Source organism: Miniopterus schreibersii, assembly GCF_964146895.1.
Source record: "Miniopterus schreibersii genome assembly, chromosome: 2".
Classification (NCBI taxonomy): Eukaryota; Metazoa; Chordata; class Mammalia; order Chiroptera; family Miniopteridae; genus Miniopterus; species Miniopterus schreibersii.
The window spans coordinates 128123597-128267775 of NC_138102.1; the positions used below are offsets into that span (position 1 = coordinate 128123597).

A 144179-nucleotide genomic window follows, 5' to 3' on the forward strand; every position below is an offset into this window, starting at 1 on the left:
ACAATCAAATTATATTAACATCCTATAAACAAAACCTTGGGGTAATTAAGATGTGTAGAAAAATAAAGAAAGTCTACTTTTAGTTTCAGAACTGTGTGTCAGGTGGGAAGTAGCTGAAAGCTGAAAAGCCATTCTTCTTAAAAAACATTAGCAGTAGTTTCCTCTAGATGGGGAGACTGATTTGTCATTTCTTCTTTTTGCTTTTTTATACTTGCTATACTTCTACCATGAATCTCTTTCCTTTTAAAAATAATTTTAATAAACAGCTTTTCCACATGTAAAACAGCTTCTCAGTTTTACAATTTGGAACTTACAGATCAAGTGATTCTATGATCAGTGTATACTCCTCATGTACCATTCTTTCAACCCACACCCCCCTGCAAAGTTCCCTGAGCATACATCAAATCCCTTATCTTAATATCCTTTCAATGCCTATTACAGTGCTCAACATATATAAAGTATGGATATGTTACATCAAGATGCTCAAGAATGCATTTCTGGGATAAAATGTGACTGTCCTCTATCTATTATATTTAATTAATCACCATAATAAAGGGATTCTTTAAATTACCAAGAACAGAATGATTAAAACAGTAGCTTTCAAACTTTTTAGTGGCAGAAGTCTCTTTAAAGAAAACCTGTTTTTAATCCCAATATATATAAACAGAGTCATCCTAGTGGAGACACAGAATCTGATCCTGTCCACTCAACCTTCTTCCTTGCCTCCCGCAAGCTGCTGTGCAGTTTGAAAACTGTAATTCAATACATTCAGCTGACCCCTCATGCTATGTCAGAGCTAGAAGAGAAAGCAAAAACACATTCAATCTAACATTTATTTATTTAGCTTTTTTTGCGACTATAAATTACAATCACTAGTACACCTGTAATTCTTTATAGTGTGTTCAACTAAAGAACAAGCAAACACAGCACAGGCCAGTTTAAGAGAAATCACAGTACTTCTTGGTGTGATTTGCAAGACGGAAAAAGTCTGGGGCCCACACCGTGGAAATAAATATCAGGTAACCATGAATATTCAGCCATTTTCCAGGCATCAGGGAGGTTGTTGCATGGTCCTAGGCAGAGGATCAGAGTTCCTCTTTGAAATATCCCAGCTTTGCCAGTGACATCTCTTTCCTCAACTGCATAACTTCCCAAAACATGTGGTCAACTACACAAACAGAAAAGAGAGACACATAAATCTTAAAACACCATCTTAATTATTTTTAACCTGTTTCATTGAAAATTTAAGATTAGCTGAAGTGCCGACTGGCATTTCCTACTGACGTACCTAATACTTAGACATTCTATCACTATTTCACACAAACTTCTTCATACACTTGTGAGCATCCCAGGTTTTTTTTTAATATTTTCATTGATTTTTAGAGAGAGAGGAAGGGAGGAAGAGGGAGGGAAAGAGGCGAGGGGGAGGGGGAGAGAAATGTCAATGAGACAGAGAAACACAGATCGGCTGCCTCCTGGACACCCCCCACCCGGGATTGAGCCTGCAATCGGGGCATGAGCATCCCAGTTTTATCAATAAATAAGCAGTACTCAGAAGTCTGCTACAACTATTTGTTAGGTAGATCAGTGACTGTCACACTTTAGCCCCACAGAAAGTAGACATTTCAGGGTCCTGAGTAAATGGCAATGCTGCTGCCTTCATAAGTAATTACACTTAATGCTCAATTATGCAAGAGTTACTCTCTAACTTCTAGATCTTCTTGCTCTAGTTTGCTACATCTTGGCTGTTTCACTTTTCATTAATACTAACAGAGTGAAAAGGAAAGCGAGACAGTCTAGAGAACTCAATAACATTCTTTGTGCCTAATAGTGAAAATTTTATATATGGCTCAAATTAGAAATAAAAATAAATGTAGAGGATAACCAGTAAATTTCCATTATCTCTATTCTTGGGAGCCCCCTCTGTAAGTAGAAAAAAGATAACTCTGTATTTCAGACTATAAAATCTGACATATGATCAGATTAGACTGATTTAGATCAGTGGTTCTCAACCAGGGGAGATTTTGTCCCCAAGGGTTCATCTGGCAATGTCTAGATACATTTTTTCATTGCTGGCATCTAGTGAGTAAAGCTCAGGGATACTGTTAAACATCCTACAATGTACCAGATAGTCCCCCACAATAAGGAATTATCCAGCTCAAAATGTTAATAGTACAAAGGCTGAAAAACCTTGCTCTTGACTTAGTTGCAGGCACAGATAATATACAGATTCTTTAAATTTTTTTTTTAATATATCTTTATTGATTTCAGAGAGAGGAGAGAAGAGGGAGAGAGAGAGAGAGAGAAACATTAATGATGAGAGAGTCACCGATCGGCCTTCTCCTGCACGCCCCCAACTGGGGATTGAGCCCGCAACCTGGGCACGAGCCCCGACTGGGAATCGAACCCCAATCGCCTGGATCCTAGGTCGATATTCAACTGCTGAGCCACGCCTGGCCGGGCCAATAAACAGATTTTTACATTAATAATATTTATTTACTGCAAACCCACACGGTATATGATGTGTATCAAATACTGTGAAGTAGAAGAGTGATGGAAACCAGAGAAGAAATTACTTTCATTACCATCACCGCATCGCTCATGATTCTTTCTTTCTATTTACATAAAGTAAATTATCTTTTAGCCTTCCCTACAAAAACATCATTTTAACAAGGAGAAAAAATATGCTTGACACTTGAACATAACACAAGTCATCTGTTCTCCAGCTTAAATCATGTTACCCACCAACAGGATTAAAAAGACTTCAATTTTATTAAAGTCATAAAAAGCATTGTACAGCTGAAAGACTACTTTTATGCTACACAGCCTTTTGAAATTCCACATTAATTAGAGACAGTTTTCACTTTTATTCTTTTAGGCATTAAAATCTAGTTACATGGGATTCTAAATAAATGACTGTTTTCAATATACCAGAGCTTGAGAAATGCTAAACTAAGTTTTTATGGGCATGACTAATTTTTCCATAGACTTAAGTTCACTGGTTTACCTGATAAAGATAGAAGGCTTCTTAGTTTTTAAGTATAAGAATATGTTCAGTGTCTAAAAAGTATATAAACAGGAAAATTTCCCACAACTTCAAATACAAAACTGGCAGGGCCTTGCCCCTAGCCCAGTGTCTGTGATTCTGTTTTACAACAATCATGTGTACTCAGGAAGCACTGCTTGGAGCTGTCAGGCCACATCTGTTTTTATGCCTGGTACTTAAGATGTTCAGTTATAAAACCATCATTGACCATGAAAGACTATATTTAAGAATATCTCCTGGACAGATCATCTGCATGTTTCTATTGTCTTAGAATACAGTAATCTTTATTCCATTCAGAATTATCCTCATGACTACTTTATTAATTCACACTGCTTTATTAATGTGAAAATACAGAAAAAAATTGTTAGTTCCTCATGGTTTTCACCAATTAAAATAAATCTGACCATGTCTAGCACTTGCTCATTTTTATCTCTTAAAGAGTAAATTCAATGAGCTTTGTACTCCCCTCACAGTTATCTAGTTTATCATATATGTCTTAGGAGTTAAAACTGATCCTGCTTAAAACTCAAAATTAGAGTAAAATGGCCCTGGCCGGTTTGGCTCAGAGCATCGGCTCTTGGACTGAGGGTCTTGGCCTCGATTCCCCAGTCAAGGGCACGTCCATCGGTTGCAGGTTGAATCCAGAGGAAACCAATCAAAGTGTCTCTCTCATATCGATGTTTCTCTCTCCTCCCCTCCCTCCCTCCCTCCTTCCCACTCTCTCTAAAAATCAATGGGGGAAAAATACCCTCAGGTGAGGATTAAAAAAAAAAATTAGAGTAAAATGAAGCAAATATAAGGATTAAAAACAATGTTTTAAAAGAGACATTTGTTCCCAAACTCTCCACACATTTTATTAGAACTATAAAAGAGACTCTATAAATATACCAATAATAAAGTTTATTTGAACATTACCACTGTAACCTACACTTTTTACTGAACTGTTAGGTAAACATTTCATAATAAATGAAGAACACTCACCATCCTGCTGTTTCACAAGTCCCTGCTGAATATATCGAATGTATGTAAAAAAGTTACACACAGACGTGATCTAGGCCAAAAGGAGAAAATGTCATAAATAATCAAATGTCTCATAACAGTGAGGTTTATTAAAATTCATGATTTACTTACCCTGTATCTACAAAATGGAGAAATATAATAATAGTTGCTAGAGTCTCCTAATTTAATTCTGTGTTTACAGGACTTACTCTGGCCAGTGAGAGCACATTTTCTGTAAAATAATGATAAATTTTAGTTTTCTAAAATTAAAGACATTTTGCCCCTACCTCTATGCAAGCTTGGGGGGAGAGAAGATCAAAAAATTTAAGGCACAAGTGTTGGAAATCTTTGGAACTTTCAAAAGTATAATTTACACAAGAGAAAAAAAAGTACCATCACACTGATAAAAATAAATTTACACACTATCCTTCTAGAAAGAGACTATACCTGTTTGTCTACTCTTTTGTCTAATTTTGAAAGGCTCTGCTAAAGTGATTTTCAGCATCAATTTCTGAAATAATAAAGTGTTTAACTTATCTCATTTTTAAACCCATCTGTAAACTGTCACAGCCAATGTATTTTTATTTGAGCTGGGACTCAATGCTAAGTCTTCTGGCCTCCAATCCCAACGTTTTGTTAACATGCTACACTACACCTCAATATCTGTTCACAGCTCCAGTTCCAAGATTTCAAATCCTAGCTTCCATTTTCACTTGGGATGTCAACCTGTTTAAACCCAGACCTATCATCTTCCCCAAAGCTGAGCCCTTCCGATTAATTCCCAAAAGGTCACATCATTCTTCTGCTCAGTCATCTCTAACTCCTTTGTCTCTCCCCATCCCCACCCACATCTGTCTCCTAAATTTCCTTTCTTTAGATTTGTCACATCCTTCCTCTCCATATACTCGCCACCCTCTGAACACACCGTTTCCTTGGTTCTAGGCTTTCAGTCATATGTATTGTTCTTTTTCTATCCAAATTCCACCCATGCTTCACACCCTGGATCAAATCTCCCTTCCTCCAAGAACAGACACTGACCACCACCAATGGACTGACTTGACTGCCTTCCTCAAAATTCCCAGAGCACCTGCCATTCACTTAGGGATTTTCTTCCTAACCCAGTCCATGGCAGCCTTCAGGGCCACACTTCACATTCCATAAAAGAGGACAGTATCTTCCCTCAAGTGTTTTCCACCAAATATGCACTGAACAAAAAATGGGCTTCTGGCCCTATTCCCACAAGCACAAAATCCTTAAGCTATGTAAACTGTTCTCTGACCTTAATCTATATAATTATTTTACTAACATACTATATAAATCCACTTTAACTGATATCCCATGTTATTTGCACATGTATGTGATATATTACACAAGCACAAATTTAAAATTTTTACAATAAAAACTACTATATGCTATATGTAAAATTAGGTATAACACAGCCCTTAAAAGCATGAAAACTGCTAGCATTAATGATCAGGATAAAAATACTTGGGTGTTTGTGAAGGACTAGAATTTAAGAATGTAAATATGTTCCCCCAAATTCAGAGGCCACTGTGCTGCAGATGTGGCTCAGGGAGGTGGGAGGGGGAGTACAGAACAGGACACAACTCTGAGTGGGTATGTGGCTCACAGAGCAAATGCATGACCAAGTCCCTCCACAAGTGATTACCCAAATACCAACACTGTGATCCTACTGAAAGGTAATTTGCATAAATGGGAAACAGGAAGAATCATACAACTCCCACACAGGCTTTAACACAGACCTACAGTGAATCTCAACCAGCCTTTTCCTCCCCTGCCTTCAAAGTGACCCAGACGAGTCACTTAGTGCCTTCTACCAGTTTTCCAGTCCCCTATTGTCAGACAGACATGAGTAGAGCAAGGACAGAAACTCACCCAGGCAGGAAGCCCCAGAAGCCTACAAGGGGTGAAACTGGGAAAACAAGAACCTTGTCCGCAAGGTAATCTATCTTCCCCTAGCACATAGCTGGTCGTGCGGTTTAGACCCCCTGAGCTTTCCTAACTAAAGATAACATCTAGGCCTCACTAGTGTTTCAGCTGCAGGCCCAGAAAAGCAGCAAAATCAGACAAGTGGTGCCCAGTGGCTGACTCAGGACCAGACACGCTAAGATCCCCTGCCCTGGGACCAACCAATCAGTGGAGACCATGACCCTGAAAGAGCACAGCTGGAAGCTGAAGAATATTCTCCTGAGACACTCTTCTGAGAGCTCCCCTAACATTCCTACCTGCAAGAAAGAGATAAATACGCTCAGGACAAAGGACCCAGTGCGCGCTCCCCACTAGGGGAGCATGCCCATCCCTTCTTCCTAAATAAATTCAACTTTTCTTTATCACCATTTGAGATGGCTACACAGCCTGCCCCTATACCACCAACCTTAACCTTTCACCTACATCTGGTTCTAAACCACCAATTAAGCAGTTTCCTCAAAATCTTTCCAAGTCACTTTTTAAACAGCAGTGCCAAAGGTTTTAGGTACTTTTGATTTCAGTCTTTCTTCCTCCTAGGACTGGATGGAAAAAAACCTGCCCTGATATGAAATGCAGGAGTCCTACTTCTCAAGATTTATAATTGCCAAATCTCTCACATTTGGAAGACAGAACTGATTATTTACCAAAGTGAGAATCCTTTATTATGACAGTATGAAAGGAGAGGGCCAATTAAGTCTTTTTGGTACCTCTTTTCATGCTTGATAAGACTTGGTCTAAATCACTGTCTTCCCAAACTAATTTTGATGGTGACCCTTGGGATAAAATATTTAACACAGAAACCGAGGACACAAAACTATACATACATGTATAACAAACAAAAAATCTGCTTATGACCCACTAGAGTGACTTCATGATTAACTAACGGGTCACGACATGCGGTTTAAAGAAAAAGTTTCTAACACCTGGTCTACCTGGATCCCTAACATATATATATATATTTGTAATTAAAAGGGCTCTCCTTCGACTCTAATTTGAAATGCTCTATCCCACACTGTCTGGAGATTTGTGCTTGAGCTGCACAGACTCTAAATAGAAAGCTGACAAGAAATTTAATCACATTTAAAACTATAAGAACTAAATAAATACAACACAAAAAGATGTAAAAACTCAGCATCTTGTAGGAGACAAGGTTTTGAGAACGTACTTTGGCCCTCCACATTCGACTGCAGAAGCTTTCACAAACCGAACAGGTTGTAATCCCACAGGCTCAATGCTCAGAGTATTGTTTTCCACAGCCTCCAAAACAGCCGAAGCCAACTTTAAAAAAATAAAAAGTATTAGACACTATGCTGGCAGAAATATGGCAAATTTGTATTCTACAGTAAACCAATTTTTAAAATGTTTTTCCCGAAGTTCCACTAGCTTGGCCTTAGCCAATGATAAAAAAGGAAACCATGTAATCATGGTTTAAATTCTTTTACAATTCAAACATTGTTATGAAAGGCAATTCAGTTACAGCTAAATAACTTTTCTCATTATCTGGGAGAGGATTAAAGGCATTAATTCCAGTCTCTGTTCAACCTGACCCACAATATCCTGATGCTTTATTTTGCTAAATATATGCAATATTTGTAATATTGGTCATTCATAAGGCAGCAACATATACCAATAATAGCTATGTATTTTCTCAACTTGCATTTATGTGTACCAGAGTGAGTCTACAAAAGAATTAACAGAATTATCAAATATTAAGTGCCCAGATGGAGATGGTAGCAACTAATAAACAACCGATGAAAAAGGCAAACAACTTCGGTGGCAAAATTACTAATCCTAAATGGCCAACCTGAGCAGGCACAGAGCCGCAAGGAACAACACATCTACATGGCAAAAGTGGTTTTCTGCTCATCTTAACTTCTTACGAGTGCATTACCAGTAAATTCTCTAAAGACAACATGATTTTTAGGGTTAACTATCTTACACACTGATTGACAGGATATCTATACACAAACCTTCCACGCATAAGAACAAATTAAAATTATGACCTTACATGTGTATAGGGCCTTATATTTTTAAAAGTTTTTGTTTATCTACTTAATTCATCTCATTTTATTCTCTTAACAGCCCTATGACATAGGCAAGGTGGGCATTTTTTTCCCATTTTAAAGGTGAAGAAACTAAATACAAATTTTTATCAAGTACAGATAAACCCACCCAGCACCCAAGAATGTAGAAGTTCCCTCACACTGAAGCCTGGGCTGAGACTCAAGAGTGAGCCTCAACCCTGGTACATAGTTAATACTTCACTCCAGTGCAACACACTTCAGCGTGAATGATCCTCTGCTCAAGTAAGAAAAGATGTTCAGCACCTGAATGCCAAGAAAGTAAGGTCCTAATATGGAACAGGAAAAATGATAAAACATGACATTTTACAACACCAATTTATGTGAGAGAGATTAGAATATATAACATGATTTAGTAAAAGGTGTAGGAACAACTCTAATGCATTCCTATTTTTAAAATTTGTTAATTACCTCACTTTTTGAGAATGTTAAACATGGAAAAATATCTTCCTGATAGATTTTGTCTAAGAAAGGACACGTTCTGTCCATTGTGGGCTCATCCTTCCAAGATCTGAATTCATTATACAGAGACAAGTCAGCCTGACAAACCAAAAGAAAGCACAAAATAACTTTTTTAAAGATACAAATACAAAATTACTTTATAAAACCAAAACCTATTTAAACATTACTGAAAAAGAAATACTCTTCATTTAAAATAATAGATTGAACTATTCTTGATTAGTTGTAATACCTGGTAGCAATTTTTCTTTTTAAAAAATCGAAACTCCCAAATGACTAATTGGCCCTTTTCAGTGCACCTACAGTGGTATTTAACGATGCTACCATTATCCCTCCCAAAAATTCTTGTGGAGCTCCTCTTCAGACATACATGTACACTGTTCTGAATATAAGAACTGATGACAAGTCTTTTCTGAAAATAATCAAAAATTAATTTGGACCTTAGTTAATTAAATAAAGTGTTTCAATAAACTGAAACCAACTAAATTGTGAAACCAGAAGTCTGGGGTTCAAAATGATACAAATTGTTCTACTATTACCTGAAGGCATTTCCAAAGGAATTTCCAAAGTGCTTATTGTATAAACAGCAAGACTAAAAGCAGCGCACATATAAGCCTCCTAAATTGACTATCTTAAAATATAACATTTATTTAGATAAGAACACCCTGTAACCACCAAATGAATTATCAAAAATAATCCAGGATGGCACCAGCTTCCTATTCACTCTTCCAGCTGTCCCTCTCTTTCCCTCCTCCCTTTTAACAAATTTTTCCCAAGTATTTTCTCCCTAAAAATACCACCTGTGAGCACACAAAGCTGTACCTATCCCCGGGCATCGTCCTGCAGCTCTGATCTGAGGCGCCCTTGTACAGAAGCACTGGGCACACTACAGATGAGGCACGGACACAGCCTGACCTCTGGGAGAGCTGAGTCAGAGGTGCAGGTGTCTACAGGAAAGCAACGGAAGGCTGACTGTATCCAACCTTTCCTACAGACTTTCTTTTAAGGTGTGTAATAGCAGTCTCAATGTGAAAGTTTTTCATCCCAGTCCATAAATTCCTTGTATCAAAGCTAAAGGCAAAAGGATAAAAATATTAGCAGATAGGTAATACTTACATTTTCAAATTAATTTTCTTTGTAAAATGTACCCTTTAGTGGACATAAACGCCACAGCAGGTAAGTGGTGCTCTAAGGAAAGATTTTACTTTAAAGGCAGTGATTTAAACTATTTATTAAAAATGGACTCTCTACCAGGGACTATAGTAAGCATTTCGTAAACATTTAATCCTCACAGCTATGCAAGATAGACAGTATGATCTCCATTTTACAGAAAAGGAAACGAGGGCTTAGAGGGAGAAAGTAAGTTGCGCAAGGTTATGGAGCAGGAAACTAGTAAACGCTCAAGTTCACGTCTAAGAGACTTGCTCTCAAATCCTTGCATTATGCACGTGGGTGTGGGTCACTCAGGCATGTTTTAAATGTTGCCAAAGTCAGGACTGAATGCCCTACAGAAACATGACTATGTTTCACTTTCTCTTTGATTGTTATATCTTTTATTAAGATGTACACAGGTCAAATTTACATGTTTCCTTTGTCTAATAAAACTTTTTGACACGTTTTTCACAAAACATTCAAAACCAGGATAGAGCTGGAAGGCAAAAAGTTATTATTTTGAAGTTATATGCTGCCTATTCATACTTTAAGAGATTTCATGAACTAAAAACAAAACTTCAAAATGTTCCTGTGAAAAACATTTCAATTCTGTCAGGAAAAAAGGTACAATTACACACACTGAGAAACCGTGGCAAAAATACAGGTTGTACAAACCAATAAAAAATGCTATTTAAATTCAAATAAATTAAAGTTATGACTAAAAAAAGTTTCTCACTTTTTAAATCATATTTAACAAAATATTTAACAAAAACCAATGTGAATTTTATATTTTGTTACATTCAGATGTGACCAAGTATTGAACTTCTCTCTCACAGCATTTTTTGATAATAACTAAACAAAAGAGAATTCAATTAAAATACTTAACAAACTTGGTTATTCAGTTTAATAAAGTCCTGACTTCTGCATAAAAATTTAACTGAATGAGCACATACATATTCTTAAAGATTAATGGACTTGAATTCAACAATGTAAAACTTAGCTTTTAAGAAAAAACGAGAGGGCTGTTCCATAAATTATTGCTCAATCCCCCTGGAAATGCATTCTCATCACATGCAATGATTAAGTAAAATACAATTATACAATTTTTACTCAAAACAGTTCAATATAGTTCCCCATTATCTCAGTTATCTTTATATTTTTTAAAATAATAAGGCTTCCATTAGTTCTGTTTTTTGGTGCTAAATTATCTGAACTAACTCTAGGATTTTAATTCTACTTCTCCCAGAATTTATGTGAAAAGCAACATACTATTCTTCAAGAAATCACCCTGTTTTCACACACCTCTTACACTCCTATTTTGTTAAAGCACCCTAGCAATAAATTTGAACTAGCCAGATCATTAAAACCATCCACTCTCCTTTATGCAAAACATGACAGTTTGCTCCTTAAATGAAAAATCAAGATGAATAAACTTACCAAGTTTCCAGCAGGTACTCCAAAGTCAGCCAGGTAGAGAATGGAACTGAAGAGTCCCTGAAAGCAGCCAGCTCTAGATTAAGCCTCCCCCATCTTAATACTGCTAAAAATTTTGCTGGCAAAAATCATAACTGACACCTCATTGATGAGAATAAATAAGTATCAACAGAGTCAGAGGGGACAGTCCTTGACGAGTTACCTCTTTGCAGTCTTTTACAAATGGCTGTATCACATTGAGGTCCTGGTGACTGCCACTCATAGCACTGCTTGTACTTTTATTTCTCGTGTGCCCCTTTTTAAAAGGTGTCTTTCCACCTGGCAGAGGCTCTTGTGTGGGTGATGTTGGAGAACTGGACAGTACAAGTGTCTTCAATGCAGCTACTTCAGCTTGAAGTACATCAATCTTGGAAAGAAATCAACACGGTCACATATACTAAATATAGTTAATGACAGAGGCAGCTAACGGTTAGCAATTTTGTCAAAATACTGCCCTTTCAAAGATGAAATGTAAGTTTAATTTGTATTTCCTGGGGAGGAGGGAAGGGAGGAGAACTAAGTTTTTTGATGTTTCCACACGGTTTAGATTCAGCTGCTATTCACAATGTCAAGTGAAACTTTAGAAATTATCAAAATGTCTAACGTTTAAGTGAATTTTCAAAATCTTCAAAATATAATAGTTTATGATTCGTTGTAGTTCATTCCTAAAACAGTAAATTCTAATAACATTTCAGTGGCTTTTTTCAGTAAATTAAGAAAATAAATATTAACTTTAAAATGTAATTATATAATCCTATTAACTTTAAAATGTAATTATATAATCCTTTTGGTAATACGTGTGACTCACAAGCCTTTGAGTCCCCTGGTTCTATTATAAATGGACACCAAAAGCTCCCTATTAACTTTATCTACGTAGTAGGTTCTTTCCTCCTTTATAGTTTCCAAACCTTCTAAAATGAGCACTACTTTCACAATCAGAACAAACCCAGTAACTGATAAGGTATCTTTAAGACAAGAATCACTAGGAAATGGGAACAAGGTCAAGATGGTGGTGGCCAGGGCGGGGGTCCTGGGAGTCCGAAGGCTGCAAAGGGCAGCCCAGAACGGGCGCCACTGTGTGGACGGACAGCCTCCCACTTTACCAAGGACATGGCCCTGGGCCCTATCCCAAGACCCCAGAAGAATGGGCTGCTGCTGCCAAGAAGTAGAATATGCAGTACACAGGTAGAAGACTACAAAGGGTACCCAGATGATGGCATGGGGCATGGCATCTACCCAAAGCTCCGTGACCACTCACAGCATGAGAGGGATCTGTGATAAGTCTGGGACCACCCCAACCTGAGGCTGAACTGGGGTGAAACCATTCACTGGGACCTAGATGTGTGTATCAGGAACCACGTGGACACGTCCCCCATGCCCGTTTCTTGGAGTCTCATGTGTAAGCACCTCTTCAGCTTCGTAGCCTTCATGCTATTCACGTCTTGGGTGGGGAAGACTTACCCTCCTACCGGCCCATGGGGCCAAAGCAGCATCCTTACAGTGACCTGTGCCTGGAACAAGGCAGCGACCCCACGAAGAGCCTGAGCAGGTGGCTCACTGTGAAATCTGGGGAGACTTCATGGGCTTTGTGCTCCCTAATTAACTCCTTCAATCCCAGAGATTTAACCTTAATGAAATCCCTAATAAAACTTAGTGCTGTGGTTAAAATAAAAAATATAATCACTAATTTCTTTACGTTTTATACAATTAAAAGCAATAAAAAACTTACTTTTCCTTGTGCTTCTTTTAGCTGTTTTTCTGCTGTTGCCTGCTTGACATTTGCTTCTCTCACCATCTTATGAGCTTCCTGAAAAAGTTAACATCTCAAATTTTGGAAATAAAGTATTCAGCATTTATTTTCAAAAACATCTTAGTAAGTGATCAAAGCAACAATATACTACCAAAATTTAGCCTGAAAATAAATATTCAATGTCAACTACTGAAATAGCAGTTGTGAACAGATAGACAAACTATTAGAAATTAGGAACAGGTACCCTTTTTGGTACCTATTAGCACTGAGGCAGCCAAGATGGGGGTCAATCACTCTGATCCATAGTTGAATAAAGGGCTGTGAATGTGATGAAAGAAAATATATGACCCACATATATATATATATATGTTAAACCCAACTTCTAGCAGTTAGGTTTTTATAATTTGATCACTATATATATATCACTATATATACATATACACACACTAGTTACAGCAAAAACATACAGAAGGGACAAGTAAAAATATTAAAACATCAATAGTGTTGCAGTTTATAGAAATGATAGCTGAGAAGCCTTAGAACTTTCAATGAAAAAAAAATCCACAGCTATTGTGTAACGATTTTGTACAGAGCAATCTAAAAAGACAAATCAGTTTACCCTTTAACGGGGTCTTAATTTTTTTAGTACCACAAATATGAAATTCCAGGTATTTAATTCCCTTTTATTCACACAGTATTTATTCATCAAACATTTATTCACACCATCTCTTCATGAGGTTCTGTTCCAGGTGCTCATAATACACTAGTAAAAAAGACAAGGTCCCCATTCTTAAGGATCTTACATCCTGGTTATGTTCTAATAATTAAAATATCTGAGCAAGAAGTCTAGATTTTATTCTAAGTGCAGTATGAAGTCTTATCGTTTTCTAAGAAAGAGAGGAATATGATTGAACTTGTATTTTTAAAAGATTAGTCTGCTGTATGGAATAACCCCTATAAAGGATTAAAGATGGACTGGAACAGTATATAGGGTGCTCAAGACTATCCCCTGGAGTCTAAGAACATATAGTTTCGATATTCAACTTGCAGCTTATGAGAAAGAAAAAAGGGAGAAAGTGGGGAGGGGAGAGGGAAGGAACTAACTTGAAAGATATTTAATAAATGGTGTGACAGCGACACCCTCAGTAGGTCTGTAAACTGTTCAGGGCAACGTGGAAGAGGGGAAGTTCTCCACCTCTGAGTGTGACAGGGGCACTTCTATTTGTTCATTTGATTTTACAGTACTGTAGTGTATTGCAGTTTGTGCCCAAGAACGTGAATTCACAGACTGTGTTAGTTTAAATAAAAGAAGCTTTACTATCAGTGCTTTATAATGAGATGGGATTAACTGTGAAAATCTTCATGAACAACTGTGCTGGTTATTTTGTGTCAAAGCCCTTAAGAGCTGTCAAATTCAATAAGGTGAGCACTTTTCTTGTGAACATAACAAATGTTTGAGATTTGCTGATTTTTTCTGTAATGATTAAGTAGCTGTCAATAAAACTATTTGGTAGATATTTTCAAAATAATAAACATATCTAATCTGACTCTTCAAGGTAAGTGATGTTTTAACTATAAATGCAGAGTAACTCATGCTATGGAGAGAGTATTTGTTTAAATGTTTAGAAATGGACTCTGCTTTCATTAAGAGTGGACTATGCAAGTTGGGCCAAACCTCCCAAAGGGAACAATTAAGAGAACTGGACAATTTTTATTTAATATGTTTGAAGGCACTAGAGAGCAAATGAAATAGTGAAGGATTGGGGCCCAAGTTCCAATGAAAGATGTAAACCCAGAAAAGTCAGCTGGAATTAGGGGTAACTTTTCCCCTTGAGATATAAGGGACACAGTGAAAAGATATACATGTAATTGGAGTCCTAGAAGGAAAAAAAAAAAAAGAGAGAGCTAGAATGAGAGAGAAGCAGTCTCTAAAAAGATAATGTATAGGATTTTACACATTGACAAAAGACATCAAAAGGTAGGTACAAAAAAAAGTTGAAAAATTTCCTATCACTTTATCTCTCTGAAGCTGAAAATGACAGAAGCATAATCTATACCAGGAGTCAGCAAACTTTTTCTGTAAGGGCCAGACAATAAGTAGTTTTGGCTCTGTGAGCCATACACTCTGTGGCAACTACTCAATTCCCCTGTTGCAGTATGCAAGAGCCACAGACAATAATACACAAACAAATGAGTGTGGCCATTTCCATAAAAATTGATGGGCACTTAAATCTGAATTTCATCTAGTTTTCATATGTCACAAAATATTCTTTTGAGCCTCCCCCCTCAACCATTTAAAAATATAAAAAACAACCTGAGCTCAAGGCTGTACTAAAGTAGATATAAACTAGTTTTTCCCTGCAGGAAGTAGTTTGCAGACCTCTAAGCTATACAAACATTCAAATCTTTATACTTACAAACTCTGAAAAGATCATTTTTAACCCAATTACCCCCAAAGTACAAGTTACTCCTAACTTGATTAATTTACAAAAACAGTTTATTGGTATTAGAGAAGACAGAAACTCAATAGAGAATTCTCTGAAAAACATTCATACAGCTGACAATGGAACTGAAAATTTAGTATAATGACTTAAAATAGAAGATATACTTCTTCCATTTGGATCAATATATTTGTGAGTTATCAGCAGCATTAAATCTAATTTTTTAAAAAACAACAACACTTAGACCAGACCTTCATCTGGATAATAAATTGTTAAAACAAGATTTTCAAAAACAAGGTAACATATTCAATCACACTGTCCTCACCAAATATGTAAGTAAATGCACACACAAGTTAGTGAGAAGAAAATATTTTGTACTATTAAAAAAATTTTAAGCATTATAATTCTCACCATTCAAAATTGTTTTATAATTTATGTACCATTATTATGAATGTTAGTGTATGCATATAATTTATAAGTATTAAGCTCTTAGAACAGTGCCTAGCACACAGGGAACACTCAATAAATATCAGGTATCTTCATCACAATTAAGGTACATGCTCAAATTTTGTTTTTACTGATCAGGTACATGAATAAAAAGTTTGGTATATACTGATCTAGGTAAGAAATGAGGGTGACTGGGAAGACAGTGTTTGTATCAAAACGGAAAGGCAGATGGACTGCTTTATGTTCTCGAGGTTCTGTTACAACACCTTCTGACAGGTTCAAGGTGGGATGAGGAGGGGTCTCAATGATGACTCCTTTTCTGTGGCTTGTGACAAAAGCCACTTAAGATTTTTATAGTACTCAAGGCAAGAATCTGAGTCCTAGCATTGCTCCTTAGGCTATTGATGCCTCATTTACTTCAAAGATAAAATGATAATTTAGACTTTATGCCTCACAGCATTATGGAGAAAAAACTAGACATAGCATAAAAATTTACTAAAACTGGCAGACTAAATATTAAAAAAATCTTAAGATTACCTATCTCTTTTCCCACATTAAATGTAGACTTCTTTGTAAAGCATTCTTTCAACTGACTTCATTTTATAGTATTATCTCAAAATCTGAGATACTACAAAAAAAAAAATATATATATATATATATATACACACACACACACACATATAAAACTTGAGTTCTTCTACTTGATAATTTTAAGATTCAACTTTGCTACAAAGTATAATTATATTCAAGATTATTCATCATACATAATAAACTGCTAATTTGAATTTACATGTTAAGTTTACCAAAACTGTACAAATTGATTTTATTCAGAATCTTTAACTCTTAAAACTATACACATATATACATATACGTAAAAAGCAAGCAAAAAATCTTTTCATAAGAGAATGGTAAACTGAGATCCTGAAGCCACAGTTAAGACCAGAGGAAAAACTTTTAGCACCGTTTTTTTGTTTGTTTTTTTAAATATATCTTTATTGATTTCAGAGAGGAACGGAGAGGGAGAGAGAGAGAAACATCAATGATGAGAGAGTCACTGATCGGCCGCCTCCTGCACACCCCCAACTGGGGATCAAGCCCACAATCGAACCGCGATCTCCTGGATCCTAAGTCGACGCTCAACCACTGAGCCACGTCTGGCCGGGCTAGCACCATTTTTTAAAATTCATACATAATTGGTTTAAATACAACTTTCTTCATTATTAAAATCATGTTTAATCAGTGTAATTTCTTTCCCAGAAAGTTTACAGTGTCAATGCTATTAGCCATTGTAAGGTTAGGAACAGGTTAGGGACCCCAAAACTATATATTTTAGATATACTCTTTCATTAACTGCACAAACTGCACTTCTGGCTCTTCAAATCCTGCTAGAGAGAGGAAACAGTTTCTTTCTGTTTGTTTTCCTTCTACTTCATCTAACAGAATATACATGTAAGTAGAGAAGGGTAGAGCTAAGCAGGGCTAAAATTAAGGGCAGACAGGTAAGAAATCAAAATTAACATTAGCAGTATAACATATTTGATTTCCTATCTAGTATCCACATATCATTACAAAATTTTCTTTTGCTAGCCAACATTGGAAGAAAAATTCTTGTTTCTATATACCCTTATACACACAAAAATGTAACAAGTCACACAGCTCCTGTTCCAGATCTTTAACTTCCCATTCTCCTCCACCTTAAATTTCTTTTCCTCTTTGATAACTAGCTAACGAAACAAAAAATAAATTAGGTTTTAAATGTTCATGAAAGAAAATGACCCCTCAAAAAAGGAGAGGGCGAACAGGTGTGGAGCAGAAGGCACACGGAAAGCTCACATATCGGAATATATCCACTGCGATGCTACTTGTAATGATAAAAACTGTGGAATATGCATTTGATAAATTATTCTATCACTGCACTGACTATGCAGTAACATGGAAAGAGGTTTACTGGGGGAGGGAAACCCTACAAAATATATTAGGATTACAATTAAGTGAGCAAATATGTATATCCAACACTGAAATAGATGCTGCATAAATACAAATAAAGGAAGAAGAAAACTTTCCCCTTAAATCTTGTATTACATTAGAAGTTTTAACAACAAGATTTTAAGAAAAAAAATATTGGTAAGTGATAATAACATTAGTCATTCTAGTAACACATCAATGTTTTTGATAAGGAACATTTCTGGAGGCTAACCTAAACATTGAAGTAATTCTTAACAGCAAGGGAAGTACTATCCTCTACCCACCCCTCATGGCTAAGTTGTCAAAATGATCAGGGAGTATCTAGCATTTTGGAGGCAAAACCAAATATGATGGTTAATTTTGTTTGTCAACTTGACTGGCCACAGGGGCTTCCCAGATATTTGGTCAAACATTATTCTGGGTGTTTCTATGAGGGTGTTTCTGGATGAGATAACATTTAAATCAGTAGACTGAGCAAAGCAGACTGCCCTCCATAATGTGGGTAGGCCTCATGCAGTCAGCTGAAGGCCTGAATAGAACAAAAGGCTGATCGCCACAGAAAAAGAGAATTCTTCCTGCCTTCAGACTCGAACTGAAACATGAACTTTTCCTGGGTCTTGAGCCTGTCAGCCTCAGAACTAGAATTGCACCATCAGCTCTCCTGGTCCTCAAGCCGTTGGACTTGGACTGGAACTATACCATTGGCCGTTCTAGGTCTCCAGCCTGCCAACAAACCTGCAAAACCTGGGACTTACCAGCCTCCATAATCGCATGAGCCAATTCTTTATATAAGCCCCTTTCTGTATACATGTATATGTAGCTATGTATATCCACACATCCTATTAGTTCTGTTTCCGGGAGAACCACGACTACTACTAAGGCTGCTAAATGTCCTACAATATCAATGGCACCCCTATTGAGAAACACTGAGCTGGGTAAAAATTTTGGTCCCAGTGGCAGGCTGGAGATAAAAAGTTGTACCTTTTAACAAGTAGATGTACCTTCTAACAAGTTGATGTACCTCCTAACATTCCTCAAATCATCCCATACCAGATATACATCATGGGTTTGCCATCTTTGTTGTGGAGTCATATACAGTTACTCTAAAGCAGTCCCTCAGTACTTGGTAAAAATAAAAATTAAAACTTTCCTCTTTCTTTCCACACATGCATTTTTAAACAACCTGATACTGGTAGCCCATAGTGTTTTTTCGTTTTCACAGCATTTTAAGTTGCAGACTCTACATTTCTTAAAATTTTTATTTTTTCTTAAAAGACTTATAAATATGCATCAAGCTAAGCATATTTTTCTCAAGATTCCCTCAAAAATCAACTCTACCAACATATAAAAATCAAGACTTTGCTTTTGGCCAAGATGTAAATAGACCAACCTCAAATAGACTAGCTGTGAGTTCCTCCAATTCCTGTCCAAGTTGATCTCGTACTTTAGAAAGCCTCTCACACTCTTCATCTTTTAACTTCAGTTCCTGTGAGAAATTGATCATTTTATTTTGGATTTCCATAATTTGAGGTTAGATTCAGCAGACTATATAATCTTTAATAATAAAATTACAAAATATTAATAGTCCCCTCCCATAATATTTACACTAAAAATGTTTGTTTAGCACTTGCTATGTGGAAGACAATCAGGCAAATTAAAAATTACAAATAATTCCTACCCACATATTAAAGCTTCACGTTTCTTTTATAAAACATCCAAAGATTAAATTATTATATATTACATGTGAAAATAAACAATTAAATGATTTCATTCTTTTTTCCCTTAACTTTTCTCTGAACATACTTATTTCCATCAATCAAACAATTTCTTCAATTATGCTTATTCATGTCAATAAAAGTTCAACAGGTTTTTCCCCATGTGTACTTTAAAAATTGTTTACTGATCATTTTATTTACCATACCGCAATTAGTCTAAAGTTTCCATTAGGAGACTATACCATTTTAACACTACAACCAGAGGTAAATTATGCACATTTAAAATCAAGAAGAATGTTAACAACAAAAATCACACCTTACATTTACACATGACTCCCAACAGGTCACACAAAAATGTTAAATAATTCCTATATTAATATGTTACAGTATGGTGTCAGATGGGTATGAGATTTATCGGGATTATCACTTACTAAGTTATATAATGTATAATCACTGGGGTGTACACATGGAATGAATATAATATTGTATGTCAACTGTAGTTGAACAATTAAAAATCAGTTAAATTTAAAAAAATTTTTTTAAGATGTTACAAATATACAATTTTATATGTTGCCCTAAATTAATCACTCAAACTTAGAGATAAAGAAATTCAAGCTCCTTATATATTGGTCACAACTACACTAATAAAATGACGGGTTAGTTGTGTAATAACTGTGGTGGCAGCACAGTTTTTGAATCTCCCAAGGACAACTCCTGAAAGCTAAATATACCAACAGGGATAGCAGAAGAACTACACCCTCAGCAATACTACATCCTCAATAAAAGTAGGTAAAAGAGAATCCCCTCAAATCTTAAGACTCTGAGGGAACGTGGCTACATGGCCAACACTGCAGGAGCAGCAACTGTGTGGAACAGAGCAACAGGAAGTGAATGGGACTACAGAGTACCCTGCAAACCCTCAGAACCAAAAAATCACTACAAATACCCCAAAAGCAAAGTATTGTACCATTGGTGGAGACTGGAAGAAAAAAGGGAAAGGCTTTCCCATTTGCAGGTGAGTGCAAAAATCTGTCCTGAGGCAGCAAACAGTACTGTGAAGCACTAAACTCTCAGGTCTGTCAAAGCATCCAGCAAAGAAACCCTTCCAGGACAGAGCTCCACACTAGGCGAAAAACTCTTGAAATCTGAAACCAAATTGCAGGACAGGAATAACAGAGACAGAGAGAAGTTTCTGGTATTAAAGGAGGAAGGTGAGGGCAAAGTTCCAAAGGAAACAGATCGCAGAAAATACTATAAAAAATGTATCTTATGATGTAATTTTAAGCCTGTAAAGCTCACAGAGACACTGGGCTGGAGGAGAAAACCTTCCTGAACAAGGCTTACCTCTGAGGGATAGAAGTGGCTAAACAGATACACCAATAACAACAGAAGGGAAAGCCCTCGAACGTAAAACTAAGAAAGCTATCCTGGTTTATCCTACTCCTTCACAGAAACCTCCTCCTATACTCCAGAAAATCCAATTCATTGAAACATGGAAAACAGACAAAAATATGCAAAGTTATCATAATAAAAAAGTTATAAACACAAAGCCAAGTCACCCATAAGGGAAAGGAAATCAGACTGGTATTAAACAGCAACAGCATTTTATGCTAGAAAACAATGCAGTAACATTTTTAAGATACCCAAAGGAGAAAAAATGCGAGATGAAGATTTTAAATCTAGCCAAAGTGTCCTTCAAGTGTAAGGTCAGAGACAAAGAGTTATAAACCTGTAAAACTTTACAGAGAATATCCCGAGCATGCCTGAGTGATCGAGTGGAGAATGAGTTTCAGATAATCAACAAAAAATTGAAGAAGATATAACATTAAAGACTGGGGGTGAGAAGCAAATACACTTAATTCTAGAACTACAAATAAAAGACGGGGATATCCAGAGAATGAAAACACAAGCTACCAGCTGGGAGAAAAATATCTGCAAAAGACATATCTTGATAAAGGATGGGTATCCCAAATATACAAAGAATTCTTAACGCCCGGCCGGGCGTGGCTCAGCGGTTGAGCGTTGACTTGGGATCCAGGCGATCGGGGTTCGATTCCCGGTCAGGGCACATGCCCGGGTTGTGGGCTCGATCAATGACTCCCTCATCATTGATGTTTCTGTCTCTCTCTCTCCCTCTCCTTTCCTCTCTCTGAAATCAATAAAGATATATTTTTTTAAAAAAAGAATTCTTAAAACTCAACAGTAAGAAAATGAACAACTTGGTTACAAAACGGGCAAAAGACCTGAACAGACACCTCACCAAAAAGATATACAGAGAGCAAACAAGCATATTAAAAGATATTCCATATTATATGAAATCAGGGAAACACAAATTAAAATGAGTACCATCATATACCTATTAGAATGGCCAAAAAACAAAATACAGACAACACTAAATGCTGGCAAGGCTGGGGAGCAACAGGGACTCTCATTCACTGCTGGTAGGAATGCAAAATGGTACAGCCACTTTGGAAGATAGTTTAGGAGTTTTTTTTAAAAACTAAACATATTCTTTTTATTAATATACATAAGAATATTTATTGCAACAGTGCTCGATATAAAAAAAGATTAGAAATAACCTAAATATCTATAAGGAACTGGATAAATAAACTACAGTAATCCATACAATGATATGGGTTCAATTTCAGGATTGGGGTTACGGTTAATGTGAATGCTGAGGGAGAGGTGCCAAGACAGCTTAAGTAAAAAATGCAAGATGTGAACAGTGTTTACATACCTTTACATATTTCAATAGGTAATATTTAGTTTTGTGCATATAGAAAGCCTTTATGGGAATACATAGGAACCTCCTAAGCATGGTTGTCTCTGGGAAGGTAACTGGCTAACAGACCGAAAGCAGTCTGACAAAAACTAAATAAATTCTTACCACACAATCCAGCAATCGCACTTCTTGATATTAAACCAAAGGAATGGGAAACTTAGGTCCACACAAAAATCTGCACTTGAATGTTTATACATTCATAAGTGCCAAAACTGGGGAAACAACCAAAATATAGGCAGATGGGTAAAAAATTCAGTAGGTGAATGGATAAACTGTAACACATCCAGATAAAGGAGTATTACTCAGCACTAAAAGGAAATGGGCTACCAAGCCATGAAAAGGCATGGAGGAAAATAAATGCATATTACTGCATTTAAAAAGTCCAATCTGAAAAGGCTACTTACTGTATATTCCAACTATATGACACTCTGAAAAAGGTAAAACTATGGAGACAGTCAAAAGACCAATGGCTGACAGGGTTTAGAGCACAGAGAATTTTTAGGGCAGTGAAACTATTCTGGGTGACACTATAATGGTAGACACGTCACTATACATTTGATAAAACTCAGGTGTACAACACCAAGAGTAAACCCTAATGTAAACGCAGAACTTTGGGGATAATGATGTGCCAGTGTAGGTCATCAGTTGTAACAAATGGACTACTCTGGTGCAGGATGTGGGTAACGGAGGAGGCTGTGTGTGTGTTGAGACAGGAGCTTTAAGGGAACTCGGTACTTCTCTCTCAATTTTTCTGTGAAACTAAAACTGCTCTAAAAAATAAAGTAGGTTTTGTGTTTTCTTTAATAGAGATAAAGCAGACAAAACAGTTATGTGAATGTTATAAGATTCAGGAATGTAAAAATAACACACACAAACAAAAATAAGAGAAAGAGGAAACTAAATTCACAAACATCTGAAATATTAACTGGGAGTAAAACGAAACAAATCACTTTGAGGCTCACAAATCAATTAGTATAAAACTAAACATATTTAACACCACAGAGGTTAATATTAAGATAATATTTTAACTACAATTTAATTATACAAGAAAAAGAAACAGTAACTAGTAATTTTAGTATTTCTCATGGGAAGGAACAAAGGCAGTAGCTAAAGAAAGGTTATGAGATATTTATATCTTCAATGAAAGGTAACAACTAGAACGGCAATCAAACATTCCCAAATACCAAAAAGGAAAAAAGGAGGAGGACACACACACACACACACACACACACACACAATGGAGCACACAGTGAAAAGACAATAGAAACATGCCTAAATGTAGCACATTTACCAATAAATGCAAATGGGCATAACTCACCTATTAAAAGAAAATGATTTTCAGATTGGCTAAAAAAGCAAAATCCATTCTATGCTCTATACAAGAGACATACCTAAAACAAAGTGATTCATACAGATTAAAAATAAAAGGATATGCAGAAGTATTCTAAAAAATATAATACAAATAAAAATAAAATAGGGCTGTCAATCTTGATAGCAGACTACACAGGATACATGGTGAAATCATTCAAGACAAAGGAAACTTCATAATGCTAAAACTGCAATGTAAAATGAAAACTTTAAAATACTCCCCAATATAGAAGTAGACTTAAACAAACAGAAAGGATATACCACGTTCTTGGATAGCAAGAGATTATAAAGATGCCAATTTCCCTGAGTTAATTTATAAATCTATAAATGCATAAATTTAATACCAGGTTGTTTCAAAGCATAAAATTTCACTATTTTGTAAGTACATATGAAAATTAAATCAATTCAGTCAACATTTCCTACTAGGTAGGCACTATGGTAAAACTTCAGAATACAAAACCCAGATACTACCCCTTGAGAAGCTTCCAATCTATTAGAGCAATACACACATCATTCATGAAAGCAAAATTCTTGAATTGCTCCCTAGTCTACCAAAGTGGCATAAACTTCACTCTAATACTAAAGACCCTTTACATGTGCTCAATTTTCCTTTTCAAAGTTATTTCCCTTGATCCATGCAGTAAAGCTGGAGTTAAATTGGTCTGATTCATTGTTTCATTCCCCAAAATGATCTTATTGGGTTGGACTAACCCTTTCCCCATAAATGTCTAACTACCTTCTTTTTATGCTTCAAGGTGCAACTTATCTACCTATATGAAGTCAAATTTGTATCTCATGTGAATATTTTTTTTAGAATTTAATTTGTACTTTTCATTATTGTAATATAGTTTTCAAAATTCATTCCTTCAACAAACAAGAATTTTGTGTTAATTGAATGCTAATTTTTCTATCAGCATCAGGCATTTATCTAGGTGTTGAAGACACAGAAAAGAAGTGAGATCTAGTCCATGGTTTTCACAGTCATAGCCCCCTGAAGGTAGCAAATCTTTTAACAGATTCATAAGGCAATCTGGTAAGGGCTATAGTAGTAATATGTACATACTAGAAAAATGAGTTTGCCAAATGTAAAGGAAGGAATAAAACAGTATGTTTTATAACTAAAGACGTGGAGGCATGGATGCCACAAGACGGTAATGCCTGAAAGGTTTATGGCCAGTCCTGAAAAGCCATGGCTAAGAAATTGAGACTTACTTTAAAGACAAGAAGAAATTATCTCAAAGGCAATGGAAAATCACTGACAGATTTTAAGCAGAATGGTGACAAACTGATTTGCAGTTCAAAATGATAACTTGGACAGTGTGGCTAGGTCAAAAAAAAAGACTGCAGACAAGGAAAACAGTTGATCATTGCGATATTTTAGGCAAGACGTACAGATTTAGAGTGGTGATAGCACAGAAAATAAATTTGAGAGATATTTAAAACACAGAGTGTGAGACTTCTGATCAAGTGTTTCATCAAATTTAAGACATAATTTTTAAGATAAACATTTTATACATCAAAAAATAAAAACGCTGTCAATGAAACTATGATACAATGCTTTTTTTTTTGCTCAGAATTTTCATTTTACGCTTAATAGGAAGAACTCCATTAAACTGACGAAGACAGATTTTTATCATGTGTCATTTTTCTCTTTTGTGCCTTTCTTTTTGTATGAATGTTGTATCATAGTGAGATCATTTTGAAGATATTTAACCTAGTAATTAAGTCCAAAAAATACAGCACCCAAATCACATAATTCAATTGAATTAATCACACATGAACAACTATGACCAAGCTTATACACAAGTAGTCAATGACAACTGTCATGATTATTGACTAGCTGAGAGCAATTTTAAAACTCATACTGATTTCAGATATCTTAAAACAGGAAAACAAGTACAACTCAAAATCAGGGAAACATTATCATGTATACATGTCTTTTCTCCCCAACTAGAAATACCTTAAGGACAGGATCCCCCCAAAAATTATTTTTGCCCTCTACAGGGCCTGGAATAATGCCATGTGTACTTTGTTTACTCAAGTAGTGTTTCTTTATAAAGAACATAGTAAATGTTTATAAACATCCTTGGCCACCGTTAGTAGGGCCCTTCTGAACATGGATTTGGTACAGGTATGTGTTTTTGAGTGATTTTCTGTGGCTCTAAGACATTCCATTGGATTTTATGTTCCAAGTTATTCTCTTCTAGGGAAGAATAATTAAAAGATGAAAGTAACTCCTTATACCAGTAGGTCTCACACTTCAGGAAATTTATATAAGAATCAACAGGAGAGTTTAGTGAAAGCCTCAACACAATGATTTTGTTTCAGCAGAATCCGAGAAGCTACATTTTAATAAAGATATACTAAAGCAGAACTTCTGCCTCAGAATTCCAACAAAAACTGTTCTTCAGCAATGACCTGTGGACGGCCAAAGAGCTAAAGGGCATCATCATCATCTCTGGCTTCCCCTGTACCTGAAATTCAATGATCATGTGGGTGTACACACATTATGGACTTGCTGCCCAGCCAGGGACTACATTTCCCAGCCCACCGCACATCTAAGTATCGGCACACGAAACTGTTCACACCAAGGAATGTGAGGAACAGTTATGTTTATCACTTCTAAGTCAAAGCTTCTTAGAAGCAGGTGTGCTTTCTCCAAGCTATCTTTGCCCTTCATTCCATTAAGTACAGACAAAAATAAAACTTTAAAAGACTACAAAGGTCCAAGACAGAAGAAACAGATCTGTAAATTATTTCATTCACAAAGATGCTCCTATCAACTAGGAGCATCTACTTTAGAGTGTTAAAAGAATAAATATGAACTATTAAGTCAGTAAAATTTAGGGATTGCTTACAAGCAGCTAGTTTGTTCCTAACCAACATATTACATGTGTGTGTCTATTCATACAACAGTGTAACTGCACACACATATACATATTCATTTAATCAATGAAATGTATTGAAAACCCAAGCTCAAGATATAGCCATGAGCAAAAACACATGTAATCCTTATCCTCATGAAAGTAGGAATACGTGTATAAGTGTATGTTTCTGTGTTGGGGTAGAATAAAGAAACAGAACTTTCATTCTCAATCAAGATAGAGTAACAGGGATCATATTTACCACCCCACCTGACACAACTAAAAAACTGGAAAAAGTATATGAAACAATTTTTAAGGCAATGGACATCAGGCAACAAAACAGCAATGTTCCAAATATGGCAAACAAATGAAAAGAGCCCTACGATTTGTCCTAGCTTATCACCTGAAAAGAAGAAAAGAATTATTACACAAGGATTAAAATAGTTATTAAACTGAATTTCATATGTTCAAAGAACTAGAGGAAAGACTGAGCACATTAAATAGAGCAAAGAAAATATTAAAAAGACCCAAATCAAACTTTCAGAGATGAAATGACAATGTCTGTGATAAAAAAAAATACACTGTATAGGATTAGCAAAGTAGATATTGCAGAAGAAAATAGTTACATTGAAGACACAGCAATAGAAATTATCCACAATGAAATGGACGGGGGAAAATTTTTTTTAAGTGAATAAAGTGCCAATTAGGTGTGGGACAACTTTAAGCAGTCCAATGTTCATGTAAAAGGAGTCCCAAAGGAGAGGAGAGGCAATAACGGCCAAAATCTCCCAAATTCTATGAAAATTCACCTAAGTATTCAAGAAGTTTAACAAGTTCCAAGCACAAGAGATCTGAAGAAAACTACACCAAAGTACACCATAATCAAATTGCTTACAGCCAGTGATAAAAACGAATCTCACATTTCATGCAAAGGAACAAATGTAAGGATATCAGCTGACTTCTGTGAGAAACAATGCAAGCTAGAAGATAATGGAGCAATATCTTTAAAGTACTAAAAGAAGAAACTATCAATCTAAAATTCTTTACCGAATAAAAAAATCTTTCAAAAACAAAGGTGAAAAAATACCTCACCTCTTCAGCTGGCCAGTGTGGCTCAGTGATTGAGTGTCCACCCATGAACCAAGAGGTCACTGGTTTGATTCCCAGTCAGGGCACATGCCTGGGTTGCAGGCTCATCCCCAGTAGTGGGAGTGCAAGAGGCAGCTGATCAATGATGTTTCTTTCATCGATGTTTCTATCTCTCTATCCCTCTCCCTTACTCTCTCTCTCTACAAATCAATAAAAACATAGTGTGTGTGTGTGTGTGTATAAAGACCTACATAGATATACAACAGCTAAAAATAATTTAATCACCAGCAAAAACACACAACAAAATCGTTAAAGGGTGTCCTTCAAGTAGGAAGAAAATGATATAAGATAGAAATCTGGATCTACATGAAAGAATAAAGAGCACTGGAAATCACAGCTACAAAAGTAAATATAAAAGATTCATCCTCATTTAGATCTCTTTAAAAATAAAGAGATGCTTGCCCAGGCATGGCTTAGCAGTTGAGCATCAACCTAGGATCCAGGAGATCGATGCTTGATTCCCAGTCAGGGCACATCCTTGGGTTGCAGGAGCATGCAGGAGGAGGCAGCTGATCAATGATGACTCTCTCATCAATGACGTTTCTATCTCTCTCTCTCCCTCTCCCTTTCTCTCTCTGAAATTAATTAAAAAAATATATTTTTTAAAAAAAATCAATTGCTTAATGCAAAAATAACAACAATGCATTGTGGAGTTTAAAGAGTAAAATGTATGACAATCATAGCACAAAGGCTGGGAGGGGAAAAACAGAAGTATACTTTTCTAAGGACCTTATACTATATGTAGTATATAATATTATTAGAAGGTAGACTGCAGTAAGTTAAAAAGGTATACTAGAAACCCTAAACAATCACTAAATTAGCACAACATATAAAGTTAATAAGCCAAAGGAGACAAGATGAAATAATAAAGAATACACAATTAATACAAAAGAAGGCATAAAGGGAGAAAAAAGGGGGGTAAAAAAAGGGGGATAGGGTAATGAACAGATGGGACAAAAAGAAAACAAATAGTAAGATGATAGATTTAAACCAAACCATATCAATATCGTATTAAATGTAAATTATCTAAACACACCAACTAAAAGGCAGAGATTATTAGGAAAGATAAAAAGGCAAGACCTAACTATATGCTGCCTACAGGCAACCCACTTTAAATGGGAAGACAAAAGTAGGTTAGAAGAAAAAGGATGAAAAAATAACTACCAAGCCTCTCTTTAAATAATCAGAATAAAGAGAATGGCTGTTGATGTAATTTTGATTCACATATGGCCATAATTCAGTAAAGTATTAGTACAATCTTGCACTCCTCATAATAAAGTTCACCATTTGTATGTGTTCACATGTCATTATTATCTCAATTACCTCAATAGTACCTCTAAATACAGCTAATTAAAGACTGCAAAAGGTATTACTAACCTGAGCTAAGAAGTTAGCAATCTGTTCTGATCAATTAGTAACTATAACATGTTCTCAAAGATGAATATGTTTAATAGTTTACCTCTATATAAACTGTAATTTCACTTAATACTGTGTATTAAGACAACAAAATCTGAGCCAGATGGCAGAGCCAAATACAATCGCATCTTAACATACCCCTTCTCTTTGGGAAAAGACTTAAAAGGCTATTGATTTTTCCTTCTGATAAGACATATTTAACCTGAATGTTTTAACATATCTGCATGGCTGTTTAACCACAGCCATTCATTAAAGAATTTGCAAATGAACAAATATCCCAGACATTGCACTGTTTATGCCAGGTGCTAAGGATACAAAAATCGATATTATGCTCTTGATTGACAAGTCTCGTAGGGACAGGGTGTAAATATGTTTTTGAAATGTCATAATATGCTACAAATTATACCTATAGAATGTTTATCCAATCTTCTCAAATATCTAAATGTAAGTTGTCAAATTTACATAGAATTGTTCATATTATTCCTTTATTGTACACTTTTGATGTCTGCAGGATCTGCAGTGACATTCCATTTTATTCCTGCTACTGAATATAATCTATGCCATGTTATTTTTTAATTTTTTTTTTATCAATCCTACTAGAGATTTGTCAATTTTACTGATCTTTTAAAGAAACCAGCACTGCCCTAGCCAGTTTGGCTCAGCGATTAGAGTGTTGGCCTACAGACTGAAGGGTCCCAAGTTCAATCCATCCAAGGGCAAGTCCCTCGGTTGCAGGCTCAATCCCCGGCCCTGGTTGGGGCTAGTGCTAGAGGCAACCAATCAATGTGTCTCTCTCACATTGATGTTTCTCTCTCTCTTTCTCCCCCTTCCACTGTCTCTGAAAAGCAATGTAAAAAGTGTCCTCAGGTGAGGATAAACACACACACACACACACACACACACACAAAAACAGCACTTTGTTTCAGTCATTTTCTCTAGTTTTTCTGTCAATTTCATTGATTTTTGCTTTTTATTATTTCCTTCCTTCTACTTACTGTGCTTTTGCTATTTTTCTCTACTTTTTTTTTTTTTGTTTAAAATATTACAAATGTCCCTTTATCTCCCCAATAACCCGTTCCATCCCATCCCACCCCCCTCCCCAGTCCCTCTTCCCACCATTGTCCATGTCCTTGGGTTGTGCATATATGCACATAAATTCTTTGGTTACTCTCTCCCCCTCCACCCACCCGCCCTCCTCCATCCCTCTGACAATCGTCGGTCTGATCCATGCTTCCAGGTCAATGAATCCATTCTGTTCATCAGTTTATTAAGTTCTTTAGATTCCACATATAAGTGAGATCATGTGATGTTTGTCTTTCTCTGCCTGGCTTATTTCACATAGTATAATTTTCTCCAGGTCCATCCATACTGTCCCAAAGGGTCCAAGAACCTTCTTTACAGCTGCGTAGTATTCCATGGTGTATACGTCCCACAGCTTTTGTATCCACTCATCTACTGATGGGCACTTGGGCTGTTTCCAGATCTTAGCTATTGTAAATTGCACTGCTATGAACATAGGGGTGCATATATTCTTTCTGATGAGTGTTTCAGGATTCTTAGGATATATTCCTAGAAGTGGGATCACTGGGTCAAAAGGCAGCTCCATTTTTAATTTTTTGAGGAACCCTCATACTGTTTTCCATAGTGGCTACACCAGTCTGCATTCCCACCAGCAGTGTACCAGGGTTCCCTTTTCTCCACATCCTCACAAGCACAAGTCGTTTGTTGATTTGTTGATGGCAGCCATTCTCACAGGAGTGAAGTGATCCCTCATCCTGGTTTTAATTTGCATCTCTCTGATGATTAGTGACGTCGAGCATTTTCTCATATGTCTCTTGGCCATTTGTATGTTCTCTTTGGAGAAGTGTCTATTCAGGTCCTTTGCCCATTTCTTAATTGGATTGTTTGTCTTCCTCTTGCTAAGCAGTATGAGTTCTTTGTACACTTTGGAAATTAGCCCCTTATCAGATACATCCTTGGCAAATATGTTTTCCCAGACCATGGGGTTCCTTTGTATTTTGAGGCTGTTTTCTTTTGCTGTGCAGAAGCTTTTTAGACTGATGTAGTCCCATATGTTTATTTTTTCTTTGGTTTCTCTTGCCCTAGGAGATGTATCAGTGAAAATTCCACTATGTGGGATGTCTGTGACTTTACTGCCTATGTTTTCTTCTAGGATTTTTATGGTTTCATGACTTACATTTAAGTCTTTTATCCATCTTGAGTTTATTTTTGTGTATGGTGAAAGTTGGTGGTCTAGTTTCATTTTTTTGCATGCAGCTGTCCAATTTTCCCAGCATCATTTATTGAAGAGACTGTCTTCAGACCATTGTATGCTCTTGCCTCCTTTGTCAAATATTAACTGACCATAATGGCATGGGTCTATTTCTGGGGACTCTGTTCTGTTTCATTGATCTATATGTCTGTTGTTGTACCAATACCAGGCAGTTTTGATTACAGTGGCTTTGTAGTACAGTTTGATGTCCAGCAAAGTTCTACATTCTTAAAGTGAGAGCTTAGATGGATGATTGGAGACTTTTCCTTTTTTCTAATTATGACTATTTAGTGCTATAAATTCCCCTCTGAAATTTAATTAGTCTCAGAAAAAGAATATGATATGGCTGCAAGTTTGAGAATAAATAGGAGAAATTTTAAAGACAACCAAGTGGAAATACAACAAATTACCAAGAAAAGAAAATTCTCCAAGGTAAGACACAGAAAATATTCAAACCCAGCTACAAGATAAAGGTATATTACTAAAACAATTCCTCAAAACAAAATGACTTGGGTTGAATGACTTCAAGTAAATGACCATAAAGTCAACCACACGTAAGAAGGAAAAATTGACACATGGAACATAACCCACCAAATGTGCATTACAGATAATGCAAGTCAGGGAGCAGGCAATGTAGAGGACAGAAAAAGTTTCAGAATCTCATTTTTCCAGTTAGAACTCTTAGATGAACTTCTTTACTACTCCACCAATTTCATAGATTCCCAAATGCTGCCCAACAGGAGCTGGGGCTGTACATATGTGAAGGATAAATGTGGAACAATAATAATTTCATTTGAGTTACCCCACTCCATGGAAAAATGTTAATTTTGAATATAATGTATGGAAGAATAAAATATCTTTTTGCTTACCCTCTGAGCTTTTGCAAGTTCTTCTTTCAATCTTTCATAGCCCTTTTCTCTGACTTCCAAAACAGATGGGCTTCGTAAGCGGGACAGACTATCAGTACTCAACCCGAAAATATCATCACTGCTATCACATGCTTCTGTTAGAGTAGCACCCTGCAAAAACTCCCTCTCTGCACTACAGTTGTCCTTTCTCGCAGTTAATTTAGTTAACCCAGCTGTTACTCCAGAGGTAGAACAAGGTGCTGGGTCTGTAACATGGATGCTGTAAAGGAGAGTTCAGAAAATATCAGCATATACTTAAATATAACTGGCATCAAACACAGGTCTAGAAACACTCTGGTCATAACCACACAGGTCTAGCCAATTTGGTAGCCATTATATTTAATTAATAGCATGTCTTCAGTCAAAGCTAACATGTTCTAAGTCCTTAATAGCTACATGTGGATAATGGCTGTCATATTAGCACAGAAAGAGAACATTTTCATCATCACAAAAAGTTCTACTGGAGAGTGCTACTCCAGAACAGGGGTCGGCAAACTAAACAAGCTAAATCTAGCCCACTGCCTGTTTTTATAAAGTGCACAAGCCAAAAATTATTTTTCCATTTTCAAATGGTTACAAAAAATCAAAATAATATTTAGGCAGAAAAAAACCAGTATGAAATTCAAAACTTGGTGTCCAAATATAAAATCTTACTGGAGTTTATTCATTTACATACTGTCTATGGCCACTTTTTCACTTTAACAGCAGAGTTGAATAGTTGCAATAGAAAGTGCATACACTTTATGGCCCCAAAATCCTAAAGTATTGACTATTTGGCCCTTTACATAAAAAGTTTGCTGACCCCTGCTGTCAAGCATTAACATGTATTGCTCTTCATAGACAAGCTTATATGACTCAAATTTTCTAAAACACTAAAACTTAAAATAAGGTAACCAAGCAAACTGTATGTTTGTTTAATACGATACTCCCAAATAAGCATTTTGGTGATCTCCTACCTGATACCAGATAGTTCCGTACAATTTAAACGTCTTGGGGATGAATACACAGGTTGTGTAGGAAGGTCAGAGACATCTAAAGCATTAGCCTGGATAGGGGCAGAACATAAAGATGAAGGGAGAGGCCGGTAGATGACACCTGGTGAGGTAGTCGGCTCTAGAGCTCCCGATTCATACACGCCAAGAAGGTCCGGAGAAGTAGGTGAAGCAAGGTTTACTTCATGGAAGCCTTCCAAGGGGTCATTAGCCATAGTAAAAGCTTCATCATAAGATAACCTATCGTTAAAACAAAAAGCAGGTAATTATTGAGATAGTACCATTTAAAATTAAATAACGATGTATAATTATAGAATATGTTTAATAGTCCATTATAAAGTATAAACTTACAATAAAAGAAGTAGCAAAAAAAAAATTGCAATGATTTAGCAATTATTAAGTGACCTCAGAGTATAAATACTACAAAAGACAGTCTGATTTGAAATAAACTTGAAAGTGATAGCTAATACTGTTAAAGAGAGTCATAAGTAACAATGAGAAATAAAAATTTGCCTGATATTTTTAACTCTGCTATAATGTGACATTGGTTAGAATAAGTAGAAGCAGTAAATATATATATGTATATATACATTTATATACATGTATAAATACATGCACTTATACATGTATATTCTGTCTACAGAATATACATATGTATACATATATACGTGTGTGTGTATTAAGAATGAGACAGATATAAGTTCAACTCTCTGTTCTGTTCTGCTACATGCTGGCTATGTGACTTTGGATGAGTCAGTATTTTTTCTTTTCTTTTTCCTTCTGAAATAATTTCCAATTTACATAAGAGCTGCAGAGCTATAACATACCTTTCACAAAGATTACGAAACTGTTAACATTTTGGAACCATTTAAGAACAGGTTCCAGACCGATACCCATTATCCCTTAATGCCTTAGTGTATATATCCCTAAGTGCAAGGACAATCTCCTCTCTAACCACAAAGCCACCATCAAAGTCAGAAAGTTAATGTTGATCAATATTACCATCTAATCCACAGGCCCTAATCAAATTTCACTGATTGCCCCAATAATGTCCTTTATAGGCCTAGGATCCAATCCAAGATAATGTATCACATTTCTCTAAGACTTAAATTTCTCCTCTAATGAGAAGTTGCTATGAGGATTAAGGGAGACAATCCACATAAAATACTTAGCAGTCTACTATGTACCTGGCACACAGTATGGCCTCAATAAACATTTGTTATCATAGAAAGCCATTAATAACAACATGTATGCTTCCATTTCTCCGTAAGCAAAAACTATTTCCCATAACTACTCAATTACATCAGAGTTCACATGAAAACTAAAAAGTGTATCACTTAAAATTTCCACTTGAAGAATCTGAAAGAAGTCTTATAAATCCTTTACTGATTTCCCACTGTCTACAAAATAAAGTCCAAACTTATTAGCTTGAAAACCAAATCCTTCTATTATCTAAACCAAACCTCTTTCCAATTTTTTCCTTCCTGCAATAGTACCTAGATAGTCATAGTATCTTCCCAGAGCTTCCCCAAATTACCAAACACAAGCACCAATGTAGCGCTAAATCTCTTCATTAAATATTACAAAAACTTAGTCCTTAAGCTGAAAATTTTTACTCTCACATCCTTAATAAAAAGTGTTAAAAATAAGTCAAGTAAAGAATAACAAAGGCTGCCATAAAGTTGGGAAAGAAGAAAGTTGACTAAATATTTACATATTCTCTCAAAATATTACAGATTACATGTCACAAGAATATATATATAAGCAATCAAAACTGTAACTACATCATCTACAAATGCCAAATTTCATATCCAATTAATGTTTTCTTTATTGTAGCAAATAATACAGTCCTCAAAAAGAAATTAGTCCTTTTTCACCCAAATTACTCATTATGCCAAATGAAGGATCATATTAATAAGAAATTTAAAGTGTTACTCAATTATAATTTACTATTTTTTCATCCAAGAGAACATTTTTTTATTCCTTATTCATAACACACACACACGCAAATATATACCAAACAAACATGTAACCCTGAGTATTTCACTTGAACATAGTTTACTAGTGAATTCACTTTAAGGTAGTAAATAGGGTTTTTATCAAACTTTGACATTTTATCAGTTGTTGTACTTTCTTCTATTCCATACTTCTACTTTATGTTTCTACCTAAAGGGTCACTGAATCAAAGAATGTGAAAGTGTCTGCATTTCTGAAATGCAAAATGGTACAAATCCTATAGAGGAAAATTTAGTATTTAGTAATATGACATGTTCATTACATCACCCAGCAAGCCCACTTTTAGGGCTTTGTCCCAAAGATAAACTAGCAAAAGAAAAAAGATGCATGCATATGGCCAGCAGTATTAGCAACAAACTGCAGTCTCGTAATAGCAAGACTAACTGAATGAACTAATGTACATCCTCTAATGAAACACCTTGCAACTGTAAAAAAAGTGAGTAATATCTACATACTGCTATGAAGTGATCTTGAGGATATACTGACAAGTTAAAAAACAAAATAAATAACTGTATAGTAAGCTACCTTTTATCTAGGAAAGGAGAAAATACAAATTTACTCATTTATATATATATGAGTGGGCAAAAGTAGGTTTACAATTGTAACACAAATAATACAATAATTAGTAAATAATACAAGAATAAATTGTTTCATATACTCACAACTGGAAATCTACTTTTGCCCACCCCTTATATATGTATATACTTATATTTTAGAAATGAAAGAATAAACCAAAAACCAATAAAAATCACTACCTATAGAAAGAGGTAGAGAACAGAAAAGGGATCAGGCATGAAAGCTAGACTTTTCCAAACTTACCTTGCCTTGTAGATTTGAATCTGAGCTTGGAATCATGTAAATAATAAAACAAAATTAAATTTTAAAAAAGAATCCCTAAAAATAAAACAAATGAACCCAGCTATATATTGAGATGGTAGCTTAACCACATAGAAAAAAGCTACAGCAAATGACTTACAACAGTAATAAAAGTGTATATCCCTAATGGAATACAGTCTAAAGGACAAAAGGAAATGAAAAAAATCGTAAACTATTTTCAGTAATCCTATTAGTAGTAATGCTGATATTGTTATTCTGAAACTATTATATATAAGATTAAGCAAATAAATTATGTTAATGTGATTCAGAACTAAGATTTTTACCATATGAGAAGACACAAACATAAAACCATCGAAGTAAAACTCTGAAGTCCTAAATTTAAAAAAATTTTTTTTTAATTTATCTTTATTGTTGAAACCATTACAGATGTTCCATTTTTCCCCTGCATTGATCTCCTCCACCCAAAGTTCCAACCCATCCCCAGGCCTTCCCCATACTATTGTCTGTGTCCATGGATTATGCATTTATGCATAATATGTTTTTATTGATTTTTTTAGAGAGAGAGGGAGCACAGAGAGATAGAAACATCTTTTGAGAGAGAAACATCGACTGGCTACCTCCTGCAGGCCCCCCACTGGGGATTAAGCCTGCAAGTTGGGCACCTGCCCTGACGGGGAATCCAACCCGTGACCTCTGGGTGCATGGGACGACCGTCAACCAACTGAACTATACCTGCCAGGGCTGAAGTCCTAAATTTTAATCAGAAATATCAGAGAAAAAAATTCTATTAAAAAAATAATTCCTAACTTTATCCACTGAAAAGGTGTAGCAATAGTAACCAACTCAGGAGCAATGAGTACCCTTTGTGCCCAGAGTAATGTCATTTCCTATAAAAAAAATAATATAAAATAAAATTAAAATAAAATAAAATAATAAAATAAAATAATAAAATAAAATAATAAAATAAAATAAAATAAATAAAATAAAATAAAATAAAATAAAATAAAGAAATGAAATGGGAGGGAGGGAGGGAGGGAGGGAGGGAGGGAGGGAGGGAGGGAGGGAGGGAGGGAGGGAGGGAGGGAGGGAGGGAGGGCAAACAAATGAACAAGGGCTCCTTGGAGAAATGGCTGATTCCAGGCCCAGGGCAGTAATGCACAGATGGACCCTGGAACATCTTGTTATACAAGGAAACAAGGAAGCAAGAAAACTATCAAAGACTGCTGGAGTGGTACCAAAAGGACTCCCACTACCCAAAGATGGGACAATCTGAACATCAAAAAGGACAGTATCTGTAAAGAAAGGAAACAAAGATATTTTTAAATGCATGAGTTCATGATGACACTAAAAATAAGACAAAAACAAAATCTCACTGGTACCCTTAGATCAGAGCTATGGAACCAATTTCCTATTTTGAAAACTGGTAAAATAAAGAATAAAATATTTATCTTGACTTTCCTGTACATCGTGGAACAGTTTATGAGAAAAAGTTCTTCCTTTGAAAAGAATTCCATGTAATAAATATAACTTTGCAATTCAAATGAAATAATGGGTCTAGGCAGTAATTATCAAGAGCTATTAAAACCCTAAGGGGAAACTCTATCCGGAGAACTTTATAATTAATGGATCTGAATGACAGTATCTGAATGACATCTTTATCACAAAAAGGGAGAAAATCAAACATTATGAAGATTATGTAATAAAAAGGAAATGAATATCCCCGCCATCCATGAGGCATTGTTGCCCCTCAAAGGGGAAAAAAAGGGGACCCCAGTCCAGTCAAGCACTAAGTCTTCATCAGTTCATAGGAAATACAGAGAGAGGAACATATTAAATAACATCGTAGGGATGAAAACAGCAAAACCTAGGTTTCTGGAAACTCTACTTGACAAACCACCTAATTTATTCAATAAATAAACTGGGGGAAGGGAGGGTAAAGGGAATTATATATTTAAAAAGACTGAAGAGACAGATATAACGATATACAATGTGTGGACCTTTTCTGAACTCTTATTTGAACAAACCAAATATAAAAACAAACATTATGAGACAACAAAGGGAACCTAAACACTGGATATTACTGATATTTTTATAAATTATCAATTTTAGGGATAATAATGGTATTATGATTATATAAAAACTCCTTATCTTTTAGAGATACACACTGAAGTATTTATAGATAAAATAAGATCACTTGTACTTGTTTCAAAATAATTCAGGGGGAGAGGAAGGAAATGGGAGTGGAGCCATCCAACTACCAGTCCCAGTCACAGAGGATTATAGGGCTATTTCTCCCATAAAGCAGCTAATGATTTTTGAGCACTTACTAAATATCAGGTATAGTTCTAGTACAATAAGCTGAGGAAACTGCAGCTTAAGGTAACCAGGATGAAAACCTGTGTCTGTCAGACTCCAGAGTACAACCTCTTAACCATCACAACATACTACCACCACGAGAACTGCTTTGCCATTCCATTGTTACTGTTCAAGGAAAAATGTTTTCCCTATGCTGAATTAAAATCCATCATCCCTGCAACATCCACCCTATTTTCCCTATATATAACATAATATTTCAGCTATTCTTTCAACAAGTGTTTACTGAGGACCTACTATGTGCCAGGCTCTGAGGGATGAAGACGAGAAATGATCTCTGCTTCCAAACAGTATCAATATAGTAGGAGGGACTGGCCAGTGCAGAAAATGATACACTATGATAAATGTCTCAGAAAATGCACAAGTACTAAGAGACCACACAGGACGGGCAAATAAATCAGATGGAAAGGACTTCCAGAAGAACTGAAGCAGAAGACAAGACCCAAAGTCCAAGTAGGTAGTAATGATGAAGACAAAGGCCTTGGCAAGGCTTTCCAGGCATGTATAAGGTGTGAAAACAAAGCATTTACTGAAAATACAAATATGCCATAAATTGGAATACAGGCTTTGAACATAAGAGACAAGCCTGAAAGAGAGGCAGGTTTGAATCCTGCTTCTGACAAATTACTGGCCAGTGGGCCTAAGTTTGCTGATCTGGAAATCTGTGCCTCGCTTTTCTACCACACAGGATAAGAATTATAGGAGATAATGCATATAGGACAGCACCTCTGGGCAGTGGCTCTACCTACAATGTTTTCATTCAGGAGGAATACACTTAAACATAGTTTAAATTCAAGTCACTTCTGAAAAGGAGATTATTTTAAGATTAAATTTAGTCGTTTTTTCAAGCATGTAAAATTTTCACAAAATGTAATTTTGCTGGTAAAGAGCTAATAATCACACTGATCTGAAAAGCTTTTGCTCTTTAAAATATATGAAAACTTTAAAGTTTTATATTCAAAGTTCTTATATGAGTAACATAAATTGCCACTTTTAAGTGGTACTCTTTGCATTAAGTAATGAGTAATTCAAAAAGATCTAATTTCAACTGGAGATTAGCCCAATTCACAAACTAAACTTGTTAAAAAGTTGACCGTGTTAAATTCTTACCAACACAGCTTGGCTGGCTTTATTATTATTCAGTTTCAAGTAATAAAGCTGATTTCCAATCATAATGAAAAGCTGCTTAAAACAATTTTTATTTCTGATCCTCCATATGCATTTCATATTATTTCTTCTTTCTAGAACTCAGAATTATCAGAGAAAAAGCAGCACCCAATATTTATTGAAAGTAAGCTATGTGTCAGATACTTTTGCTAAGAAGTTCACATGTATTAACTCATTTAATGCCTAAAAAAACACTAATAACTTTTTATAAAAATTATTTTCTAACTGCAAACAAAACACATCCGTAGGACAACTCAAGAAATCAGATGAATTACAGGTACAGTATTTTCAATTAAACATCTAAAGGACATGGGTAAAATAGACACACATCATAAATGAAATCAAGAAACTCAACTTAGTGTATCAGCAGTCAAAAAAAAACAAACTTTATTCTACCACAAAAAAACACATTCCCCTCATTTGACTTACCTTGACAAGGGAGAAAACATAGGGTTTACTTGCAGGAAAAAAGAAAATATTTTAAACCTATGATTTCTATATTTTTCCTATCAATTTAACATTTGAAATTAAATAATTTTAATTCTGTATTTACTAAAATCCCTCAAAGCACTATATTTTGGAAAGTAAATAATTTCCATCACACCAGAGCAGAAGCAACAGTACCTGAAGAAGAGAGGGTTCTAGAGGAGACAAGATAGTGGCGTAGGTGACAGCTGCACCCACCGCCTCCCACAACCACATCAAAATTACAACTAAAATACAGAACCACTATCACTCAGAGCCTCCTGAAATCTAGCTGAATAGAAGCCCTACAACCAGGGAACTGAAGGAGCATCAAGACCGGCAGGAGGAGCAGAGACACGGGCGGATCGGGACTGAATTGCAGAGACGCGGCCATGAACCCACATCTGGTGCTGCGGTTTAAAATTGGGAGGGTTATCTTGGTCAGTGGAGGTTTCCCGGGGAAGTGAGGGGTCCAAGCCCCACATCAGAACCCCCAGCCCAGGGTTCCAGTGCCGGGAAGAGAAGTCCCCACAACTTCGGGCTATAAAAACCAGCCGGAACTGTGGCTGAGGGATGTGGAGGCTGCTGGACTTCCAGGCAGCTCCTCTTAAAGGGCCAGTACAGGGGACTTACTAAGACGCGCTCCCTCTGAGCTTCAGCCCTGGGCAGCGGCTTGAAAGGACATTCACGGAGGAACTAACTTGCCTGGAATCAGGACCAGAGCTGAAGGAGCAGCTTTCTCCCAGACAGAAGAGCTGGCAGAGGCCATTGCTCCTTTGGCGAGTCCTCCCCACACACAGCCAGCAGGCAGGCGCCATATTTGAATCTCCAGCACCTGACTCACACCTTTGGCCCTGCCCCGGTGATTCCCAGAGACCCCGCCCATCCCTACCTGCAAGCTCAACCAAGCCATTTCCAGTGGCTTTTCTATGCAAGTGGCCTCTCGAGTCTCAGGCTTAAGACTTTCCTCAAATCTCTCAAACAAGGAGCAGCTGCTCTCAGTGTGCCCCATACCTCTCCATAAGTGGCCTCAGGCCTGGCACTAGCAGCAGCCTGCACTGGCTCATAGCCTGGCGTCTCCTGGACACCTCAAAGCCCAGCACAAGTAGCAGCCATCTACAGTTTGCTGTGTAGCTCATGCTGGGTGGCCCTGGGCAAGGCACTGGCACAGGCTGACTTTGCACCTCCCGGGAGGGCCCAGAGACAGTGCACCTGGTGCTCAGACTCCACCACGCTGTATTACAACCCTACCACATCCACGAGTGACACTCAAGGGGTGCACTTGGTAAACACCAAAGCTCCACTGAAGTAAATCCTGCTCCATAGGGGTGTCTCCAGCACACCAGCTCTTCAGCTGTAGCTGCAGCTGGTCCTCACAGCCAATTGGCCTGGAGGTCAATTCCTCCAATGACACCAATAGCAACCAAGGCTCAACTACAACAGGACAGTGCACATAGCCCACACAAGGGAGCACCTAGAAGGCCCAGCTCAGGTGACGGGGGAGGCTGAGCCACTGGACCCTACAGGACACCTACTACACAAAGCCACTTTACTAATTCTAGGAGAATAGCAGCTCTACCTAATACAAAAAAACAAACACCAGAAAGCAGTCAAAATGTGGAGGCAAAGAAATATGTCACAAAGGAAAGAACAGAAGAAATCTCCAGAAAAAGAACTAAATAAAATGGAGCCAAGCAAGCTACTAGATACAGAGTTCAGAATAATGGTTATAAGGATGCTCAAGGGTCTTAGTAAGACTATTAAGGAAATAATGAGATCATCAATGATATAATAAAATGCCAATCAGAAATGAAGGCTACAGAAACTGAAATGAAGAATAACTTACTGGGAATCAACAGTAGAACAGAGGATGCTGAGAACCAAATCAGCAATTTGGAATATGAGTGTAAAAAAAAAAAAACACCCAACCAGAAGAGCAAAAAGAAAAAAGAATTCAGAAATATGAAGATAGTGTAAGGAGTCTCTGGGACAACTTCAAGAAGCCCAACATTCCCATTATGGGGAACACAGAAGGAGAAGAAAGAGAGCAAAAAATTGAAAGCCTGTTTGAAAAAATAATGACAGAAAACTTCCCCTACATGGGGAAAGAAATCGACTTACAAGTCCAGGAAGCACAGAGAGTCCCAAAGAAGAGGAACCCAAAGAGGCCCACAGCAAGACACATCATAATTAAAATGCCAAAGGTTAAAAACAAAGAGAATCTTAAAAGCAGGAAGAAAAAAGCAGTTAGTTATCTACAAGGGAACACCCATTCAACTGTCAGCTGATTTCTCAACAGAAACTTTGCAGGCCAGAAGGGAGTGGCAAGAAATACTCAAAGTGATGAAAAGCAAGAACCTACAACCAAGATTACTCTACCCAGCAAAGCTATCATTTAGAACTGAAAGTCAGATAAAGACCTTCACAGATAAGAAAAAGCTAAAGGAGTTCATCACCACAAAACCAGTATTACATGAAATGTTGAAGGGTCTTCTTTAAGAAGAAGCTAATAAACAAAATAATCTGACAAACAAAATACTCAGACACATTGAAGTATGCAACAGATGGTCGTATCTCAGAGGGAAGATGGAAGGGTGTTGAGAGGTGGGAAGAGATTAATCAAAGAAGTTATGTGCATATATGCATAACCCATGGAAACAGACAATGAAAAATGGGGTGAAGACCTGGGGAGGGGGGGAGCAAGGTGGAGGGCATTAATGGGGGGGAAAATAAGATATCTGTAATACTTTCAACAATAAAAATAAATTTTAAAAAAAAGGTTTTAGTTTTGACCAAGTTCTAAGTTATATATGCAAATTTAGGCAGGTCATTACACTTCTCTGGGCCCAAATATTTTAATCTATTTAGTGATAGAATTGGACCCAATGATCCTAATTAGTGAGTATACCTCTCTGTTAGAAGGAAGCCTGGAGTTTAGCTTCCCAATGGAAAAAATCAATCAGTATTTGCTACATCACCAAAAAGCTTATACTCTGGAATCAGGCTCAAATCCTATCTGGACAAGCCACTAATAATGTGACAGTGAAGCCTTAAGTCTGTATTTCTCATCTGAAAAATAGGGATAAAAACTGCACCTGTATCATAAGGTTGCCATGAGAATTAAGTCAGACAATACACATAAAGGGTTTAGCACTATATCTGCCACTTACCAATTTAAATTAGTTATTACTAATTGTAACATCTCTAAGGTACTTTCTGAATAATAATTACCAAATATTTTTGCCACTCTGTATCTGCACAAACATCATCATCAAGGAAAACAAAAAACAATGGTTGTTGCTTTAAATATTATTAAAAATTAAAGTTTATTGTTCTGAATATTCTTCACAAAGCAAGCATCTATATGTTATACTGTATATATGAAATTTGTTTTGGTTTTATTATCATAATAGAAATTAAATAGTACAAAGCAGGTCAAAAGAAAAAAGTTTAAGGTTAATAAAATGTATTATTTTCCTTTCGATTTACTGACAGACTATTGGGGAATGGAGGGAAGGGAGGAAGGTCCAGATGCCTTTTTTAATTCTCAAGTGACTTCTTAATTTAGCATGAATTATGAAAGAAACAGCTTCTGTCCTTAAAAATTAGATTGCTAAAGTATGTATAATAAATCCCATCAATTAATTCACTTCCTTAAAAACCTTCATAACATTTAAAATATATACTTAATATATTCAGCACATTTATACATATTATATTAGTATAAAAGGTGTATTTAATACATTTTATAAATTATATATATTCTAGTTGGAATGGAAGGATGGCTGCCAGCTTCAACTCCTTAAGGCAAATCCTTGGTTCAAAGTTCTAAGAATATAGGTATGAAAATGGACTAAAGAGGTGGCGTTCAACATCTAAGTGCTAACCCTGAGGGTTGTAGGAGGAAAGGAGGGAGAAGAAAATGTTTCAAGAAGAAGTAAAATCTAAGTTAGATATGAAATGCTGAAGAGGAGTCCAACAGATGAGTATGGCAAGGAAATAGGATAGCACAGTTAGGGCATGAGGGTTTGGCACTAATAAAACTAACAAAGGAAGAAAAGAGAAAATCAGGCTGGAGAAACACACATGTAACAGATCATTAAAAGCTTCAATTAGCCCTACTGGTTTTGCTCAGTGGTTAGAGCATCGGCCCTCAGACTGAAGGGTCCTGGGTTTGATTCCAGCCAAGTACCTCGATTGCAGGCTCAATCCCTGACCCCTGGGGATCCCAGTCAGGCCATGTTCATGACGCAACTAATCAATGTGTCTGTCTCACATCTCTCTCTCTCTCTTCCACTCTCTCTGGAAAGCAATGGAGGGGGAAAAAAATATATCCTCAGGTGAGGATTTAAAAATAAATAAAAGCTCCAATTAACATGGAAAATGTTGCTTGGCATTTTTCCTGAAGAGATAATCAGATCCACATTTCAGAAAATGTGTATGTACTGTAATGTCACTAGAAAAATGACTCCCAAGGCAAGGACTTTAGAGAGAAGAGACTAGAGGCAATTGGCTAAGAGGTTAGTTACTGCAACAGGCTAGGCAAGAGATTATGAAGACCTGATCTAATGCCAAGGTCATGCATTGCAAATACAGACATTTACAGATGAAAAGCATCCAGACAACAGCTTCATTTACAAACACATTACATTATTCCATTCTGTATGTGTAACACACATATATTGTTCTAGTTACTCCTCACAGCACCCCTTTTAAATGGTTCTTATCTCTATTTTTACAGATATAGAAACTGAAGCTCAGAGAGATTTATTAACTTGGTCACACTCAGTCAATAAATAACAGAGCTAGGATTAAAATCCTAGTGTGTCTGACTCCAACACCTGACTCCACTCCATCTAAGAATCACTTAAAAGGTAAGACTGATTGGGTAGGGAGGGATAGGACTCAGATAAAGGTTAGATCAAGACAGAGGATCTCTTAAGGCAGCCCTCACACAACCAACCATAAAAAGTGAACAAACCAAACAGAAGAATACTATTTAATCTCTGAACTCTCGTCTTTCAGAAAGAGAAAACTGAAGTTTCTCTAATTCACTGCTACTGAAATGAGCATTTGCTATTGCTTTGTGTTCTTTCTGTTCTTTTTCCCTATATTCTCTTTGGAATCATGACTTCCTCCTCTATTTTGCTGCTATACTGAGATTTAAAATACTTTTTCAGCCCCTTATAGGATTTGGGGGGAAACTAGTATGTAAATAAAAGTACACAGAAATTTGATTTGAGTAGAGTGGTCTTATTTTTGCGTATTCAGAAAAAGTGTGGATAATTTGATACCAAAGAATTACTGTGAATTTTTAAAAGTATAAACTAATACTGTAGCTAACTGCCCTTCTATTTTAGAAATACTGAAATATTTATGGATTAAATTATACAATTCCTGGAATTTGCTCAAAATAATACAGAACGAGGAGAATTAGATGAGGCAGAACTGACTAATTCTGATGGTTACATGGGCTAGATGATGGGAACTTTGAGGTTCATTACACTTTTGAGTCTATTTATTTTGTTTAAAATTCTCCATAATTAGTGTGTGTGCGTGTGTGTATATAATTTTCTAAAATTATGCGTTGATAATTTTCTTATCAACTCTCATTATAATTTTAAAGTTGATTTTCCAAATTAACATTTGAGTTGTAACCAAAAAATTCACATATCCATTTAAGAAGGATTCTTTGTTTCTAAGTGTGGATTTAATTAATAACCCAAGGGAAAAACTAGTCAGATGGTCAATGAAGTTACACAATCTTCCCACTCATTAACATAGACCACAAATTAATTTCCACTTACAAAATACATAAATATGTACAATCTGACATATTTACAAATGTTATTGCAAATTCTTTAATTAAGGGTTTTCAGAAAATGCTCGGTACTTACTGGGTTACTAATATTGTATTTAATCACAAAATCCTTGTAACAGAAATATTTTTTTAAATAGTTTCACAAGTTTCTCTTTAATACTGGAAGCCTCCCTATTTTATATATACAAGAATAATATATGTCAACTAAACATTCAGTAGGTATAAAGTATATATTAAAGTAAACAATAAGAGTCCTTAGAGAGGGGGTGAATAGCAAAGCAGTGGGGAGTAGAGGCAATGATAACCGGCTACCTTTCCTAGAAAGAAAAAAAAAAAGACAGCAAGAATAAGATTCTTGGGGACTGTTGTTTGGGAACTGGAGGAAACACTGAAAACCCCTGCTGGGGGCTGGGCAGGCAAAGGGCCCACCAGAGTGTGTTCTGAATTGAACCCACTGGGCCCTGGCTGCTGAAACAGCCCATACAGAAGAGGCAACAGGCTGAAATCAATCTGAAGCTGCAGCAGGCCAGAGCCTGGGGGACTAGAATCAGAGGACAGGGTAGGGACTGAGGAGCTGGCGGTGGAGCAGAGACTAACTCCCGCAGAGTGAGCGCCTGATAGCGACACCTCTAATAGGAGTGATACCCTGGACTACACTAGCCATCCTGTACCCTAAAGACTCTACAGAAGACTCTGGAGCAAGACCAGGCAACTACAAAGTTGCAAAATAGCTGACAAGAGGAGGTGGCCCATGGAGAGCCTCAGATCAACCATCTACCTAAGGACACCAGAGCCAAACCTAGACGGCTCCTCACATTGGGTGATACACAAGTACCTCCCAGGAGAACTGAAATCACAAAAAACAGTGACCCTCAGACAACATAAGTTGCCCAGAAGAAACGCACCTGATTAACTACCTTTTTCTCTGCTGTTTTTTTGTTTTGTTTAGTTTTGGGTTTTTTTTTGGGGGGGGGGTGTTTTGTTGTTTTTTGTTTGTGGGTTTGGTTATTTTTTTTCTCTTTTTTCCTTAGGAAGAAGAGAAAGGGGAGAAAATTTGTTTTTTCTTCTTTTTTAAGTTTTATAAAAATCTTTTTTCTTTTTTAATTTTTTTTTTAATTTTTTTTTAAACATTTTTTTAATTAATTTTTTTTTTTTTTATAAAATAATTTTGTCTTGCTTAGCTTGTTTTTGGTTTTGTTTTCGTTATTTGCTTTGTTCTGTTTTATCCTTGCTTCTACTATCAATACTTTCTTGATATCCCTGCTTAATGACTGGGACTTTATCATTATAACCAAGTTTACTGCTTTCCTCTATAGTTTCCCCCAAATCTCTTACCAGACTCCCTGCCTGCCTGGGCTTTATCTCTCTCTCCTCTCAATCCATTGGCATAACTTTTTTCTTCTTTTTCTTCTTTCTTTTACTACTTTTCTTTTATTCTTTCATTTTGCCCCCTTCAGTTTTCCTGTCCGACTGTTAGTTTCTCTTATTCTCTTTATTGTATTTTTGTTTTCTCATTTTCAACTATTATCCTATTCCTATTCTCTCCCTTAATTTTGTGCTGGCCCTTCTTTCAGAATCTTTTCTCTGCTTCTGTTATCTCCCAGTAGCTTCTCTATTTTTTATATTTTAGTTTATTATTATTTTCTAAATTTTCACTGGTATTAACAACAACATACACCTCTGGACTCCACTGGACCCACAAGACAAAATCCCATGCCACAAGACTGGGAGACAGCAAATATATCTAATATATAGATATAAGCACTAAGACCTACCAAAATGGGGAGACAAAGAAACCACCCCCAAATTAAAGAAAAGGAAACATCACCAGAAAAAGACGTTGATGAGATGGAGTTGAGCAAGTTATCAGAAACGGAGTTCAGAGTATTGATGATGAAGATGTTCAAGGAACTTAAGAAGACTATAGATGATAAGATCGAGAACCTTAGTGAAAACATGAAAAAAGAGATACATACCATAAATACAACTCAGACAGAGATAAAGAATGCTGTATCTGATATCAAGAATGCACTGGAAGGAATTAAAAGCAGGCTCAATGAAGCAGAGGATAGAATAAGTGACTTAGAAGACAAAGTAGAGAAAATCACAAAATCAGAGCGGCAAAAAGAAAAAACACTTAAAAAGCATGAGGACAGTCTAAGGGAACTTTGGGACAACATGAATCGAAACAACATTCGCATTATAGGAGTGCAAGAGGGGGAGGAAAGAGAGCAAAGGATAGAGAACTTGGTGGAGGAAATAATGATAGAAAAGTTCCCTAGGATGGCGAAGGAGAAATCCACACAAGTTCAGGAAGCACAGAGGGTTCCAAACAAGAGGGACCCAAAGAGCCCCACTCTAAGACACGTCATAATTAAAATGGAACATGGCAAGGACAAAGAGAAAATATTAAGGGCTGCAAGAGAGAGACAAGCAGTTACCTACAAGGGAACCCCCATAAGGCTGACAGCGGATTTCTCAACAGAGACTCTTCAGGCCAGAAGGGAGTGGCATGAAGTTCTGCAAGTAATGAAGAGCAAGAACATGCAACCAAGATTGCTTTATCCAGCAAGGCTATCATTTAAATTTGAAGGTGGAATAAAGAGCTTCCCAGACAAAAAAAGGCTAAAAGAGTTCAGTACCACCAAACCAGCACTGAAAGAAATGCTAAAAGGACTGCTTTAAGAAAAAACAAGGAATAGTGAGAGAAAGGTACATCAGCATAAAGGGGAAAAATGGCATTAAATAAGTTATCACTAGTAACTTTAAATGTAAATGGAATAAACGGGCCAATCAAAAGACAAAGGGTAGCTGAATGGATAAGAAAACAGGACCCAAATATATGCTGTCTACAAGAGACCCACCTGAGAGCAAAAGACTCACACAGGCTAAAGGTGAAGGGGTGGAGTAAAATATTCCATGCAAATGGAAAGGAAAAGAAAGCTGGAGTAGCAATTCTTATTTCTGACAAAACAGACTTCAAAATAAAGACCATAATGAGAGACAAAGATGGTCACTACACATTACTAAAGGGATCAATCCAACAGGAGGAAATAACCCTTATGAACATTTATGCACCCAATACAGGAGCACCTAAATATATAAAAAATCTCTTGGGGGACTTCAAAGGGGAGATTGACAGCAACACAATCATAGTGGGGGACTTTAACACCCCACTGTCAGCATTGGACAGATCATCAAGACAAAAAATCAACAGGGAAATGCAGACCTTAAATGAATCACTAGACCTAATGGATTTAATTGACATTTATAGAACATTTCACCCCAAAGCAGCAGAATACACATTCTTCTCAAGTGCACATGGAACATTCTCAAAAACAGACCACATGTTAGGGCACAAGGCAAGTCTCTACAAATATAAGAAGATTGAAATCATATCAAGCATCTTCTTGGATCACAATGCCATGAAACTAGAAATCAACCACTATAAAAAAACTCAAAAATATTCAAAAACATGGAGGCTAAATAGCATGTTATTAAACAATGAATGGGTTACCAAGGAGATCAAGGAAGAAATCAAACACTTCATGGAAAGTAACGAAAATGAACAGACAACAACTCAAAACCTATGGGACATGGCGAAAGAAGTCTTGAGAGGAAAATTCATATCATTACAGGCCTATCTCAAGAAACAACAAAAAGATCTAATGAACCATCTAACACAACAACTAAAAGAACTAGAACGAGAACAGCAAGAAAAGCCCCGAGGAAGTAGAAGGAAGGAAATAATAAAAATCAGAGCAGAGATTAATGGCATAGAGACTAAAGAAACAATACAAAAAATCAATGAAACCAAGAGCTGGTTCTTTGAAAAGGTAAATAAGATTGATGCACCTTTAGCCAGACTCACTATGAAACAAAGAGAGAGGACCCAAATAAATAAAATCAGAAAGAGGCGATATAACAACTGATCCAACAGAAATACAAAGGATTGTAAGAAAATATTATGAGCAACTGTATGCCAACAAATTGGACAACATAGGGGAAATGGACAAATTCCTAGAAGCATACAACCTTCCAAAGCTGAATCAAGAAGAGGCAGAAAACCTGAATAGGCCAATAACAACTAATGAAATTGAAGCAGTAATCAAAAAACTCCCAGCAAACAAAAGTCCTGGGCCAGATGGATTTACAGGCGAGTTTTACCAAACATTCAAAGAAGAATTAACACCTGTTCTATTCAAACTATTCCAGAAAATTCAAGAGGATGGAAAACTCCCAAATTCTTTTTATGAGGCCAGCATCACCCTAATCCCAAAACCAGATAAAGATACTACAAAGAAAGAAAATTACAGGCCAATATCCCTGATGAACATAGATGCTAAAATCCTCACTAAAATACTAGCAAACCGGATCCAGCAATACATTAAAAAGATCATACATCATGACCAAGTGGGATTTATTCCAGGGATGCAAGGCTGGTACAACATCCGCAAATCAATAAGTGTGATACATCACATAAACAAAATGAAGGACAAAAATCATATGATCATATCAATAGACGCAGAAAAAGCATTCGACAAAATCCAGCACCCATTTCTGATAAAAACTCTCAGCAAAGTGGGAATAGAGGGATCATACCTCAACATAATAAAGGCCATATACGACAGACCTACAGCCAACATCATACTCAATGGGCAAAAACTAAAACCATTTCCATTAAAAACCGGAACAAGACAGGGATGTCCACTTTCACCACTCTTATTCAACATAGTTCTGGAAGTCCTCACCATAGCCATCAGACAGGAGGAAAACATAAAAGGTATCCAAGTTGGAAAGGAGGAAGTAAAACTGTCATTATTTGCAGATGACATGATACTGTACATAGAAAACCCTAAAGACTCCATCAAAGTACTACTAGATTTGATAAACGAATTTGGCAAGGTAGCTGGATACAAAATCAACATCTGGAAATCAATGGCATTCTTATACACCAACAATGAACTTTCAGAGAGAGAAACTAAAAAAGCAATACCATTTACCATTGCAACTAAAAAAATAAGATACTTAGGAATAAACTTAACCAAGGATGTAAAAGACCTGTACTCAGAAAACTACGTGACACTGAAAAAAGAAATAGAGGAAGATTTAAACAGGTGGAAGAAGATACCATGCTCATGGATAGGGAGAATTAATATCATAAAAATGTCCATACTACCCAAAGCAATTTATAAATTTAATGCAATTCCTATGAAAATACCAACAGCATATTTCACAGACCTAGAACAAACATTTCGAAAATTTATATGGAACCAAAAAAGACCCCGAATAGCTGCAGCCATCTTGAGAAAAAAGGATGGAGTGGGAGGGATCACATTACCAGACTTCAAACTATATTACAAAGCCACTGTAATCAAAACGGCCTGGTATTGGTACAACAACAGGCTTATAGATCAATGGAACAGAACAGAGACCCCAGGAATAGACCCACGCCACTATGGTCAGTTAATATTTGACAAAGGAGGCAAGAGTATCCAATGGAGTAAGGACAGTCTCTTCCATAAGTGGTGCTGGGAAAATTGGACATACACATGCAAAAGAATGAAACTAAACCACCAACTTTCACCATACACAAAAATAAACTCAAAATGGATAAAAGACTTAAATGTAAGTCACAAAACCATAAAAATCCTGGAAGAAAACATAGGCAGTAAAATCACAGACATCCCACCTAGTGGACTTTTCACTGATACATCTCCTAGAGCAAGAGAAACAAAGGAAAAAATAAACATATGGGGCTGCATCAAACTAAAAAGCTTCTGCACAGCAAAAGAAAACAGCCTCAAAATACAAAGGAACCCCATGGTCTGGGAAAACATATTTGCCAAGGATGAATCTGATAAGGGGCTAATTTCCAAAGTGTACAAAGAACTCATAGCACTCAGCAAGAGGAAGACAAACAACCCAATTAAGAAATGGGCAAAGGACTTAAATAGACAGTTCTCCAAAGAGGACATACAGATGGCCAAGAGACACATGAAAAAATGCTCGACATCACTAATCATCAGAGAGATGCAAATTAAAACCACAATGAGGTATCACTTCACACCTGTCAGAATGGCTGCCATCAACAAATCAACAAACAACATGTGCTGGCGAGGGTGTGGAGAAAGGGGAACCCTAGTACACTGCTGGTGGGAATGCAGACTGGGGCAACCACTATGGAAAACAGTATGGAGGTTCCTCAAAAAATTAAAAATGGAGCTGCCGTTCGACCCAGTGATTCCACTCCTAGGAATGTATCCTAAGAATCCTGAAACATTCATCAGAAAGGATATATGTACCCCAATGTTCATAGCAGCACAGTTTACAATAGCTAAGATCTGGAAACAGCCCAAGTGCCCATCAGTAGATGAGTGGATAAAAAAGCTGTGGGACATTTACACCATGGAATACTACGCAGCTGTAAAGAAGAAGAATCTCGTACCCTTTGGGACAGTATGGATGGACCTGGAGAATATTATGCTAAGTGAAATAAGCCAGGCAGCGAAAGACAAATATCACATGATCTCGCTTATACGTTCAATCTAAAGAACTTAATAAACTGATGAACAGAATAGATTCAATGACATGGAAGCATAGATGAGACTGATGAATGTCAGAGGGATGGAGGAGGGCGGGTGGGTGGAAGGGGAGAGAGTAACCAAAGAATTCATGTGCAGATATACACAACCCAAGGACATGGACAATGGTGGGGAGAGGGACTGGGGAGGGGGAAGGAACGGGGTGGAACGGGTCATTGGGGAGAAAAAGGGACATCTGTAATATTTTAAACAATAATAAAACTTAAAAAAATAAAAAATAAAAAAATAATAAAATAGAGACATCTGTTTTTATATGCCATTAATTGCTATAGTGTAACATCTACTAGGTTATTTTTTTAATCAAGAGAATACAGTTTCTTGTTGCACCCTCATCCTCCCACCCTGTCATTAAAAAAAAAAAAAGACAGTTAAAAGAATGCCTTAAAAGTATCAAGACTGGAGAAACTAAATGAATTTTCAAAGTTTGGGGAAATCTGAGCATTTTATTAAACTGGCTTCAGAAAATGTTCCTTCTAGTTCAGATTCTGTCATTGACTAGCTGTGTGAACTTGGACAAGTCACTTAATTTCTTTGAGTTCAAACATAATTCTTCTCTTCCCACCAGGAATTTAGTTAATGCACATTTACATGTTTTTTTCAAACTTGCTTTGGTTGTTCATATTTTATCCCTGTCAACCAAGTGTCCAAAACAAATACTCAGTACTATTCCTCTTCTCTAGATACATCAAATTACAGTCCACTTATTGAATTGGTTCTAAGCTCTCATCTGTACGTTCCTAGGGCACACTCCCATTTTTTAATAGTTTCTTTACACCAGACTGTCAATTCATATACTTATATGTAGAATTTCATCAACTTTCATTATGCGTACACTGACAACCCTGTTGTTAACTACAAGCAACAAGTCTCCCATAAATTTGAACTATTTCAATAATTTTCATTCTTTTTCCTCTAAGTAACCTTAATTTATGGCTATCACTATTTAATTTTATGTGGCCAATATCCTAACATGAATCAAAATTACTTTTTCACTTTTTTCTAACAATGACTACACACAATTAAAACTTATGAAACTACCTCATTTAGTTGTAAGCTGAAAAGGAAAGCAGAGGAGAAAAATAGATGAAAAGTTAACACTCCCTGTTATAAGTATCCCTCTCTTCCTTCCCTTATCCCCTCAATGCTCACTCTCAACACTCATTTTCATTTCTACTGCTAGATCAACTTCAATACATCCTAACATTCTTCCACTGACCATCCACCACCAAACAGCACAGTACCTACCAGGTTCCAGGCCCAATACTAAAGCTATAAAATGGGGTAAGATGACTTGCCCTGCTTTCAAAGTATGCATACACTAAAGGAAGAGACCCCCTTGTCATTAACATTATAAATACAATGTAAATATCAAAACTAATAAATACTAAAATAGAGGCATTATTTTTAGGATATCAAATACATTTAAGTAATTAATTTAGTAACTAATTTACTACCCGTTATTGAACTGCATCTTAACCAGAACTATACAGGACAAAGGTTTAGTTTGATAAAGCGTACTTCCTCAGAATATCCTCCAAGCCTTCCCTCATTACCTCAACACACAAAAACATCTCTAACCCACTACTCATCCTTCCTTCCTCCCCACTGTCCAACTATTCTAACACTTTGTCTTATTTTGGACTCATTAAAGTGACAACAGAGTGTGTGTGTGTGTGTAAAGTACCTTCTAAATTTTGAGGAACTTATGTGGCCTACGTTCCAGACTTCTTATGAATACTTTCTTTTAACCCCACTTACTGTGACTTGCAGAGTAGATGCTCAATGAGTATTTGATTTAAAAATCTCTGGTGACACATGAAGAATTACCTATTACACTAATATTACGTATCTCATAAAAGCAAAATTAAAAACAATTCTTCAGCATTACAACCTGCAGAGGAGGAAGTAGTAGAGTGTAGTGGTTAAGAGCATGGCCATTAAAGACAAACTGTCTGACTTCTAATCTAGTCCTGTCACTTAACTAGCTTTGTGACCTTGAGCAAGCTACATCTCTGTTCCTACAATTTTCTCAACTATAAAATAGGATTAAACTAGGGATTACCTAAATCCTAGGTCACTGTGACTGTAAATTGGTATAGTGCTGAGGCCAGAACCTGATAGATGGTAAGCTCTAAACTCAATAGTAGTAGGAGCACTGGTATCACCCTCATCAGAAAACCTGGATATGTATTTTTTTATTAATATTAGAGAGAGAGGTAGGGGGAGAGAAACACTGATTTTTCCTTCCACTTATTTATGCATTCATTGGTTGCTTCTTGTATGTGCCCTGACGGAAGATCGAATCTTCAGCCTTGGCATATCAGGATGCTATTCTAACCAACTGAGCTACTCAGCCAGGGCCTAATTTTTTTTTAACCAGAAATACAAATGACAACACCTTTCATCATTGTGCCTCCTTATAGTTACAAAACTCGTTTATAGAAGGTGTAGACCAGGAATGGAAGAAGCAAGCATGTTAAGAGTTCCATTTTGGGCAGTCATACTGTTATAAGCCTGGCTCTGCCATTAGTCAGCTATGTATATGACCTCTGACAGGTAAACACAGGCATTATTTCACCTCAATTTCCTAATCTGTAAAATGGGACACCACCATCTATATCCCAGGAATGCCCCAAGTATAAGGAGTCAAGGTACCTAGAGCAACAAGAACAGGGCCTGGCACACTGTGAAGCTCATATTTTTGTTCCCCCCACCCCCACATCTCATATAGAGTGTATCTCATTTAATTCTCGAGTATCTCATTTTAAATCTCATCCCACTACTACAAAGTTCCTATTAGGTTGAACCACATGAAAAACAGCTGACTACTGGCAAATTCATATGGTTCAACCTAATACTGTATCATTCACAAATAGAGAAAATAAGCTGGGGAAGGTTAAATGACTTACTCAAGGTCATATGCACAGTAAGTAATGAAGCTAAAACTAAAAAAAAAAAAAAAAAATTTCATTTTTCATTTAGTCAGCTTACTAACTGGTTCAATGATTCATGAGGATGGGGGGAAAGAAGGTATACTAACCACAATAATGTATGTAAAACTACTATAACCTTCAAGTTTTTGTCTGCCATATTAAAATGATGGAGACCCAGATTTCTAAGAAGCTTTAATTTTAAAATTATTTGTGGAGTATCTATGCGTGTGTTTGGCAGGAGAGGGCAGAGGGGGAGAATATTGAAGGAAGAATATGCATAACTACAATAACTCAAAAAGTACAATTGGATCTAATTAGAAACCTCACTAATTACACACCCCACAAGCAGCTGAACATCAAATACCCATCCTGGTGAAAGGTCAGAAGTTTTCAATACCACAAATGAGTTGTTTGCCAAAGTAAGAGTTATATTAAATATGTCCACTTTGATTCAAAAAGGTGTGCACTAATATATAACTTTACTGTAGTTAAAAATTAAAAAATAAAAGGCTTTTCTTGCTAACAGTAAGAAATAGACTATTGGAGCAAAATTGTATATAACTGATAAATTTATTTCTAAATTTGTGGGCAAGGGCTCTAGGATTAGGTCACCTAAGCCATATTTGGGATACACTGTCTGTCCAAGCATGATGCAGAGTACTAGTAAATAACAAATGTTAGAACAAGGCCCCATAAAACTGGTGGATTATTTAACAACATAAAACATTCACTGTGGTTGATCTACAAAATCTATTTCGTCTCTTTTCTCCTTGATTTGTCATTCACTTTAAAAAAAAAAAAAAAACCTGCATAAGCAACAAAATAAGAATGGGGATAATGAAAAGAAACTGGGTCTTTTAATAGATTTACAATAGAACAGTTTTGTTTTAATCCTCTTATCGGCCTCTCCAATTATGTAAGCATTCCACGGCAGCAAAAGATTACATGGCTCTTTCCCTACACTGGAAGAGCTGGAGGGGGAAACGCAAGTGTGTGAAACAGGTAGCGTGGGGATATGCTACATTTCCTCCAAACTAAACTGTCTGATTCTTAGGAATCAGTATTAAGCCAGCGCTTTTAATTTACAAGACTTTACCCTTTAGCCATTACATTTTTTTTTTAATCCCATAGCAACTGGCAACTCTTCGCGTGCAGCAGGATCCCACCTAACATCACTTCTATAATCCATTAAGCTCACTTTTCCCCCGGCGGTCGAGTTGTCATCGTTGGAAAAAGCAGTGTAATTACAATTACGTCTGTGCAGCCCGTCTCAACTCCCGGGAACAAAAGTCAGGCTGAACCGGGCTGCCTCCTACGGCGCGACTCCGGGCGACTGCTCTTGCCCACCAGGTTTCGCCGAAACCTCCCCAGGGCGACCTCTACGCCTCGGGATGGCGCCTCTCCTGCCGTTTACTAAGACCCCTGCTCCACGCATCGCCCCCTCCAGCTCCCACGCTGCGCCGGGCTCCAGACTTATTCGGGAACTCTTCTTCTTTAGAACCCCCTCGGCGACCCCGGGCCCCCAGCTCCCGGCCCCGCGCGCCCCGCCGACAGGTAACCGGGCTTCGAGCTCCCAGCCTCGGGCGCTCGGGACCGCGCAGTTAATGAATAACGAGCCTGTACCTGGGGGCGGGGAAGGAGCCGCCGACGCCCGGCGCCCGCCGGCGGCCCAGGGGTGCCCAGATGCCCAGAGCCCCGCGCCGGCGCCGCCTGGAGCGCCGAGGCCGGCGAGCCGAGGCGAGAGGGCGCGCTCGCCGGGCCGGGGCGGCCGGGTCGGATCCCCGCGCGCCGCGCCCTCCGCCGCGTCCGCACCTGCACCTGCCACCGCCACCCTTCAGGCCGGCTCGCGGGAGGCGGCGTGCGGGTGCCGAAGGGGGGCGGTGCTCCGCGCCCCGGGCCTCTCTCGCGCGCGGCCGCACTCACCTGACGAACCCGTGACGGCCTCTGCCCGCGCTCAGAGACGCTCGCAGAGCCTCACAGAGCGCGCCCCGAAGCCGCGGGAGGCGGAGGAGGACGGCGGGCCGACGCCGCTACACTCCGCCGCGGCGGGCGCACTGCGCCGGGAGCCAAGGGGGGAGCGCGGGACTGCGCCTGCGCCTGCGCCGGGAGCGGAGCCGGGAGCCCGGAGCCCGGAGCGGCCCGCCCCACGGAGGGAAGGCGGGGCGGGGGGCGGGGCGGAGGCGGGCGGGGGCGGGGGCGGGGCCGGGAGGGGGCCGGGGGGACCCAAGCGCTTCCGCGCCCCCCGGCTCGAGGCGGGGCTCTCCGCAGGTGCCGGGGCGGGGGCCCAGGTGCCTCCGCGGGCGGTTTCCCTGGGAACGGGAGCGAGCCGGCGCCGGGCAGTGTTTCCTTGGGCTCGGCGGGCGGGCTCGGGTTCGCTGCAAGTGTGCTGAGCTCACCAGCGGTCGGAGATTGAACCTTCGTTGTGAGCCGAGAGCGGCTAGAACCAACCCGAGGCTTGGCGTCCATACCTTACGACGGGGCGTGTGTGTGTTGGGGGGAAGCGGAGACGGGAGGAGGGAGAGCCTGGTGGAACCCCGGTCCCACCGTTCGAGCCGCTGCGAGCGCGTTCGAGAATGTCGTCTCTGTACCTGTCTTCTCCCATCTTTTGTGTCCACTGTTAAACTTCCACCCCACTTTAGGTCCCCTAAGTAGGAAAAGTGAAGATACAGAACCAAGCTCCCAAAATCTGATCGAAAAGACGCAGTCACCCTATGTGTCTATATGTTTAGTGAAAGGGATACAGGGATACGTGCAGTTTATGTGATACGCATGGAACAGGGCCATCATTTTGTATATTGGTCACATCTTTTAGAGCCAGTGAAGAAGAATAGGTTATGTGTATGTCCATAGGAATCAGATTCCTGCATTGAAATTGCCACCTCTAGCTGTGTGACCTTGGGCAAGTTGATTTCGAATAGCCCCAGTTTTCTCATCAGTAAATGGGGATAGTTACGAGTACCTACCTACCTCAGTGAGTTGTTGAGAGATTAAATGGTTTAATACATGTAAAACAGTGTACTGCTTGACACAGGGTGCCTAATGAATATTAGTTTTAACATTATTACTATTATCATCCACCTATAATCCAGGTAGAAATCTAGAAAGTCACTATTTACTCTTTTGTACCACATCTCCAATATATCAAGTCCTAGGCATTTTAATTTCTAAATAATTCTTAAATCTACCTCATCTCATATTCGCTGCCACTAAATATGACCTTCCTCATTAATGGACTCCTATTCTTCCTTATACTGTGTTGATCATGTCATATCATGAATGAATGTCATTTATTCAGTCAAACATTTATTGCACTCCATCTATGCGCCTACTGCTGGACATGGGGACATGGGGAGAGAGTAACCATTATACAAAATCTCTACCACAAAGACTCAAACACAGTGAGGGAGATAAATACGTCAATAACAACTAAGTAGAGTCAATAAACTCAACATACAACAAACCACTTGGGCTCCCCAGTCTTGCCATACTCTCTCAAGCATCCTGTTTTTTGCATATGCTGCTCCTTTTTCTTGCTGTATCCTGACCCTCCACCTCTTCCTTACCTACCCAATTCCTGCTTATCCTTTATTATTCAGCCCAGTCATCAATTCTGTTGTCAACCCTTCCTTGTGGCTTGCCACCCATACCCCACTGTGAGCTAGGTGCCCCCAACTGTGTTTCCATACCACCTTGTCTCTTTTTAGCACTTACCACATAGAACGGTAATTGCAGTTTTGTCTATTTTCCCAATCACTATGAGCGTCTTGAGAACAGGCACAAGGCTTGACATGTAGCAGAACTGGCTCAATAAATGCAGAATGAATGAATGGCCTTCATGGAGATGTACTGTCTTGGTGCATAAATGTTTAGAGGACAGGCCCTATGATATACTCCACATAGGACCTAAGACATTGTGCTTCTATGGGAAACAGTAAACAACAGCCATATGTCTAAGCCCTATGTTGGTTTATTTACAAACCTCCTACCATCTATAAGGGTCTTTGGGATACACTTAGTGGTGTCTTCTCTCACATACTTAACCTGCTAGCATAATTTGAGAATGTGAAGAGCAATATGATTAGTTACCTATAATAACACTTCAGTGTCCTTGCAGCAGAGACCAGGGTACATTACAGAATGTTAGACACTCAGAATCTCAGCCTGCAAAATATATAAAGTATTGTAAGCATCCATATATTAAAGAGATAGACACTTCACAACTCTAAAAAGATGATGATAGATTTTGTAGTGTATTCAAGTTTGCCTTCTTTCTCTTTCATTAAAATGTAAGTTATAGTATACAACTAATTTCAAATACAGCATATAAAATAATATAAATATATTTTTTTTTTAAATCTTAAGACTTTCCCATCCATACCTGGGGCCAGAAAACAAAGGAGATGAGTGTAAATATCTAGAAATTTGAACAAGTCATTGTAAGGTGGTTACTCTTAGTTATAACTTTTATTGCTTGTTTGCCTCTTTTGTTTTCAAAGTTCAGAAAATATATACTTACATGGTACTTTCCAGTTTCAAACTACTTCACATAAATTATCTCATGTGTCCTTTACAAAAAAATACTTTTTTTAAAAACATCTTTATTGATTTCAGAGAGAGGAAGGGAGAGGGGGAGAAATGTAGAAACATCAATGATGAGAGAGTCATCCATCGGCTGCCTCCTGCATGCCCCACACTCAGGATGGAGCCCACAACCCAGGCATGTGCCCTGACTGGGAATCAAACCACGATCTCCTGGATCATAGGTCGATGCTCAACCACTGAGCCATGCCCAGCCAGGCTACAAAAAATAATTTGAAGTGGGTAGAAAGGTAGTTATTCTTCAGTTTTACAGATGAGGAGCTTGGACCACCAGAGTTAGGGGTCCGGTCTTCAGAATGCAGGGTAATGTCTTACAAACAAATGAAGTTAAAATTCTTTAAAAAGCATATGGGATTTCATGTCCAGCAGTATGGCAGACTAGAGATTGTTTGGTTCTCCCATCAAAAGCAACTCAAAATGCTAGATAAAATATGTAAAACATCTTATCAAACATATCAATAATCTGACAAAAACATAAACTCTCAAGGGCCAAAACGAGGTAACCAGGAACCCAGAAAATAAATAATAGCAATGCAAAGTTTTTAAGAAACCTGGTTACAGGGGAAAAAAGTACCAAGAGCAACCTATCATTTCTTTGTCTAGCAAAATAGTTACTTGTGGGCCAGTGCTCACTGCTTACATTCCCATAAAAATTTGCTTTTGCAACTCCTGTACAAAGGCAGAGCTGTCTAAAGTGTCTTTCATTAGATCAGTTGTGGACAACACTGTAGTTCAGGCCCTTTTTTTAATGTTGGAATATACAACTGAAGAGATCTGAGGGCTAAGAGAAAAGGTTGACAGAGGAACTTAGATTCTAAAAAGTGTGGTTTCCTTCCAAAGAGTCACTTTAACAAGCTACATACATATAAGGAAATGTTTTGAGAATTGGCTTCGGATCCAGTTTATTTCGCAGACACACAATTTGTCATCCATTTAACACATTTATTTTTTGCTTCTCTTTGCCAGGTACATAAATAATCCGCAGTAGGAGAAAAGAGGAGGAGAAATGAGACTTAATGAGAGGACTTCCTAGCTTCCCCAGTGTTTCAGACCCAGGTTCTGGTTTATTTCTGAGGCTACCTTTATCCCTGCCCATAGGTTCTATGAGAAGTCCTTATATCCTTCAAATAATTCCCCCACTTTGCTTAGATTTTGAATGGAAAATAATAAATTTTCATGGAGAGCTTGGTTTTTGTAGCAGTTTGAAACTCATAACAACAGTAGCTTAAACAAAATAAAATTTATTCCTTTCATGTAAGTGTAGGAACTCCAGGGTTGGTATGGTGGCTTTCTGATCTATATGGACACAGGCTCCTTCTATCGTGTGTCTTCACCATGCTGAACATGTAATTTCTACCTTATGGTCTGTGATGGCTGCTCAAGCTCCAGCCATCACATCCTTATTTCCAGATAGTAGAAAGGAGATGGGGCAGAAAAGAACACACACCTCTATTTAAGGACACTCGCAGAAGCTGTATACATCACTACACTTTCACCTTGTTGGTCAGAAGTTAACTGTAAGTGATGCTGAAACATGTAGCCTCTATTAAGTGGCCATGTGCCCAGCAGGAAACCAGTGGTTCTAATACTAAGGGAGAAGGGGAGAACAAATACTGGAGACAATTAGCAGGCTCTAGCTTATTGGAGCTCCAACTTAGGATGAGAGAAATGGTGGTGGGGTAGAATACACAGATAGAGTGAAGGCCTTGCAGGAAAACATGCAGTGTGTTCTGTGATGGTGAGCAATGCAGATTAGTTAGCTCACGGAACAAGTGCAGGTAGATAGATAAGGCAGAAAGATATGGGAGCCAGACTGCAGAAGATTATAAATGCCACAGTGAAGAATGTGAAATCTGGTAGTCAAAAGAGAGTTCCTGAAAGATTTTGAGCTGGAGAGTGCTATGATGAAAACAGTGCTTTAGGAAGAGTAACGTGGTGGCAATGCCTAGAATGTACTTGAGTGGGGAATGACTAGAGGCAAAGAAATTAGATAGGAAGCTACTGTGAGATAGTGAGTGCCTATGCTGCAATAAAAACAGGAAAGGAAAACATTTCAGGGGATGAATTTGTCTAATACAAGTGATTCATATTCCTTCCCTCCCTCCCCCATCTCTCCATGTTCAGCATCCATTATACGTTTTTGGGATCAGCACAATGACTTATTTGGGGAAGTGCCTTTTCACCATGTTCAGTCCATGTGATTCAAGTAGAACTGAATTTCCCCCACTTCAAGAGTGAGCATGTGACTCAGGTGTAACTAATGCAGGAATTCTCCTGGTATCTATGATTATTTCACAATAAGCAAATGACTCAAGCAGGACCAACATTCTCAGCCATGTAGTCCATTGCCAGCCAATGGAAAACATGGCTGAGAAAGGAAGGAACATGCAGAAGGCAGATCTGAGAGATAAGAAAACCAAGCATGAGTCCTGATGATATTATTTGACTTCCGGGATCAAGCTGTGACTGAAGCTGAAGAACCTGAACATTTTAGTTATATGAACCAGTCATTATCTCTTCATGTAAGCCAGTTTGTGTTGGGGTTCTGCTACTTGGAACTGAATATACAGAAATAAAGGCAAAGAAGGCATTAATGACAGTTCCAAGCTTTAAAAACAGTATCATCTACCTTTGTCATACATGGTGTTACTAGACTTGGCGCTGATAAATTTCATCTGCATTCAAAGAGAGGATATTTCATATGATTGGCAATGATCACAAATTATGCTTTGAAAGCTCTGAAAATAATTACAAAGCCATAAAATATTGGTGCTGGAGGAGACCTTTAAGTCATCTCACCGCATCGCCTATTTTCACAAATGAGGAAACTGAGACCCAGAAAGATGAAATGATTTCTCCAAAGTCACAGAGCTGATATATGCTGTTCTTAAACCCAGATCTTTGGAATTCTAGTCTATGTAGTTCCATTGTATTATTCTGACACTTCTAAACATGACTTGTAAAAAAAGGTTTTCAAATACAATTGAACTACATATAATACAAATAGAACTCCCTATGAAGTGACTATTTTGAAAGGACAATACTCATTTTGAAAAGCATGGGGGATCCAACAATATTCACCACATTTTTGTGAGGATAGATGGCCTTTCTGCACAACATTGCTATGACTCATGCAAATGTATATTAAATGAATCAACAATGCCGTGTTGACCACTAGTAACGACATAGATAGTACTTGAGCCAAAAGCCACCTGTGTGGTTAGTTTGGATATGAGGTCAACCTTCTGAAGGGGCCTGAAGCTCTCAACAACAGGGATCCTCCATTCCATTGACTAGAATCAACCCAGTAGATCTCCCTCTCTTTGAAAAATGAGAATGCTAAGTGTGCACAGAGAGGGTGATTATTCAAGCTCAACTGGTAACCCAAATCAGCATAAATTATCCTTGATGAGGCCTATTATACATCCTTATTATAGAAATACTGGGACCCGCATGTTTTGTAATATCTAATAATTCCTATATCTTTGCAATTATTCCTTTATGTATTCATTCCCTTATTTATTGAATGTCCCTTACATGAGAAATGCTGGGAATATGACAGAAAATAAGACAATGTCCCCACCTTTATGGCCCTTACATTCTAGTGGATGAGACAGTCAACAAAGAAATAGATACATAATATAATGGTAAGTAATGATCACACTATGAAGGAAAATAAATCAGGACTCATCACTCAGAAGAACTTGGTGGCATGGCCAGACATGCTATAAGGAGGAGGGGGCACTGTTGGGAACTGTAATCTCTAGGTGGAAAGTCATCTGCCAGGAAAAGGGAGAACTAGCAGTCTGCCACAAAGAATGCTGAGGGTAGAAAAGGGGGTAAGTTACATTATACTGTACCTAACACATTCACAAATTAACACAATTCACCCTACAGTGATATTGACCCTAAGGGAGAACTTGCCTGGTTAATCACATAAACTTACAGATAGCTTGTACTTCTTGAGTCACTTTTGGCGAGTCTGAAAGTTTTTGTCTGTTAAACTTTGCCCTATTTAATGTTGCCATTCATCAACATTTATTGTGTATTTGTAGTGTGCTAATAGCCACTCAACTGAACAGATCACAGAATATTTCTGAGTTAGAAAACAAAAATGTTTCTCCATTTCCAAAAAAAAATCTCTGCCTCACTACCTTCCCTATTGCTACATATGTTATCTCAACCAGCCTTATATATAAAAACAGCATCTATTCTATTACATATACCAAGAGTTCTCACCCAAATGACCATGTCCTTGTAAACCATTTAACTAGTATTACCGAGGAGCTACCTACAAGGTGCAGATAGTGAACTACCAGCATCCAAATCACCTGAGATGATTGGGGCTAACTACTAAAAGTTTTAACAAACATTGGAAGCAATTCTTATAATATGAAACTTTAAGAATCAACAGTAAAGAATATAAGGAAAGTAAAAGGATGCAGAAAACCCCTGAATTATCATCTAAATGGGATAACATATACACAAAACAGGGATTTTTAAAATATGCTCTAGAGAAACTTTGAAAATTAAAATGGTAAAGTAAATATAGCATCCTCTACTCCTCCTCTCAGAAATTACCTAGGAGTCCCCTGGCCGGGGTGGCTCAGGTGGTTGGGCATCCTGTGCGCCAAAAGGTTGCCGATCCCATTCCAGGTCGGGCTGGGGCTTGATCCCCAGTGGGGACCGTGCAGGAGGCCACCATCACATCAATGTTTCTCTCTCTCTCCCTTCCTCTCTCTCTCTAAATCAATATATATATTTTTAAAAGTCACAAATGTCAAATTATTATTTTTTTTAAAAAAAGAAATTACCTAGTAACAAGGATAATGACAGACAAAAATGCAAAATTCATTTTCAATGAAAACAAACAGACACCCAAAACCCTGGAGTCAAGAATATCCTGACGCGCAGTGAAGAGCAGGAAGACGCTGATAAAAGATGTTGGTGGCTGCAGATCTCAGAAAACACCGACAAACACACTTCACACGATTAGTGACCTACTTTAGGGGCAAACCCAACAATTCTTCACTGAAACTGGTAATGGCAGAAGTGCCTCCCCTCAGCCTGATTTATTCCAAAAGAGAAGGAGGTAACCTAATTTATTATAATATTTATTATAAAAGAGAGGCAGGAAGAGGAATGTTCCGAAAAGCCATGTGTGCAGGAAGCCTTCTGCTGATAGAGCGCGTCTGGGCAGCCCTGCCATTGCCACCCCAATGACAGGCAGGGGCCGCGGAGGCCACCCACACAGCCTCGTGTCATGAGCATTCCTGTTGGGCTGGAACGAGGCCCAGGCCCCTCCTCAGCACCACCCAGCAAAGAGCATACACTGGACAATCAGATTCATAATCCATGAAAAAGGGACCAGCACTACAAAGTTAAGGAAAGGGAAGGCGGGAATAGGAAAAAATGGCAAATTAAATTCTCATCAAAAAATTGTTGCCGTTAAGCAAAAGAAAGTTTTAACTACACGTATAGCCATAAATTTTAAAAGTTAAGGTTGCCACCAGAAGAAGGTTGTCACCAGAACCCAACCATGCCAGCACCCTGGACTTCCAACCTCCAGAACTATGAGAAATGAGCTGCTGTTGTTTATAAGCCACCCAGTCCACGGTGTTTTGTTGGAGCAGCTGAGCGGACTAAGGCAGCAGGGTTATTTGTCATTGCTGGAAGCTGGAAGCACTCTGGTGTCTGCCACCTGGAGAGGCAACAGGGAAAAAGTGGCAGATGCGCGTCCTTGAGGATTATGCACAGTTAGAAGTGACCGATTAGAGGGCCACAGAGCAACAAGGATGGATTTCAAACACAGTGCTGAAGGAGAAAGCATTAGATATGTGATCAATAAATACCATGTATATACATTAAAAAGTGTACACATTAAAAAATACACATTTTCGCCCTGGCTGGTGGCTCAGTTGGAGCCTGGTCCCATACACCAAAGGGTTGCGGGTTCGATTCCAGGTCAGGGCTCATACCCAGGTTTCAGGTTCAATCCTGATTGAAGTGAGTATGGGAGGCAACCAATCCATGTTTCTCCCTCCCTCCCTCCCTCCCTCTCTCTCTCTCTCTCTCTCTCTCTCTCTCTCTCTCAAATTAAAGCATATCTTCAGGTGAGGATTAAAAAAATGCACATTTTACAAAAACAAGATACATATTTAACACATTTGGATGATTGCCTATAAGGGAGGAGGGGGAGAAGAAAGAGGGACAAATAAATAAATAAACCTAGGCAGGCATCGATAATGTGCCATGCACTGATAAGTTGAGTAATTCAACTTTCTTAACTCTCTTGAAATGTTTTTTAAATGAAGCGAAACCATAAAATGAGCTCAAACATGAATTGAGAGAAGTGGGAGAAAAAAAGTTAAACTACTTCAAAAATCAAGGCAGATTTGGAAATAGCACAAAGGAGAATAAACCACCGTTGAGAAAAAAAAACTAAAAAAAATATTTTAAAGTGTCATAGAATACTTAAGAAAAGCAAGTAAAATGAAATAGAAATGAACAAACTATATAAAAGGATGCGAGAAAATTATATAAGTGAGAGGAAGAAGAAATCCAAAGTATGTACAATCAAGACAGAAAACCAAGAAAAGAATCTAGATATTGGGAAAAAAAAAAAATCTTAAATATATATTTTGAGAGACTTTCCAGAAATAAAAAAAGACAAATCTTTGGATAAAAAAGACATATAATATTCCAAAGGGGGAAAAAGTGACACAATAATCTAAGACCTATTTTAGTAAAGCTACAGATTTTTCAAAGCCAATAAAAATCTTTGGGGTATCTAGATAAAAATGATCCAAGGAAAACATATCAAAATATGACCCAAATAAATTTATACCCAAGAATTTTATACCAGAGAAATTTGTTCAAGTACAAATGTAATAGACAACATTTTTTTGAACATGCAAGCAATCTAGTTTTCATGAACCTATTACAGGACATTAGTTGAGGGTGAACTTCAACCAACCAAGACATTTAGGGGGGAAAAATAAACTGATAGTAATCATTGATTCCATTTATCTGTAGAATTGTCTAAAACGAATGTGAGAATTATGGTCATAGAACAGAGAATAAATGTTATAAAATCCTGGCACTATAGCAGTGAAACAACCAATACAAGTTGAGAAAGAGAAGAAGTAAGGTGAACATTGCAGAAAATGATACTATTAGGGAATAAGGAGGGAGGAACAGGAAATGCACGGCTCAGTGCTTTAAATAATATCTAAAAAATAGTTATAAAGTTATTCAAAGATCTGCTGGAATAAAAATACATGCCTTTCAAGTTAAAAAACAAAACAGAAAACATGCATACATGAAGAATATCCAGGCAGTATAGTGTAAAAAATTAAATGAGCAATATAAACTAAAAGCATAACAAACAAAAAAAACAAACATGATAGGTGAACAAAAAAACATAACTTTTATTTCAAGAAAAAGATTAAATTTACCAATTAATTGGAATTTTTTTTCTCAAATGGAATGTCAAATCAAACCCTAACTTTATGCTATATACATAAGATAATGAAAACAAAGTGATTTAGAATGAAAATAAAAGGATAGACAAAGGTATACAAAGCAAATGACAATTTTTTGTCTCAAAGAATAATTCAGTGGGGAAAAACATTAAATAATACAAGGAAACATTAAATAAGATGACAGGCACTTTAGAACAATAAAGTGTGAAATGCACAATTAACTCACACTATGAATATCCGTACACCAAATAACAGCGTTTAAATTTATAAAGCAAAAACTACAAGAAATTCAATGAGAAATCACCAGAATCCATGACTAATTAATTTACCTCTCATGCAGAACAGATTACGTGGTCAAAAATAATGCAATAAGTAAGGACAGAGAAGACCTAAATAATATAATTAACAAGGGAGATTATATACATAAGTTTATATAGTTATAAATATAGAAATATCTGAGAGAGAGAATAAGGATATATCTTTTTTTCATATACCCACGGACTATTCACAAAAATTGACTCTACATCAAAAGGGGCTTCAAACAGGCCTGGGGGTTTTATGTCTCATCGGCGGGGGGACTGCTCCTTTATTATCAGCCCCCTTTAGTACAGCTGGCTTTTCTTTTATGTCCTCTACATATTGAACTTCTAAATGTAAAAAAAAAAAAAAAAAAAAAAAGTTTGAACATCACTGTGACACACACTTAAATGACAATGTAAAAATATTTATTTTATTTTTCATTTAAGACGTAAGCCCACGTGCTAAATGTATGGAATGAAATGCTATATATAAAGCAGCAGTATCCAGATGACCTAAGTGACCTTGATTAGCTAGAACACAGAAACGTTTCAAGGGCTATCTCTGCCAGTAAGGAATTTGAGAAGTTAGGTATAAGCATGGATGTTCACTGTAGGTGGGGCACTGCAATGAAAGAGGGGGAACTGTTTCACTCTAAATTAAACTAAAGGGAAGTCTGACGCTCCTTGCCTCAGGCCAGTCTGTGATTTGAGCTGTGTAAGAGAGATTCTTTTCCTGGTATAAGTGTGGAAGTTATTGTGGTTGTCAACATTGTCGGTGCCTGTGTCCTTGACCATCACCAGATTGGACAAAGACAAAGCAAGTGTGTGCAGTTTGGGTTTATTTTAATGTAGTCAGAAGTCTAGGTCATGGGAACTTGTTTAAGAGATTTTTGTTGTTGTTTGTTGTTTGTTCTGTTTAAGGAGGTCAAGGACTTTGGGGATGAAAAGGCTCTCAGAAGCTCAACTTACTCAACATGCAGGGGCCCAAGAGACTGTGCTTTCCTGCTGGTCTGATGAAACATCTGAATATACTGAGCTTGAAATCCCAGGGGAAAGGAAGAGCTTTTGTTTCAGAAAGTAAAGATCTCAGGCTCAAACCAAGCATATGAATTGAGCTCATGGCAACTTTTCTAAGCTTAATAGAATTAAAGATTTTGAGGAGTTGCTGTGCTGTTTCGGTAGAAGACATATTTTGTTGAATATGAAGCATAATTTAAGTTTCTGCAGCTGCTTTTGGTGTGCAAACCTCAAGATGTGCTTGAGTTACCAAGATTCTCTCCTCTCTGTGCAGCTTGGTTAAAGAGGATTTTAACTTCACAGACCTGAAAGAAAATTATGCTATTGAAAAAGACACAATTTAATAAGAATTTGAGAAGTGGCATATGAATCATGAAATTGTCCTAAATTTCTGTCTACATGCCTCTCTTTCATGAAACTGTAAAAATCCAGGTTGATAGCACACTGTCAATAACAAAAATTTGGAGCAGAAATTCAGCTATGTACTGCTTGAATACAGTCCAGATGTCTCAAGAATTGCTCAGTTGAATACGTAACTGTCTTGTCATTGATATAATCAAAATTATTCAACGAGTTTTGGCTTTAGATAAGTATCTTTCAGGACCAGAAATACTCTGACATCATCCTCATGTGCAATACATCTTGCCAGACAGGCAGACACTTTTGGCTGCAAGGAATGGGCATCTGTCCCCAATTTATTGCCAGCAATGCCCACTCAAGGCCCAGATGATTCAGATAATGTAGAATCTAACCTTGAGGCAAAGAACTGGAAGCAATGTAGGAAATATCTAAATATTGCTTAGCATGATATTTTATAAGGAGTAAATGAACAATACAAACTCTTAATTAGTCTGTGCCTTAGGGTCTTGAAATTCCCAGCCTATTGTAATTGTGAGGCCTAACCAAAAGATATGAGTCATTCCTAGTTTTGGTAGGCTATATGTGCATTTTTATTAATAGTTGACTAAGTAATTTTGAAGATCTCTTTCATACATATTGTCCTTAAAAAACCCATAGTTTTGAACATCACTAGGAGAGAATTCACACCACTCATATATGAGTTTCTGATTATCTATAAAATGTAGATGTCACGATTCTAAAGAATTAGATGACTTCTAGTGTGAACATGAGTAGCTATATTAGCACTTTCTGTCTTTAGAAGTTATTTAAGAGCTACAAGGATAAAAACACAACCTACGTCCATCCAAACCCACAAACCACTTTTTTTTCTTTCTTTCTTTTTGTAAACTAGGACACAAGTACCCTGCTCAGATCCTAAAACATGTATAAAGGTGGCCAAAACCAGCTGAGATTGAACAGAAATTGTGTGGGAGAAAGGAGAGAGAAGAAGCAGAGCTAGAGCTCAACAGCAAGAAGTCCCAGCTAGACATTGCCAGCAAAAGTGTAACTCCTGAAGGTAAGGAACACACTGAGGTACGGTAAGGTTATCCTTGGTTTGCAAAAGGGGGTGTGGAAACTGGGGCAAGCAAGCCATGCTGGCGATGAAAGACCCTGCACCCAGTTTGATTCAGAAAGACAGTGCAAGTGAGGCTGCACAAGGAATCATACAGATAACCTATATTTGCAAGAAGCAATCTGTTCATGTGGTGGCAGAGAAGAGACCCTGTAATACTTAGCGAAAAACCAGCTCCTTCCCACTGTGCTAGAAACTCTTGCAACTAGAGGGCCAGGAAAACACTTCATTCAATGATGAGATATAAGAAAGGGAGTAACAGATATTTTAGAAAAACAGGAGCAAAACTTAACATATAAAGAACAATTTACCAGTAAAATCTTGCTATGCCAGACACATTTTTTGGAAAAATATACTTCCCTGATTTAGGGGGGAAATGAGGCAATCACCTCTATAAAAAGAAAATGGTAAAAAAGAAATGTAGTAATTGAAGGAAGATATAATGAGATAACAGGAGGTGGTGAAATGGAAATAAAAGGATTCAGAAGAGAAGCAGTAGAAAAAAACAAAACCATCACAGAAATAAGTATAAAGTTAGAAGGAAAGTGAGGAAGAAAAACAACTTAAGAAAAGATAGTAATTAATATAGAGAAAAGGAATGAGAAAAAGTAAAATAGAAAATCGAGTCCAAAAGAATAGAAATAATAGGTATAGAAAACAGGCAACGGAGATTTTTTTTTTTAAACTTATTATTGGTGACCCCAAGAAAAAGACCCAAAATAATGGAACAAAACAAATATTTAAAAATATAATTGAAGAAAACACTGCTCAATTAAAAGAAAACTAACTTCTCTTTACTGAAAGAATGTATTGTATGCCAGGGACATTTTACCTGGTATAGCTACTAACTACAAAGAGAAGGAAACAATCCTTTGGGGGAAGTTACAGATTATTAAGTTACTTATTAAGGGGAAATAGGCTGTCCTTAGATTTCTGCACCGCAACGTTCATTACAAGAAGACATTGGAGTAACATATACAAGGTACTCAAATACAGAACGTGGACACAAAGACTATATCTAGCCAAACTGTCTTTTAAGAATAAAGACTGTAGACAGTTTTTAATATGCACAACCCCAGGTAACATTGTTCCTACTAGCTTTTCTTAAGAAAACTACTAAAAGATGAACTTTAAATTAAAAAATGATAATTGGCAAAACTACTCCAAAAGAACTGCTTGTGAACATTGTGTAGTTAAATGGAATTTTTCCATTGAGCCCTCTGGAATTCATCCATCATCAGCCAAATTCCCTATGTCCTCAACCTGAACATTTTGTTTATCTTCTTGCTCTAGAAACCTGCCGTCCCCTGACGAAACTGCCTCCCCTGCAACCACCTTGCATAGTGGTTTTTTTCTCCCACAGTCATCATATGCCTGGGCCTAGGGGTGGGGAAGGTCACCTCTTTGCTTTCACTCTCGCTTTCAGACTTTTCTCATTCCCCTCCCTGAAATTCTCCAGCCTTAAATCTCATGTGATCAGATTAGTTCACCCACTAATATTCATTTTTGCTGTCATCTCTTGGCCCTTGCGTCATGCTCTCTTGTTTTTTGTATGTTGGGGGGCAGTTTGCCTGTCATGTTTTCATTTTTATTATTGTTAATTTCATCATTTAAATTTTTTTATTTTCAATTTTTATTTTTTAAATTTATTTTTAAATTACAGTTGACATACAATATTGTATTAGTTTCAGGTGTATGACATAGTGATTAGACATTTACATACCTTATAAAGTGATCACCCCAATAAGTCTAGTACCCGTCTGACACCACACATAGTTACTACAGGATTATTGACTATATCCCCTATGCTGTCTTTACATCCCCATGACTGTTTTTATAACTGGCAATTTGTACTTCTCAATCCCTTTCACCCTTTTCACCCAACCCCCCAATACCCCTCCCATCTGGCTACTATCAGTTTGTTCTCTGAATACATGAGTTTGTTTCTGTTATGTTTGTTTTTCTAGATTTCACACATAAGTGAAACCATATGGTGTTGTCTTTATCTTATTTCACTTAGTATAATACCCTTTAGGTCCACCCATGTTGTTGAAAATGGTTTTAATCTCTTCTTTGGCTGAGTAATATTTCATTGTGTATATGTACCAATCTTCTTTACCATTTGTCTATTGGTGGACACTTAGATTGCTTCCATATCTTGCTATTGTAAATAATGCCGCAGTGTTTTTCAATGATATTAACTCCAAGCTAATAATCTCTCTCTTTAGTCTTAATCCTTGGTGGTTTTAATAAATATATGAGGTGATCCTTCCAACACTGTCTTTCAGGTTTTTTAACTCCTCCACTCAAATGATTTTCTTCACCGTACCTCGGTCACTCACCCCATAGTCATGCGCTAGGCCTTGTTATTATCAATAACTTCATAATCTTAATTTCATCATTCTATTTTCTGGCATCTCAATTTCTATCTTTCCAATTTACTCCCTTTAGTAGCCCAACTCCAACAATCCTTTGATCTCTAATCAAGGGGGGCGGGGAATTATACACACACACACACATACAGTTATTCATTTCAGCAGTGTTCTCAACGGAAGAGTATTGGAAGCAAACCCAATGTACATCTTTAAAGGTGTGGTTCAACAGTTTAAGGAAGGGGGCAGTCACTTGAAGGAAAGGATGCTCAAAGGTAGTTAAAGGGCTCAATAAACATTTTCAACATTTCAAAAAATATATCACATAGAAATTGTACATTTATACTTGATAAGACTGTACAAGTTGACAGAAATGTGTTTCCAGTTCTGAACTGGTCTGGTATGAATCCATGCTGATCAGCAGTGTGATAAGTGGTTTTATACAACTTTGATTAATAAAGAAAGGAGAAGCATTTTAAAGACACAAAGGCCACAAGTACAGATTCCAAGAATAGGGACATTCTATCTTTCCTGATTTAGAGTCACTGAATCTAGAAGACATAGTCTATAATTTATGAAATTGTTTTACCCCTGAAAATCACAAAATATAGCCCATTATTAGACTATGATAACTAAGATATAGATGTAACTTGTTCACCTGGAATTGTTGACTAATTCTCCAGGCTTAATATGATAATAAAGTGGTATAAGATGTTTATGTTAAAAATATTAAATAGTATCATGTAAAATAAAAACAAAATATGTTATTCTGATTCTAAATTCAGTGGTCAGATGCACTTTTATTAAATTCTAGAAGCATTCTTTCTTGCACTCAGCATTGCTGCTGGTCAAGCACTTTAAGGCCAAGTCACATTAATAATTTTGTTTTTCCTATTAGGTCTGACCAATATTTTACATAGTTACATGAGAATTTGATTTTTATTTTATAGCAAGCCTATATTATTAAGCTTCTCTGAGGAAGAAATCAAATGGGCACTAGAATAAAGAATATTTTGGCCCGGCCAGGCGCGGCTCAGCGGTTGAGCATTGACTTAGGATCCAGGAGATCACAGTTCAATTCCCGGTCAGGGCACATGCCCAGGTTGCGGGCTTGATCCCCAGCCGGGGGCATGCAGGAGGCAGCCGATCAATGACTCTCTCTCATCATTGATGTTTCTCTCTCTCTCTCTCCCTCTCCCTTCCTCTCTCTGAAATCAATAAAGATATATTTTTTTAAATATTTTGAATTCTATAACAATAAAATCTACTGTCTGAGGGGTTAGTTGATTTTTAAAATAAAGTGATGGGTTTAATAAAGTCAGGAAAGTGGCAGCTTTCAGAAATGCCACAGTTAACCGGTTCAGGGAAGTGGGGAAGGGTACCTGAGTGGTCTTCAGAGGCTGTGGAGTCCACTGGAGACTGAGCAGACACCGCCTAGAAAAGAGGGGAAGCAGATGGAGTCCCTGCTGCTTCCGATTAGGGGTCATTACCTTCAAAACTGTCAAGATGTCAAAGCATTATCAAGATTAAAACGTAAGGTAAAAGAGTTTTCCTTTAAAACACGCCTGAAACCTGATATGTAAAATTTCCCATGTGGTGGTGTTTTTCTTATCAATGAACACTTCAGAGCCCCTGTCAGGGAATGCACAGTACCCTCCTCAAGCTCCCACCCTGAGGCCATGGCCTGACTAATTACATCTGCTCAGGAGAGGGCTCTGTTAACACAGGCTGGGCAAAGTCAGAATGCTTAGAATTTCATTTATTTATTCAAGACACTTATTCACTGACAAGATGATTCAAATGGAAAGGCTTGGGGCATATGCAAAAAAAAAAAAAGGAGATTTAAAGTAATCTCCTCTCAGGGTTGGGAGCCTCCTGGGAGAGCAGCATGGTTATCAATGTTGCAGGCCTCCACTGGAAAAGCCAGCAGCTCCCAGTCAGGGGCACAAGCTCAGAATCGCCAGACCGTGGTCCAAGTACAAGGGGGCATAATTAATGCAGTCATAAGGATCAGATTAGTAAAGCTCCAGATGAGAGTGGGGACTGATTTTAAATAAGATCTTCCATTTAAAATTACTTTCAGCACTTTAAATTTGTCCTGCAGAAAGACTTGTACATGTTGTTTAAGGATAATTTCTATAATGTGGAAAACTGGGAACAACCAGTATGCCCATAGATAAGGAAATGGCAAAATAAATTATGGCAGACCCACTGTCTAGAATCTTAGGCATTTGTTAAAAAGAATGGGTTTTATCTCAAAATGCTGACAGGGAAAAACGGCTATGATTTTTTTTAACAAAACAAACATCAGAACAATGTGTACACTATTCCAGTTCGCAAAGCCAGTGTGTTGAATGCAATCTTTGAGCACCTTCTGAGATCATGACCACTACCTTTGCTGAGCTCCCTGAGACTGCTGAAGTTCAAGTTGGAACCCTGGGCCTGCATAGCCTTTGCTTTCTCCACGATGGGCCCTATTGTCATTCTAGATTTGGATGAAATGCCACACTGTGGAGCATCGGAACTGGCTTCCTGAGTGGCTGCCAAGGGCTGAAAATATAGGGGGTTCCTCCCCATGGGGTGAAACGTGGCCAGTGGAAAATGAGAGGCAGGAGAGATCTGAGCAGAAAAATTCCCTCCCTCCCCTTCCTTCCTGCAGTGGACTGCTCTGAGTGTGGTTTCTTCTCGCAGCCTTTCCAGAGGAGTCCTGAGTGCCAAGTGGACACACCTGCCAAGCACCTGCTATGCCTTTGCCAATCCAGTTGTGAAACAATGGCCACTGCGGTGACACATCACATCCTATTGCTTTACCTCTTTATTACCCTGCATCTATTGTTTCACCATTGTCACCATTTTCGGCTTGCATTTCCCAAATAAAGTGACTGCACTTTAATCCTTTTTTTGTTTTGTATTTTTTCAAAGCATTTTGCCTTTTTTAAAAATTGACTCTAGAAAGGGAGGGAGAGAGAGAGAAAGAGAGACATGGATGTGAGAGAGACACATCAATCAGTTGCCTTTCAAACACACACTGACTGGGGATGCAGCCTGCAACCTAGGTATGTGCCCTGATCAGAATTGAACTATGACCTTCTTGTGCACGGGACAATGCTCCAACCAACCGAGCCGCACAAGTCAGGGCACTCACTTTAATCCTTGTGTCTGGTTCTCCTGCCTAGAGGATCCAGGCTAAGAACACAAGCAAAATGGACATTGAGGCTATATCTGCATTTTTGGTGAATGTATATACACATGCGTACACCTACGCCTTGGCTGGAAATGCACAGAATTGTAAATGTGAAAATGTTACACGTCAGACCTTATACAATGGTCCGCTTTTGCTGCTTACATTTTTTAATGAACATCTGTTACTTTTGTATATTAAACTAAATAATACTATAAAATCATGCCATATATCAATAAGCCTAGCATACACTTCCCTGCTTTGCTCTTTTGCCGGCTTTAGTGTATTAACAAATCATTGTATTTCTCAGGCAGAATTAGTCTCTAATATTACTAAATTTTTAAATCTGGGTGTAACAGTTGAATCGCCCCCCTGCTCACACAGACAGACAAGCCACGACCACCCCCTCACACACACTTCCCTGCCGGCAGACCCCAGTTACGTTTGTATTTACCCTCCCAGCTGTTCCCCTCGTCATCTTGGGAGTATGGGGAACAACCCTCTCTGCACTCAAAGAAGCGCAGAGAAGCAGACCAGAGCCATGATGTCATCAAGGCAGTGCATTATGCAGCCGTGAGACTCCCACCCCCAAAATTCTTGATTTGTGAATAATAAACGTGCTCACTGTTTGACATTTTTAATTGAGTATTTCATTAATTGTCTTCTAAAGCATCCTGGGCTGACTGTATGTATGTGTAAGTGTGTGTCTGTATCTAATTTTATACATAATAATATATGCATAGGTACACATTAACCTATATTGTGGTGTCATGCATCTCACTAGAGACTGAGGTAATAGTTATCTTACTTATCTTCATATTCTCGGCTCCTAACATGACCCCTGCTCATAGTAGTTGCTCAACAAACATTTTTAGAATTGAGCTGATGAGACCCATTCATCTCAATCTACAGTTTACATATTACACATGTAGCAGTAGGTTAAGGAACAGCAGAGAAGGGAGAGTACACAAAATAAAATCTGAATCGCTTCTTATCTGAAGAGCTTAAGGCTATCAGTAAAGTTACTTATAGTAATCACCAAACTGCATTATTAAAATCCTTATCCTATTGCCCTGGATATCCCAAAGGATAGCAACAAACTTCAATGACCATTGAAAGATCAGGCTCCTGTTCCCATATTATTTCCAGAAACAACCAAAGAAACACAACTTTAAAAAAGAAGTCTGTTCTTGGTAGAGTAATGCAGGTGTTTGAAGAGTATAAGTCAGATATTACACCAACAAAACCTGACAAGTCACCAACAAAGAATTAAGGTTGGTGGTGGGGGTAGCAGTTACATCATGTGAGAGCCGTGCCCTAGATCAAGGCTCTTGTCCTAAGCCTGGACTGACAACCTTCCCCTCTCCTAGCTCCAGAACTGCAATAACAAACTCAGCCAGCTGCTAATTACAGGCCCGAGTGGGGGGGAAAGTTGACACAGGCAAATGACATCCATTTGCGCAATTTTTATCATGCCGGCACGGTGTGCCAGGATATGTTCTAGGCGCTTGGAATTCAACAGCGAAGCAGAGGGATAAAACTCTCCACCCACGTGGAGTTTATGTTCTAGAACTGGGGGGAGTGGGTCGGGAGAGGCAGTTACCAAAAATTTCAAAAACTCATTTTAGCCCTTAGTTTTCTAGCAAGGCTAGCTCTGACAATAAAAAATAAAAAAAAAAAAAAGAAGAAAGAAAGAAAAAAACTTGTCAAAGCAACGAAGTTCTGTTATTTTCTTCCCCCATCACTCTTTCTAGTCCTGCCCGGCCCTGTCTGCATCATGCTTAGCAGCTGCGCCAGCCTCAGCCCCTCTAAACTACTCACTCTGGGCTGTATGTCTGGTCAACTGAATCTCGTGCTCTCGGGATGGAGCCCACTCACTGTTTTCTTGTTGCAGTTTTTATTTTCTAAAAAGCTCTCCAGATGGTTCAGATGGTCAGCCAGCCTGCTTCAGTCCTCTCCCTCTTCCTGGTTACCACCCATCAAAATTTACCTAATTGGTGTCTTTTTCCCCAGGACATGCTCACTGCTAATGCTTTACCTTATTGTAATAGCTTCGTAATCGTAACACTCTCTGGTATTTGCAGGGTGCTTTTGTATTGACAGTGTGAGATGTATTAACAGCATTTTCACATACAGTAACCGTTGCTACCCCAAGAGACAGCCCTGGAGAGACTGAACCTGGGGGAGTTGAGTCCTTTGCCCAGGGTCGTTGGGCTGTGAAGAGCAGAGTCCACCTGTGGATCCTTCCAACCCATTAACTGTGCTCTTTCCCTGTCCTTGTGTGCTCTTCTCTCCAGATAAGAATTTGAATTACTTTGATAACATTTCCTTATAACTCTAATGCCAGGCAGCAGGGTCGGCTGACAGAAAAGAATCCTGTGCCAGGCGTGTCTTTAAGTATCTTAAATCAACTGGAGAGATTTTCAGTTCCACCTTCAGGTAGAGCCAGTGGTGTCAGACTCACTGTCAACTACTAGGTGACTAATTTAGACGAACTAACACAGCCCGTGGGCATTGTTTTTTGGCAACTGGGCTAGCTTCTGTCCCTTCTGTGCTGCTACTGGCTGGTTCCCTGCGTTCTGGCCGTGGGGAGCCAACTGCCTCTCCCACCCCACCCCCTCCACTCAGGAGTCAGCATCCAGATGGTACCACTCTTTCCTCCCCCTCCCCATATCTGGTATCGCTAAGGTGACCATATAACTATTGTCCAAACAATAGCAATTCAGAGAGAAAAAGGGGGCACTATTAGTAATTATGTCAGGACAGCAGGTGTAAGCCAGGATTGCCCTGGATAAGCCAGGACCCTGCTTATCACCGCCAAACAAGGGGTGAGAACTTTCAAAGAAACAACTGACTGAGTTAAAGTTTGTTTTCCTTCCTTGGTCTGCTGCTGATAAAGGTTCCAGTGCATACAAATGCCTCCTTAGGTCACACCAAAAGGAAGCGTTCCTGAGAAGCTGCAGCTATAGAATGCATAGGAAAGTTTGCTCATTAAGGAAACTGAATTCTTTGGAAATGTGAAAAAAAAAAAAAAATCATTTCACAATGTGCCTTCTCATCCCTTATGTAAAGTTGTAAAATTTAAATTTTTTATAACAGTTTCTTACTAGATAGACATCTAGCCTAGGCCTGGCTCCACGTGGTAGAATATTTAATTCTCACAGAAAGCCCGTGGGTGGAGCACACCTGGCAGGGCTCTGCCTCGGAAGGCATCACGCTGCACAGATGCTGCTGCTCCCCTGGCAGCAAAGCCCTTCCCCTCATAGCCTTTGCTTTGTGTGTTAATATTGTAACATGCACTCGTTGTGCAAAAAAGGAAAAATGTAAAAAAGTTAAAAACAGGAAAACAAGCCATCCACAATCATCACCTTGTGAGTAACTATTATTAGCATTCTGGTATATTTATTTGAAAATATTTGTACTTCTTCAGCTTTTTTGACTTACTTGTGATCATACTATAAGAAAATGTATCTTGCTTTTCCCTTACATTATATTACATGTATTTCCCCATGTTGATATAAATTACTTAAATGTGATTTCAGTAACCGCACAGTAATCTGTTATGTGGAGAACATCCCCAACTTGTAGGGCATTTAGGTTGTTTCCAACTTCTTATTGCAGATAATGCAACAATGAACACTTTATACTAAAAGCCTTTTCTGTACTTCATGTCATTTCTTGAAGCTAGAAATTATCTTAAAATATATTAACATTTTAAGATTCTTGTTAAATATTGCCAAATGCCTTCCAACAGGTTTTTATCCAATTTATATACCCATGAACAATGAATATGACCCTCACTAGCCCAGAATATTTTCATATGTGAAACATGATATGTTTTTCATATTGCATTCCTTTGGTTTCTAGAGAGGCAGGCTGTTTCCCATATACTGGCTAACTAATTGTATTTTGTGTTCTATGAATTTTTTGTTCATATAATGTGTACACCACAATTTTTACTAACAGCTTAAGTTAGATGTATGTATAACATACCTTTAAATGTTCTTTATGTTCAGGTTTGATCAAAACAACAGAAAGACACACTAAGGCCCGGCCAGTGTTGCTTAGTGGTTGAGCGTCGACCATGAACATAGAGGTCACCGGTTCAATTCCCAGTCAGGGCACATGCCCGGGTTGTGGGCTCAATCCCCAGGAGGGGGTGTGCAGGAGGCAGCCAATCAATGTTTCTCCCATCGATGTTTCTATCTCTCTCTCCCTCTCCCTTCCTCTGTCACTAAAATCAATACAATCATATTTTTTAAAAAACTACACTAAGAATTATTACATGAATTATGGAATGAGAAGAATATACAATTTTCTATAGAGAAAATTCAAACATAAGTGTATAAGCAACGAAAAAGTGATAGTGAGATCCTAATATTAATTTCCATCCTCACCAAGAATTGGCAACCCTCTGAGCGAGGGAGGCAGCTAAGACAGCCCTCTCAGTCCTTGTCTGTGTATGTCCAATTCTGTGTCGTCATTTAGTTTCCTAAATGTCTTCCTCAGTGTCTGAATGTTGAATCATGTTATGCCTCCTGTTGTAGGAGCTGAAGCGGATACCATTGCGATCTTTACAGATAAGAAAGCAGGTTCAGTAAGACATTTAACTTGCTCAAGATCACACAGCTGGTAAGGAATCAAGCCCTTTTTCTGATTCAAAACCTCATGTTCTTCCCATTAACATGCTTTTACTTGACGTCAGATGTTTATAAACATTCAGGAAAAGGAGGAGGCAAGGGACCTGAAAAATATACTAAAATAGCAGCCTTTAAGTATTGGAGATAACTTCGCCAGACTACACTGAGCGTTGATAACATGAAAACGTTCATTTCATATGCTCTAGAATATACTTTTTAATTTTTGTAAAACTGTCCACCTCTCCACAGCCTGATTCTTTTATCTACTGTTTTGCCTGGAAGGGAGCATGCACAGCAGTTAAGAGTGCAGCTCTGGAATCCACCTGCTTGAGCTTTAATCTCAGATCTGCCATTTGCCACCTTGTAACCTAGGAACGTTATTCAGTGTTCAGCCCCCTCAGTTTCCTCATTTGTAACAAAAAAAAGGGGGGGGTGAGCTGGATTTGATAATAATAGTACTTACCACATAGAGTTGTAGGGCGGAATAAATGAGGTAATACAGATAAAGCACTTAATGTGCTGCTCGGACATGGAAAATATTCAAGTAATATTAGTTGTTGCTGACATTATATGTATTAATCTGTTTAAACTCTTGACAACCCTGTGACCCTACGACAGCCCTGCTGTGATCCCCCTTTTATGATGAAATAAAAGAGAAGCTATGCTAATTGTAAAAACATATGATAATACTGTTCAAACCTAAAAAAAAAAAAAAAGGAAAGGAAACGATCCCTGACTATAGGTGTGAACTGGCTATAGGTGTGAACCAGATTTGAAAAAACATAATACAATGTGTTTCCACATCGGTGAAATATAAAAAGTTAATGGAAATAAATTACATTTTACATAGAAAACAAAATAAGTAACATTAGATACTAACATAAAGCTTCTGTCAACATTGAATGTGCAAGATATATTGTAGAGATCTTAAAATGGTTTTCTTTGCATCATGGAGTCTTAGAAAAAAGACTGTCGCCAACCTAGAGGGGTGATAGGTAGGGATGCTGACAGATGTTGCAGTCTCCTCCTTTGTGCTATTTAAATACCATTTATCTCTATTCTCAATAGGCTTGAATGCTTTGTCTCAGACACCTGTGACTCATATTGCTAAATAATAAATACATTAAAAACATTTTATGCAACAATATATACTTTAATTTTGAATGAAAAGTGCACATACATCCACTTGAAAAAAAAAAAAAAAGCAATCTTTATCCTGAGAACAACCAGACATCAAAATCCTAGGGGAAGTCAATATAACTAAAATATTTTTATGAGTGCTGTCCTTAAGAAATACGACATGGGGAGAAATAGTTACACTCATCTTCTTCCTCCTCTTTCCTCAATACAAGGGAGGACCTTCGCTGAGCGATGTCCCCTGCCACGTCCTAGGACCCCGCAGGCCTGACTTGGAGAGATAAGTGGAGGCTGAAGACTGTTGCAAATGTGGAGAACTGGAAGAATTTACCAATGAATGGCCATCCAACTGTGAGATGCCCGGAGAAGGAGAGATGGTGGTCAATGAGAGAAGTGGAAAAATACAGACACGGGGGGGAAACGAGAGGAATGGGTATAAATGAGCTAAAATGCGTGCAAACCACAGCAGATAGGTAAGATTCACCTGCTTCAAAAGGAAATCAAGCTACTGAAGGCCCCTGAGCCATGGTGGAGGCAAATGAAATGACTTATTTCTAAGGGAACTGGACGATTAAGTCCAAGACAAGAGGAACAGAGTATGGCAAAAAATATACCAGTGAGCTTCTTAGTTAGCTTGTTGCTTTGTGTTTACAAGAATTACCCACTGCACTGGGCAGCAAGCAATCTACTCACCCATATATGTGAACTCAACCTGCGATTCCTCCTGCTTCTCACCAGCAGGGGTGATTTAATAGCCACGACATGTACAGCCGCATTCTGCAGAGGTGAACATTACCATCCAACAGCCTCGCTGCCCGGCTGGGTGTGTGTGACCTCGGCTTTCTTAGAAAATCATTTCACTTCCTAAGTGCACTTCGGCCACCTTAGAGGTTGTTGGGTTTTAAGTTCATTTTGAGTCTCCCTGAGAAGTGAAATAAATATTGTCCGGAGAGAAGGGAAGATTTGGTGGGTGGGGATGAAGCACGGACCATGTGGAGGGAGCAGGTTTGCTAATATACCTCAGAGAGGATGACTGGCTCCTCCTGGTGGAGACCTTCAGCAACACTGACCCCTGAGGTGCCCTGAGTACTGAGCTAGTTCACAATTTTGTATACCGCAGAAGGCAAGCTCTCCCTACCTCATGGGGATTTGTTTATATGTCTGTGTCCCCTCCAGACAGCCAATTCCTTGAAGAAAGGCATGGAGTCTTACCCATCTTATCTCCCTAGTTCCTAGCACCAAGCCTGCCACATAGTCCTTAATCAACATCTGTTTGTTGAGTGAGGAACAAAATGCCCAGAAACATTTTTTAACCTACGAAATTTTTTGCTTATGAAACTGTCTTAAAGCCTATAAAGTAAGGTGAATGCACGTTTTATGTGCTCAAAACCCCTTCAGCTCCCATTGGCAGTCAATGGAAATTTATGTAATCTGATTATTTATTATGTCGCCAGACCTTCAGAGTTAGGCACAGACTGGAGGGTTGACCCAATTAAAAGAGACAGAGGGGCATATGAACACATCACACAAGTGATAAATTAATATAAATTAACGTAAAGGCTATGAACAACTCATATCTTGGAATTAACCCTAAAGTAGGCACTCTTTTTTTTTAATCCTCACCTGAGGATATTTTTTCCATTGATTTTTAGAGAGGGTGGGAGGGAGGGAAGGAGGGAGGGAGGGAGGGAGGGAGGGAGGGAGGGAGGGAGGGAGGGAGGGAGGGAGGGAGGGAGATCAAACCTGCAACCCAGGTACATGCCCTTGACAGTGATTAGAGCTGGTGACACTTCGGTATGTGGGCCGAAGCTATCCACTGAGCCATACTAGCCAGGGTTAAAGTAGGTACTTTTAATCCAGGATACATGGATCCTTAGAAAGTCCAAGAATGGACTTCAGGATGCATATTTGTGAACCACAGTAAAAAAATCAAAGTCAAAATGAGGTATATGAATACATATGTGCATTTTGCAAGGGGGTGATCCATAGCTGTCATTAGATTCTCAAAGGTGTCTAAGATCCAAAAATAATACAGTCCATTAATGCAAGGAAACACTGGCAGAAACGGGAAAAGAATGAAACACAAGGATGTTCATTACAGCATTGTTTAAAAGTGGAAAACTGGAAACAATCTAAGTGGACTTGAATGCAGGGAGTGTCAAGCACATACATAAAACATGTGATATGCAGCATACATTTCACAGCATATTGTTCAGGGAAAGAGCAAATTACCACACAGCATGTATAATATGGTCTCATTTATGGAAAATAATATACCTGTGTATCTCTCCCTAGCCGGTTTGGCTCAGTGGTTAGAGCGTCGGCCAGCGGCCTGAAGGATCTCAGATTCAATTTCTGTCAAGGGCACCTACCTCAGTTGCAGACTCAATCTCCGGTCCTGGTCAAAGAGTGTTCAGGGGGCAGTCAATCGATATGTGTCTCTCACATATCCATGTTTCTCTCTCCCTTCGCTCTCTCTGAAAAACAATGGAACAAATATCCTTGGTGAGGATTAATATATATATATACAAACACACACATATGTATTTCTGCAGAGAATATGTCTGGAAAACAGTCACCCATGGTAACAGTTGTTAATGGATGGAATTTGGAGTGTTTTTGTTTTTCATTTTTACACATTCTGAATTGTTTGAATTTTTACAGTGAACCTGTTGTCATTTTAACAAAACAATAATACTATTTTTAAGAATTGAGTGGCTTAATTAGAGAAATTTAAGAAAGGCAAAAGTATAATTGCCAACTAACAGACACTTGGAAATTATTAACCTTAAAATTGGTTTCGAAGAGATCCCTGCTGCTCTCCAATTAGACAACAGAGTGGAATTGTCACCAGTGGAAGTGGAGTTCTTGAGGTGCCATGAGGACAAGAATTTCCTGAGGCCCCCAAGGGAGGATGGGGTTTTGTGGAAAGCTTTATTGATAACATAAAATTAAGGGGTTCCCCTCCAAGTTCCCATCTGTTTGTCTCATCATGGAAGAAGTCCAATCTTGTCTTCAGCAGGGCCAGACTTAAAGCCATTGCCCATAATTCCTGCTCCATATTAAATTCCAGCCTAGTCCAGCATCCTGCATGTGGAGTCTACATGGCCCACACTAAGGCCACATGGCTATGGAGAGAGAACAGGTGAATGCACAGGTGAGTGCGGGTCACATAGCAAGAGGGAGTAAGCTAGAGAACCAGTGAGAGGGAACTCTTTGGGGATTTTAACTTTCCAAGATTTTGCACCCCTAGCCAATTCATTGTTCCCTAGGCTAGACTGACAGGCAACACCTTCCCTATATCACCCCAACTTCACTGTGCATGTGTCTATCTCCCTTTGTTCTATCCTTTCCCCCGGTGATCTGCAAGGAATGGGCCAGCGGTTCCCTGGGGAGCTTGATGCTGTAGCTTCCTGGTGACGCTGTCCAGATGACCATGCTTTATAATGTCTGGCCTCCCGTCTGCTCCCTTCCCTTTATTAATAATTAGCTAATTATGATGATAACTTATGAATTGTAAGGCTGATCCAGCGTGACAATTCCTATGTCAAAGGAGGTGACAACTAGCCTTGGGAATGAGCTTATTTTTCTGTGAAGACACAAGAGCTCTGTACAAGAATTAAACCACGTGTGTCAGAGGTAGAGATAATTGCATATTGTCACACTTGGTTGCTCCAGTCAGCCTGGAATGTGGCATAACCAGTTCCTGGAAGAGCTTGAGCTGCTCATCCTCTGAATCAGCCTAGAATCTTCTTCCCTCCTAAGTGAACAAAGACCCACTTTCAGCCTTATGTCCGACAGGTTCATTGGTGAGATTCACACCCTTCTCAGAAAGACTGTGTGCGGATGCACTTTTGCCATGAGTAGGTGCTGCCCCTTTCAATGGTTCTTCATGGAAGCTCTCTGGTTTGCTGTCACAGAAATCTTTCCCAAAGCTATGCATTTTCAAAATGTTCCTTTGCTTGATGTGTCCAAATTTTTACATCCTGGAGTAATGCACTATCATATTTGAAATGGGTGAAAGAAATGCTTTTCTTTTGTCAAGTGGGAGTACATACAATTATGAAAGGGAAAGCAGATTAATTTGAGGAGAGAATATATATAAGGAAATTGTGGGTCTGGAAAAATCATTCAGTTAAAACTATCCATTCCCTTACATCCTGGAAATTCTCATGTATACACAGGGGTATGTGTACCCCAGTTTGAGGACCACTGCTTTAGTCCACCTCATTTATTCCTAGACATGCATGGAAAATGAAGCTCAGCACAGTGGCCAAGCCAAGATCAGAACTTAGGTCTTCAACTTGCAGGCCAATGGGTTTTCAGTTGTCTCTCATTGCCTTTTATTGTGACCTTGGATAACTCTGTTCCTTCTTAGGGACTTATTTTTCTCATCTGCAAAATAAGAGGGGCAGACTAGTTGATCCCAATGCTAGATACCTTCCCTTTTTACCTCCCAATCCGCACTCCAAACTTCGCTCTGCTCTGCGCTCCCAGAGGTGGATGTATGTAAACTGCATCACTGGGCTCCCTTGACTTCTGCTTGGGTGCAGCCAATGGGAGGCCCTGGCAGGAGCTTGGAAGGCAGGTGGGGCGTAAGATTGGACCATTTGTTCACCTGGCTCCCTTGCTCGTTGCTGTGAGATGCCTGTGTCCTGCCCTCGACGGCCACAAATCCTATCCATCATTCTTTTCATTCGGCTACCCCCTCCAGTTCTGGGGCCTTCACCCTCACCTCTCACATCCAGGCGTAGGGAGGTAACATTTTCCCAGATCATGCCATCCTGCTGGTTTCTTTTACCCACAAACTGCCCCTTCTTCCCCTGTTTAAATTAAATCTTTTCTTTAGGAAGGGAGAGGGACCAGAGGCAACTTAATTTAATAGTCTCAATTTCCTCCCTTAATCCCTTAAAATTTTTTTGAAAGGGCAAATTAATGACACTCTACACATATTTTCAAAATCTTGGCCCAGCTAAATGTGAATGTAAACAAAATAAGCAAAAAAATTTTTAAGTGAGAAAGACTTTTTTTGTTTTTAACTCATTATTTTGAAAAAATTTAGACTTAGAGGAAAGTTGCGGTAGTGGTGCAGAGTGTCCATATGCTAGCTTCCCATAATGTTAGCATCCTACCTGACCATAGCACATGGTAAAACCAGGAAGTTAGCACTGACACCGTACTATTAACAGTGTTCAGATCTTATCCAAATGTTACCAGCTACCCCACTAATGTCCTTTTTCTGGTCCAAGATCCAGTCGTCATGTTTCCTTAGTTTCATCCAATGTGTGACAGTTCTTCAATCTTTGTCTTTTATGACCTTCACACGTTTGAAGAATACTAGTTAATTGTTTTTTAGAATGTCCCTTATTTACGTTTGTCTATTTTCTCATGATTAGATTGAGGTTATGCATTTGGGGCAAGAATATCACAGAAGTGAGGTTCTGCCCTTCTCAGTGCATCTTTTTAAGAGTACTGACGTCAAAATGACTTTTTACTGGTGAAGTTGACTTGGATCTTTTGGTTATACAGTGTTGGCCAGGTTTCAGCTCTATAAAGTTACTATTTTTCTCTTTATAACTAAAACTATCTTGTGAGGAGATAGTTTGAGGTTATGTAAATATCTTATTTCTCAACCCTTTTACCCTCACTACTTTTAGTGTCCATTACTGATCCTTCTTTGCCTTATGGTGATTTTCTATTTCTATCATTCCTTCTGTCATAAAGGAATGTATCTCTCCATGTATTTATTTATTCAATTTTTTATTTGTATCAGTATAAACTCAAGGATATTTATTTTATTTTTTGGGTTATAATCCATTACTATCATTATTTATTTTTTAGTGCAACTTGTCCCAGCTTTCATTGGGAGCTCCTTCAAGTTGGTTGCTGGATCATTTTTACATACCCCATCATTTTTTAGTACTTCCTTACTTTCGAGCACCTCAACATGTTCTAGGCTTATCTTATATTTTTCCCTGGCATCCATCATTTCTCCAAGTAGCTCACTTATTTGCTGAATCCTAGTATACATATATAAAGTAGTTTCAGAATTGCTAACCCATACTCCTGAGGGAAAAAATTACTAACTAAAGAATAATATTTGCATAGATATAGTTCTGTCTTTAACCTTACATTGTACAACCAAAATACTATTTTTCAAAGTTAGTTGGTTCTTCCATAACTCTTTTTGTATGTTTACAATATTTATTAGTAATACAGTTATATTCATTTGTCACTCTTTATATTCTAATTTAGGATCCCCCAACATATTGGTTGATTTTAATTTTGGGAGGTGCATGTGAAATTTTACCATGGTTCTAAGAGTCAGGGCCGTATACATATATAAAAAGGAATATCACGTGTTACCCCCTAATCCCTAAGGCCCATTCCCACTCCTTCATGCTCCCCACCCCACACCCTCCCAATCCCTGAGTAACCAGTCTCAGTAGGTTTAATTCTTCTTGCATGTCTTTTACACAAATGAACAGATACATGTATGTGTTGTTATCTCCCCCTTTTTGTGTGTGAAAGGAGGCATCGTATAGGCACTCTTTTTTATTATTGAAGTACAATTCATATAACATAAAATCAATCCTTTAAAGTGTACAATTCATTGCAATCACCACCTCTATTTAGTTCCACAATATTTTCATCACCCCAAAAGGAATCCATCCCCACACCCATGAGAAGTTGCTCCTCATTTCTCCTTTCCCGTAGCCCTTGCCAATGACTAACCTGCTTTCTTTCTCTGTGGACTTACCTGTTCTGGATATTTAATATGTAAATGGAATCATACAATATGTGTGACCTCTGGTATCTGGCTTCTTTCACTTAGCATAATGTTTTTGAGACTCATTCAGATTGTAGCATGCATGAGCACTTCATTCCTTTTTTTTCTTTTCTTTTTTTTTTTTTTTTGTTAATCCTCACAGGAGGATATTTTTTCCATTGCTTTTTTTCAGAGAGAGGAGAGGGGAGGGAGGGAGGGAGGGAGGGAGGGAGGGAGGGAGGGAGGGAGGGAGGGAGGGAGGGAGGGAGGGAGGGAAACATCCGTGTGGGAGAGACACACCCACTGGTTGCCTCCCACACGCACCCCAGTGATGGGCATTTGGCTTGTTACCAACTTTTGGCTATTGTGACCAGTGCTCCTGTGAACATTAAGTATTTAAGTATTTGTTTGAATCTGGTCTATTTTGTGATATATATGTAGAAGTAGAATTGCTGAGTCACGTGGTAATGTGAACTTTGTGAGGAACAACCAAACTGTTCTCCACAGCAGCTGCACCATTTGACATTCCCACCAGCAATGGACCAGGGTTCCCAGTTCTCCACATCCCCCCTAGTTTTTGTTATTTCCCATGTTTGTTTGCTTTAATTATAGCCAGCTTAGTGAGTATGAAGTGCTATCTCATTGTGGTTCTGATTTGCATTTTCCTAATGACTAATGATGTTGGGCATCTTCCTTGAGCATCTTTTTGTGTGCTTATTTGCTATAGACACTCTTTTGCATTTTTTTTCACTCAGTACATCCTGGAAATCACTCTGTATCAATTCATAGAGATTGACCTTATTCTTCCTGCGCCTACATAGTACTCCATTTTGTGGGTTACCGTAGTTTATTCAACCACTTGCCTGTGTATGGGCATTTAGGTTCTTTCCAACATTTGCTATTGCAAATAATGCTGCATTTACTAACTTGATACATAAGTATTTTTGCACTATGGTGGCATACTTCAGGGTGGATTCTTGGAAATGGGGTTCTGGGTCATACGGTAAGTTTGTGCATTAGATATTAATTTTGTTAGGTATTGATAAAGTTAGCAAGGTAAATACAAAAAAATTAAACTTTTCCTAAAAGGGTTTGCAGAAGGGAAGCCCAAGAGAAAGAAACAACCACCTAATTTTGTACCATGAGGGAAAGAAAACTTGTATGAAACTTAATTTTTTTTCTCTTATCTTTTTATAAAAGATAATACTATACTAAGGAATAGTAACCTTGTCAACACACAAATATATCCCGTGTTGATAAAGGCGGGATTTATGTTTTCATAGGATGCCATGAAGTCTACTAGAAGTTGAATCCTATGAGTGTGCTTTGTGCAACTCAATATTGTGTTTTCAATTTAATTTAACTAAGAATCTGGGTGAAAAACAGGATGAGAGAAAACATGAGTCATCCCAAAACTATCAGGGTAAGCAGAAGGGTGGACAGGAGTGAAGAGAGGAGGTATGCTTAATTCTCATTTACTTCAATTTTTATCTTACAGAAATATTAAAATGTATCAGAATGGGCTCTAAGATACCACTTAAACCGTGGACTTGAATATCCACATCTCTCATATACTCTGCTATTGGGATTTAGTCATTAAAATTCCTCTAAAGGACTTTCATAATTTAATCTTCATCAAGAATCATATCCCCAATCCCAGAAGGGCATTAAGGTCAAGAACCCCAAGGCACCTTCTCAGACACAAGAATGATATCATCACTACCTAGACCATCATCAAAGAACATTTACTGTATTTGTCCTTTCATTATCCTGTTATCTTAAGGGGTGTGCAGTGAATGTGTCACTAGCCAAGTGGGTGCTCAGTCCCATGCCTGGAACAACATGGTGCTCTGGAGTAGTCAATAGGAAGTAGAAGAAATCAATGTATATCTGTCTCTATCCATTTTCAAGTATGTTATTACTATTTAATGTGCAGTAGTCTCTTACTCTGGATCTCCTGGAGGTCAGTAAAAAAAAAAAAAAGTGAGAGGTAATATTACAGATGGACTGCCTGGAAGAGACCATTCACACCCTTACTCAAGTCCTGAGTTAGCTAAGGACACAGAAACTCAGAAGAGAGGAGACCACACAGAGTGCAGATGTAGCATTCCATATTACAGACAAAACGCAAAGTTGGTACTCAGGGCTCCCTAAGTGATATTTGTCTTTAGCTTTCTGAAAGCATTTATATGAAAAAGTACCTACAAAATGTGAGATGCTTTTCTGGGCATTGGATATAAAGCTATGAACAAAACAGTCATGGAGCCTATCCTCATGACATTTTTAATCATGAGAAACAGTGGAAGTTTCTCTAGTCTCTTTTTAAATATATTTATTCAATATGTATTTATTGAACTGGAGGTCCTTTGTTTTCATCAGTGAACAAAACAGATAACCCCCTGCCCTCACGAAACTTCTAGTAGGAATAAATAGACAATGAACACAATGATTGTGTGAACTATATGATACACAGGGTGGGGCAAAATTAGGTTTACAGTTGTGAGTACATGAAACACAGTCTTTATTATTTTTTATTAATTATTGTATTATTTTCCATATGAACAACTGTAAACTTACTTTTGCCCCACCCTGTATTCAAAGGAGATAAGTGATGTGGGTAAAAAGCAAAAGTAGAGCAGGGTAAGAGAGGGACCAGGAGTGCAATGGGGAGGGAGCACCTTCATAAACGCAAAGTCAGCAGCAACTTTAAGTAGGGTGATCAGATCACTGAGAAGATATTTGAGCAAGATTTGAAAGAGGTGAGGGAGACAACCCTCAGAGACCCAGAGGAAGAGCATTCCAGTCAGGAAGATTAGCCTTAAGGCTTTAAGATGGGCCCACACCTGATATGTTGGAGGAAGGAAAGGAGACGAGGGTGGCTGCAGAGGGGTCCACAGGTTAGGTGAGAGTAATAGGAAATGAGACCAGAGATGAAATGAAAACAAGTCATGAAAGACCTTGCAGACCATGGAAGGACGTGGCTTTTACTCTGAGAGAAATCAAGACCCATTGAGGGGTTTTGAGCAGAGGAGTGACTTGACTCACCTGCCTTACCTTTAATAAGATCACTCCACCTTTTTGGCAGAACAGACCTGAGGGGGCAGGAGGAAAAGCAGGGGGAGCTGCTGGGAGAACGAGGGTGCTGGTCCTGATGAGGTGGGAGCAGTGGAGACAGGGCTGTGAGATGAGAGTGAGGGGACAGAGTCTGAGTATATTTTGAAGGTGGAGCCAACAGGAGTTGCTGTAAGAGTGGGCTATAGTGTGAGAGAAAGAGAGGAGCTGAGGCTGACTCCAAAGTTGTTGGCGGTTTGGAAGGAAGGAATCTTCAACTGAGGTGCTTCAGGGGAAAGATCAGGAGTTCAGTTTTAGGCATGTTGGATTTGAGATGGTTATGGGAATATTAGATATTAAGTCTGAATTTGGGTAAACTATCTGGGTTGGAAGCCTAAATTTGGAAGTGACATCAAATAAGCTTTTTACTACATGTGATTAATATGAAAATATAGGTTTTTTTAAAATACAAAATTACATGGAATAAAACTGAAATTTCTCCTTCAATCTCTTACTCCAAACCTGCTACTCTCCCCAGCAGTAATCACTATTAAGGAGCTATTATGTGTTGCCTGGCCTGGCGTGGTTCAGTGGTTGAGCATTGACCTAGGATCCAGGAGATCGTGGTTCGATTCCCAGTCAAGGCACATGCCCGGGTTGCAGGCTCGATCCCCAGTAGGGGGCATGCAAGAGGCAGCTGATCAATGACTCTCTCATCATTGATATTTCTAGCTCTCTCTCCCTCTCCCTACCTCTCTCTGAAATCAATAAAGATATATTTTTTAAAATAATAAATAATTTAAAAAGGAGCTATTATGTGTTAAGAAACTAAGATTCAGAATGTTCAATGCACCGTATTTGAGAACCAGAATCAAGAGTTGTTTTTCATTTCCACATGCATCTTACCACATAAGGAAAGGTGTTTTAAAACTATCCAAGTATTTATGCATAGAATTTTTCCTATTTACTTGTTTCTTCCCTTTACCCATACAGTAATATAATTTCCAGAATGGCTACCTTCTACTATGATAGTGGTGAAATAGCAGAATTTCACAGCTGTTTGGAATAAACAATATATAGGGTGTCCAAAAAAGGGAATACATATGCTTTGAATAATTATAAAGGCAGTGTTGATTAAAACACATTTCATTTTCAAAACTGAGCTATCAGCTGTTGAAGTGTGCACACATTTTGGGGGGACACCCTCTATTTAGATCTGGATGCCTTTTCGTGTGAAATTAAACTGATTTTTTAATTGGTTCTACATTGCATATTTTTAGCAATTTGGAATGTACCTGAGCTAAGCAGTACCATCTATTTAAGAAATATTATTGATTATAAAGTACAGGGTACACTTTAAGCACCATAGAAATAATTCTCTAGACTTTAAGCTTTCATCCTAAAATAGCACAAAGTTTCTGTACCTCCCAGTAGAAAAAGATAACCTTCAGAATTTGAACTAATGCATTTCTGTTTTGTTGAGTTGGCAATTATTCTATGTAAGGAAAGCAATGATGACTCCTCAAATATCCAGTTTCTTATAAGTTTAGAACTTCAGCTGTAATGAAATTCAATCGTCTTTCTAGTCCTAGGAGTTCGCTATTTCTCCCCTGAAGTAAAAGAGAAAAAAATAATTGAAGGGGTTTCCCATTGTTTTGTTTTATTTTGGGCAGAGTTCTGTCAGTAACTTGTATCAGAAACCTCCACACATCTGGATGGACACATGAATTATCCCAGTCAGCTGGTTATGCAGCTACTGACCACCAGGGCAACCAGTAAACAGGAAAACCCAAGAGAGAATCAGGCCTACGTTCTCAGGAAATGTACAGCCCCACTGAGCCAATAAAAATTTACCTATAGGGGAAAAATATCACTGTAAGTGCTTCTCAAACCAACTGAACCAAGGTATTTTGCTGTGGGGAGGGGGGAAAACAGTAATGAATGAATGTTCTCCAATTGAAGTTTACTCTATGAAGTTTTCTTGAAACTTTGACACCGACTACTGTCTTTTTTTCTAGAGAGATCCAGCACATAGCAAAAATGGGTAAGTCCCAGAAACAATTATTAACAGAAAAACCGAAGATCAGCTCATCATACTTAGTTCAACAACTACATTTGGGGAGGCACATGAGCTCCTACTTTTGATTTTACTTTGCGTCTATTTTTGCTGATAAAATTCCCAGGATCAAATAAAGTATATCAAAATTACTGGCACCCTGCAAAATACTGTGTCACCGGAAAAAATCTGAAATTACATTCTGTAGTTCTTGTTTTTCATGAGCAAATGGGCTCAGAGGGCGAAGCTAAGGGTATATCCGACTTCTCTTCCCTCTCCTCTCCCTCGGCCACCTTCCCCTTCTCCGCCCTCCGGCGGCAGCTCCTCTGGGCCTGGTCTTACCGTCCTCCCCCTGCATTCCACTCACCCACGGCCTGTTCACACCAGAACCACCCTCATAACCTTCAAACTGATTCCCTTCCTATGGTTCCTGCCCACTCAAGCCCCCCAGTCACCCTTCTCACAGACTCACCTTTCTGCAACACAGATCTTTTTCAAGCCCTTTTCCTGTTCAAAATGTTTACCAACTCCTTATTCCCCTTTAATAGTATCCAAAAGTCAGAATCAAATTCTCCAAAATACAACAATTTCTGGTCTTTGGTTAATATTTGAATGCAAAGTTTAGCGTACACATGACTATGTACAGCCAAGCACTCAAAAGAAATTTGGCAAGAGATTTCTCACATCGATAGAATAAGTTTAAAATGAATGTGGGCTTTTAAAATAATAGGTGATCCTTTAGGAAGTGGTGACTAGTGGCTACTTAAACTTGTTTTCGGTTTCCTTAAGGAACAAAGGGGGATTTATCTTGACACCTATGGATTGAATATCAGTATTCCCATCACTCAGAAATGATCAGTTTTTCTTTTTTATGAATTATCCTGTCACTGGAGGTTTACTGGAATCAACATCAAGTGTGTTTATCAGGACTGTTGTAAATCAGCATGGTCAGGATCACATAACTTGATGCTTGTTGTCAAAAGAAAATATGACTGGCAGTGTTATTTCATAGAGCCCTGAAATTACCTAAGTGTCTATCATGGTATTTGCTGTTAATTATAGGAGTTAAAATATGTTCTACAAATGTCTATAAAGGTGAACTTTATGCCAAAAGGTTATTACCCCGCCAGGGTAACACAATAGAGTACCACTCTGTCCTTTAGATGTTGTTTTACTCTTTATTTTTAAATAAGTATATGATACTTTTAGAATCTGGAAAAATGTCTATTTTAAACAATAAACTTTGAAGTTTTCTTCAAAAAGTCATACGAACAGTTAACTTTGCAATTTGGTGTTTGTTAAATATTTTGGAAAAGGCTATAGTGGCTTATCCCCTCTAAAAAGTTTGCTTCTAAAAGACATCTTTCTACCTGTTGGAAATAGCCACCAGACTCGGAGCTCAACAATGAGGGCTCGTTTACTCTATCTAATCACCGTTGGCTAATTTGAATTTAGAATATTATCTCAACCATTAGTTAGTCATTCCTCAAAACAGCCTGATGGGAGAGATGAACGCAATCACCCGTTTCAAAGTGAAACCAGCCACCGTGCCCCGCAGAAGAGTCAGATCTCCAGTTACACAGTCAAGCCCGCTAGGAATCAGGCCACGTCTCAGGGCTACCGCACATCCAATAAAGACGCAAGAGTGAAAATTTTAAAAAAATTTAAAAACCTCCAATGTTTCCATTTCATAAGCACTTGAGTTTCAATTTACTAAAATTTCATAGCAATGAACAATCTTGAAAACCTTTATAAATGCAACATCAGGTCTATCCTACCACTTTTTATGGCAACCCAGATATAAAATGTGCAGCACTGTATATATTTGCTTATAAAATATTCACAAATTCCCCCAAATCTACTCTCAGAAGCAGCATAGTGAAGATAAGGTGGTGATCAAACAACAAATGCATGTTGAATATCCATTACGCCCAGGGCTGCGTGCTGGAGCTATGCACAGAGATGCGGCAAGAAGTCAGACACCCCAACTGTCTGCTCGAAGGTGCTTACGGTTGGTTTGATAAAGAAACCACTCTAATACATCTGAAACTTAAGAATACTGTAGAAACACTTTTAAAGGTGTATATTCCCAATTTTAAAATAAGCATTTTTTCCTACATTTTTCTTCACCAAAAACACATGTTTTTGTAGTCATTTTATTTAAGCTTAAGGTGCTTGGTGCACAGGTTACTTTAGAAGGTTGGAAAAATCATAGGAATTGGTCTTGAAATTATTTATTTCATTATTTAAACAATGCTGTCTTTAACTCTGTCTTTCAAGAAGGAAAATATGGAGGCATAATCTCAGAGGAAACATTTCGAATAATTAAAAAATCTTCCTAGCCTACCATGGGAAGATAACAAAGGTAATGAATCAGTGTGCAGTCTTTTTCCACTACACTGAGCCACCACACGTAATAATTCTCTATGCTCTTCTAAAAAACGTTCTCTCTCAAACATGCATGCTTGTTGCTTTTAATGGAGGAACATTCCCAATACCTCTCCAATGAGTGTAAATCCTGTTTATATTCTCGCCTGCCCCCGTTTATGGCTTCACGAGAATTTACTCTGTGTTTTGAGCACACACAGGCTGTCCTAATTCCCTTTTTTGGCTGGTGGAGCCTCTTCAGAACTCTTTAGGGGGAAAATGGTTCTTTTTTCCTTGATCCCAGGGCAAAGTCAAAATGAAAATAACAGACTTAAGTGGCCCATCCTCCTTCATGTCACCTCCGACTTCTCATTCAAAGGGGTACTTGGGGCGGCAGGTGGAGTTATAATTATAGATTAGAAAAAAGCTACATCAGCAGCTGCTGCTTCTGTTTGTTCCCGGCTATAACTGTCATCATTGGGCAAATTGGCATAAACAGGCCTCCACAAGTGGAAAATCATTTAACCCCTGTGCTTGTCTGGGTGCTCTCAGTGGCCGGAGAACAGAAAGGAAACCTCGCTGTGCACAAGCAAAGGGTGAAACCGAGAGAGCCCCACCGACCTGGAGGCCCCTGTCCAAGGGGAGCCTGAAGATTTTCTTTCCTGTCGGAGACTCCAAATCAAATAAATAGGTTAGTGCACAGAGTTTACCTCTGCATTTTAATTCTGACCTCTGCTCTATCTGGTCTTTGTTTTTCTGACAGAGCTTAACGACAAGGCTGAACTGTTCCATGAAAGAGAGTTATTTGAGGACTGTTATTTAAAACTACTATGAGAACAAATTATGAAATGGGCTGAATTTATTATGGTCCTCTCCCAATTTTGGCTGTATTCACATTAGACAAATAGTCAAGGTAAAGATGGAAATATGAAACCAGTTTTGTGGCATGAGTCCCATCCTTTCCTAATGCTACTTACTCATGCCAAAAGGCCCTGAGTTGTTTTTCTAATCGAAATCAGTAATACCGAAGGCTTAATTTTGCGATTTAAAAAAAAAAAATACTGTGAATATAGTTCCAGAGTTTTATTTCCTTAGGGAAATAGGCAAATTAGAATTGGATTGTTTTTCCAACTCTGAATAAAAGCAGAATATTTTCTTGTTTATAGTAAAATGTGTGCTATGGGCTACTTTATACAAAAAACTGACTGTAGGATTTATTTCTTGTGTCTCGTACAATTCTGACTAAAAGCTCTATAATGTCAGTCTAAGTAGCTCCATAAGACTCTCCTCTTAGGTCCCTTTGAGAAAACCAACAGGTTTCAATGAAATCTCATTTTATCTGGTGTGCTCTATGTTAGAGAGTAGTTGAGCAAGATTTTCAAACAGATTAGCTTTGGGCCATCTTCTCAAAACCTGGATATTTAATCTCTTGGTGAGAAGCAATGGAATTTCAGAGAACTCACTGAAAACTGAGCTTTGGGGCCCAGTTCTCATCCTACCCACATCCCTGAAACAGATCCAAGTGGAAAGAGTCCTAAATAACGGCGTCGTTTTATTCAGCTCCAAACAGAAAGTCAACCATCCCTAAGCATTTTGTGCTACACTTTTCAATGGGAAAGTGCACCTGTCTTAGGATCGCTGCGGCCCAACAGTTTGCCCACCTTTTGAAGTATACCTAGAGTGCCAGCTGTGCACTCGGAGCTCCATTAGAGAGACACCCACATCCGACTAAAATCAGCACAAATGACCCATCAATTAAATTCCCAGAAGGAGCTTGTTTCTTTCTAACCATGTCTCCTGATTTCTAAGAAGAAAGCCACAACTCCCCCTAAGGAAGTTTAAGGGTGAAATAAATACCTCTTTCCATACTTTAGCAAATAAAGACCCAAAGAATAAGTTTGGTCACTGCTTTTGAAAATGTCAATCAATATAGCATATCAATACCCTAAATCTTCCTGTGGGCTAAGAAAGTATACGATAGGTAACATTACAGCAACGTATCTCATTTATTCATTCAAATATCTATGGAGGAATGGCTATGTAATCTAAAATAATACTTAGAAATTAAGGCAAGCTTATAACTGCCGATATTACTCTTTCCAGAGATGCTTTTCCTCCCTTTTTTCTACTAAGCGACGTAGCACCAAGATAGTGGTTATCTCCAAATTCCAAATTGCACGAACTGAGCGAGAAATGCAAAGGGGGAGACGGACGACTGGTTGTTGGTGTGGGTTTCCGCTGAGATGCGGACTTATGCTTTGTCTTCAACGTGGCTTCTTACCTGTATTTTGTCTTCTTGCTCTTCTAGAAAAAAAACTATCCAAGATGACTGTCACTTACTCCAGTAAAGTAGCCAATGCGACTTTTTTTGGATTTCATAGGTTACTCCTCAAGTGGAGAGGCAGCATCTACAAACTACTGTACAGGGAATTTATTGTTTTTGCTGTTTTTTACACAGCCATAAGTCTGGTGTACAGGTACTTTCCTTTGCATGAACCCCTCGGTGGCCATCGAGTATCACGGTAGAATACAGTCTCAAAAAGCTGAGCCCCTGGTGGCCGCGGACTTGCCCACGTCACCTCCTGTGCATGGTCCTCTGTTGCCTTCTCCCCGGGACGGGGTGTTCTAATCCGCACCGACCCTTTCAGGTTGGTAAATAGACGCACACGGCCACGTGCGGGTGGTTCTCATTCCAGCCCCCCATGAAGTGGTCATGATGAGGTATCAACTGGGTGTCAAGAATGTTGCTAGAGGCACAAAATGGAAGATTTATACGTAGGTCTTCAGGGCATAATGATTTGGAATGGCAAAGTCCACAAATGAATAATCACTGGTGCCTCTCTCCAGCATGTCGCTCCCAGTTTGAATTTGTGATTCGAGAGCTTGTAGCACCTACCCACGTAATGAACGTGCTTGTGAACGGTGCCTATCAGGCAGATACACCTGATGTAGAAACTCTCCTTCCTGTTGCCTGGAATGTACCTCAGCTAAAGAAAACGCCCCAAAAACTCACTTATTCTCTTTAAATCTTCTGAGTTGGGGGCATGTTATATTTACAAAAGATGTTTATTCCTTATAACTTCACAACCTATGCCTGTCAGACTGGCATAAAATTTGAGCAATATTATATCTAAGAAATACTTTTCTGGTTAAAAATTATAGTCTTAATAAAATTTTATCCATACTACAAAAGAGGAGCTTTATGAGATTTTAAATTAAAATTTTAAATTTAAATTTAAATTGGGGGGAATTAAAACTTAAAATAGAAAAGTTAAAGGTTTTTGAGGCTGTATTTCCACCTTTTCTATGTACCTCAGTTTGTTATTTTTCGTCTGCATACAAATGAACAAATTTGTATAACATTGCTCTCACGTACAGTCTTCCTTGCAGCAATAGGACCCCACTTGAAGAAGAGGGGTATTAATTTGGTTGGCTGATAATTATCAGAGTAGAATAGAAAGATATATTTAGCTAATATCAAAACTACCATTTCAAATAAATATATATATTGGTATACATTTTGGCGAAATGTCTTTAAAGGGAATGTTTCATTAAAAGCCTCTAATAATTTTTCTGATATGTCTTATAATATTTTTTGGCAACTTATTTATGTGTTACCTAATCCTTCAGAATATGAGATGGTGGAAGACACATGACATTAATTGTCTCAGTTTATTTTTACTAATGTGAATTTATTGCTGCTACTGCTGCTTAGAATAGAATAGTCCTTAGAAAAGTTGCACTGTAGCTAGAAATGCTCCATGGAGCTTTCATTTTTGCTCCAATATCTTATTTATACCCTACAAAATTATATGCATATATTTTTTCTAAAAACCAAAGAGTGCTTACACTTATAACAATACCCATTAGTTCAAGTTATTCTTCATTTTTTGAGGTCCAAGTGTAAAAGCTTGTTAAAATAGGTCCTTAAATCTTGATCAAAGGTACACCAAGAACTATAGGCTGAATTTGTCAAGAAAGTCAAATACACATGTAGAATAATATAGACATAGTTTCCTTCTCATGTCCACTAATGACCTTAAGTATTTTTTTTTTAAATATATCTTTATTGATTTCAGAGAGGAAGGGAGAGGGAGAGAGAGAGAGAGAGAAACATCAATGATGAGAGTCTTCATTGATCAGCTACCTCCTGCACACCCCTAACTGGGGATCAAGCCCACAACCAGGGCATGTGCCCTGACGGGGAATCAAACTCTGATCGCCTGGATCCTAGGTCGAAGCTCAACTGCTGAGCCACTCCGGGCCAGGCGACCCTAAGTATTTTTTATCCAATTAAAAGCAAATAAATATACTTAGCAAAAATAATAAGATAGCATCAGAATTCACTAATTTGTTTATATCTCTTCCTATTTTTGTACGGATTTGACAAAGTAATTGTTGTAGTACTTTCTAACTAGTAAAATTTCTGTCTATTAGCTAAATATATTTTCCTTTGGCTAATTATTAATAATAACAATCATTTTGTGATTGAGTACAATACTACATGTTATGTTGTTTTATATAATATATATTTTTTAATCCTCATAGTATCTCTGATGCGTAGATATTTATCCCCATTTACAAATGAGAAAACAAAGGCTCAGAGAGATTTAAAAATATGCTCAAAGTCCAAATCTATAAGTGGCAGATCCGGAATTCAAACCCGGCTTCCCCTGACCCTATGGTCTGTGCTTTCCACAGTTAAGTCCCCTTCAACCATTTCTATTTGAGTATCAGAAACCATTCTGGCTGTAACTTTTCATCAGCATGACCTTGATGGCTATGCAAACAGGTGATGCCTCTCTTGTCAGCTTTTCCTGACTTCAGAATTTCTGACACCTCCTCCAAAGCTGAGGCAAGAACTCCAAGCCCACCCCACACCCCATACCCTGCACCCCTTCTTTGTCAGCACCAGCTCCCATTTCTTCATCTGCAATCTGATTGGTGGCTCATTATCCCTCTGCTTCCTTGATCAAAGTTCTACTGACCCAAATAGGCCTTGGAAGCTTGTTAACATGGATCTTTCCAAGGGATTCCCTTCTCCCCTTGGAGCAGCTACACTCATTCATTAAGGCAGATTCGTCTCTGTTGCTTCTCTTTCCAAATTTTGATCATTATTATTAACCTGCTTTGAGACATTCCTTCTGGCTGAATCGCCTCCCTCCAACATAAGTATTAATAATAGTCTTATTAAATGAATTTATGTTTAACAATATTATGAAATAAATTTGGGTTGGGTCTATGAGATAAATTTTTATATTTATATTATGTTCATATAAACCCACCAAATACAATAATAAAAATTTCCACTTCTAATTGTTAAATCTGTTATTCTATATTTTAAATAATTGCAGGCTTTAAAATAAAGTTATACTATCCCTTGAAATACAACACAGAAAATCAAGAATGCTCTGAGAGGCAAATTCAGGAGAAAGTAAGATCAAGATATCAAAATCAGGGTCATTATTTAATAATAAATAACTGCAATCCTCTTAATCAAGACACTTTTTCTCTCCTTGAGTACACCTGGAGAATCATTGAAAAACATTCTTTTATGAGGTATCATGCTCCAAAACCAATGCATTAATCATATAAAAGTTTGAAAATATAAAGTATTTAAAAATAAAATATTTAATAGACCTGTCTAATGGCCAACAACAATTATGTGCTAAAAACGTTAGTACTTGAACTACTCAGCTTTTGAGATACATCAGCTTAGGAAGAAAAGAAAAAAATTATTGCTCCTTAAAAAAAATTTAGCGATTATTTGTGCTTAATTGTTTGCACTGAATATCACTTGCAAAGCAGGTGCAGAAGTATAATATCATAAAGGGCTGTGCATTTTATTTTTGCTCCAGATTGTTACTTACAGGAGCCCAAAAACGTTTCTTTGAAAAATTATCAATTTACTGTGACAGATATGCTGAACAAATTCCAGTAACCTTTGTGCTTGGTAAGTATAGGTCACACGCAGAATGCAGCCACACAGCTGTCTCCGTTAGGATGACACCGATGACTCTGCATGGGAGTGTTTCCAAGCTGCGAGGCATGCCTGAAAAGCCACCGCTTGCAATAGAACGAGAATCGGCCATAAGGTTCGCCTTCAGGGCTGCTTTCGCTAAATTAACACCAAACAACTTTGAGGTAATAATCTGCTACTGGACGATGAAGCTTTCTCTTCACTAACCCTCTACCTTTGCTGCCCATTTTTTGAGTTCTAATACCCACTTACTGGGTGCTGCGGCATTGCCAGGCACAAATTACTTTTTTTTTTTCCTGGAGGGCAAAGTCATAAGTATGGATAACAACATATTTTTACACCCCAACCCCTAAAAAGGCTAAAATTCTGCTAAAAGCATCAGCGTTGACGCGTCTGCTCCCAGAAAGTGCTTTAGAGTTGTCCGGTTCTCCTGCAGGGTTCTATGTCACTCTGGTGGTGAACCGCTGGTGGAACCAGTTTGTGAACCTGCCCTGGCCCGACCGGCTGATGTTCCTCATCTCCAGCAGCGTGCACGGCAGGGACGAGCGCGGGCGCCTGCTCCGGAGGACGCTGATGCGCTATGTCAACCTCACCTCGCTGCTCATCTTCCGCTCGGTGAGCACGGCCGTGTACAAAAGGTTTCCGACCATGGACCATGTGGTCGAAGCAGGTACCGTGAACGGCTTTTCCTTCCATGGGCTCCTCTCCACCTAGGTGGGAACCTTCGAGCTTCCTTTGAAAATCCCTTCTTGAAATGTATTCATTCGAGAAACATTTATTGATTACCTACTATGTGCCAGGAACAGTCTTAGAGGGAGTAAATGATAAGGCCTGGCTCCTGCCCTCAAAAAGTTTTTACTTGACGGGGTGGAGAAGGAGAAGCAGCAGTCACATGGCCTGTAGGTAAATATAATAATTATGATCATGTTTATTTAAACCATCTATAATATTACCTTACATTTTCTACCCCTTTGCAGTTCATCCATTTTCATAAATGTTATTTCCCTTGGACCTTAAAAAAATGAGAAAGGCAGGAAATAGATTCAGAGAGGTTATGACCTGCCCTGGATCGCACAGCACACAGTTATAATTCAGGCTCAGAACTCCTAACTTACCACTTTTGCCCAAACATCAGGAGATTCTGGTAGGAACCAGCAATGTGGGTTTTTACCTAGGCAGGCCCTGAGAGGTGGCAGTAAAAGGCCACTACCGTGTGGGTCTGTTTTCTCTCCTGTTCCTCAAAGTAGATGCGATAATTCTATCTGGGCTCATAGACACACTATGCTGAGTGCAATTATGTTGGAAGAACGGTTCTCTTTGGTGTGTTACTATTTAGCGAAGAAGCTGTGAGTTAAACCAGCCTTCAGTGAAAGGAGAATTAAGTGAGGTAATTCTCGGCATGTGCTGAATAGATACTGGTGGTTGTGCTGGGTTCTTGTTAACAGATCGAAGAGTTTGTTGGAATGGATCAGTGAGTGTATAGAAGATAAAAGACTCATGAGATGAGTCTATCTTTGTATTGAGTATGCTCTCAAATTAGGTTGCTGTATCTATTCTCCTCTGAAATGACCTTGAAAATTTTTTTTTTTAATAATGGTAGTTTTGGTTTGTTTTTGGAGGATTATTTTTGGAGCGGGAAGGATACTTTTGATTGGTTTGGCTTTGCTTTCTTAGGTGGGCAATACCGATAGTGACTAAGAACACAGAGTGAGAGCTGGGATTCTTCCCCCACCACTTACTAGCTACGTGCCCTTGTGTGAGTTTTTTACCCTTTCCATGCTTCAGCTTCCTCACCCATAAAATGAGTTTATAGTAATTTATGGTATCGCCTATCTCATTCACATACCTCCTTGGCTTGGGAGGATTCATTAAGTTAACATTTGCAAAGTGTTTAGAGCACTGTCCGGCACATGGTAAATGTTACATGAGTTCTTGCTGGTAATAATGAAATCAACTAGTACAAAAGCATAACAAGGCCTTTTGGTCACTTTAGAAGACTTATTTGATGTGACATCCCAGGTCTCCTTGAACTAAATGACCATGAGGTTGAGAAAGCCAAGGCTGAAATAAAGAATGAGGGGTGCAGAGGATGTTGTTGGGGTTACAGATATGAGAAAGTAACAGGGTGCAATGAGTTAGTTAAGGATTCAGGTGGGCATTACTAATGGCCTGGTGAATGCACAGGTGTATGTATTATGATGTAAAACCTGTAGGAACTTTTAAAAAATTAACTGCTACACCCCCTCCAAATTTAAAAGTTGAATACTGCTTCAGAAGGACCAAGTTGAAAATGCTACTTGGTGCCTTCATTTTCTTATCCTAATGTCTATAGCATCAAATGCAATAAGAATTTCCACATCTGAAGAAAGACCTAAAAATAAATGAGAAAGGTTTGACCCATTCCAAACTGATGAGTGAGAGCTAAAGTTGACTTGGATGAATAAAGGTGATACTTCTCTAGTCCTGATGCACCCTTGAAATGAAGAGAGTGCATTCTGAAAGGAACTAGACACCAGGCGCAATTCTCAAAGCAATTCTCATCCTCTTAGCGTCATCTTCATATTAAAAGCAAATCGGGAGGAAGCCAGGATGCCTGGGGGTGGAGAGGTTTTGGGGCCTCTGGTCAGACCTGAGTTCGAGAAGCCTGAGCTGTGCCATGGCCCTTACAACAAAAGATTGCAGGTTTGATTCCTGGTCAGAGCACATACTTAGGTTGTGGGTTCATTCCCTCATATGGGAGGCAATGGATCAATGTTTCTCCGCCCCCCTCCAAAAAAAAAAAAGAAGGAAGGGAGGGAGGGAGGGAGGGAGGGAGGGAGGGAGGGAGGGAGGGAGGGAAGAAGGAAGGAAGGAAGGAAGGAAGGAAGGAAGGAAGGAAGGAAGGAAGGAAGGAAGGAAGGAAGGAAGGAAGGAAGGAAGGAAGGGGAAAGAAAAGTTAAGTAAAGTAAAAAAAGGAGGCTCAGTTGTGCTCAGGTCTGAGGGGCAAGTAGAGAGGGAGAGGAGAGCAGGAGAATGATGAGATTTTATTTCCTTTAGGTATAATTTTCACTATACCAAAGCTTACTTCTCATCAAATTTGTGCAAATGCCTGTCATGTACTGTGCCCACCCTTTTTTGCCTTGTAAGGCATTTGGAATATTGGGATATCGGAATACCCCCAGCCATTCCAAGGGAGCCTGGAGATCAGTCATTCACTCCTCGAATTGCAGATAAACAAGGGTGTCTCCAGGTGTGATCCGCAGGCCCTCAGGCCCTTCACAACTTGAATAACTTGAGTTGTTTATTTAAAATGCATATTTCTGAGACCCACCTCAGATCTACTGAATCAGAACCATTAGACTTAAGGCCTGGGAAACCTGCATTTAAACTTGCTCCTGTGCTGCCTTTTATACTGAAGTTTGCAAGTACTGGGTCTTTTCTGGGATGCTTTTATTTGAAAACCTTTTTCTCAGCCCTAGAGTAAAAGGTTTTGGCAACCATCAGGTAATTCATTACAAAGTAGCAACGATTAAGAAAGAGAGTGAATTCAAGGTTTGGGTCATGCTAGAGGCTCCAGAATTGTAAAGGAGCTTGGGGGCAGCAGTCTGGTTAGAGGCTATTGTCCAGAGGATTTGAATTAGACCTGATTAAACATACAAGCATCATTCTGTCTTCGATTGTTTTGTCGGTTTGTGTGGACTGGCTGAAGGAGGAAGAGAACTGTGGGAGATAGGAGGGGGCTAAAGCACCTTCTGGGGCCATCACTGATTATCACAGGAAAAAGGTCCCTACAGCTCTCTTTTCATTCTGTGGAGCAGCTTGTGGCCCTGGAGCAGAAGGTTTGTGCATTAGGCGGTGGGGCAAAGGTTCTGAGCCATGGCCAGCCTCGTGGGTGGGCACCCACATGGGTGGGCCCCACTCTGTCCCCAGGCTGCATTGACTCAGACTACCTGCTTCTTTCCGCACTGGAGAAGGCTGATGCAGTCTGCACAGGGGTCGGTCTCCACACTCTCCCAGCTGGACACACATCTCCGCCACTCTCTGCCTGTCTTTTGCCTGTGCAGGTGTTTCTGGGAAGAACAGGAAGTTCAGGGATGGTGGAAAATATTTGGCAGATCCCCTGAGCCCAGAGCCAGGGCACCTGCCCCGCTGAAGGGCAGAGAGGGCTGGGAAGCAAAGCGAAGGGGCGCCAGAGGGGTGGGGGCAAAGACAGGATGCAGTGCTAAGGGCACAAAAAACACCTCTTGTCAGGCGACTCCCCTGTGTAATATCACCTGTCTGCAAAAGTACCTGTTCTCAAACGTCAGTGTGTATTAGATATTGCTAAAAATCAATATTGCTAAAAATTCAGATTCCAAAATACTACCCCAGAAATTCTGGTTGAGTAAGTCTGGGGTGAGGTCCAGGAATGAGTCTTTAACAAGCTCTGGGGACTTTGAGGCAAGTGGTCCCTGGATCCCACAGTGGGCTTCCAGGTAATCGGGGTTTCCCTCCAACCTCCTCTCCTTGCTTCAGGAAGGGTCCTGGGCAGGAGGAAATGAGTGGGAGGCAGAGAGAATGAAGAGCAGCTTTTCCTGAAGCATGTGGCAATCACATGACTGAAGCCTGATGAGCTAGTCACTCGCCTGCTAATCCCTGAACTTGTTTTGTTCATAAATTGGACACTCATGCTATATTACTCTGGAAAATTAAAAGGACTCAAATGCATATGACTGGGGAAATGCATAGCTTTGATGTTACAGGTTAAGTTTCTCAATTTGGAGATAAAGTTTTTCATTTCTGCTCGCATGAAAATAGAAATATAACAATTGAATGCTAAATAATGTCCATTATGCTGAAAATGGCCCAAACTGGCCTGTTATCAAACAGTTATTTATAGAGGAATGGCAATACAGTCTCTGTGATTTTGCCTGCTGGCTCTAACCCTGCCCTGGAAAAATCATATAATTCCAGTCACCTGCCCGGGAAGATGTCAGTCATCCAAGTCAAGTCAGGTGCACAGATCTTTGCTGATTCAAGCATGGCCTTAACTGGGTGCTTACATTACTGCATGACACTGCATTGAAATATCTTATCTAGTGTTTCACAGTGATCAGGAGAAGAAAATATTTCTCTTCAAAATGTACTCATCAGAGCACAAAGATAAACAATGTACATTTTTCTTTAAAAATTACTAAAGCTGTTGCTAAATCTGTGGTGCATTTGCTCATTCAACAAAGATTGACTGAGTGTATACTATATGCCAAGCACTGTGCTGGGCACTGGAGCACAGCTGTAAGCAAGAACGGATATGGCCCCTGTCCTCAAGGATCAGTAAAATTATTACAAATCTTTCCTTACATGAATCATTTTCAGAGACAAACAAGTATAGTTACAGCTAAATTTCATATTTCTATATAGTATTTCTATTTCTCTAAAATAATTTCCTTCTATGCCCATAAGAATGGCTAGAAGACAGTAAAATTTGAGGAAAGGGCACTCCTTACTTTTCTTAAAACCCTGGAATCTTTACATTAAGTTTCTTGAGCTTCATCTATGACTAGAAAGAGCTTAATGAGAGCCCATGGGAATTTTTATCAATGCTTATCGTTAACAGACTTTAACACAGCTAAGCGAGCTCCCAATCGTCAAGTGGCTAGTGAGATAAAGATTCTAACTTTAGATGCACTGGCTGGAAGGCAACCCCATTCGAGTTTCTGGCATATTTAGATCATTTAATCTGTGATCTTCTCTCACTAAGTAAAACCAAATGGATTTTGTTTAATATTGAATTTCTGCCCTGTGGTGTCCTGTTCAAGTTTTTCCTGGCTCATCACGTGGCTCTGGGGCTCCTTGGTCTCTGAAATTTCCCACTGCTCTGTGTTACAGGAGAGACGACCAAGGGACAGTGGCATTCTCAGCTGTGCCAGTTTTTCCTCTGTTGGCTGAACTTTTACAGGCTGAGTCAGTTTCCCTACAGTGTCACATGACGAGCCCAGACAGACAGAATGTCATCCTGTGAGTGAAACCTGACTCATCTATGTGCACTTGCATTACACAGGAGAGAAAGTGCACAGTAGAACCAGCCCTCCTTGAATCAGTGCCACGCATGGGCAGTCTGGGCTGGTCAGTGTTCCAAGGCTCCCTGCAGTTCTGTTTTAGGAGTCAAGTAAAGACTACCCACTCAGTGTTTCTCAAAGTATAATTGTAGACCATCTTCATTGAATTATCAAGGGTATTTATTTCAATTGCAGGTTCCCAGGCAACCTAAGGAATCAGAATCTCTGGGGCTTGGGAGCGAGGAATCCACATTTTTAACAAGCTCCCCAGCAGCACTGACCCAGACAAAAATGCTGACATGGCCAGCTTGCCCTGTGATTCTATGCCCACGGTCGTTGTGCTAGTTGGAATCACTAAAGCTCTTTTAAAAATACTGAAGTTTGGCTCTCACTCCCAGCAATTCGGTTCAATAGGAATAGGGCGTGTCAGTGGTTTTTAAAGCTCCCCAATTATTCTATTATGTAGCAAAGTTTAAGAACCACTGCACTAGGGGTACATCTATTAACTCCTCAACTTTATCTGCAAGTCACTCAAATCTCTTCACCAAGGGCAAATTAAATTCCCAGCCACCTGGGCAGGTGCGGAGTGAAGAGCACTGATTTTGTGTGGTCCTGTGTATCATCTGTATATGCAGTGAATTAGCAAATGGGATACTGATTTAGTGATGGGGAGATGACTGACTCTCATCGGGAAAACAGGAGTTTCTTTGTCTTTGTTCAGCATTGCTACTCCAGAAACTGATTTTACTCAACCATATCCTATTTTAAGCTTTTTAAACTGGGTTGTAACTTAGTATTGGGTTCTTAAATCACTTTAATGGCTTGGACCAGCATTTTTAATGGAGTGGAGTGGAGTGGAGTGGAGTGGAGTGGAGTGGAGTGGAGTGGAACAGAAAACATCAGAGAGAACATCGTGTAGAGGAGCCAATCACTGTTTTGTGAACCACACATACCTCACTGTGGTTCATAGTATCCGATGTCTGACATACAGCCCTACACAACGCCTTTACAAGGTGATTCCATCGCTCTCTCGACCTCATTTCACTTCCCCCTGATTTTCCCGCTTGTCAGGGATTTCTAAACCGCTACCATTGAATTTAGAGGACAGCTGTAGTTGAATCTGGTGGCTTCATTACATTCATTTGGAAAATACAAAGATGAAAATGAACCAGGCACTTTGCAATGTTCCTGAAAAAGTCCTCTCTCTGACAAGGGCTCAGTTGCTGAATCACAACTTTCTCTTTCAGAAAGAACCAGCAACAAACCCATTCTGCCTTCAGGATTTGCAATGCAGAGCTTTTAGCTCTCCTGCTAATAAAACCTCACTGCACACTCTGCTTTAAAGATGAGACATCTGCCTTGGCTTCAACCGAGGAAAAATTGATCAACTGTACAGACAAAAACCTATGGCAACTGGAATATTGTTTATCAATGGGTCCTTAATGGGTCCTTTGGCTTCAGGGCAATAAAATGTTGCCTTGAAGTAGCAGAACTTCCTCCATCAAACCACAATTCAAGTTGCAAGTAAATACAAACATATAAATGTATGTATGTGTGTGTTAGATCTTTATTGACTTTGATTTGAAATATTAAGAGGGTTCTTTGGGATAAGCAGTAGGAAAATTGCTGAGCAGAGCTGAACCAGCCAGAAAGCCAGAAGGAAAGATTTAACAAGAGAAACTCCAGGCAGGTGCAATGGCAAGATAAAATAGCAATGCCAGGGCTACGGACAGAGCCTGAGGGAGCGTGGCAGGAAGGCAGGCACGGGAAGGAGACAGGGCACTGTCAGGACCGGCCAGCTGATATAGCAAATCAATACCTGCGGTTAACATAGGCTTAAAGATGGGAATAATGACCACATTCTGAGAAAGATCATCGTTCTCTGATTAAAATGGCCTGAAGTGCTGATGAGGATAACATGTCCTTTGATAGCAAATGCTCTTTGAATTGATTTGACCAACAATCTAGAGATTTTCTTTCAATCGACCAAAAACTTGATTTCCAAAGATGGGGTTACTTTGGATAAGATGTGTGACCCTGCAGAACAAAACTTTTTCTGCCTGTGCACATGTTAATGGCTGTTTAATCATCTTTCACAGCAAAATGCTAAAATTTAAAACCACCAGCTTTCCTCACTCTGCATGCCCCCTTCCAGTTGGTGGTGAGTGTGCTATGTGGTGGGGGGACCTAACTCCAGCTTTCGCATTTGCACTAAATAAACCCTCACTCTTCATATTTGCTTTCGGCTAAGAAGCCAAAGTGAGGACTTGCCAGCACAATTTGACCCATACTCTTGAATAAAAAATAACCAGAGGTAAAGTTATTCTTTGGTCAAATGACAAAGATTGCAGCCAGTATATAAATGGGGTTATTTTTGAAAATTGCACTATAGTCCCAAGACTGTAACTATTAGATAATTGATCCAAAGTGTCTGAGAATAGGTTTCCCGGTAAAGGATGACACGCTGCAATGAGTCTTTAAGCATAGAGCCCAGACAGGCCACGTTTACCTACTAACCTCTTGTAATAAGAATTAATCATTCTCTGCAAGTCTTTAAAAAAAAAAACAAAAAACACAATTATTGGCTCATGCATCAACTTTGAGATACACTGAGAAACAAGAAGAGAATTATCAGGCTCATTTATATGTTCGACATCCCAAGAGAGTCTAGTTCCCAGGCATGAGCTGATCCCTTCTAAGCTGATATAAAGAACCTATTATCTAAAACTAGCCTCCTGTTGTTAAATATTGGCTTTGTAGTTGTTACCCTCTCTGTTTCAAATATGAATAAGCAGAATCTCCAGTCAGTGGGGCAGTGATTTCAAACATTGCTGCAGGTCAGATTTTCCTGCAGAGCTTGGTAAAAATGCAACTTCCTGAACCCAGTTCCATGAAATCACCCAGGAAGATTGAAAAGAATGCTGATGCCTGGACCTTACTCTAGACCAATTGAATCCATCTCTGGGGATAAGGCCAATGCATTGGTATTTTCTAAAAGTATCCACATGAGATGAAGATACAGGCCTAGGTCCAGAAGTCCTGCCCTATTGAGTGATTTAGTAGGTGAGGGTGAGGCCCAGCCCTCTCCGGGTATAGGTGTCACACTTGATTCTAATACCCATGATCCCTGGACCTTATTCTCAAACACACTGGCCTAGATCATATAAAAAATGCAGGTAACTCCAAAGCTCGATGGTTTGGTGACTCTGAAAATGAGTAAGTCTCACTTCTCCTTTGACTTTTTTGTGCTATAGCAACACCTCTTAAGTAAAACTCAATCTTCGAGTTTAAAAGGGAGGTTTACTTTAAACGGGATGGCCAGATTCATAAACTGATTAAGATGCTTAAGGATAAAAAAATGTGTTACATTAGGGCAAAAGTAGATTTTTATCTACAGGTGTTATCAGAATTTCATAAGTAAATGATTGCATTGCTGAGACAAAAGTAACTAAAAATTATTATCTCAAAAAATCAGGTTTAGAAATAAACTTTACTTCAGAAAATATTATTTATATTAAATCATAATGAATATTTAAAAGTCCACTGAGAAGTCAAAGGGGTAAGTACAAGGATAGTCATGGCAGCACTATTTTTAATAAACAAAAATTTTTAAACAACTTAAATATCTATTAAAAAGAGGACTCGTGCCCTAGCCAGTTTATCTCAGTGGTTAGAGCGTTGGCCCTCAGACTGAAGGGTCGCGGGTTCAATTTCAGCCAAGGGCACGTGCCTCGGTTGCAGGCTCGATCCTCGGGGCCAGGGCGAGGCTTGAGCGGGAGACAACCAGTCGATGTGTCTCTCTCACATCCATGCTTCAGTCTCTCTCTCTTGCTCTGTTCCTTCCACTCTCTCTGAAGAGCAATGGAAAAACTATCCTCGAGTGAGGATTTAAAAACAAAAAATAAGGACCTGTTAAATAAATACTGTATATAATTAACTAGGATGCAGCCGTTAAAAAGAATGATACTGCTCTCTACATATTAACAAATAATATCTCCAAGGTGTAACTGAAAATAGGAGCAAATGATGCATATGTATGTAGTATAAAGCCATTTGTGTTTTTAAAAGTTAGGATTGTATGAAATTCATTATATTTCTCTGGAAAGATACACAGTAAACAAGTTGTAGTGATTTCCTTAAGAGAGGAAACTGTGTGACTGGAAAAATGACACTCACTTCCCTCATTAATATTCCTTTGGCTCTTTTGGGTTTTTGTATCATTTGAATTACTATCAGTTTTTTAAATAAAAGGTTAAGTATGAACTATAAGCTTTTTAAGTGAATCTTTGCATGAACAAACCCTGGTACATAGTAGGCAGTCAATCAATGTTTGTTTATTAAATAAACCTGCTGCATTATTCCTCCTATTATTCAGATCTCCCCTTTCTTTGGTGTGCAGGCGGGAAGGGGTGAGTAGCTAAAGTTCCACATAGGACATTATGTCTCACAGGACTGAGGGCTAAGCCTGTGCTAGGCATTGTTCATCTCTTGACACGTGTTCATCATCTCAGGTAATTCTGCAACATCCCAGCGAAGTACGTATTATCATCTCTTTTACACACGAGAAAACCAAGGCTTAGAGAGGCCTCTGCAAACTCAAGCAAATTGTGTGACAAACACACACGGTCCACATGCACATACACCCCCCCACACACACACACGCAATTAAAGAAGCACCTCCCAAGTAGATGCAGGATGTGAGAATTCTGAAAATAATATGATTTTTGTCCTTCCCAAGGCAAGAGAGAGCCCCATGGTGGGAACTTTGAGGGAGAGAAATCCAGGGAGGAAGGCTTCACAGTTGAGGATCTGGTTACTTGGGACTTTAAAGGGAGTGATCAGGAGAAAAGTCACGTGGTCCGTGTTTCCATACGATACTAAGTGCTTTGTATACATTGCCACCCTTTATTCTTTTAATCCTAGCAATTCTAAGTATTCTTGTTCCCAGTTTTAGGTAAATAAATCAAAACCTAAAGGAGAAACCTTCCCCAGATGTTCTAGTCCACACTTAATGCCGCCACATTGCCTCATATAGTGTTCACGCACCATGTGTGTGTGCTTGTGCATACACATTCCTTATCTCTACTACAAGTATAAACTACTTGTGACAGGACCCCTGATGTTTCTTTAATATTCCCCCATAATAGACTCACATAGTAGATACTGAAATATTTATGGTAATGTATTAATGCTAAGATAAGTCTGTATAATCCAGCTGTTTTTATTTTGTGTCAAGGTTTTATGACAACAGATGAAAGGAAATTATTCGACCACCTCAAATCTCCTCATCTGAAATACTGGGTTCCATTCATCTGGTTTGGAAATCTGGCAGCTAAAGCCCGAAAAGAAGGTAGAATCAGAGACAGTGTTGATCTGCAATCATTGATGACTGTAAGTATATCGTAAACTGTCAAAAAAAAAAAAAAAAAAAGATGCTAAGCAGAGACCAAAAGGGACCTAGATGTGACAGGTTGGACCAGGATGAATCTGCTTTGTTTAATTCAGGCCCCTCAACATGTAGGACAAGAACAGCACACAGGTTCTAACTCAGATTGATCGACAGTGGTTGCTTGGAAACTGTATTAAACAGTATTGGGCTTGTGATATGCTCTGTAGGAAAGTGTCCCTTGATTGATTGACAGTGTCTGCCAAGGGCCCTGAAGGATCTGGTGCCCACACAGCATATTTGCATCCCTGGCTCCAGGACCTCTCCAGTCAGTTCCCCAAACTGGAATAGTTCAAGGTTAAGGCAGCATTTCAGATGCTCCAGGAAACAAAATGGTGTTTTCATTCAGTGAAATAACCCTAAATTCACCTGAGAAACAAATGAATGTAAGGGCTGGATAGATTTGTGCCATGATGGTCTCCTGCCTGGATTAGGCTAAGAGGAGTGAATGATTTAAAAATAGCTCCTAAATGAATGTGAACTCTTCTTTCCGGTCTCAGATAGTAATTTATGTGCAATAGGAGGGGAAAAAATCAATAGATACCAGTCCTTCCTGCTTCAAAGAAAGATAGATTTTCTGTCAATATAAGCATCCTCATTTGGAGGGGGTAGGGGGTTAGGATGGATTTATTTCTTTTTTCTAAGATCTATAGTAAGCATGTTTTCAAAAGAGAAAAACAAACAAAAATAACTGCTCTCCACATAATATCCCAAAACGTCTAGAAATGACTTATGGAAAATATTAACCACTGCCTTCCCATCACCAGTTTGGACTAATGTCATGCTGGAAATTATGGATTCAATAGAGCAGGAGATACTTCTATAAGGTCCTGATTTACCTGAGTATTTAAAAAATATATATTCAAATGTACTTCTTTTAGCACATTGTTGAATTGAACCCGCAGCCTTTGAGGTCATTGCTTGTTGTCTTCAGAATTTTCCTTTGGGGTAGACTTCAGAACCAATTTATTAGCCTTACAAAGTTAGTCCCTCATTTTACAGACATCGTCATAAGAGACATGGCCACATTCCCGATCCTAGTAAATACTGATGACCACACCTGTCACTTTAGCAAATCACGTTTTGTCTGTTTCTGGCTTAGGAAATGAACCGATACCGCTCTTGGTGCAGCCTCTTATTCGGCTATGACTGGGTCGGGATCCCGCTGGTTTACACCCAGGTACCCAATGTGTGCACGTGACTGTGGTTTCTGCTCGCCCACCTTGGCACTGGCACTGGCACCGGCTGGTGCTGCGCTCTCACTCGGCTTTCTCTCTGTTCCAGGTTGTCACCCTGGCTGTCTACACCTTCTTCTTTGCGTGCCTGATTGGACGCCAGTTTTTGGATCCCACCGAAGGCTACGCAGGGCATGACTTAGATCTTTACATTCCAATCTTTACTCTCCTGCAGTTCTTCTTCTATGCAGGATGGCTCAAGGTAGCCACCAGTCTCAGAGTCATGAGACCCATTCTGTAATCTCTGTCATGTTCCAAACTCTGCAAGCTGAGCCTTCACTGAGTCTAGAAAATCATTCCTGCGTGAGTCCAAGGTAGATTTAACATTTAATAGCTCAGAGATGTTATTCCTTTTCAACCAGGGATTAAAGTGTCAGGGACTTGGTAAGTACCATATTGCAGCAACTGAAGCAGCTCATTTATGCAAAGAGATTACAAGAAGACTCTTTTATGGCTATTGATTTTTTAAGTCTTTGTGTGTTCCCATTAGGATTACAATAATGTAAGTAAACTAATCACTGTATCTGCACTGATATTTTATACCTCAATAAGCAACGAGGCAGTAAAAGAGAGTAAATAAGAAGCCTTGTATATTGGATGTACGCATTAATATTATTATCTTGGTTCTGCTCGATTCTGCAGATAGTTAGCTGTGATTCCCTGAAATCCCCCTAGCTGTCTCACAATATTAAATGCATCCCATTTTCAAAACCAGAACTTGAGACTCAGAAAAGAATTCATTGAAATCAAAACCAGAAACACCAGAACTAATGATAACATCTGGTCTGCCAGTACATTGAAAACAGGTTAGAACAGTGAGGGCGGCTTGTCCAGCATCAGTGTGAAATTTTCCTTGTTCCCACCACCACCTCCTCTCGCCTCTCCCTAGAGATACGTGTAAATATCAGAAGCCTGATTCTTCCATCTCTTTGGGGAACTTCAAAAACAGAAATACAGTATGTGATGAAAAAAATTGGAGTCTTTGGCTGCATTAGGTTAATTGAAATCTAATGACAGTTTGAAGATGACGTTAATAACGTAGACTTTCCAGGTGTCTGCCCTGCCAAGCAGTAGCATGTCGGAGTGCACGTTGAGGTCTTCCAGGCTGCAGCAGTGTTTTCCCTGAAGATGCCTTTACTTTCGTTGGTTTGAATATTAACCAGAAAAAGTAATTTATGTTGGCATCTCAAATTATACTCCAAAGAGTAAAGGCATATTTTTTACAAATGGCAAAAACATTTTCAACCAGATGACAGTGATTTTTTTTTTTTTTTTACTTGTACACATTTTATTCCCCCACAGGGCTAACACATGTTACTTTCCTGACAAGATGCTTAAAAAATAATAGTTGAAAATTCTCAAATTTTCTTTAAAATACAAAAAAAATGCCAAAATGTTGAGCTTGATTCCATCGTGAGCTTTTGATATGTTCAAAAGTCTACATGATTTTATAAAAGGGAGTATGTTCTGATACTAAGACTTACTCGACTTGAAGAAATGAGAATGTGTCATTAAATATTATGCCAAATGTGATATCACTCTCATTTCCCATTAGGAAAAAAAGTAGACTATTTTTTTAATCCTCACCTAAGGATATCTTTTTTATTGATTTTAAAGAGAGGAAGAGGGAGAGAAACATCGATGTGAGAGAGAAACATCAGTTGGCTGCCTCCTGCACGTGCCCCCACTAGGGATCAAACCCCTGCCTAGGTATGTGCCCTGACCGGGAATTGAACCCACAACCTTTTGGTTTATAGATGACACTCCAAACAACTGAGCTATTCAGACAGGGCTAGACTCTATTTTTATAAACAGAAAAGTCACCAAAACTGGCCCATGTGTTTAATCATTCTGCTCTTTTATTGTTCTTCCCCCGAGTTGTGCTGAGCTTTTTAGTCTTTGTTTTGTGTCATGTGAGGTATTCGGTCAGCCTACAAGGAACAGTTCCTGCCTTCTGACAGGCTCTCTAAAATATTAATGTTCTTTTCTTTTATAAAATATTTTTCAAGAAAAAATGTGAAAAGACAATCTTAGCTCCCTAAGAGTAGGCAACCCTAAAAGAAGTGAGTTTTATCACCATAGGTTGTATCTCAATTTCTAAACTGCTGCTTTATCTTGACCATTCTAGTATTTATAACTCTTTTCACTGTGTAGAAAATCCATCTAACCTTATGAGCAGTATATAATTCAGTTATTTTTATGAACAGTATATAATTCAGTTATTTTTTAAAATGGAGCCTCCAAAAAGTAAAAAATACTTTTGTGAGATAGTTAATTCAGAGACATATATATCATTGTGGTAGTTAAATGTAGACTCTAGCTCGGCCGGTGTGGCTCAGCAGTTAAGCACTGACTTATGATCCAAGGGATCGAGGTTTGATTCCTGGTCAGGGCACAAGTCCAGGTTTCGGGTTCAATCCCTAGTAGGGGGTGTGCGGGAAGCAGCTGATTAATGACTCTCCCAACATTGATGTTTCTATCTCTCTCTCCCTCTCCCTGAAATCAATAAAGACTTTTTTTTTTTTTAATGTAGACTCTACTACTGTATGTAGGGCTGATCCCATAAAAGTGAAATTTTGGATATAACAAAAATATATTCAAGACCCATCCAGTGGCCCATGTAATTTAAGGAAAACCCCAGGCAAGAAAGGATAGAGAGCCCCTTGAAACTTGCAGTAAAGGACTTTGATGTGGATGCTACTGAGAGGCTGACCGATTCAGGCCCTAAGGGAGATGGTGGTTCTCAACCCTGGCCATTAATTAAAATCTCCTAGGGGTTTTACCCAATACTGATGCCTGGGTTCAACCTCACATCCGTTAAATCAGAATTTCTGGGGGAGGGACCCAGGCATCACTTATTTTAAAAGCTCTCCAAGTGATTTTGCTGTTCAGCTAAGGTTGAGAACAGCTCCTCTAAGCTGTTAGACTTAAATCCTAAAAAATAAATAGGCAGATTTTCTACCAAATAGTCTCAGAATCTATAAACTACTAATCAATGGTGCCTTTATTTTATACACTTGTAAGTTTTTCCCATCTAGGCCCAATGAAAAATCACACACACATGCACACACTAAAAGTCAAAGGGAAGTACTCAAAAATGAGAGTAACAGGTGAATCATATTTGGCATATAAATCATCAAGAAGGCTACTCAATTCAGGACATGGTAAGAACATATAATATTGAGCAACTATTAGAAGATATATGATAGGAAGCTACCTAAACTTTTCCCAGTCAGAAAACTAATTAACTAGATAACAAGTTCTTTAGAGTAAAATGAAGTAAGACAAATTCCAGCTTTATGACTTAGTGGCTCTTTAACTCACTCATTTAACAGTTATATCCAATAATTATGAAAGCTCCTTGTATTATTTTTGTTAATTGTGATTTAACTCTTTCTTTGCTCTTTCAACCTTTCTCATGTCTATATTTTGTCTCATCACCTGGGCCTTTGTAAATTCCTTAAGAGCACAGGCTGTGCAGCCCTCACGGTGCCTAGTGCAGAGCCTGGCTTACTGTTAGTGCTTCTTCGGGATTCACTGGTTTGATTTGTACCTGAAAATCACTTATTTGACTCCTAAAAGTCCATGGGTTCTCCTGCATAGAGCCTGCATTATCACCAGCTAAATAGGCAGATCCATTGAGAACCTGCCCTTGCAGGTCATCGTTCATGGTCGGAGAGTCCAGTCTCATTTGCTGATAAATATCTGTGTCTGTAGAACCCACTCCCCTCTAGGCTTCAGATGATGAAATCGACAAAAGAAAACATGGTGAAACAGGAATCATCTTCAACCTTTATTCCGAGTCTTCACAAGCATCGAGACTGACTTATTCTGTGTTCTCCCTGCAGGTAGCTGAGCAGCTTATCAACCCTTTTGGAGAAGATGATGATGATTTTGAAACGAACTGGTGCATTGACAGAAATTTGCAGGTAAGATGAACTTTTCTCTCCTTTACAAACATTAATGATAAATTACTTGTGGTGTTTAAAATCTAAACAGAGTCTGAATGCGGGCCCCTGAACTTCAGAGCTTTCACCACAAACAAAGGGAGTTCGGCTCTTTGGTATGTTGTCCAAGGTCCTTCTGGAACCTCATAGCTCCTGGATTTCAGTTTCAGTGAAATTCCCTTCTAAGCAGAATTTCAAGTCAGTTTTCTTTGTAAGTTTTATTATTAGTGTTATACAGCCTCTTCCATCTCAGAACAGAACAATATGTTAATTCATTCTTTAATCTGTTTTCTGTTGTCACCCAGAGAGGTTAACAGAGACATAAAATGGCAGCAGGACACAGTCTGATGTGAGCTCCCAAACTCATATCATATAGGTCCCTGCCATAGAATGTCCATCAGCTGGACACTAGGAGCATAGGCCACACTGGCCTCTGTCCCAAATCTTCCTGAATTGCACCTAATGGACCTCAGGGCCCCTTCCCTGAGGCATTATTCCAGAGAGACTGTCCATGAAGAACCAGCATAAAATCATTTTCCTTTTAGGCGAGACTCTCCTCAGACCATTCTCTACCCTGAGAACCACAGACTGTGAGGAGGCTTCAGCTTGTCTATTTGTTTCAAGCCCTTACTCAGCTATTAAACAGATTCAGACGTTTCACCATCGGTCACTATTGGTTTGCAAACTGGCCCCTGTATGTGGAGGGCAAGGGGAGACTGAAAAAAGAAGCAGGCTACCCCGGACTGGCAGGTGGCGGGTTTAATAAGCAAGGGGACACTTATACACAAGGCCTATCTTGGGTGACCACAAGATCAGTGGATCTCTGCACACAACTGACGGAAGCTTCAAAGTTTATACAGAGGCCTTAACTGGCTGGGTTCAGTCAAGTATGTCACTCTGATGGTCTCAACACGTTGCTCTCTCCAGCCTGTGTCCCTGAAGACAGTTTCCACTGTGACCAAAACACACATTCCAAGGACAAGGAAGCAGGGTGAGGAGCCTCCAATTGCCCAGCTCAGCTCCTGGGTCAAATGGTGGTCACATCCTCTCAGTCACCTCCCTCAATAATCACATTATCAGTCTGCTAGGGAGGAAGCACAATGCCTAGGCCACTCACTCTGTACAACGTGGCTTCCCAGAGGATCAATAACTTACTCAGGCATCAGTTTGTCAAAGTCAAGAGGAGAGACCACTATAGCCCCAAGCAGGATAGGGTGTTGATACACTTTTCCAAACAAACAAACAAAAAGCTCAAGGCACATAAAAAATGATATCACATATAAATGTGTTTATGGAATCAACAGAATGGGATATTGAGACTGGGCTTTGTGGTTGCTGTCAGGATAGGCAATATGGTAACTCCGAGCAAAGAAGAAAAAAGTGCTTCTCATGCCTCCAGGTGAGAAGCAGCTTTACTCGGAGACATGTGGCTTGACGAGCCCAGTCTGGGCAGTTTTACAGCCCCACTTACCCCCCACTGCCAAGTACAACTCTCTGCAGCAGCCCTGTTGCAGCAAATAAGAGCTGCAGACATTTGTATATTCACTCACCAGGCTGTGCTCCATCCCACTCCAAATCCCATCCACCCCCTGGGACTTACTGTCTTTATGCAGTTCCCATCTGAATGAGGCTAACACTACAACAATGCTCTCAGGTCTCTCTTTTAGCTGTGGATGAAATGCACATGAGCTTGCCCAAGATGAAGAAGGACATCTACTGGGACGATTCCGCTGCTCGCCCGCCGTATACGCTGGCAGCTGCTGACTACTGCATACCCTCCTTTCTGGGGTCCACAGTCCAAATGGCGTAAGTGCGTTTCTTTAAAAAATCAATCTTTAGAAACTAAGTCTGATCTCTTTTTTTTTTGCCCTGTTCTTGAAGTTATTTTCATTACAACTTTCAATTATTAATATCTTATAAATTTCAGATATCATTAATATGCCCAAGGGAGTTAGAGAGTAAAGAGATGTTATTTCTGGGTTTAAATGTGTGTGCGTGCGTGGGGGGGAGGGGTGCTTACATATGTGAGCATGTTTGTCTTGGGGTAATATGCATTTTACATTGCTTTTATACCACAGCAAACTTTTCCAATAGTTGTGAAACTACCCTTTTTTTCTGCTTACAATTTGAAGAGTAGTTTAATTATTAGTCTTTTATTATTTAATTCTATCATAATTAAATGTATTTTTAAAACGAGTATTTATTGAGAGTGTACCATGTGCAGGCACTGCTGGACTACTTGGATACAAGCAAATCTTAAGGAATGAGATGAGTCTTAACAAAAGTTTTCCCTAAGGTTATAATTCAATCAGCCCTGGCCAGGTGGCTCAGTTGGTTGGAGCATCGTCTCCTACACCAAAGGTTGTGGGTTCAGTTCCTGATCAGGGCACATACCTACGTTTTCAGGTTCCATCCCCAATTGGGGCACATACAAGAGGCAACCAATCGATGTTTCTCTCTCACATCTCTCTCCCTTTTTCTCTCTCTCCCTTCCTCTCTCTAAAATCTGTCCTCGGGTGAAGATAAAAAATAAAAGATTATAATTCAATCCAACTATGTTTAGTATACAAATCAATCTCTATTCCTTTGTTTTAACATAACAGTCTGTCCCTATGTACAACAAGCTTTAAATAAATGTGCTGAAGCCTGAGTAAATCATGCACAGTTCTTGAATAATTTTATTAAAACTGATAATATATTTGATTTTGGATAAATGTGTGAATATGGGGGAAGTTTAAGTATTTTTGCTGAAGGCAGATGCCACAGTTTCCAAGTAACTTAAAAAGAATATGGGCAAATTTAGAAAAGTAAGAAACCTTCCTAAACATTACAGAAAATGGAAAACTTGTGGAGTTTTTCATATAACTTTTGGAGAAACTGTGGCTTGTTGTTCCCTGAGGCCAGCTCTAAGCAGATTTGTGAAATGAGTTTACATCTTGTAGCTGCCACCTGTGACCCTTCTTTCCCCTTCCCCCACCATTTTCAGCCCTCCTCTTTCCTTACTGTTTGTTTAAAAACAAAAAAATTCAACCGAGTAAATTTTAAAGATCTTATTGGCTTTACTCAATAATTCATGAATCAGGCAACATCCAATCCAGCAGATAGAGAGGAGCTCCAAAAAGCTGTACAAAATAACTTTCATAGACAGAAAAGAGCAGGAAAAAGGAAGTCACTGCACTAGGCAAATAGGCGGGTTAGTTATTGCAAAGTTACTTTCCTTTAGGGGATGGCAGGGGCTTATCAGGCAGATTACCTAACTAGGGCTGATCAGGTGATTCCTGATGGACTGGTTTAAGATTCCATTTCTGGGGTAGTTGAAACTGTATTTAAGTCTCCATTTGGTGATGTGGGGATTAGCATAAGCAACTCCATTTGGGGCTTGTCATCTTGTTTTTATTTCTTTCTTTTTTTTTTCTTCTTTTTTATTGAATTTATTAGGGTGACATTGTTTAAAATAATTATATAGGTTTCAGGTATATAATTCTACAATACTTCATCTGTACGTTGCACTGTGTTCGCCACCTCAAGTCAAGTCTCCTTCCACACCATTTATCCCCCCATACCCTCTTCTACCTCTTCCGCCCCACTTTGTCTGGTTTTTAACACTATCGCCAGGATATCTAGCTTAAATCCTGTTTCTATAAGGTTTTACTCTTAGCCAAATGTCTCCTAATCCTCACAGTGACCTGTGGTGTCATCCTCCAGAGGAGCCTCTGAGGCCGAAAGCCTTTCAAGACCCAAACCAAAGGATGATGCAGTAGAATTTCAGGCGCTGTGGTATAACATAAGGTGATGCAGGGGGCAGGAGACGTGCCCTGTCCTCAAGAACACCTTAGAGAAGGTTGCCTACTCCAGGCTACACTTGCTTCTGCTTCTAGAGAGATTGCTGAGCCTGGACTCTGCTGTCCAGAGCTTCTTCCAGGCCAGGGAGCTCATACCCACCCCAGCCAAGTGCTCAATTTCCATGAATAGCAATTTCCCGTTGTTTGCACTACTCAGCATTTTTAATGCATTCGGCAGTGGCAGTTTCATGGATGTCTGGCAACCCTTGCAGTTTTGAAAATTAATAGATGCTTTTCTGTGAGTTTGTTTTTAGATAATGAAATATGCTTTAACCTTCCCCTCCACTCCCATCATTGATTAATGCAAAGTATTAGAAGATCTAACTTGTAAAAGAAAAGAGCCCAGCACCACCACGGATGGGGTCAGGGGTTATTGTGATGCCTCTATTTAGTCTGCAAGTGCTACCTGTGTTCCAGTTCTAGTGTCCACTCAGCTGTTTTTTCGTGATGGTTAAAATGATTTTTTGTCTCAAGATTTTTATCTTGATCCACATATTCATCCTAATCGTCATAATTTTACATTCTTTTGTAAGTGTTCACATCTTCTAAATTTTTTTTATTGATAGATTTGAGAGAGAGAGAGAGAAGGAGGGAAACATCAATGTGTTTTTCCACTTATTGATGCATTCATTGGTTGGCTTATATGTGCCCTGACCGGGGATCGAACTTGCAGCCTTGTTGCATCAGGACGAAGCTTCAACCAGCTCATCTACACAGCCAGGGCATGTGTTCACATTCTTTAATAGATATTAAAATATGTATTTCTCCTATTTCTAAATATAGAAACAGAATTAGGGCTTTACAAGACCTCAGAGAAAATATCTACCCCAAAAGATTATTGGGAAAATTAAATAAGATAATAAACATAAAAACACTTTAGATATAACTATAGAGAATTATTATTATCTACCAGGACAGGTCAAATTGTGGATGTCAGCCTTAGATGCAGAAAGATTAAAGAAAACTAGGCTATTTTCATATTAAACTCTAACCCTGGAAATTTGGGACAGAAAGTCCCAAATTACTTGAGAGAAAATCAGGAGGTAAGGTATTTAAGAACGCAGCAAAGTTATCAGTTGTCAGAGAGACTCTTCTAATTAAGATGGCCTATTTACGAGCATGACAGGCACAGGCACAGGCAAAGACCAGAGCCTGCTGAGGGAGGTCTTCATGAGGCATTTCAATGAACTCCACTAGGACTAATTGGTCAAAGAAACCATTAGGCAAAAACTCACTTGTTCTCGAATTTCTGTGTGAATGAGGACCACTGAAGGGCAGCCTCACAATCCAGGAAATGCCCCTGTAGGAACACAGGCATTCGGAAGGCAGTGTTCACAGGAATGCCCTCTCTGATCCATTAGTGTCAATCTTTCCATGACTGAGCTATTAAACAAGATGTTTCTGGTTGCCTGGGACAGAAAACCTACTCCAACTAACTTTAGTAAAAGGGGTTTATTGGGCTACATCCAGAGACTAACTTAGCTTTGGGTGTGGCTGGATCCCGAGGCTCACAGCATGTCACCAGGGCTTACTATGACCCTCTGTGTCTCTCAGCTCTGCTTTTCTCTCTACTGGCTCAGATTTCAGGCAGTTGTCCCGTCTTGATGGTAAAATGACACGATGGCTGCCAGCAGCTCCAGGTGTGCACCTATCTTCTCAGCAAATCCTGTGGAAAGAGCACATCTCTTTTCCAACTCTTAAAACCAAAGTACTGGATTTGCTGTGATTGGCTGGGCTTGGCTAACATGCTCATTCCTGAACCAATCACTATGGACAGGCAGACTCAGTATTCTAATTAGCTAAGGCTGGTTTACCTGTCCATGGTTGGACCAAGGGGTGTGATCAGCCCCAACCAACCATAAGGAGCAGGCGATGTCTTAAGAAAAATCAGGGTGCTATTACTAGGAAAGGAGTGAATGGTTTGCAGGCCTGGCAAAACAATAGATGTCCTCTAAAATCATAAAAGGTCATTCCCTAAGCATTGAATTGTTCACTCACCAAATACAAGGTCAATATCAAGTGATCCATCTGACTGAGGTTCAGGTGAAAGGGAAGGTAAAATAAGAATTATTATAGAGCAGGTGGTTTTGCTGATGACTGAGCCGCTGAGGTCTTTGTATTAAAGTGAAGACTAGGTGTCAACATAGTATGGTTGCAAACGTTTCAGAAAAGTGTTTTCTGCTTGATGAATAGATAAATCCTTTCCTGGGTGAGTAAGATTGTTTCATTTTCTTATTCTACTTAAGGTGTATGTTCCCAGCATATTTAATTCAGAAATCAAGTTTCCCTTATCTTTTCATATCAACATTTCAGGTTTGTAATTCCAATTCCCATGACCCAGAAATTCTAAAAGCAGGGCAATGCCCTTCAATAACTGAGCCAAAGAACTATCCAAGGGCAGCCCGAGAAATCACTCTGCCTCATTTTCCTTTCACATGCAGCACACTATTCATTTCCACATAAAAAGGAAACTCCTTAGAGATCATTTCTTTGGTCTCTATATTCAGGACCATATTTAAAATATTGCACTGTTTCCTATGCATGTACCAAATATACATTACTGAAATAAAGTAAGTTTTTCCCCTCTTTCATCTCAAGTATCAATTTAATATATCATGTTTTCCCTTGTATTTTCACATATGGAATGCACTCATTCATTTGTCCAAGTAATATTTTGCCAAAGCTATGATATGGTAGGTCTTATGCCAGATGCTCAAGATAGGCCAAAAACAAAACCACCCCTTAAGCTCACAGACACACCAAGGAGACAAGTTATAATGTGGTCAATGAGTAACACTCAGAGTCTTCTGGGAGCACATTGAAAACATATTTCACCTGGCCTCGTGCATCAGAGAAGGCTTCTTGGAATTGAGGGCATCTATTATGCATCTATCAGAATTAATTAGGAGCTAACACACAGAAGTGTGGGGACTGAGCAGAGGGCACATTCCAGACCAATGTGAGCAAAGACAGAAAATAATGATAAATAATTTTAGAGTAGAATTGTTTAAAATTCCAACTTTATTGAAGTATTCCTAGTGGTGGTTTAATATTCATATACAGTGTGAAAGGATTCCCCCATCTAATTAATTAACACATCATCTCATATACTTTTACCTCTTTTCAGGGGAGGGTGAGAAAATTTAAGTTCTATTCTCAGCAAATTTCAGTTATACAGTAGTGCTATGAGCTATAGCCAGTATGACTTACATTAGAACATCAGAACTTATTCATTTTATAGCTGAAAGTTTGTATCCTTGTACCAATGTCCCCCTGTTTTCCCCCACCCCTGCCCAGGCCCTGTAAACCACTTTTCTACTCTCTGTTTCTATTAGTGTAACAATGTGATATGCAACGCAGAAGAGCCCAGAGATGAATCTGGAGAGGAGGGTAAGGGCTGAGTATAGAGGGTTAATAGTCTGGGCAAGAGCTTTGGCCTTTTGCTAAAGCTATGAAATGACATAGTCACATTTGTGTTTTAGATAGGTCAGACTAGCAGCCAGCTAAAAGATAGATCGCTAGGGATAAGACTACGGCCAAGGAGCCCAGTTAGCAGGCTGTTAGTATAGTTTAGATAGGAGAAGATAAGGGCCTGAACTAGGATGGCAATACAAGGGATATAGACAGTGGAGATGGCATAAGGGACAGATTCAAGAACAGAGGTGTTAACGACGGGATGATTGGTAATGAACAAAGGAAGACAGAGGAGAAAGGTAGGAGGTGCTCTAAGGAAAGGATGATGAGCTCCCTGTGCATGTTTTGAATTTGAGGCATCTCTGGGCAATTCACAAATAGCCAGCAGGGGATTCACGTGGCTGTTATCAGTACATGGGTGTCATTAGATCCATAAAGACTCTTTATGGTATTTACTCTAGGACTGCCCACTGTATGACTTAGCGGACCTTTCATCAGGGAAAAATTTATCTCAGACATCCGTGGAGAAAAAAGAAAGCTTGGCCTCTTCTGGGCAACCTTCCACTATGTATGCTACAGACTGAGTTTTATCGTTGATGATGGTCTCCTTTTCATTTCGGCTGCTGAAAGCTGAAAATGAAATCTGTAGCCCACCTTTAGGAAGTCTGCGGGATGTGGGGACATGTATTTCTAGGAACTGTGTCTGCTGGTCTCATCTTGTCATTGTTTCTTCTTCTAGCTGTCCTATAGTAGCCTAATTTTATACATTATTGCATTGTATGTATTTTTATAAGCCACCTCCAATCCTTTATAAGATGAAGCAAGATGTAATAAAGAAACAAAACAATCAATCTTTTTGCTCTGGAAAAGGAAGGAAAAAAGACAGGCTGAGTGAAAGGAGCCCACTGGAGAATAAGGAAGACACCGGAGCCAGGGGGGTTGACAGAGTGAGGCCCTAGGGAAGACATGGGGGAAGGCGGGGGCTGGGGCTCATCACCAGGAGGGCCCTCAGTGCTGAGCTGGAGGGAAGGAGCTGAGGCCCCATGCAGTGAGGGGTGGGGGGAGGTGGCGCCAGTGCAGCTAGTGAAGCAGAAACCAGCGTTCTCACCACATCCATCATCATCACGTCTTAATCCAAAGCCAGCTTTAACAAGGCCCATCTTTCTCTGCCCAATCTGAGACCAAAGAGCTTCTGTTTTAAAACCATTATTTTATCACTTCTAACACTACAGGAGTGCTGAATTTCTATCTCCCAATCTTTGTATGGGGCATATTTAAAATCAACTTCAGAATGACCACTTTGAATGAAGAAAGGCCAGTTGATAAGCTGAATGGAGTCCTAGCTTGTTTGGCTCAGTGATTAGAGCGTCAGCCCACAGACTGAAGGGTCCTGGGTTCGATTCCAGCCAAGGGCACATGCCTCAGTTGCAGGCTCAATCCCCGGCCCTGGCCGGGGTTCGTGCAGGAGGCAACCAATTGATATGTCTCTCTCACATCAATATTTCTCTCTCTCCTCTCCACTCTGAAAAGCAATAGAAAAACTATCCTCAAGTTAGGATTTAAAAAAAGAAGAAGAAAGAAAATCTGAATGGAGCACCCCAAATAGAAATTTTTATTTACAAAAATATTTATTTTCATAAATATACCTATCTTGAGCATTTAATAAATAGTGTTGATTATTGCATGGTCAGTACTATCCACTTAATAAACCATTCTATGAATTAACTGAGCAATGAAATAAAATCTTTCCTATTTGAATTCTTTTCCCATCACACGGCTGAGACGATTTCATTTGAATCTGATTAGTATGTTCTTTGGTCCTGATGTAAAACACTTTCTGATCTGCTGTTTTAATTAAGGCATCTTTTCTTTAGTTTAACCATGGACACACTATTTTTTTAATATATTTTTGTTGATTTCAGAGGGAGGAAGGGAGAGGGAGAGAGAGATAGAAACATCGATGAAAGAAACACGGATCAGCTGCCTCCTGCACTCCCCCTGCTCGGGATCAAACCAGCGACCTCCCGGTGCCTGGGACGGCGCTCAACCACCTGAGCCACACGGAGCGGGCACCATGGAGACACTAGTAACCAAGATTTAACAAAACGCCAGAAAACAACCAAAAGAAGAGTTGTCCATAAGATGCAGAACAAGAAAACACACTCAAGCTCTAAAATGAAAATGGGTCTTCTTTGGGCGACAGTAAACACTTATGCTCGATAAACCTCCCTTCACCAAAACAGACTGAGAAGGCTCACACTCAAGCCAGCATTGCTGAAAATAAATTCTGTTTAAAACAACCAACCAAAAATAAGGTCCAGGTCTGGCCTACCACACACACTGGCTTGAGGTAGAATGCTTATCTTTACATTATCCCATCATGAGTCACTCCAAAATTCTTCTAATTTTTTAAATACCTGGAATTATCCACTAGTACTACTTGTTACATCTCTGAGGAATGGAATACATGGAAATTAAAGACCTGAAGTTTCATAACTCTTTTTAATCCAATCTTGAAAATCAAAACGGCCAACAGTAAGGAAGCAATAATCCCTTAAATGCATTGGAAAAACCTAATAAAATATCCATCCATAGCAACTAAAGGATTCAAAATTCTGAACTAGAAAGGCTGTAGCTGATTATGAAATGGATCACTCGAGCATGTACACATGGGACTGTGCTCACTCTGACTCCTAATCTAAAAGCATGCGCTCAGCCTGTGAACCTCAAACTGCTGGCTGCAATCCTGCTTTAAAGAACACTGTTCTATCGGGCTTTCTGCCATGACTCAAACATGTCAGAATTTCCTCACACGTATAGTGATCATAAGGAATGTGTCCGTGAAGTCAATTAAGGACCCACTTAGTAAAGAGAAGAAATATTCCAATTTTTGTAAGAGTTCTTCCTAGTCAGGAGTTGAGGAATTTTTAAGATTTATGTGTTACTGTAAAACTGTAACCACTTACCCAGAAATAATGACTTTTACTTCTCTACATTCCAAAAGTTCTAAGAACATATACAATAATACAATTACTTTTTTGCAATTATACAAATATGTATTTAATGTGCACACAACACTTAGAATTACATAGTAGATCAGAAGTATTCTTAGTGGTATTAGTTCAAATCTACCAAAATGTGTATTTTAGCAAGGAAAGACTTTGTTAAATTGTGGTTGGGTATACTTCTAGATGGATGTTTTATTCAGTGATTTTTTTCTAACCAACCATATTCAAATATTTTCACTTTACAAGGAAAGACATAATATTGCATCCTGGTGCCATAAACAACCAAGAATATCTTGAATTCTGAATCACTAACTTGAACAAAAATGTATTCTTGGAACATTGATTTTCACTTAATGTATCAGAAAGAAAGGAGAGACAACCTCCCAAGGAGATGAATGTGCATTAAGTTTATAATTTTAGAACTTACTCAGGGGTTCTCTTACATGCCGAGATGGGGTCACCATCGGTGCTCTAACCTTCTAAACGGTATGAGAGGTACAGATGGCTTAATTTCGTTTTTAACAAACCAATAGCACACAACGGTATTGAAAGGTGGGAGACATTAAGTGAGGCCCTATTTGGGGCCCCATTTCTCCCTGCATCAGCCAGTGGCGGCCAGGTGAGCATAGCCATAGTGGTAGCGTGAGGCTAGATAGGCCTGTTCTTAACGAGATTTGCTATAATGCTTGGTCCAAATTAGCGGAGAGGCGACGGAGAGGCAACAACAGGGTTGCCAGCTCTGTATGCAGCTTTCTGAGCTAAGCTCCCCTCTTATTATGCTCCACTAGCTTGAAAGTGTCCCCAGCAAGACACTTGAGAGTAGAGAGGAGGGCTGGGAAGATGCAAGGCTTAGCCCCGCACCTCCCAGCTCAGTGTGAGGGTCGCCGTGCCCATCTCACAAATCCTTGACTACAGTTTTGACGGTGATTCTGCACTGCAGAAGGTTAAAAATAACAGCGTGGGCCTCTAATGGGTTTGAAGAGTACCTTTTGCCCATGAATAAATGCTCCTCCACACATTGTGCCTTTTCTCCCCATTAGATTTTCAGGCGAATGATCGGCTCCCTCCAAGGCAGTCGCCTGACTTTGAGGACACTAGCAATTTGCAAACAATAAATGTGACTTGAGGAGAACTCATATTAAGTATCATTTTCCTAAATTTCTCATTTCAGTTCCGTTAAAATGTCCTCTTATTCTTTGAATTTAAATTGTCAAGACACCACTTTCAAAGTGGCACAGAGGAAAAAAGGCAAGGGTCATCCAGTTTTATCCCTCAGCCTCTTGAAGCTCTGTATTTACCTGATGGCTCTAGGGAACATGGTTGCTTGGCACAAAGCTTGCTCTGAAAAAAGTGCATTCGCTCTGAGTGTCCTCAGCGCTGTCCTCGTCTTTCCTATGAGACACCCCCTAGGAAGCCTGAAAGCGGGCTGCCATCTTCACCATCCTGTCTCTCGCTGCTTCTTTGTTAAGGCAACAGGAGGCAAAAGTGTTCTTCTGCACCCCTCACCAGCCCAAGCCCCTTTGTAAGAGCCCTTAATTAAATCCTTGCTGCTGCTGCTGCTCGCAGAGATTTGCCATTGGCAGGGAACACTATGGGGCTAATGGTTTTGTAGGTGCTCAGTAGAGATTTTGAAAAATTGGGTGGTTGTTTTTTTAACACTTGAGATTAAAGTAAGAACACAGACACCAATCCAGACAATACTCTCACCTATAGAAATAATTCATGCTTTCCCTCCTTCTAGACTAAACTATAACCAACTAGGCTGACGAGCTTAACATAACCTATTCTCTCCTGCACCTAGTCTTCTCCTCCCTTTCAAAAATAGCCCAATACATGGCACAGCCTTTCCCATGCTCACTTTTTCTATGTTTCGGTATAGATGATTTATATTGTGCATTAAATATGTGCTGCAGGGTTTGGCAATGTCTGCAAATGGTACAAAACACAATATTGAGAGGCAAGATCAGGGCAGTCCCACCCCTTGACTGACCCTATCTCTCTTCCCTTGAGTAATCCAGCTTCCTCTCCTCCTTATATTTCCTCTTCATTCACCCAGTGTCTTGGTCTTACCATTAAATGGCTGTTACAGTCACCCCTTCTAATGTGCTAGTTGTTAGGTGGCAGCTCTGAGGTGTAGTAACATTTTTTAAAGGACAACTTGAAGGGGAAAAGGGAGTGACCTTGAGGCAGGCGCTATCATTTCCTCCAATCAAGGGCAAGAAGTCAATGATGATTCGGAAACCACCTCTGAAAGTTTGCCAGTCATTGAAAGAGTTCTTTTTATATCCTTTCTACTCTTCAAACCTTTTCCACATATAGATTACTCCTTTAGAATTCCCAAACAAGGTAAATTTGTCACCAGTTTACCAAGCATGATGCAAAGTCACAGAGAGGTTACATGGGTCTCCTAAGGTCACGCAGCCTGGCCAGCATCAATCCTGGATCTGCAAACTCCCAAAATAAATCATTTTTCTCACCACAGAGGCAATTCTCAAATTCCATCTTCTGGGCACTAATGGCTGCATGGCACTTTCCATGAATGCCCCCCTATCTCTAATTACCTGCCTGTCGCAGTCCAAGTGAAGTCCAGAACCTAAGACCCAGCTTTTTCAGCTGACCTTCTCTAATATACAGCAATATGAGCGTGCTGACATTCTACCATATAATATTTCTGCTATAATTGTTTGGGGTATTATAAGTGGCATTATATTTGGGCCTCAGAATTGTACTAACACTATACTAAGGGTATACTTTAAAAATCAAATAAGGAGAAGTAGAAAGTCTAAATGGACCTTAAAAATACACCCAAGCCTCCCAAGTGGGAAATAAAAAATCTTTTCAAGTACAGCAGGCCCTTGAATAATGCCATCTTGTTCAACGTCATTTTATTATGAAGTTGACGAGCTATTGTAGAAACTTAGCTCTTATTTATATCAATTAACCTGTAGTAAAATTGGTTTCCTTATTTGACATTTAGCTTAAAGTCACAGGACCTATTGATGGCATTCAATGAGGACTTCTGTATACTATTCTGTATGCTCTAAGCCTTAAACTATTTTGTTCTTAAACCACAGTTTCTGCTGTCATATTGGGAACCAGACTCTCAGACAAGGGAGATGGGCATTGTGTGTTGGCAATGAATCCTTCACAGAAGGTTTTATTTAGAAGAAAGTTCATTAGGTTCACTAGGGGGTATGGGTCACACTGTTCTTTGGTGGCATAAAGACTGGAGGGCTTCCTTCATCAATTCAGCACGAGAGTCATAAAATGCCTCCCAGCTCACAGACCACTAAGTGTTCTTCTAAAGACCCATTTTCTGAATAACAGTATGGAAAGTTCCCAAGCCATTTTTCTTACTCAAAACATTTCTGTTTGACAATACTCATTTCTGTTGCTTTCCATGTAGCTTTTCCCGCCTGGACACTACTACTCAATGACACAACTCTAGCTGTGCTGTTCATTCTCAAAGACGATCCAGAGCTTTCCACTGCCTCTAGTCCAAATATCCCTCTACCTGGCATGTAAGACTGTTTGTAACACAGTCTGAGGCTACTTTTCTGCCTCTGTGCCTGACACTATCCTGTATGTTTCACACGAACTCAAGTATTTCCTGTTCCTCACAAACGCCCTGAACTTTCCCGCTGCCTTATTTGCTCAAGTCACTTCTTTCACCTGGAGTACTCTTTCCTTTCTCTGCCTATCTGATTCCTACTCAGTGTCAAAAGTCCAGCTCAAAAACTTACTTTGTTCCAAATTAGCTATTTATATACAGCACAAGCTTGAACTGCATGGGTCCCCTTTATGGGGATTTCTTTTCAATAAATAGTGTAAATGTATTTTCCTTATGGTTTTCTTAATAGCATTTTCTTTTCTTTAGCTTACTTTATTGTAAGCAGGCAGTATATAATACATATAAGATACAAAATATGTGTTAATTGAGTGTTTGTTACCAGTAAGGCTGCTGGTCAACAGCAGGTTAGTAGCAGTTAAGTTTTTGGAAACTCAAAACACACGTTGTTCAAGGGTCAGCTGCACATGCCTTCTCCCTCCTTTCTTTTAAATTGTGTTTTTTTAAATTCTTTTAAGTTGTGTTAAATTCTTTTAAAGAATTTTAAATCTAAATTCTTTAAAAGAATTTTAAGTTTAAATTCTTTAAAAGATTTTTAAATCTAAATTCTTTAAAAGAATTTTAAGTTTAAATTCTTTAAAAGAATTTTAAATCTAAATTCTTTTAAATTCTTTTAAATTGTGTTCTTTTAAATTCTTTTAAATTGTGTTCTTTTAAATTCTTTAAAATTCTTTTAAGTTGTGTTATATAGTACTTAATGCAACAAATTGGTTCATGGTAGATGCTCAGTAAATTTTTGTTGGGTAAGTGTATAAATCTCATGCGTCTACACCACTGTCTCACTAGGCAGTTGGTGAATCAGTGGATCATTAGCAAGAGCATGGCTAACGATCTACTGACTTTTGCAGTTTGCTCATTGCATCTGGTCTATTTTTCTCCAATGTGTGACTCAGGGCCTCAAATGTTTTGCCGTAGTTGAATGTCCATATCTATCACATCAGTGCATAGTGAGAAAGTTCGGGTGGTGTTGGTTTTGGGGGGTTATTTTTGCTTTCTGTTGTTGTTTTTTAGGATCCTGAAGTTTTGAAGTAATAATAGTACAGTTTTTCCTAGAAAAGTTTGTCATTCTTACAAGGTTGTGTGGTTTAGAAGTTAAGGAAAACAAATCCTGAACAAAAAGTTAAGTCCTCAGATGGGCAATAGAGGCCTGTCCCCTGGGTTCCCAGAGCACTGCCAGCCAGCGAGGCAATCTTAGTGAACAGTGCACTTGTCGCTCCTCTGGTGGCCTCCCTAACAACCCGGGCTCCTGAAGTGTGACTGGAGGTCTGACCCAATGAAACCCAACCAGCAGGGTCACCGGGGCCACTGAAGCATGAGTCTGCGTTTCTCAAGTCAGTGTAACAGAATCTGAGCCGTGCGCAGTGGAGAGCAGGCCAGAGGCTATCTGGTAGCCAAGGACACTGCTGGGGCTTTAGAATAACAGCACAGGGCCGTAATCGAACACCATCCCGGGACGGTTAGCCAGTTAATCATCTCAATCACCCATCCTTTATTCATAAACATGAGGAACTAGTTTTTCTTTTGACTGCTCCCTTTGCCCTTTCAGGTTACACCAATATTATGCTGTCCTTGCTTTCCCTTATGTCACATAGTTAAAGCATCTCGTCACCATGGATGTCACCTGGCATAGTTAAAGCATCTTGTCACCATGGATGTCACTGTGAATGCTGGATTGGGAGGGCTCGATCACTGTTACTCCCAGAGCCCACATAAACGCTGGTAGCTTAAGGGTGAGGCTTTAAGTAGTTCTTCCACCCACATTAAGACTGTGAAGCCACAGAGATATGAGACAAATAACCATGTCATCTGAGGCAGGAAGGACTAGGCCTTGCTGCCCAATAGCCCTTATCATTAACTTAATTATCCAATTTTTCAACCTTGAAGAAGATTAAAAATGGTAGGATTTTTTGTGTCTTACATGTTAAAAATTCTGAGCAATAGCAAATCCATTGAACTTAATCCCACGGGGAGCCCAACCACAGTGTGAGTCCACACCACCTCGAGGGATGTCCTTTTTCCGCGAGGTGCACACTTCCTCTTCAGGCTTTGTATCAGGGGCAGTAAAGACAAAGACAAGAGCCCAACTTCTGGGCCTGTCCCTCACTACCACATAGCCTTAGCGATTCTCTCTGGGCCTCAGTTTCCTCATCTGTAAAGTGTGAATAGTAATAACAATACCAATTCACATGATTACTGTGATAATTAAATGAATTAATACATGGGAGGTCAGTAAATATTAGCTCTTATTTGCACTTGAATTTAGCTATGATCCATTGTTTCTGGAGTCTTATGGGTCCTGGGAAAATATGACCTTAGTTCATCTGTAATAAGGGAAAATGAACACATACTATATATTTTTCTTTAATGTTCAAGTCTCTATCTACATCAGTGGTTCTCAAAGTGCGGTCTGGGGCCTCCTGCAGATCCCCAACACCCAAGTCCTTAAGGTCAAAACTAGTATTTCCTTTATTGAGAAATAACGGATACATATCACTGTATAAGTTTAAAGCAGACAGCATGATGGTTTGATTTATACTGTGAAATGATTACCACCATAGGTACAGCTGACATCCATCTTCTTATATAAATACAATAAAAAGAAGAAAAATTTTTTTCTCTCCTTGTGACGAGGACTCTTAGGATTTACTCTCTTAACAACTCCCCTATATGTCATGCTGCAGTGTTAGCTATGCAGAACCATTTTTGTAATACTACAGTGCCATTTGACTTTTCCACTCCTTTTCTTTCATGAGAGTAGAATGGAATTTTCCGGAGAGTACATACTACGTGATGATGTCATCACTTAACAGCAAATGGAATGTGTGCTTGTACATTCTTGTGTGTTTTTTATATCCCTCAGTTATTTCTAATAGAGTAAATAGCAATAGCTATAACCCACGTAAACAAATTTCTTCGAGGTGCTCAATAATTTTTAAAGGGATCCCGTGTCCAAGATCTGAGAACCTGCCCTAGACTATTTCAAGTCAAAGTCACCCTCCCTACCCATCTCCAAATCTGTGATTCGTGAATACCGAACTTGTCCTTGACTTTGAGACTCTGCCCCCAAAGGCAGCCCCTGCAGCCACTCTGCCTACTTTGTGTCATCCTGTGTTTCAGGCTGTCTGGGTCCGACCTGCCGGGCGAGGAGTGGCTGGATTATGAGAAGCCTGGCCATCGCCATTCCATGATCAGGAGAGTCAAGAGGTTCCTGAGTGCCCATGAGAACCCCTCCAGCCCCAGGAGACGCTACGCGAGGCAAGCCAGTGAGAGCTCCACATTCCTGCCTTACAGCGACCTCAGCCCCACCAGGGACCTGCTGGATGTGCCCTCGAGGAGCCCCCGCCGGGCCTCGGGCTCCCGAAAGCACCTGTCCCCAGAGCCGAGCCCCAAGCTGCACTCCAGCCTGGGAGAACTGTCCATGATCAGGGAGGCCAGCCGCACGAGCACCTTGCAGAGCCTGTCCCCGCAGTCCAGCGTGAGGGCCTCCCCCACCAAAATGCCCCAGGTCCCCGAGGTGCGGATCACGGCTCCAGGGCCGGTGGCAGAGGACCACCTCTGTGACTCCACCGCCTCCCTCCAGAGCTACGAGTTCACCGGGGTGCAGCCCAGCGGCACCGGGCAGCAGGGGGACCCGGGGGGACTGATGCTCTTCCCCTCAGAGGAGGGGACACCTCCTCGAGGCCCCAGTCCCCTGACTATTTCAGCCAAAACTGAGAGAAACATTTTCATGTTTGCCGCTGAGGAAGACCTTTATGACGATGACAAGTTCCCGAAAAGGTGGAGCCTCCCGGGCTTCCTGGAGTCCAGCCACACCTCCCTGGAGGGCCAAAGTCAGGAGCCTGTGAACCCCGAGCCGCCTCTTCTACTCGACACAGAAACGTCCTCCGAGACCAGTGGCATCACCTTCGTGGCCCGCTCGCCACCCTCTCCCGACGTGCGGTACTTGGTGGAGACCCTGGACACCAAGGAGACGGACATCATAGAATTTAGCAATGAGCAAACGGGGGGGTCGCCCCGGGGAACCCCAGGAAGCGCCAGGACCGGCTTCTAGCCCAAACCCTCCCTCTCCCAGCACTTCAGCATTAGTTCCAGAACGTACCTGAGGGAGGGCTGGCCAGTCTGTAAAGAAACAACCACACTGTATAAGCTACTTAGAACTCTGAAGGGCATTATGATCCTGACTTTCTCAGAACTAAGGAAATCCAGCACATTCAGGTCGTCCACCGCAGGGTGGCCTCATGGACGCCACACAGACCGCAGTGATGTACCTTAACCAAATAACTACCTTAAGTACGCATGTAGTTTATACATCCAGAGGCTGTTAGCTCCAGAAAGCACCTTAGAGATCATAGTCCCATCCCCTAGTTTTGCCAATAGGGAGACGAAGACGCCCCTACTTGTGTCCTGTTTTTGTTTTGTTTTTTCCTTTCTCTTTTCTTCATTTACAACCACAGGGAGATGGATCATAAAATGCCTAAAAAGCCACATTCTAATTAGGATTTTTTTGCTCGAGGCTTCCTAACCATTTCCCTCCCGCTTGCTAAGCTGAGGCCATCACTCCCGTCTTCTTACTCGGGAGCATCAGGAACCACCTCTCCCCGTCTCCTTTGCGGCTCCCGCAGCTTCACGTTTCTCTTCCCCCTTTATTCTCCCACCTTTGTCTCCAGCCCCTCGGTCCTAGTCTTGCTCCTTCTCTAATGACGCCAATCTGTCCCACCCTGCAGGTTATACTATTTTCTCTTGCCAACCCTGTTGCTTACTTCTTGCCATGATTTCCAAAATATGAGGCATTGGCAACGCCTCCTTACGGGAAAACCGAAGATGCCAACGAATCCACTTGACGCACTTGCAGCCTCACGGCGGAGGGGGTGGGGGTCGACGGTGCCCGCTGCACCCCTGGCACCACGGCCATTTCTCTCTGCATCCACCCTGAGGTCCTGAGCACTGGGGAAAACTGAAGCCAAGATGGGCATGAAACTCAGATAACCAAATGCTATGGAACCAAAGAATACCAAAGCTTGAATGTGTTTAACTAGAACTCTGAAAGCCAAAATCCCAACCATGTCACAGCGTGGGACCAGTTACTGTGTCTGCCAGGTTGTTTGGGACAAGGTAGGATGTTGGAGCTGGGAGGTTAAGGGGGCCCAGGACTACACAGTGGGGGTGGGATGTGGGCTAACTCACTCCAAGGAGCTTTTGGGGTGGCTGCTTGTGGGGTGCTCCTTATTTTGTCTGGAAAGCCATGTCTTATGAGTGCTGCTCTCACTATTTCTGTCATATGATGAAGCTTGACTACCTATGATTTAAGAAATAAAATAACCCTAACAGCTCCCTTGTATTGAGTGCTCACGGTGTTCCAGGCAGCAGCATGGAAAGTTCACAGATGACCTCACTCATCCTCACAAGAATCTTATGAGCTGATATACTATCACCTCCACGTTCAAGGTGAAGAAAACAGAGGCTTTGGAGAGGTAAAGGAATTTGACTAAAACCACATAGCCAGGCAGTGGCAGGGCTTGGGTTCGAACCCAGGTTTACCTGACTCAAGAGCCCATACGCTCAGCCGGTGTGCTCCCTCACTGTGCTGTGCTGTCTGCAAGGCCTGAGTCTGCCCGCAATTTGCCCAGAATTCCAGAGGATGCCCTGAGAGAACCATGCCTAAGTTCCTCCAGCCTTGGAGGCCTCGGTCCTCCCTGCTGAAGCCTACCTGCACGTTTTATGCATGCAATCAGGAGGGCATTTCTCCACCTAGGAGCGCTGGCCATGGTCCTCTTCATTTTCCCAAAAGAAGAGGTTCACAGGGCCCTCCTTTCCCCTCCCCAACTCCTCCTGATATCCAGTTCTGTCATTAGCACATTTTTACAAGGCATCTAAGCATCCCTAAGGACCACCCAGCTGCATGACAGCAATGACATTTACTTTAACTGGCCTTTCTCCAAGGACTAAAAGGAAATAATGTTGCTTTTCTATGTTGGTCGATAGTGCTACTACCTGGGAAGGCACTGATATCCCCAAAGCATTACATATGGACTATGGGGTCAAGCCCCAAGGTAGCACTTCTAAAAGGCAGGAACCTTAACCCCTCTCAGCCTCTAATACTCCTCCTTTGGATCTTTCAGCTGAAATCCCTCTACTCTCTTCTCTTTGACTTTATCAGTTGCTCAAGTGCAAATGTTTCTACTTAGCTGCTTTTGAAATATAATCAATTTTTTGTGCCTAAATGCAAGGTGGTAAATTATACACAAATAGAAGCATGCATTTAGTGGAGTAGTAAGAGAGTGTTCATTTACCTCCGTTTCCATCCATCCCTCACACGCCTTTGTCCAGAGAATTGTTTAATTTCCTTGATATTGCATCAAAGTCTGTGGTGGCCTCCCATTTCCTCCTTGCACTGAAAACTGAACAATGATTCATTCAATGAGCCTATCACCTAGATTTCTGATTTTCAACAAGCTGAATAAGTATAAAGTGACACCTAATTGCTGTTTAATTGGCATTTACTGATTGCTTTGTATGACGTTTATCTGGTTTACTAAGGACATTTAACATCCCTTCGTATACTTCTCAATTCTGTTGGGACTCCTATTTTAAAAATTGCCTTTTCAGGTTCTTTTCCCTTTTATCTATATTCCTCCCATTGATTTCCAGGAGTTCCTTCAGTATTTTAGAATGGTAATAGTCCCTTGTTGGTTTTGGATATCACAACAGTCTTTCCCAATCCTTTGTGTGTCTGTTAAAAGTGTCCTTGGTGTTCATTGTGGAATAGAAATTCTTAATTTTGATATAATCAAGTTCATCAATTTATTTAAATTTTATTCTTTTGAAGTTTTGAAAAAAATCTCTCCCTACCCCTATGTCATGATTATTTGATTATTTGCCATATTTATTTGCCTACCTTTTTTTTTCTATTATCTTTACAACATTAGGTAGGGATCCAGTTTTATTTTTCTCCATAGAGTGAGTCGATTTCCCTACAACCCTTCCTATCAAAAGACCAGTTTTAAGTTCCATGTGTTTCTTGCAAATCAGATGCACTGGTATGAAACAAAATAGCATCTGAGAGAACTAAAAGATAGGGTGGTATGAATGGAAAAAAGAAAGCTGAGTCTTAACCTCCTCAAACTCTAGCCCCTCCACACTGAATACAAACCTCCAAATGCATCATCCTCGCTTATCTTCGGAGTGGTGATTTTTCCCCTTTTGGTGCCTGGAATATGTAAACTCGTTACATTCTTTTATGCAAAACCCCACTAAAAATAGGCCTGTCTGTGATCGAGCTGAGCCTAAACTGCAAGAGCAAAGCCTGATACATAAGAAGCTCTTGCTAAAGAAGAAACAGTGACGGTGTTACAGGGGTGGTTCAGGATCCTTCAACACTCATAAAAAGGCAGGATGGAACTCAGACAGGTGGAGCCCACCATCAAACTATATTTAGGGCCCAGGATCAGCAGAGGTGGATGTGGTATACCAAGAGGCCAGCATCGCTTGTTCTTTTTTCTTGTCAATCCTCAACAAAGGTTATTTTTTCCATCGATTTTAGAGAGTGGAGGAGAGGAGTGAGGGGGAGAGAAAGAGAGAGAAACATCAATGTGAGACAGCAACATCAATTGGTTGCCCCTGACCAGGGCTGAGGAGCCTACAACCCAGATACGTGCCCTTGACCGGGAATCGAACCCTCAATCCTTCGGTGTGGGCCAACGTTCTAACCACTGAGCCACGCTGGCCAGGGTTAGCATCGATTGTTCTTGCTGGCTGAGGTCTACCCTGGGTCTCTGGGACTTTCCTATAGTCTCAGTCTTTGCAGTCCTGTAACAGGCTGTGCTCAAAGATGGGTGGATCTCTGGTGTTTACTGCCATGCCTGGGACACTTACAGAGGTTTCAGAAGAAAACTAATCTCATCTTCTCTTTATTCCTCAAGAAATGAAGCTTTCTGAAATAGGCAGTATCCTTGATATTAATAATAAACTCATTACCTATCCACATGGTCATTGGACCCTACAAATTCCAAAGGGAAAAACACTTTTCAAGATTAGAAAACACTTTCAAACAAAGGACCGGTCAGATTTTTTTCCCCAGTAAAAATGGATTTTGATTACTTTTATTACTAAAAACGTGAGAACACAGGCAAGTTCCTGAATGACACAGTCACCCCTCTTCAAGTTTGCTCCCCCTGGCCCCAGTGCAGAAGCTGTGTGCCCCCTGCTGCTCTGCCCGGGAAGGAGGCCCAGGTCTAGCTGAGGGAGGTCAGGTGAGATGACGCAGTTCTCCCGGGTACTGGGGAAGTGGGACAGACCCGCTCCCGTCCCTGAGGCAGCCACGCCCCTCCACCGGGACGTAAGCTCTGTTCACCGTCTTGTTCAACCAGGGTATCCCCCGTGCTTCGGGGAGTACAGGACACATCTCCAAAAAAATTAGCTGAATGAATGCTTGAAAGAAAGAATGAACGAATGAGTTAACCAAATTAGATCTAGAGCCAAAGTTAGGAATCCTAAAATCTCAATCAAATATGACCACAACCTTAGCTGTGTGGTCTCAACCAAGTTATTTGAACACTCTGGACTTCATCTTGCTTAGCTCTAAAGTGAGTGGTTCAACTAAGCTATTTAATGTTCCTCTCAATGCTGTTTCAATCGATTTCTGGAGATTCTCTACATGGGGGAAGAGGGAAGAGGTGGTCATGATGAATATTGACAAAATGGGCCCAAGGGCAGAAAGAAATAAAAAAGGAAGTGAGGTAAGGGAGGGCAGAATTAATTCCTACTGGGTACTTGGGTGTGCCAGGTTTCTTCATATATCACTTCACTTGATCTTCATAAAGTACCATCACCCATTGTAGAGAGAAGTTAATAACTTACTGAAAGTTGCACAACAGTTAAAATTTCAATCTGGGATTTGAACCCAGTTCTCTTAGGTTCATTGCTGATTCTGCTATTCCACACTGCATCCAAAAAAAATTTAGAACAACAGCTTAACAGTCAATTATATAATCACTCAACCAAGGCTACACTGACTTAGCCTTGGAAGGCTGGTGGGGAACCCTGGGAGCATTTACTGAATACCTGTTATGTGCCAGGTGCTATGGCAAGTGCTGTACACACATGATCACAGTTTATTCTCATAACAAACTGTGAGATGTCACTATGTCCATTTTACAGATAAGGAAACTGAGGTTCAGGGAAGTGAAATAGTGTGCTCATGTCACAGAGCTGATAATGGGCAGAATTGGGATTCAAAATCAGGTCTGCACATAAACCTTGAGGCAAACACGTCCTTTCCCTGAAGGACAGCCTAACCCAAGAGCTTATTTCTCTCTAAACAACTTCCCTGCATTACACCTGTTCTCATGACCCCTTCCTTCATCGGGAACAACTTAAACTCTTGGATGTAATAGAGGATTGCACTCTGCCATTAGCCAAAGCTGGTTTGGGTGGCTGAAACAAGTCTATGGATCTGGCGCAGGACCACCAATTCCTTCTTCTCTGTGCACATGTGCAGTGTACCGGTGCACCCCTCAGACCACTGGAGTTCATATTAGATGTGTGTTACCTTTATGAGTTCAACTATGGGCTTGGCAGAGGAAAGAGAAGCACTTATATACATGTATAAAGACCCTCCTGGTTCATACCCTACTCCCGGGGAACATACACCTCAGGGTGAGTGGGAAATGAAGATGTAAATCCTACTCCATCAGCCTTGATTCTGATGTGCTGAGAGTGAGTGTGGTGTTTAAAGGGACAACACTAGAATTTCTCCAACAACTTGGCTCTTAAACACAAGCCCACCGTTGCAGCTGCAGCTCTACTGAAACTCTTCACTGGTTTTTAGCATCCAGGCTTGTGGACTTCCTGAGAAAGGTACTTTATTAGTGCCCAACAAGGCACCTTTCTAAAAGATTTTCAGTGGTAATTTTCACTCAACTAATTTTCTCATCGTGTGTTGAATGTAGAGCCTAACCCCTGCATAATGTCACTGATATGTTCATTACCCAAGAATTTACACTGGGGTAAAGGAGTACCAGTTTCCATGAAGAGAAAGTATAACACTAGAAGTGTTTAAAGCAATTTTACTGAATCCGGTTTTTTGCCCCTTTTTTTTTTTTTTACAGTAAGCAGAATAATGTTTACTAATAAGTTCCTTTACTTAGCAGTCTGAGACAAAATTAGATATAAAACTGTGGTCTGCAGTGGGAAACTGGTGGCTGGTAGTTTGAATCTGATTTTCAGAATGCTCTCGCATAGCCAGGCCCCTCCAATTTACCACTGTCTCCACCCCTCCCTGCCACCCTCCATTAGGCCTGCTTCACTCAGTTGTGGCCTATTTGATCCCGGTGGGTACCTGGAGTTTTCAGTTCTTTTACTAAAGCATCACCAGCTCCATGGAGACCTCCACCACTATATGTTCCCTAAACTATGCAAAGAGGGAAAGGTTAAGAAGCAAAACCTCAGGTCGTCTTTCCACTCAGTGCTGTAATCCCCCAGCAGCCCCATGCTACCACTCAGGCATGGGAAACCTGGATTCCTGTCTCTTTCTGACTTGCCTCTCTGGGTGAACTGCACAGTCTTAGTCGTCTCCCTGGCTCGATGGCAGCGCAAATCATTCGAGATGCAGGGACTCCCAGCACTAATCAACCTTGCTTGACCAGGCCCCATTGGCAGCAGGTCTTGCAGGGATGTCAGATCCCAGACAACTCAGGAGCAGAATGTCATTTCTGTGTCATTCCCACTGGAGTAACTCGAGCCTCTCCACTCAAGTTCACGTAGCCACAGCCGCTGTTCACGGTGGCTGGCAGGCTGCTTGTCTCTCGCCAAGAGTAAAGGCAGCCCAGAGCCCACTATTTCCGGACACCAACCTCAGGACCCATCAATCACTCCGAGGCCAACTCCAGAGCAAGTGGCACACGGCGCTGAGTAGCAGGAGCAGCTGCACAGAGCAGGGAGATGAAAAATGATATGATTTTTCAAAATTGATTTCAGAGAGTGAGGAATGGAGAGGGAGAGAAAGAGAAACATCGATGTGAGAGTAAAACATCAATCAATTGCCTCCCATGCCCTAGGGACTGAACCCACAACCTGGACACATGCCCTGACCGGGAATCAACTGCATATGACAACACTCAAACCAACTGAGCCACATCAGCCAGGGCAAAATAGGTAATTTTTAAAAGCCAGCTTCATTCTCCTGAGGAAAGAGTCAGTCAGTAAGTAGAGGAAAAAGAATAGCTAAGAGCTGGTGAACCCTGTCGGTGTGGGGAAGAGACGGCTGGGAAGAGCATCAGACCTGCTCAGTGCTTGGGAAACAAAATCTCTATAAGCCACAAAGGATCAGAAGTTGATAAAAGACAAGATCTCCCAGGGAACACCAAATGCGAGAGGCAAGAACACTCCTGTGTTGCTGGACACTGGCTTTGTGTGTAGCCAACACCAAGTCCAGAGTCACTTTCCTCAGAACATACTTCAAGGGATACTCAGAGAGCCTGGGGAGAAGCCCTGGGGATCACAAAGAGTAGGAAGCCCAACATCAGATCAGAAATGGCACTCTCGCCCTGGCGGTGTGGCTCAGTTGGTGGCATCATCCCATGCACTGAGGGTGCCGGTTCTATTCCTGGTCAGGGCCCATGCCTGGGTTGCAGCCTTGATCTGGGACAGGGGGCGTGCAGAAGGCAGCCGATGGATGATCGGTGTTTCTCTCTCTCCCTGTCCCTTTCTCTCTCTTCAAAAAAAAAAAAAAATC

The 144179-nt window shown here is 39.3% G+C and overlaps 2 protein-coding genes and 1 pseudogene across 8 annotated transcripts; 2 read left to right on the forward strand and 1 right to left on the reverse strand.

Annotated features, from left to right (window-relative positions):
• Positions 1 to 819: 819 nt before the first annotated feature.
• On the reverse strand, positions 820 to 57631 carry RAB3IP (RAB3A interacting protein). 2 transcript variants are annotated; one of them, XM_081130986.1, is made up of 11 exons: positions 57409 to 57631; positions 33233 to 33508; positions 32238 to 32496; positions 19193 to 19288; positions 12929 to 13006; positions 11363 to 11566; positions 8527 to 8655; positions 7200 to 7312; positions 4178 to 4277; positions 4028 to 4097; positions 820 to 1168 (listed from the first exon to the last, which is right to left on the reverse strand). In XM_081130986.1, exons 2-11 carry the CDS (start codon positions 33481 to 33483, stop codon positions 1086 to 1088), a joined length of 1383 nt encoding a protein of 460 aa, XP_080987112.1. In that variant the 5' UTR covers positions 33484 to 33508; positions 57409 to 57631; the 3' UTR covers positions 820 to 1085. The 2 variants fall into 2 exon arrangements, with proteins under 2 accessions (XP_080987112.1, XP_080987113.1); XM_081130987.1 differs by lacking the exons at positions 32238 to 32496; positions 33233 to 33508; positions 57409 to 57631 and adding an exon at positions 23618 to 23690.
• LOC308553576 (NADH dehydrogenase [ubiquinone] 1 beta subcomplex subunit 8, mitochondrial pseudogene) lies at positions 12206 to 12802 on the forward strand (annotated as a pseudogene). Its single transcript has one exon. The product of its transcript is annotated as an NADH dehydrogenase [ubiquinone] 1 beta subcomplex subunit 8, mitochondrial pseudogene (transcript).
• Positions 57632 to 96344: 38713 nt separating the features above from the next.
• On the forward strand, positions 96345 to 137774 carry BEST3 (bestrophin 3). 5 transcript variants are annotated; one of them, XM_081130982.1, is made up of 10 exons: positions 96345 to 96622; positions 98313 to 98408; positions 101790 to 101884; positions 102348 to 102581; positions 113165 to 113319; positions 114477 to 114554; positions 114659 to 114811; positions 118458 to 118538; positions 120211 to 120362; positions 135566 to 137774. In XM_081130982.1, exons 4-10 carry the CDS (start codon positions 102419 to 102421, stop codon positions 136497 to 136499), a joined length of 1716 nt encoding a protein of 571 aa, XP_080987108.1. In that variant the 5' UTR covers positions 96345 to 96622; positions 98313 to 98408; positions 101790 to 101884; positions 102348 to 102418; the 3' UTR covers positions 136500 to 137774. The 5 variants fall into 5 exon arrangements, with proteins under 5 accessions (XP_080987108.1, XP_080987111.1, XP_080987107.1 ...); XM_081130985.1 differs by lacking the exon at positions 135566 to 137774 and adding an exon at positions 127735 to 128697 and having other exon boundaries at positions 96409 to 96622; positions 98240 to 98408; XM_081130981.1 differs by having other exon boundaries at positions 96476 to 96622; positions 98240 to 98408.
• The last annotated feature ends 6405 nt before the right edge of the window (positions 137775 to 144179 follow it).

Excerpts from the sequence above, each read along its gene's own strand:
- RAB3IP (XM_081130986.1), bottom strand. The coding sequence starts at position 33,483 with ATGGCTAATGACCCCTTGGAAGGCTTCCATGAAGTAAACCTTGCTTCA. Across the intron at positions 11,567-12,928 it reads TAAAAGAAGCACAAGGAAAA|ATTGATGTACTTCAAGCTGA; the intron begins GTAAGTTTTTTA and ends TTTCTTTCCAAG. Across the intron at positions 7,313-8,526 it reads TAACATTCTCAAAAAGTGAG|TTGGCTTCGGCTGTTTTGGA; the intron begins GTAATTAACAAA and ends ATTTTTTTAAAG.
- BEST3 (XM_081130981.1), top strand. The coding sequence starts at position 98,257 with ATGACTGTCACTTACTCCAGTAAAGTAGCCAATGCGACTTTTTTTGGA. Across the intron at positions 113,320-114,476 it reads ATCTGCAATCATTGATGACT|GAAATGAACCGATACCGCTC; the intron begins GTAAGTATATCG and ends TTTCTGGCTTAG. Across the intron at positions 118,539-120,210 it reads GCATTGACAGAAATTTGCAG|GTCTCTCTTTTAGCTGTGGA; the intron begins GTAAGATGAACT and ends CAATGCTCTCAG.